The following is a 144,179-nucleotide window of genomic DNA, read 5'->3' as shown; positions in this document are numbered from 1 at the left end:
GGCTCTATGTCCCAATTCCAGGCAAAGAAGTAATTGACTAAATTTGTCCTAGTCCCATCTATAAACATGCATGTTATGGTAACAGCATAGCAATACAGGCCCCATTGTCACACAGTTAGGGCAATGAGGGCATAACTTCGGGAGGGGGGAAATGGATCTAAGTAGGCAGCAAAATTTAATAACTTGTCTTTGCTGTCATCTATTCAACAAATATTGAGTATTGACAGTGTGCCAAGAGTTCTAGAAAGTAGGGTACAGCAGGAACTTGATAAACAGGAACCTTTCTCTTACAAATATTTCATTTAGTGATGGGAACTTCAATATATATGGCACTCTAACCTATGATTCATAAACAAAAGAATCATAATATAGAAAGTTGAATGATTTGGTTATGCTGCATGCTACCCATATTTAAATGCATTAATTGTAATAGGAATGCTTAAAGAATTCTCATACCACTCTTTCATGAAGTAAATAATAAATCATTTCACTCTGGCCTTGATTATAATTTCATAAGTGTTTTTAAAAATGCTTGTTTCCTATATGTTATATATGCATAATTTATAAATATGAATGTTTATTTAAAAAAGCATACAGCTTTTTAAGTGTGTGGTATACATGCATTTAACTTTTCCTCATAACCATCATTACAGCATGACCAATACTACATCTATTCACTATTTTATCTTTATTTTATTTTATTTTATTTTATTTTTATTGATTTTAGAGAGAAAAAGGGAGGGAGAGAAAGAGAGAGAGACATTAATGTGAGAGAAAAATATCAATCAGCTGCCTCCTATACAAGCCCTACCAGGAATTGAACCCACAACCTTTTGGTGTATGGGACTATGCTCCAACCAACTGAGCCACCCACCCAGCATGGCTATTTGACCTTTCGTACATTGCTTAGCCTCTCTCCACTTTATTTTCTTACCTATAAAATGAATAGGTTGCATTAGATGTTCAGAATGTCTTTTAATAATCTTTGTAAATTTGTCTATTCCACTAACAAAAACAGTTGTGACAAATTATTCCAGTTTATAAAATGTGCACAAATGGTCTACCATTCTCATTAAATGAAATCTCATTGACTCCAATTGACTTGAGAGTATACATATCATTGAGAACAGCAAAGTGTATTCTAGATAGCTGAATTATGACCAATGAGAATTTGACCATTCTAGAACGAAAAGGTGTCAAAATGCCTTTAAAATACAGGCATACAGGAGCCCAGAGCAGCCAGGTCGGGAGCAGCCAGGCCCGAAGCAGCATCAGCCAGGCCCAGAGCAGCAGGGCTCTGAGCAGCAGCGGCCAGGCCAGGAGCATCTAGGCTGGGAGCAGCTGAGCCCGAAGGAGCTGGGCCCAAAGCATCCGGACCCGGAACTGCAGCATCCAGGCCTGGAACTGCAGCAGCTGGCTGGAACAGCAGCGGCCAGGCCAAGAGCAACAGTGGTTTTAAAGCTAACACCTTAATTTTAATGGAGAAAGGGGAGGACAAGCCCTTCCCACCCAGAACAGGTAATCCAATTCCAGCCAGCAGCTATCTTTAAACAAAGTGTTCATTTACATTTGAATGGCTACGCTTTTTGATAGCCTAAGGGCAAGTTTACATGTAAACAAGTTTGCTTCTCAGTTCCCAGGGGAGAAAAAACAAGGTTTAAAATTATTAGATTTTAAAATTTATTCTTAAAAATATAAAAATTTATTAATTTTTTTTTAAAAAAAACAAGGAAATTAATAAACTTAATGAACAATATTAACTGTTGATTATAATAGAATCAGAGATACGGGAGGGGAATGGACTGACAATTCTCGGGGAAAAGGGGAGTGGTGGATGCGGGAAGAGACTGAACATTAACTGTGCACCTATGGATGAGGACAATGGGGGATGGGGAAAGGGCAGAGGGTGGGGTGGGAACCTGGTGGAGGGAGGGAAAATGAGGAACTTTTGTAATAATATCAAAAATAAAGATTGATTTAAAATAAATAAATAAACAAATAAATAAATAAATAAAAATAAAATACAGGCATACACAGATGTAATATGGATTTCATTATCCCCTCATATGTGGTGTTTTGATATGGTCCAATCAGTTTGTTGGCCTTGGATTTAAATTCTTTAGGACTTTCAATCTCTAATTCACTGTAATCTATCACTCCCCATTATTCTACACTGGTTGTCTTCAAATTTGAGTGTGAATCTCAATCATCTGTATAGCTTGTTAAAACACATATTGATGGCCACACCCCAAGTTTTTGATCCATAACGTCTTTGGTGTGGCATAAGAATTTGTATTATTTCTGAGTTACCTGGTGATGTTGATGCTACTGGTCCCAGGCCTGCATACTGTCAACCATTGTCCACAATTAGCTTTGCATTTTTATTATTTACCAAGTCTCTAAAGTTAAGCCCCTAAAATCATGACCCATATGCCAAAAACTATTTACCATAATCCTGAGACATTTTTATTGAATTTATTGGGATGACATCGTTGCACAGATTTCAAATGAACAATAAAAAGACATTGCAAAATAATTGAACTGAGTTTGGCAATCTCCATCTGGCCTGAACTTTAACACACATGGTGTTCTTTAAGATTGGTTAACCAGGACTTTTACGTGACTGTCTTATTAGGACCACAGGACTAAACCAGGAGTCTGTGTGTGGGTTTTCCCAAAAGGTATAGATAATCTGATAGTCTTGGGACAAAATTTACATATTATGGTGCAAAAAAATGTGGTTATCACTTTTATCTTCAGGCCCCGATAGTGAGCTCATCTTCAAGTAGTGATAGGATAGGTAGTATCAATAAACTTCCATATTATTTATCACTATAATTACATATACAACTATACATAATTATACATGCACATAATATATATGTTTATCACTCATAGTAGCTGCATTATTTTTATTTCTTTCCTTTATCTTTCTTATCTTGCCTAAACATCACTACTGATCCCTCTTTTTCCAGAATCTATCTGTTCTTCAGTATTACTTTCTGACTTAGACTCTGGGATAATTTTATCTACAAATTGTGATATGAAGTAGGTATGACGTGAGGGGATAACCATTATCAAGATCTATTATTTGTTTGGAATGTAATATAATTTCAGAAGACAAAAGGAATTTGACAGTTAAAGCAAACTAGGTTGACAGATGATTAATTACTATGACCATAAGACCTATAATCTTTTGTCTTTATACTTTTTATATGATATTTCTTTGATCAAATAAATTGATAGGTAAAAATGTCATAGCAATATTAAGTATCCAAATAGGTTTATTCTAATCATGTTATTATTGATAAATATCTAAATATTCATATAGCTTAAATGAATCTTTGCTTGAGAAATTAAAAGTCTTTTATAAGTGCATATAATTGATTTATTGTAAATCATTAGAAATAAATCATCAGCTTCAATTGCTGCTCTGCCAGGATTGAGTACCTCTCCCATCTGCCTTTACACCAGGCAGAGAGGCAGTGGCCTAGGGAAGACTACTGTCTCCTCTGGGGACCTCCCTGGTGATCTGGGAGCACCCTCCAGACAATCTTGTGCTGTCTGCTCTAATTCCATGGTGTCTGGACACTCACAGATCATCATTAACCCTCCTCCCCACATTCACCATCTGAGCAGACAGTCAAGGCTGTGAAGCCCTGCCATCCAGTACATCCCACTTCCTTACCCAAAGGACATGGAAGTGAAGATCCAAGAAGAGCCCTCAAAAGGGATGGCAGAGAAGGAAGAGGACCAGGAAGATAAAAAAGACGGAAAGATCAGAACAGTCTGCCTTGGGTGGTTTACTTTGCCATTTTGAGCTTTGTTCCCCCAAAGTTTAACACACACACACCTCCCCCTCCCCCTGTGCATTGTAAAATGCGGATATTACCTCACAAGTATGACATAAGCCTGTCTGAGAACACTGATAAAACCCAGGAGGCAGTAAGGAGTGAGTGCATTAACACTGCCTCCACTGGACATGAGAGAGTACTCCTAATACTTACACCAAAATCTTTTCTTTTTTTTTTGCCTGAAATACAAACTGAACTGGTGTCCTGTGTTTTGACACACACCACATATATGGTGTGCTGGGATGGTCTCCAGAGGTCCAGAGACAGAGGCTGCAAACTCTGTCCAGGGATCAAATCCTGCCCACAGCTCCATTTTACTGTCTTAGCCCCTGACCTAAGAATGGATTTTACTTCTGTAAAGAGCTGTGAAAAATAAGAATATGTGTCAGAGACCATATGTCTGAGCTTGCAAATCCTAAAATATTTAGCTGTACTCTCCTGGCCCTTCACCAAAAATAACTAACTAACTAAATAAATAAATAAATATGTGCTGACCCATAGCTGGTGAAGGAACTAAGATTTTTCAATATTTGTATATTTGTTCAAACAGAGTTCCTCGCTGTCCATTAAGGTTTTGGGAAGCTCAGCTTTTGTTCCATCTGCCCAGGGCCACTCTAGCAGATTCATCCCAGCCCACTGCCTGCATAGAACTATGTTTTCTGATATTTACCTTCCAAATATTAACTAATTTCCCTAGATTTAGTCCCCAGTTTACCCAACCTATATGATGTAATCCCTCTATGATTATATGATAACAAGCAGGCAATACCTTGTACCCTTGATCAGAATTATGTATCAGGCCATTATTCCCTACTCTACCTAGCTCTACTTCCCCAACCCTGACCTACTTTACCTAAAAATGTTTGGAGTAAGATGAAGATTTCTCTGTCACACATATAGATTTCTCCAAGCTATCTAATATGGTGAGAGACAATTCTAGAAAAAATGAGGGTAATCAATAATAGGAGCACTTAATAACATATTGGAATAAGGAAATTGGGGATATTTGTCTTGAAATATTCATGAAAACCAGTGTGAGTGAAAGAGACACTAAAAACAAGAAAATCTGTAAGTTTGTTGGGCATTCCAAAAAGAAAAATAATGAGTCAAAACCATGACAGGGGCAGAAACCACAGAGGAAAAATCAACAATGAAAGAGTTTTCATATATAGACTAGAGTCCTGTTGCAGCAAGATTCCTGCAAGAAAAGGGCTTCTGGCAGGCTTCCCTCCCAGCACCCCCACCCCCATGCTTTCCCTCCCACCTCCTTCCTGTGCTTTCCCTCTCGTTGCCCCATGCTTTTCCTTTCCTCCTGCCCCCTCGATTTCCCTCCCATCTCCCACGTTTTCCTTCCTGCTGTGCTTTCCCTTCCCTCCCACCACTGCTGCTCCCCCTCCCCCGCACTTTCCCTTCCACAACTGCCGCCACCACCTGCGCTTTCCTTCCCACTGCCACTGCTGCTGCACTTTCCACTTTCCATCCCTCTTCCTTCTATGCTGTCCTTAGTCTTCACTCCCTGTCTTTATATGCAAATTAACCACCATCTTTGTTGTGTTAATTTGCATACTCACTCTGATTGGCTGGTGGGCATAGCAGAGTGATGATCAATTTGCATGTTTCTCTTTCATTACTGTAGATGTATAAACATGGGCTGAGGAATTGGCACAGGGGGAGGGTTACAGGTAGAGAGTGATAGAAGTAAAAGAAAGAGCGGAACCAAGGATGATTTTAAGGTTTGTAAGAAACCTAGGATAGTGGTTATTCTGTCAATTTATATAGTTCATATACATCCAAGCCAATTATTTTTATTCTGTGTAAAGGTTATTTCATGTACTAGAAAACCTTCCAAAAAATGTCTCAGGGACTCAGGTACTATTAGACATCAGAACATCTAATAAAACTAGGGAAATACTGAGAACATGCTACCATTTCTAAGATCATTTCCATCTTCTAATTAGGAATACAGCCTAGGATATCTTGTTTTAAATGGACCCCATTTATTCGTGTATCCCTTTAAATGAATCTGTTCTAGTCCTGACATTTTAGCAAGAAACGGGATGGGAACAGTTAATTGGTTCACTGTGCTATGAGAGCATGGCTGGCAATTAGGACCTAGGCTCTGAAAGTGTAAATGCTGCTACACTGCAGGTGGGAAAGGGACCTCTACAGTATTTTCTAGCTTTTTGTAATAACTATTATATATAGAAAATAGATATGTCTTAAAATCACAGCTCCTGACATGAATTAATTTATTTGTATTTAATACAAGGTGAAAATCACCTAATTGGCCAATGTTTGCTTCTTTCTTTGTTTTGGCTGCCACGTGCAAGAGTCAATACGATAAGATTAAGGGAGGAAGATGCTACCCCAATATAGCAAATTCTGTACCCCAACCGACCTGGATTCGAAGCCTGGCTCTGCTGCTTTAATAGCATCCTGACCATCTTAAATTACTTAATTCTCTAAAACAGAAGCAATAACAATAAGATCTGCTTCAAAGTTTGTGAAATTAAATAAGGAAAGGAATGTGAAATACCAATATGTCAATGATGATAAGTGATTACCACTTATGTAAATTAGTAATTTTCACTGATATTAGCTATGAAGGTAAAAATCATGAGAACTTGAAAAGCAACCAATGCAAAACTTTGAAAAACAAATTAGCATTTTTTGGAAGAAATCTTTCATAGCCACCTTGTCTTTATGGTAAGCTCTAAAAATCCTTCACCTTTTCCTATGTCCACAGAGGAAGGACTTAGCTGCTCCCTCCTTCAAAAGGTAGAGACTTCAGCTACAAGAATAAAGCAGAAGTGACCTTCCACCAGTTGCAAGCCTATTCTTCAATAATACTGCATGCACACTTCCTCCGCTGTTTCTAGGGGGAAACAGCAGAGGCTGGTCCGCTGGAGGAAGAGACCATGTGGGTCAGAGAGCAGGTGACTCTGCTGAGACAGTCCTAGACAAGTCAGCTAATTTGCAGCTGACCACAGACACAGCAAAAACTCCAACTACCGGCCTGTGAACAAAAACAAGTGTTTATTGTTGCATTTTAAAATGATTTTAGAGAGGGAGGAAGTGAAGAACGGAGGGAGGGAAAGATAAAGAGGGAAAGGTGTGAGAAAGTACACCAATCTGCTGCCTCCCAAACTTGCCATGACCCGGGTATCAACCTGCAACCCAGGTATTTGTCCTGACCAGGAATTGAACCAGTGCATGAGTCGTCACTCCCATCAACTGAGCCACACCGCTAGGACTATTGTTGTATCTTATTAAGAGTTCTACTTGTTTGTTATTCAGCATTATTGTGGCAATGGACAATTGGTCATTCTCTATGTATATAAGAAACTGAATTCTTCCTTGATGAAGGCAGTGGGAACAAATGTCTGATTTTTGAATAAAGAATTAAAAACCATCAAAGAAAAGCAAAAGGCAAAACATAATTTAAGTTACCATTTGAGCAAGTGCTAGAATGTGTGCTAAATAACATATATATGCATTAAAATATAACACACACACTATTTCATGTATTTCTTATGAGAAGCCTTTGACACTGAGAAGAAAACATAGCTGAGGGAATTTAAATAACTTAACAAGCTTTCACTGTGATTTCTGCTCAGGTGTGTGAGACTCCATCGGTGTATTTTAACTCCCTGCCATCCAGTACAGTTTTATTCAGAACTCACAATGCTTCTGCATTTGTTGACTAGAGTTTGATGAATACTCATCAATGACTTACAGATGCAATTTCTAAGTTAATCATGATTAACTGTTTGGGGCTCTATTTACTGGAAACTAGGGAACAAAATAAGCAACCTAGATAGATGCAAATTAGACAAAACACTTTCTAGTAATGATACATCCTTCATATAGTTAGCAAGGTCATATATTCTAAAGAATTCCAAAACACACGCTCAAAAGACAACTAAGAACCAGCTGATCTAATCAGTAGGTTGAGGGGGAAGGAGACCAACGAGGTGAAGGATTACTTAACTGTTCTGCTTTGAAAGGCTTCAGGGGGCAACATTTCTTTTCTAAAGGCCTAAATACATAGGATCATTTTGAGAGAATCATTAGAAGAGAAGCAGACAGTTGCAAGGAAAGAATGCACTCCCCATGGGAAAGATGGTCTTGAAATTTTATGGACTTAGGACTATGACTGCACAGTGATCCCGGGAGAATTAGGGTGTCCAATTTAAAGAAAAATGTCCTTCGGTTCGCTGAATGAAATATTCTCATGCTGTTACCTCCCCAGAGAAAAGGAGAAGTCTGTTTTTCTGTTCTAGAAGCTGCCAGTCACGCAGCAGTGAACATGAGCCATCAGAGGAGTCGCTTTTCTTTCAGCTCTGATCTTTTCTCACAGTGACAAATGAATCACAGAAATCAATCTCAACTGACTGAAAAGTTTTCTGCAGGGTTTTTATTTGAAGAGAGCGAGGACGAGTTAGGAGGCAGACAATGTGAGTGTGAGCTTAAGTTGGGTGTGAGGTTGCCTTGAAAGGGTTTTGGGGCTCTCTTTGGCATTTTGGAAAGAACTCAGGCTCTGGAGATATTAATAGAACAGTTGAGTCCCATGGTCTAGCAGCTGTGTGAGTAGGGAAGTCAGCACCTCAGTGTGACTTTAATTATTTACCAAAAACAATAATATCTTGCCCTGACTGGTTTGGCTCAGTGGATAGAGCGTCAGCCTGCAGGCTGCAAGGTCCCAGATTCAATTCTGGTCAAGGGCATGTACCTTGGTTGTGGGCACATCTCCAGTAGGGTGTGCAGGAGGCAACTGAATAATGTTTCTCTCTCATTGATGTTTCTAACTCTCTATCCCTCTCCCTTCCTCTTTGTAAAAAAAAAATCAATAAAATATATTTTAAAAATAATATTATCTACATAGTAGGATAGTCACAGGTATTAAACAGCATATTTAAGTTTTTGTAGCATTCTAATAAAAGCTCTGATCAGAAATCAAATAGCCACTAATCAGTTCTATCATTTTACACTATGTTACTTAGAGCTATAAAAATTCTTTCGTGCTATTTTCAACATGAATATGTTAATTCCATCTCTCTACTTAGACGGCTATTTCTTAAAAGGATTGCTTTCTATTTCTTTTTTAACAGACCCACCAGTTCTGAATATTCTGAAGACACTCTGCCCACAGAAGAGACTCAGTAAGTCTAGTGGATAACTATTGAGCTACATATTTTTTTGAAAAGAGTGAGATATTGCTGATCTGTGATTTATATAGATTTAGAAGGCGGGAATGATACCTAACTCCAGACATTGGGCACCATTTAGCGCCGCTGTTCTTGATCCAGCATCTAGAAGGGTTCAGCAATCTGGACAAGAGGCTGTGTATAAATTAAATAAGAGTCCAGAGATGAAACATAATTTTGAAAGGCATTTTGGGAGAGAGCAGAGGAGCTTTGCTGAAGAAACCAAGTTATCCTTGTCTCAGAACCCTTTGCTTTTTATTAACACAAATTGTCCTAACAGGGTGGAGATATACACATCAAAGGGTAGGGTTTCAGTACAGAAGCATTGTCAGATTGGGGAACTGCCTTCAGCTGTTCAGGTGTTTGGCCAGTAGGAGGCAATAACATGTAGATTAAGATGTCCTTAGCTGTCTGGCAGTAAACAATCAATTTAATGCATCCTTTTCAGGTTTGGGGAAATGCCTTTAGTGATTGCCAACAGGTGATAACATACGTGACCCAGCCCTAGCTGAGTCCCCAAATTCCATCAACCTTTCAATGAAACTCTGCAATTATGACATCCTGGAACTGGCTTCCAGCAGATACCAACACAGGAACAAAATTAAACATGTACTGATGCTATTTCTGCTCATTAGTCAAGTTTCTAATGAACCACTATCTCCATGGTTCATTCTCCTGAACCAGTGCCTTGTGGACAATCTAAAGGCATGCAATTTGTATCCCAGTCATTAGGAAGAATCGGTCAGGTAGTACTGGATACCTCAATAGAACTTTTGCTGAATACTCTGGTCTGTCTGTTTATTAGACATAATTACTGTCAGGTTTAGAAACCTCTTAGTGGTTGCTGAGATCCCACTGCTCCTCATTAGAAAATTCTGGAGCCAGGAGCAATACAGAAGGAAAGAGGTTTATTAAGGCCCATTTTTTATACTGAACAAAAGTTCAGTTATTAGCACATATTGAGGCATTCCAGTTTATACTAAATTAGCTGCCTTTTAAAAGACACCCATATTTACTGTCATTAAGTGAAAGTAGTGGCTTGACCTGTTACAGAACGTCTGATGAATTACCATGTCTTGCTGTAAATAAAATGCAATGTAAACATGTACCCAAGTGAATTTTGGTGGACTATTGTTAAGTGTAGATAATTATAAATACAAAAGCTACTATTTATGGTTAGTCTTGTGGAATCATCACAATTTTAAACCTTGGCATTGGTTTCTTATATTTCAATTTTTCAATCTCAGCATAGAAGTGCTTGTATCTGTGTGTATATGTATATGTGTATGTTGTGTAAACATATACCTTTCAAAGTATTTCAAATATATAGATTTTAATATCCACTAATTGGCAACCTTTTTGAAACCCAAGTTAATTATATAACTCGAAAAGGAAGAAGAGTAAAAATATGAGAAAAAAATTAAAATATTTTAAACCCTCCCCCTCCAAATGCACAGCAAACTTTTAGTTTTAAAATATAGCTATTAAAGACAAAGGTGAGCATGATATTAGAGTTATTTGTCCAGCCTTAGAGTTGATTTATTTTAATCCTTTGACAATATTTATCTGCATTCCCTAAAGTACAGATCCTAGTTTATTACTATAATGCCATCTTCTGGCAAATAGTAAGAAAAGCAACTGGTTTTTATATCCAAAAAGTATTGAAATCATTTAAAGAATTTAATGAAAAATTGATCAATGAAACAAATGTCCAGAATTTCATTCCACAGGACTCTCTTAACAGTTTAATGTTATATTAATTTGCTACTTAAAAACCTTGACATTTAAAGTTCTCCAAGAAGTTTAAAGTTGTCAAATTGCTACAAACATGGCATAAATTCAATTAAGCCAAATTGTAAGATAAAGTTACCTATATGTCTTTTACATTTAATATATAATTTAATATATAAATATATCTTATATGTAATATAAAATACATATATATATATATAAACTGTAAAGTTAAGCTGAACAGATGCCAGTTTTTAGCTGCAATTTGAGAAAAATAAGATTATTAATGTATTACTTTAGAAGTATAAATTTGTGCCATATTTCTGAAAAATTATTTGGCAATATGCACCAAAGGTGTTCTAAATGAATATATCATCAGAAAATAGCCAAACATATGAGAAACATGTAAAAAAAATCGTAACAGTTTTAGTTTTGTTTTGTTTGTTTGTGTTATATAAACATAGGGAATGTGTTTAGAAACCAAAGGAGAATATTTGGAAACAATCCAGATATATTTTAAAATGTAATTTATGTAGCCGAAACCAGTTTGGCTCAATGGATAGAGCATCAGCCTGTGGACTGAAAGGTCCTGGGTTTGATTCAGGTCAAGGGCATGTACCTTGGTTGCAGGCACATCCCCAGTAGGGGGTGTGCAAGAGGCAGCTGATCAATGATTCTCTCTCATCGATGTTTCTAACTCTCTATCCCTCTCTCTTCCTCTCTGTAAAAAATCAATAAAATATATTATTTTTTAAAAAAAGTAATTTATATAAATTACAGTGCCTTTATGTGATAGAATGATTCTATTAATTGACAGAATAATGTTCAAAATATATTATTCAGAGAAAATAAAATAAATATTTATTAAATAAAATAAGTAAAGTAATATATATCTATATCTATCTATCTATATAATGATCCCAGGAAAATGGTGGATAAAAGTACATCATAGGTCATTTCTGGGAGTTGAAATTACAGATGATTTTATTTTTATATTAATACATATTTTCTATGTTCTAAATAATATCTTATTTAGAAAAATAGAACTAAAAATAATACATTGTTATAATTTTTAAATTTTCAAGCAATAGAAAATGAAATAAATCAGTAAATATTTGTTAAGAGCCTATGTTTTGTGGAGTAGCACAAATTATAACCATAGTATAATTAGGAACAAAGTATACAAATCTATAGCACAGCAGGGTAGATAAAAATTACTAAATGAGTAAACACATCAATCAGAGCATCTTGGTTTTAAGAAATTGAAAACTTGTTGAATGTGCTTAAGCAAAAAAAACAAAAAAGAAAGTAAATTATTTGCTTATACAACTGGGAAGGGCAAAAGTAGAACTGACCTTAAGTGTGACTGTGAAGGATTTCAAAGCAGACAGACCTGGACTCTGTTTCTGCCCAGGTGACATCTTCATTGTCTAATGCCAGCTTCTCCAAATGGTGACAGCAGGGAAGGGTCCTGAGCAGCTTAGAGCCATGTAACTCCATTAAGAGAAATGAAGTTAGAAATATTTAACTGGTTAAACGTGTGCTCTATCCATAGCCTATAGCCCAGGGTGTGCAGTAACATGATTGACACTCTCCATTGTAAAAAAAATGCATATTCTGACACTCATTAAAATAGTAAGAAAGACTTTATTCAGGCCTGTTGTAATAGGTATTAAGACTATCACAATAGGAGAGTGAGATCAAGCTCAAATACAGCAAGACAGCCAGCGATTTATAATAAAGGAGCAGAGTGAGGGGTAACAAAAATGACAAAGAGGAGAGATCAAGGGTAAGGGAATTCTTGCTAAACCCATTTAATAGGACTTCTGCTGAAGGCAGTACAGGGTAATCAGATATCAAGGGTAGAGGATTCTCAATAAAATAACTTAGCTGGATCCTTGCTATAATGGGACTAGGCAGGCTAAAGACAGGGCCCAAGGACCAGGGCTCAGAAGAGACTAATTAAAAATTGGTGGAGGAGAGAATCTTTTCATCACTAAAATCAAACATTTGAAAGATGGAGCTGGGTATGGGGACAAAACACCGATAAGTATTTAAATACCACAATAAAACTCAATTGATATTGTAAGAAATCAGTAATGGATAGTCTGCTTCTAGTTTAAAAGTACTTAAAGAAAAATTGAATATAAAATTGATATTGAAAATTAACCAGCACTTTATAGGCAGAGATAAGAGCAGGAAGGAAACTATTGATAAGGAAAGAAATTGTGAACAAAATCAGAAAAGCAAGCAGAGAGATGAGAGTGTGAGAATAAGTTAAACAGTTTGACTGGAGGGCAGGATTTGTGTAGAGAATTAAAAAGGTAGACTGTAAAAGGAAGTTAAAACAAGTATCACATGATCTCACTTATACGTGGAATCTAATAAACAACAAAAATGACAAACAAAATAGATCCAGAGTCATGGAAGCATGCAACAGACTGAGGGTCCTCAGAGGGAAAGGAGCAGGGGGCAGGGGGCAGGGAGAGATTAACCAAAGAACATATATGCCTATGTGCATACCCATGGACACAGGCAATAGTGGAGTGAACGTCTGGGAGGGGAAGGGAGTGTAAAACAATAAATATGTAAACCCTATATATAAGTAAAATTCTAATTATTTAATATAAGCAATGTTAATACCAGGTTGTGTCAAAATGACACCTAAGTGCCATGCCTTTTGTAAATAATGCCTAAGTCCACTGGGTTGTTTGGCCCAATACATCTTTTTGTCAACTGTCTGTTTATCTGCCACAATGCAGGAGCAAATACTGCTGATGATTAGAAAGATACATCCATGAACCATCACAGACACTTTCCCCGCCCCCCTTCAAGTCTTATGTGACAAGAGAAGCAGTTATATGACCAGTGAGCAATCCTTCATCCTGCCAGTTTTAACATGATTTCCCTTTCCCTTTGGGACGTAAAAATAATTAGAGGAAGCATTAAGAGTTGATAAAAACGCTGAACTCTTAGATGAAATCCTAATGTCATTCCTGTAAAAAAGACAATACAGTTCAAAACAGAAATACAAAAGGTAGCAACAGTCAAGAATTCAGTAGTTCAGTCACAAACAAGAATATTTCACTCTCTGTTATGACTAAATAATGTTCCATATTATGTATGTTTGTGTATATCATATCATACCTTCTTTATTCATCTACTATAGCCAATTAGGTTGCTTCCATATCTTGGTTATTATAAATAATGTTGCAAAGCAAATAGGGTTCATCTATCTTTTCATATTAGTGTTTTGGTTGCCTTCAGACAAATATACAGAAGTGAAATTGTGGGTCATATGGTAGAGAAGGACAAATACTGTACAATTTCAGTTATATGTGAAATCTAAAACACACACACACACATAAACAAATAAAACAAAAAAACTCATACATACAGAGAACAAACTGATGGTTGCCAGAGGAAAAGAGGATATAAGAGAAAGGGCAGAAAAGGTAAAGGAAAATAAGAAGTACAAATTTCTAGTAATAAAATAAGTCATGAGATATAATGTACAGTATAAGGAATATAGTAAATACTATTGTAATAACTTTGTACAGAGACAAGTTTTACTAGACTTATGGTGACATTTCTTAGGTATACAGATGTGGAATAATGATGTTATACACCTGAAACTAATGTTATATTGTATTTTAACATTATAATGTTATTTATATTTTAATTTAAAAATAAAGTAGGGATAATAACCCCCCCAAAAAAAAGTTTAATAAATGAGGCACAGTAGAGGTTAACAACACCTTAAAATAGAACAATTAAAACAATATACTGTAATAAAAGTTATGTGAATGTGGCCTCTATCAGAATATCCCATTGTACTATCTATACAGCATAAATAAGCTGGAAAAAGAGATAATTCACAGCCCAAATGGACAGATCATAACAGTGCAAAACTTCATCATGCCATCAGAAGGCAGCATGCAATTTAAAACTTATGAGTAACTTCTGGAATTTTCCATTTAATATTTTGGATCATGATTCACCACAGATCACTGAAGCCATGGCGAGTGGAACTGTGGATAGGGGGGACTACTGTATGTAGAAAATTTCATATAAGGAAATGGGATACATTAATCTCAAAGTAGTAAATATGAAAGGGAACATAACTGGATTTTATAAAAGGAAGAAAACGAGATAGAGGTAATAGAGGTAACGGAACAATAGCACCCTTATGTGCTAGGAAATTGTATTTACTATAATCTACTCAATTTTGAGAATAAAACTGATGATGATTATTCTAACATTTTAAATGAAGAAACTCTGGCTAGAAGAATTTTGGTATTATCCCATAATGAGTGAGTGAAATAGTGGCAGGTAAGATAAAAGAAAATGGTATTTTACCCCCAGTGGATGAAGACAAGAGATGTTGGAGGCTAAGAATAAAATTACATATAAGTGAATAAAATTTCAAGGAAAACTCAGCCATAAGCGTTAGCTTCATCATGACTAGTGAGCTTATGTTTTGGGTTATGAAGTAGAAAACTAACCTTTTGAGACTACGGCATGGAAAATAACTGGGAAGCCCTATAACACCACCCTCTTGGCTATCTCAGAAACAGAATCTTGAATGTTCAAGGTGGTTTATGTAAAATAAATATTTATTAAGCACAGTGCTAAGGATATCGTAATTCAATCAGCATTCTTAATAAGACATTACTATGCATAACCAATACCCATGTTAAAAATACTGGTTTTCTTTTATGTCAATTACTTTTCTTTGTCCTAGGATCCTAGAACTATACTGTAAGGCTATGCATACCACTGGGCTGTATTATAAATGAAGCCTTGGTTCAAGGAGATTCTTTTGGTCTTTCTAGTAATAAGTCCCCTTGGATAGTGTCAAAACCACATCCACTTTCTCCTAAATTCTGCCTTCTCCACAGTAGTGCTGTGAGACTCCAGCCTTACATCACAAGCAGGAAAGGAAACCCTCAAGAAGTTTTGATTTGCATGGAAAAACCTAAGAATTATATTTAATATAATCCATGTAATGCAATGTAGAATTCCAAATAGCTATTGTATAACTGCACTCTACTGTCTCATGAAATCTATGTGCCAAACAATAACTGCCAACCTAGTTGAAGTCAAAGCCAATTTCTGATTCATTATTTCACAGGGAGCTTTGAAATTTAAAACTCTGCTACATAACAGCAAGTTCTGTACCTCTCCTCTGCGATGTCAGCACAATGTTTCCAAGCATGAGAGTGAAGCATGAATGTTGACACTTAATTATGGATATTAAATTCAATTTCCCATTTCAGATAAATGTCAGATGTCACCGCATTCAAGAATTCATAAATGAAAAAAAAAAAAAAAGAATTCATAAATGAATTCCAGGCCACTGTAACATGAATCATAAGATGAGAAATATGTTAAACCACTCCTCTTTGCTTACACATCTATATAATACTCTCCTGTATTTCCAAAGCTCTGGATCACAGAAATTTCCCAAAGACTTCATCCATAACTATATTGTATAATAGTTTACCTCTAGGGTGTGATTACAACAGTCAAAGGTGAAATGGAGCATAACATCATCACGTTTTACTAATTAACAATTGAAATTGTTAGGCCTGGCAAGCTTGAATTTTTTTTTTTTAATTAGAACTGTAGCAGATTATTTTTAGAGCGACTTAGTCTAAATCACAGTTATATATTTTTATGTGTGTGACTGCAAAATAGAAAATATGGAAGCATGCTGGTGATAATAGGCATGTTTGGGGTCATCTTTTTGTTGTTACCTATTTGTTCATTTGCAGGAACTAAAAAATAAGATTTTATTTATGTTTGCCTTTGACAACTTAAGTTGTGTGCTGCAAGGTAAAAGGGTATATCAAAAGTTAAAGTTTTACAACAATTGTGTCTTCCACTCTAACCTTAGAGCTCAGCCGCTGCAAACATTTTTACGGCAGCTCTGGAGACTCTGTTCATTGCATTCACACTGTGAAATCCTATCACAGCGGAGGCATTTGTACAATGTTCTGTGATAAATGCCTTCACACAAGGCCCCAGATCTAGAGCAGATTTCCTTACAGAGAATTCTGGAGTGGTTTATGATATAGGGAGGACCAAGATCATCAAACAAACGAGTCCCACTTTCAAGTGAGAGTTAAACATTGTACAGTCCCTAAATCAAATGCCATCTGCTTTTACCAGGCATGATTACCTTTGATAACCAGTAGGCTATAAAACATTGAAAGAAATGTATATATCACACATTGATGACTTATATTGCCAATTCATTATTCCCATCTCTTTTATTGCCGTTTTATTATTCCTGACTAATTACATGTTCTGACAGTTTCTATGAAATGTATGATACCCAGTAATAATTATTGACTATTCATCCAACACTGGTAAGAAGCATAGCCCAGCCCTAGCTGGTTTGGCTCAGTGGATAGAGTGTCAGCCTGCGGACTGAAGTGTCCCGGGTTTGATTCTGGTCAAGGGCACATGCCTGGGTTGCAGGCTCAATCCCCAGTAGGGGTTGTGCAGAAGGCAGTCGATCAATGATTCTCTCTCACCATTGATGTTTCTGCCTCTATCTCCTTCTCCCTTCCTCTCTGAAATCAATAATATATATATATATATATATATATATATATATATATATATATATATATATATATATATATTTTTTTTTTTTTTAAGTATAGCCCAGGAAAATGTGTCCCAAATGATTCATCAGCAGATGCTATGAAAAATTATTTATTTATAAATATTGATTGACCTTCTTTTCCCCCCATTAACTTCTTCCAGCCCACTCCTGCTTCCCGCCACCCTGGGGCCTCATCATGCATTGTCTGTCCATCCATGCGTTATGCATATAAGCAACAAATTCATTGGTTGATCTCTTCCCAGCCACCCTCCCCTGCCTTCCCTCTGATGTTCAACAATCTGCTCATGCTTCTATGTCTCTGGGTCTATTTGATTATCAGTTTATGTTGTTCATTAGATTCCACATATGAGTGAGATCATGTGATACTTATCTTTCTCTCTCTGGCTTCTTTTGCTCAGCATAATATTCTCCAGGGCCATCCATCCTGTTTCAAATGGTAAGAGTTCTTTCTTTTTTAATGCTGTGTAATATTCCATAGTGTAAATGTACTATTTTTTTTTTATCCACTCATCTTCTGATGGGTATTTGAACTATTCCCAGATCTTAGCCATTATAAATTATATGTCCATGAACATTGAGGTGCATATAGTCTTTCTAATGGGTATTTTAGAGTTTAATAATCTCATATTAATTTGGGTTTCAGCAGTAATTAGGAAATTTATACTTTAAATATTTTCATTTCCATTGACATCCTTAAATAACTTCAGTAGTTTAATAAAAACAGTTTCTTGCTAATTAGTTTAATGGGGTTATTAGCTTATCTGGAAAGTACATTTAAAAGCTTTATTTAAGGGAAAATTTCTACCTGATAAAGAATGGCTTGAGATTTATTTTATCACAGGTAGAAGTTTTGTTTTATTAACAGTTAGTTTCCGTCTTCAAAACAATTCCATCCTATTTCCTAGCTTTCTTTTCCGTTTGAGTGTGATATATATAAACGGAGAGTCTTCATGTGGACACACATCTAAACCAAACCATAACCCACAAATGCCATAGAACTCACTTGTCCAACTTCAGTGATGGATTTCAACCGAGCTGCAATTTAATCCCAAGCCACCACTCAGTGGTTATACCTGAAGCCCCCCAAAAAAGTATGGTTTTACCTAAGGCTGTTCAGTGAAATTGGAAACACAATTCACTCAGCTTTTATATACATTCTAGCTCTTTAACTCAGTCATGCAAAGAACCTAAAAGGCATCTGACCTGCTAAGTTGCCTGAAAATATGGAACTGTCTTTCCGTATAGCTTTTCTTTGAAATAACTCAAGTGTGACTTTGGTTTTATTATAGATTTCACTTGGAGGCAGTGAAGAAAAATAACATGTTTCACAGGCTATCCTTGCTAATACAGTGACACCCGGTCTCAGGCTAGGCGTAGAGTGAATACTTAGGACATACTTGTTAAGGGAACAGCATTTTCACAGTAAAATAGAGTGCCAGTGATAGAGAAGAATCTCTGTAACTTCAAACTCTACAATGTCTATACAAATACATATTTTCTTATCAGAGACCATCACAAAATTAAGATGAAAGCTTTTTCATCTTAATAATGGCATCAAATAATTGGTTCATGATCAGTGAACTTATTTAGCAAATAACTAATAAGAATCTGTGATGGCATTAAGTAGTAGAGATATAAAGAAGTAAAACTAAACCCTGATATCAATATCTTCCCAGGTTTATGAAAAGAATACTAATACTTTGTTACCTGAAAGATAATTTCACATAATATGCTGTAATATTTCAATTTCTGCTGTTGGATATTTAGAGACTATGGATCTGGAGGGATCTTAGTGTACCAGAAAGGCATGAGTAATCACAACAAGATTTAAATGGGGTATGGGGAGAGAAATGTAACCAAACCACTCTATTTCCTTACAGAGACAGCTACTCTTGCTAAGGCACATTTGTACAGCATGTAGACTGAAAATGATGAAAAACATCAGACTCCAACATACACTGCAATGAAATGGGAATTATGGCATAAAAAGTCTCTTAGCCTCAATTTCCTCACCTGTAAAGTGTAAGTGGTGTTTCTATGTTATTACTCAGATACACTACACATGTTGAAAACTGTTGAAGACAGGATAAAGTGATTTTATATCCCTAAATATCCATGGCTACAGAGTTATAACCATAAAGTAAAGAGAGAAAACAAAATGGTTAAAGAACCATACAATAATATTTGTCTCATTGATTTATTGCCACACGTGGTCATAAGTAAGACTGTATTAGTTATACAAACCGTGTGCAATATATTTACACTATTTAGAGTAAAATCCTGTCATCTTATGCCACTTTCTTCCCAAGAATCATAAACTTGGTTTTAATTTTTCTACTTCTCTGCATATGAGCCGAAAATCACCCCACTAATAAATGGCCCAAAGTCTTTTGCAACATTTCGATAATGAAGAAATATCAGTATCTTAGCACATATTATGCACAGCACCTGCAGAGAACCTTCTTGAGGCCTTGCAAATGAGGAAAAGTCATTTGAACAGTAAGGAGAGGGAAACACGCAGGCTTGTTCCTGAGCTAATTGGAATTTTTCTCTGTAAAGCATTCTCTCACTTTAGAATGATCATCATAACAAACGGCGAATATGCAAATGGTAATCAGGCCTTGATGCTGTAATGCCATAATGCCATGATGCCTTAAGGACCAATCAGCAGAGACCTAAGGCTGCCTTGCGCTGAACTGGGCTGGGGCACCTGAGGCCATGCCCCCTGCCCCAGAGCCAGGACATGAGGTTTCATACCCAGCCCACTGGGGCTTGACAAGGATAGGGCTGGCCAGGTCTTGGTGTTGTCCAATGGGGGTGGGGCCTGCTGGACACTTATAGAGAAAGGGCAAATAACAATATTAAAATATTTCTTCTCATTAATACCCTTTTAATGCGCATGAATTTTGTGCACTGGGTCACTAGTGTCTTTATAATTAGAAAGGAGTTACTAGTCATGCGTGACCTCAGCTTCCACAAATACCATTTTTTACCTTTGATTTTCAGAAAAGCAATGGGCCACATTTGGTTCACATATGTATCTTGGATGTTTGTAAACTTGGGGATAATGAACTGAGAATAGTGAGGTAACCTTCCTCACTAGATCAGACAAAACCATTCTATTAATAACTGGTTTGGTAAATGGATGTGCTCACTCCTCTCTCTCTCTCACTCTTTCTCTCTCTCTCTCTCTCTCTCTATCTCTCTCTCTCTCTCTCTCTCTCTCTCTCTCTCTCTCTCCATTAAGGCTTATCTGTAATTGAAGAAATCTGAACTAATCACCACTAGAACTGACATAACTTCCCTAAGGGAATGACAATATGAACCTTCAAATTGCCCAAAACAAAAATATTAGTATTTAAATCATTGCAGAAATATAAAACTTCAACTGTCCTTTCTCTCATTTTTTTTTCATTTATATCTAAACAAAAAGGAATAAAGAATTGAAAAAAAAGGTTTTTACAGAGTATAATATATGGAAGATAAAGAATGTTGGATTTTCAATGTCCATATATATCTATAATGTGAAATTGTAAATTTATGGCAGATTTGCATATAGATTATGTGTTTTGCTGTTCTTTTAAATGAATACATTGTAAATGCATTCATTCAACAAACATATGTTGATCACTAACTTTGTGCTTGACACTGTTGTAGACACTAGAGTTATCCCTTCCATTTGTGCCTATTAAAAAAAAAAAATCCAGAACTGAGAGTAAGTTTGTATTCTCAATAGGTACAATGCCAACTTTTTCCATAATAAAATATTTCACAATGTCAGTCATAGTCTAAATATTCTGTAAGAAGTTGATGTCTAACCCCTTTATCTTCTAAATTTGTTTCTTTGAAGATCAAGGATCATCTCCTTTAATGTTGTTAATACCTTTGTTACAACAGTGAACATCTCAGTCCCTTGAAACAATTAATAATTTTAATTTTCTTCCTCAAAAACAAAACTAAACTCATTCATAGTTTATAAATAATAATGTTGCTCTCATTACTTAATTTGTTCTGAATTTTGTACAATAGATAATAAGAGTGCTAGATAAGTATGGGTTGTAGTTAATATTCTAAAGAAATCAATTATATTGACTTCACTAAAAGGGTCTTTGTTCTCTGATTATTTGAAAAGCACTATTTCTCAATCATGCAACATTCTTTTTTTCTTGTATTAACAACTTGGAGGTGAAAAAGACTTATTTTTCAATTACAGTTTACATTCAATATTATTCTGTATTAGTTTCAGATGTACAGCACAGTGGTTAGATAATAGTGTACTTCAATAAGTGGTCCCCCAATATTCAAGAGTCCACCTTGCTTCATACATAGTTATTACAATATTATTGACTATATCCCCTCTACTGTACTTTATATCTCTGTGACTATTCTGTAACTACAATCTGTTCTTAATCCCTTCACCTTTTCCATGCAGCCCCACCCCTATAACCTCAGTCTGTTCTCTGTATTATGACTCTATTTTTAAGCAACAGGGCATTATTAAGTTAAAGGAAAGGTGTGCTGTTTTTTTTTTTTAACCCAGATTTCCCAGAAAGACCTTTACCAATTCACACTGGCTTCTAAATGTTAAAGCTTTTCTCATTATTCCTTTTCTTAAATTCACTGGATTCACTTCAAATGAATTTGGAAACCAGATAATAATAACAAAAGCAACTTCCTGGAGAAGGGTTTACTGACAATTAATATAGTTACTTGAAATTTTAAAATATTTTCACACCACAAAGAAATTATAATAAATATTAAGAGATTGTGAATTCTTCACTGGCATAAGAATGGAAAGACAAGGGTTAAATCAAGGTGTCATAAATCAAGGTGTGTAGTATGGGGGAAATTTGTGAAATACTGGGTGTGTTTCCCAGGTTCCAATTAGCCCAACTATGATAGGATTGAAAGCCTCACAATGGGGGTGGAAAGATGTATACATTCAAAGCTGCAAACATCTACTACATTCCAATTCCCCCATCCCTCCCCTCTCCCCACTACAAAACTACATCAGAATCTTCAGGAAGAAACTGGATTGCATATTTTGAGAAAACTCTACAGATTGACTCTTACCAATGTTTTAATCTCATGTTTCATCTTCATCTCTGAGGCAGAATTATATTTTAAATACACAGATGCTGCAAATAAAGCATCTCATGGCTGTTCAACAGAAACATAAGGCCACTGAAATATATTAATTTGTTGGTGCACATGGAAACATGGCTAAGCAAAAATTTGACAGGACGAACATTCTCACAAAGAAAATATAATACAGTAAAACATAATTAACAAACACAATTAAATGAACCCAATTATAACCCATCAACAGATGAGAGAGGCGTGCCAATGGCTGTGTCTGCATGGTGTGGCTCTACAGTCAATTTTCTGGATGATTAAATAAAATATGAACAAAGCTTTTGGGTGATTAACTGTGTATATTAGAATCCCATTAATTTAGCCAACATTTATTGAATGCCTACCATCTTCAATGCACTGATAAACAATGGGATTAAAATGATACAAAAAAAAAAAGAGGCATGGTCCAGATGCTCAGAAACCTGACATTTAAGGCATTTTTTTACTGCACAGATTTAGGTCTATTATGCATCATCTTACATTTCTTAAAAATCAACAAAAGCCTGTTACATGATTTTTCTATGTTCTTCAGTGCTCTTTCTTTACATGAGCATGTAAAAAAATCATTCAGTTTACTTTATGCAATATTTTAGCAGTATATAGACAGTAGAAATACATTTCATTTATAAATGTCACATTCATTCAACAAATATTCATCTAGGGCCTATCCTGTGCCATATTCTTTGCAATAACTGAAGACGAGATATGAGTATGGTTCTTGTGTCTCCGAACTACAATGTTATGTTTATTCTTTTCCCAATAACAAAGCTCCTAGAGCCTTCCAGCTGGGCAGATTACTCATTGTGTCTGCTGCTCCAGTTGGCCCTCCTCCTGAGACTATCTAAACTTCTCTCATCTCCATCAGACTTAGTTGGCTTGGTTTCTATTTCTTTCCTATCCAGTCTGAACATTAATACGTGCTAACGAATTCATAAAACAGCTCTCCCTTCCGTGTGATAGTTGTGCATTTGTGCCATGTCTCTCTAGAGGCCAGGTACTTAAACCAAAGCGACTCTAATGGTAGGGGTTTCAAACTCTGACAGGACAATTTGAGAAAATAATGAACTAAACTCATAAGTAGTTACCTATACACCTGTGCAAGGATTGTGCCTGTGGCCACCTGGCGTTAAATGTTGTGAAAAGTATTTTGGCATTTAATTGCATTGCCCATCTCATGGTGAGGTCCCAACATGGTGCTCGCACTTGCTGTTTTAGAGACTGAGGTATCGACTTTTGATTGATGAGTGCAATCGTTTCATTATTGGAGTTTTTCATCCTATTGTGCCTGCTATTCATGCACTAAGATGAGCAGAGAACATTCATCCTCAAGACTCTGAGAAGGGGGAGGTTGTTTTTTGTTTTTAAGTACTTTCTAAAAATGTATCTTCATTATTGAAAGTATTACAGATGTCCCCTTTGTTTGTGTTTCTTTTCCCGTTGATCCCTTACACCCTGTACCTGCTCTTCTCATGCCTTCACCATTCTAATAGTCTGTGCCCAGGGGTTATGTATATATGCATGTAAGTTCTCCAGTTAATCCCTCCCCGTTCATCCTCCCATCCCTACCTTCCCTCTGAAATTCATTAGCCTATTCCATGCTTCTATGTCTCTGGTTCTATTTTGTTCATCAGTTTATTTTGTTCATTAGATTCCACATGTGAGTGAGATCAGGCGTTACTTATTTTCTCTGACTGGCTTCTTTTGCGTAGCATAATACCATTCATGCTGCTGCAAAGGGTAAGCAATCCTTCTTTTTTTACAGCCAAATAAAAGTGTAAATGTACCATAGGTGGTGTTGTGGGGTTTTTTTGTTTGTTTGTTTGTTTGTTTGTTTTTCCACTCATTCTTACCTAGTGTAAATTGTACTGCTATGAACATAGGGGTGCATATATTCTTCCTGTTTGGTGTTTCTGTTTTATTATGATGGGAAAACTTGGAGTCCTATTTTTAATTTTTTGAGGAAACTCCATACTGTCTTTCAAAAGGGCTGCACCAGTCTGCGTTCCCATCAGCAGTGTACTAGGGTTCCCTTTTCTCTACAACCTTGCCAACACTTGTCATTTGTTGATTTGTTGATGATAGCCATTCTGACAGGTGTGAAGTGACATGTCATTGTTATTTTAATTTGCATCTCTCCAATGATTAGTGACTTTGAGCATTTTTTTCCCCATAGGCCTCTTATCCTTCTGAATGTCCACTTTAGAGAAGTGTCTAGTTAGGTCTTCATGCACTTTTTAATTGGCTTGTCTCACTTTTGTTAAGTTGCATGTGTTTCCTATATATTTTTAAAACTAACCCTTGTCAAATATATAATTGGCAAATCTGTTCTCCCATACAGTGGGGGGCTCTCTTTTCATTTTGTTGATGGTTTCTTTTGCTGTGCAGAAGTTTTTTATTTTGATGTAGTCCCATTTGATTATTTTCTCTTTAATTTTCTTTGCTCTAGGAGATGTAACAGTAAGCATGTTACTACAAAAAATGTCTGAGATTTTGCTGGCAATGATGTCTTGTAAAATTTGTATGGTTTCATGACTTACATTTAAGTCTTTTATCTTGAATTTATTATTGTATATTGTGTAAGTTGGTTGTCTAATTTCATTGTTTTGCATGTACCAGTCCAATTTTCCCAACAATATTTACTGAAAAGACTATTTTACTTCATTGTATGCTCTTGCCTCCTTTATCAAATATTAATTGAGCATAATGGCTTGGGTCAATTTCTGGATTCTCTGTTCTGTTCCATTGACTTGTGTGCTTGTTCTTGTGCCAGTACCAGGCTGTTTTGATTATAATGGCTTTGTAGTATAACTTGATATCTGGTATTGTGATTCCTCCAACTTTGTTTTGGGACACCCTGTATTGGTAATTGAAATTTATATTGGTACAATTCTTATGAACAAAAATTTGGCAATAACTATAAAAATGCTGAAATCTTTGACACAACAGCCCAACATATAACATATTTTCAGACATGCTTGCACAGGTAAAAAATGATATAGATGTACACACACTCTGTTGTATATTGTCTAATAAAAAAATCTCACTTTAGTAGTATCAAAATATGTGAAAAATCAAATATATTATGGTAAGAGAACTGAAATCATTGTTTTATTTTCACAGATACATCATAAGCCTAAAATTTTAATGTATACTATTGTTACATATAAATTTTATATTATTATTAATAATAAACACTAAAATTAAAAGCATAGTCACACTAAAATTAAAAGCACAGCAGCATAAACAAACACAAACCCTATGAAGTAAAAAAACAAATAAAGTACACAATAACTTGGGTAAGCATTCAAATTGAGTCTGTAGATTTCTGCACAGACAGGAAGAATAAGGGTTTTGTCAAGAAAAGGAGAATGAGAAAAAGATTCTATTGGAGTATATCATCCAAAAATGTGCTTTAGGAAAATATATGAGTGGTATATTTTATAAGTCTTTCAATAACAGAAAATAACTCTCAGTTGCCTTCAGAATTGAATGACAATTTGGCTGGAAATAAAACTCTGCGATCAAAATCGTATTCCTTCAAACTTCCACTGAAAGGACCTCCCTCACACCTTACACCAGACTAGGTTACACACACAAACAAACATGCCTTGCTTTTCTACTTTTGTAATAACACCCTGTATGTAATTATTTCAGTAATTAATTTCTTCCCCACTGTCCTGTAAACTCTGTGATAACAGAGACGAGACTGTGATTATTTTATCTGCCTCTTATTCACCTAGGTTTGTGTCAATATAGAGCAAAGGCACAGTAAATACATTTTAAACAAGTAAATGAGCAGATGAGTAAAAACAAAGAAATAGAAAAAAGCCCTGCCCTATCTGGTTTGGCTCAGTGGATGGATCATCAGCTTGGGGACAGAAGGGTCCCTGGTTCCATTCCCATCAAGGGCACATGCCTGGGTTGCGGTTTCGGGCTTGATCCCCAGCGAGGGGGCATGCAGAGGCAGCTGATCAACTATTCTTTCTCATCGTTGATGTGTTATTTTTCTCTCTTTCTCTCCCTCTTCCTCTCTGAAATCAATAAAAAATATTTTAAAAAAGAAAGAAAAAAGCCCCACTCGTATTGCTTTATTTTCTCCTGGCATTTTGCATTAGAGTAAAGGTATCTAAGAAAAGAAAATTTCCTCTGTAGTAAACAAACTTTATATTCTAAGGTCGTGCTTAGAAGATTATTCAATATTCCTTAGAAAGTGGTAAGAATTTGTCTGTGTGCAGCTCTTTAAAGTCTGCACCATAAGACTTTTATCTTGAGTTGAAATCACTTGGATTCAAAATTTAAATACACCTATTGAAATATAATTATGTCAGTCACAGTGATGCAAGATCTTGGGCAAAAACATGAATACAATAATAGCTAACACAGAGTGCTTCCTTTGTGCACAGGGGATTCATGCATAATAACCAATTAATCCCAAATGAACTCTATGAAGTTGGGTTAATTATATAGTGGAGGCATCTGAGAGAAACAGAGGTTAAGAAAGTTGTCCAGCCCTCACAGGCTTGGCTCAGTGGATAGAGTGCTGGCCTGCAGACTGAAGGGTCCCAGGTTTGATTCTGGTCAAGGGCACATACCTTGGTTTCAGGCTTGCTTCCTGGCCCTGGTTGGGGTACACACAGGATGCAACCAATCGATGTGTCTCTCTCACATCAATGTTTCTGTCTCTCCCTCTCTCTTTTACTCTCTCTAAAAAATCAATGAAAAAAAATTCTTTTTTTTTAAATATATATTTTATTGATTTTTTACAGAGAGGAAGGGAGAGAGATAGAGAGCTAGAAATGTCGATGAGAGAGAAACATCGACCAGCTGCCTCTTGCACACCCCCTACCAGGGATGTGCCCGCAACCAAGGTACATGCCCTTGACCAGAATCGAACCCGGGACCTTTCAGTCCGCAGACCGACGCTCTACCACTGAGCCAAACCGGTTTTGGCAGAAAAAAAAAAAAAAAATTCTTGAGTGAGGATTAACAAAAAAAACAACAACAACAAAAAAAAAAAAGTTGTCTAAAAGAGAGAACCACTGGGGGAGAAGAGTCTCCTCCATACTTAAGGTAAACATCATCTACATGTACACAAATATGTATGTGTATGCGTAGAACAGACATAGAAGAGAAACTCAGCAGTGGTTGATTCTGGAGGGCATAGAGAAATAAGGATCTATAGTGAAAAGAGAAATGAGATTTTACTAGGAACACCTTTGTACTGTTTGAAGGGTTCACTATGTATATATGAAACACTGTCAGATTGAGAAGAAGAAAAAAGAGGAAAAGTACTACCTATCCTGAATGTGAGTTATTTATGCTCCACTTGGCGAGGGGTGCCAAACGAAGAGAGAAAAGCCAAGACCCAAGCTGTCAATTTCACAGGTTTGCCATTGTCAGTCCCGGGCAAGTGCTTAACAGAGAGCTTTCAGGGTACTTTGTAAATGTAAAAAAAGTATGGATTTTGCATGTGCTACCAATATGCCTTTGAGGAAAAATATATTTAGCATGGAACTTGTTTCCTTTTATTTAATTGTTTTATATATCAATTCATTTTATTTATTTATTTTTAAATGTATTTTTACTAATTTCAGAGAGGAAGAGAAAGGGACAGAGAGAAGCATTAATGATGAGAGAGAATCATTGATTGGCTGCCTCCTACATGCCCCCCACTGGGGATCAAGCCCACAACCCAGGCATGTGCCCTTGACTGGAATTGAACCCAGAACCCTTCAGTCCCCACGCTCACCCTCTATCCACTGAGCCAAACAGGGTAGGGCCATATCAATTCATTTTAAAGGGACCTTCTGGCCAAAACTGGTTTAGCTCAATGGATAGAGCGTCGGCTTGGGGACTGAAAGGTTCTGGGTTCAATTCTGGTCAAGGGCATGTGCCTTGGTTGCGGGCATATCCCCAGTGAGGGGTGTGCAGGAGGCAGCTATCGATGATCCTCATCAATGTTTCTAGCTCTCTGTCTCTCTCCCTTCCTCTCTGTACAAAATCAATAAAATATGTTTTTAAAAAAATAAAGGGACCTTCTGAAATATGCTTCATTGTGTTACATAACTATACATTAGTCACTTTATTTATTAATAGAATATTTGCCTTGTATTCTATCTACATGTGCTGATATTCAGAGGTATTTCTTTGAAAATAGCTCTGGCTTTTTGATACCCATAATTCCAGTTTTGTAATCATTTGACATCAAATTAGGAGCAAATCTCATCATTTTCAAAGCTATATTGTGGCGGTACGATGAGATATCACTCTAAGATATTGTTTCAGTTGTCATGAAAAGCACCTATAAGGAGAACTAATCAACATGTCTGTTTCAAAATGAGCTTTAAAAAAAAGCTATAAGATGAAAGACATGAAATAAATTACAGAAGACAAGATTCATAGTAGGATGAACCACTACTATTATTTTTCCTTCAGCTCAATCACACTCAACAAAAAAAATAATAACCCACAGGATACAAGACAGGATGGGATGGGGTTGGCAGTGCTTTTTTCGCTTTGAGATAATTACAGGCGAGCAAGGACCTTGGACCTTAATGAAAGCACTTAATCTTTCTAAAACGATTTTAAGTATATTTTTTATGTGAGAGGATCACACTATTTGGCCAGAAAAAGGCAAATAACAATAGCTGTTATTTAATAACACATCCCAGACAACCTTGCACTCTTATATTCCTCATCACATTTAACATCCCATTTTCTAAATGTTCAAGGTAACAAAAAAAGTGCCACAAGGATAAATAACTTGGGCAAAATAAGACACCATAGAAATAGAAGAGAAAAAACCCTCAGATCCAGGCCTCTCGATTCTAAGGCCAGGGTTGAGCACGCAGCACTGATTCACCAAACATTGACGTAGCTCCTCTCTGCAGGTACTCTCCTAAGACCTTAGGATGCCGTGCTCCCAAAGGGTTTACTTTTTAGTGGGAGAAACTACTGGTGGGCATCAAGTGAACTCACGTATCTTTAATTACATTTTGTGATGAATTATATAATGGAAATGAGAAGTGTGTGGTGAGTAAGCCCAGGTGAAGCTCCTTTTAGTAGTGGAGTCAAGGAAGGCTTCTCAGAGGTTGTGGCACTGAGCTGAGCCTTAAAGGATGTGAAGATCAAGAGGAAGGACTTGACAGGTGGAAGGGAAAACAAAGTCCCAGAGGTTTAAAAAATACAAACAAAAACCTTCCCATGTCTGCAGAACAAAAAGGAGGCCGTGTCCTGGACTGTGGAGTAAGAGGGAGAACGGTATGAGTAAAAGCTGCAGAGGTGGGAATTGGGCCAGAAGATATAAAATCATCAAAGCAGTTGGAATTTTATTCTAAATGACATAGGAATTCATTTAAGGGGTTTATTAGAAAACAACTACCTCATTTACAGGGTTAAATGGAAAATTTGCTTGGCAAATAATCAGATGGTGGCACTAGTTACTTGAATTGGTAGTAGAACTTACAGGTAAACAAGGGTAGTTTTGAGACTGGAATGAGGCATTACTAATAATTACACTATGATGACAGGTCTGAACTAGGACTGTTCCAGGTGGATGGTTTGGCGTTTCCTATATAGCATACTACCCATTGTATTTAAGCGACGTTGATTTAGCTCTTGATTCTATGAGTCTGTTAGAAATCTTCTTAGCTTACTAGTATTTCCTCTGGGCTCACAGGCAGAGTGAGGGCCAGTGATGGCTGAAATGTCTAGTTGGTTTCTGTTTTGAGTCCAGACGCATATGTCTGCTGTTATCAAATGAGGGAACAAATGTGCCACAGACCTCTTCCCATGTGCTAGATGCCCTTTCAAGGAGCTCATGCATGTTAACTAATTAATCCTAAATTAACTCTATGAAGTTGGGTTGATTCTATAGATGAGGCGTCCACCAGGTTGGCTCACATATATGGTGGCAACGGAGTTCTACAAGCAACAAAAGGTGAAGCTATAAGACCTTTTGAGACTTAATTTACATGTAATATGTGTAAGTCCTCATTTCAATGTTTTCGAAAGATCACAAGGCCAGCTCTAGATTTAAGAGGTGAGGAATCAGGCTCCACCTTTTGGTGATAGCTACTGCCAAGTATTATAACCATTTTGCACTCTACATCACCAGGCACACAGGAAGATCTGATCACCCTGCATTTACTGAAATGAGAAAATCTAAAGAAAGCACACCTTCTTTCCAAGTACCACAAATCCAAGGCTATGCTACTGCTTCTGACTTCATATACAGATCTTAGAATTTTTAAAATATCTCCTTTAAAAGCCATATCAGGACTTCAAAATGCAAAAGAGCTGACAATCTGAAAGGTTGTCTAAGATGGAATCTCTGTGTTGGAGTAATCCTTCAAACCATTCATGTTTTCAGAATGAAGTAGACATCTTTAAAGTAGAGGCTTAAATCAGGTGTGGACACTGAATATATTGGTCAAACATGGAAAATATCTGCATGCAATTCCTGGTCCTATGCTTCTTGATTTATCAAGCTGCCTCTGGGGCAAAACACTCTCATAGCCCTGGGATTCTTACCCTTCAGGGGACATGTTGATGGCAGTTACAAAATTAATAACCACGATTGGACCATTAATAATTTGTCTGTAGCTTTGCCAAAATTTTTAAGGAAATTACAAAAGAATCAGGATAAAATTCTGAGCAGCAGAGAAGCACGAAGAATGTGCCAGCCCCATGGTCTCATAACTTAACATATTCTTAGCTTTAGTCCTCTTCTGGTACTCCCATTCCCTCCTACCTAGAATGCAAGATCTCCACTAGTCCACTTAGTAACCAGACCCCCATCTCTAATGCAACTAGTCAGCTCTAAATGGAAGAAGATTTTTCAGAAGCCTTTATTTTAGAGTTTCCAAGAGTATCTTGATGAGCTGCCAGGTTTTGGAACCACTGATGTTATTGACAAGTTTATGGTTGAACCTGAATTCTTCACTTATTTTTGTTCCAAATGACATTTATGTCATCTTAGAACTAAAGAAATCATAATGTATAAATTATTTTCCAAGGAGAGACAAATCACTCTTTTGATTTCTTTGAGATACTTTTACTAGAAAAGGAAAACTTTTGTGTCACTAAATTTAAAAAATTCTTCTTGTAGTGACACACTTATCAAATTTCAGATGCCTGGCTCCTGTAAATTAGAACAATTTCTTAAGGCAGATGCCACTTTTATGTAGTCAGTCTTCAAGACTGCACATTATTCTCCTAAAAAGAATGCTGAAGTATATAAAAGTAAACAATAGCAACTAGGGAGTACACAGAAAATTCCTGCTCAATCACACATAAACCAGGGGAGAGCAAAATCAGGGCAAAGAGCAAGGATTGTTATTTCTTTCTTTTGTGTGCAAAAAATACTGTCAAAGTGAGACTGGCTATAATCATTGAGTCCTATACTATAGCCTCCTTGAGGCTTTTCCCTGAGCATGTTACTTGCATTAGACTATTTAATCTTCACAAAATCGTGAGGTAGGAGTACCATCCCTACTTTAAAGATAAGGAATCCAGAACCTAAGAATGCTAAGTAACTTGTCTAAGTCACAAAGTTGGTAAGTGATAGCACTGGGTCAGGACCCAGATCATCATACCCTAAAACCCATAAATTCCACCATTACTACAATCTGACATAGAGTGAAATTACTAGGTTTGGAGCAAAGGGTAGCAAGATCTGATAACATGATCATGATTTCTCAATGTGCACTTCAAATGACTATAGTTTTACTTCCAAACTTGAGATTCTCTCAAATCCAATGATTAATTCATAATTCAGGTAAATATTTACTCCCCAGGAAAATGAAAGGATCATCATGTTTTATTACATGTTCATCTTTTAGTCCTTTATACTTAGACACTATTACTAAGCTAAAATGTTGCTGTTCCTTTTAGAGGCAGTATTGTCTGATTTTATATATATCATATTCATAGCTGTCAATGAGATCAAGCTTTCTTTGGTGTTTGATCAATAAAAGATAATAGAATTCAGGGGATGCCCACCAAATGAACAGAGGTCACTGGTGGGAATTAATTGATCCAACTGAATGGCTCCCATTCAAGGGGACAAAGGGGAGTCAATGCAAATCCTCCTTTCAATATACCATGATATGGATTTACTGTAAGAAAAAAGACATTTCACCAATTTGCCAAGTAGTTCAGAAATTTTCACAACTAGTGAAGCAAAAGTTAGCCAAATATGGTGTGTTCTTAGGAATAATTTTGTTTGAAAGTTATATGTGTCTCAACTAGTGGTAAGTAGTCAGTGAAAATCATTTAAACATAATTTGAAAGCTTTCCAAATGACTAGTAAAGATTTTTAAAATATCATGCTTTCACATATCTCTGCTTTTTTATTTTGTTTCTATTTTTATTTATCTTCTAAGTGGAAATTTGTCTTTAAAATGTCCACACAAAAAATGCTTACGTTGTTTTATTAGGTATATTCTAAAGAGACATTGTTTCCAGTAAATGCAATATTTAAATATCTATTTCATATTTCTATTTTCTCCTGAATATTATCCACAGAGTTTCTCTGCTATTATATAAGATTTTGATTGAAGTAGGTTAAGAAATGCTTAAGGTTGCTTTAGGTAGAGTTTAATAAACCAAATTTATTGATTTTTAGATACATAAAATTTCCCTATGATTCAGTGACACATGCTGGGTCCAATTATTTAAATTATTTAGATGAAAGTCAAGAGAATAGAACCATATAATCCCTGGGACTATTCATAACCCCTCTCACCTTCTGTTTTCAAGACCAAAGGACCAAATATCAAGATTTGAAGAGACTCTTGCCTATATTTTAGCAAAGGTAGGGTGAAGTTTTATCAAATCTATCAGTCCTTGCTAAAGCTGAAAGTGAGAGGGCAGAGTAATAATTTTATGATAGAAAATTTCAAGGATCATAACAAAACTGTAGAGAACATGATTATTATTTATTTCAAATGCTCCATTTAAGTTAGCTCCTCATCATTGCAAGTAGAAGAAAAAAAATGGGGAGGAGGGGAATCTGTATCCAAATGACTCTGGTCAAAGGCATGTACCTTGGTTGTTGTTTTTTTGTTTGTTTTTGGGTTTTTTTGTTAAACAGCTTTATAAAATCTTCTATCCATAGCTAACCAGAGTTTTCCAATATGTCAGTAAACTCACTTAAAAAAAAGTACATAGGAGGCAGATCTATACTCAGCTTTAAGAGGATTTTAATAAAGAAGTTTAAAGAAGACACATCATCTTCAGAAATATGAATCCTTAATTTGGAGACAATCACTGACAAACTTAGGTCTGCTGTGCTAATTATCAAGGCTTTGAAATTCATAAAATCAAGATGTAAAAAAAGAAAAAAAGCATGCTAAAGGATAACTTGTAAATGGGAACACACTGCTTAGACATTGTATTGCTGGGACTCTTATATTATGACAGAAATGTCCATAGATTTTGGGAGGGATGGGACTTAATTGATACCCAGTTAGACCTCCTTGAAAGTTCAGAATTTCTCTCTAAATATACTGACACCTGTGAGCCTCAACACCAGAGCCTAGGCCTGGTACTACATCTGTTAACTGTCCCTTCGATTTTTTAATAATTCAGTTTAATTGGGAGTATCATCTTCATTTGAGTCAAATCTGTCTCTTTGAAGTTGTAGTGTTTAATCCTTGCTCTCTGAAATAATCTACATGTAGTCCAACGCTACTTCTCTACACATACCTGGCATGCTTTTTATTTATTTATTTTTAATATATTTTATTGATTTTTTTTACAGAGAGGAAGAGAGAGGGATAGAGAGATAGAAACATCGATGAGAGAGAATCATCGATCAGCTGCCTCTTGCACACCCCCTCCTTGGGATGTGCCCGCAACCAAGGTACATGCCCTTGACCAGAATCGAACCTGGGATCTTTCAGTCCACAGGCCAACGCTCTATCCACTGAGCCAAACCGGTCTCGGCAAGCGCACTTTTTATTTTCTAACACAACTGGATGCCCTGTTGTTTCTACTGTCCCCAGAGAACACTGCTTTAGGCCCCACCACTATCTGGGTCAGTTTCTTCTGGAAAAAATCTAGTTGCTGAATTTCTTAATCCATGATATCATGAAGTGTGATTTCTTCGGTCCTCGGACACTAAAATTGTGTAATTGCCACCCAAGTTTGCATTAACATTTTGGCAGTTGAAGCACACTGTTGCTGATTTTGAACTTGTAATCAACTAAAAAAACCTGTCTTTTTCTTATAAACAGCTATTGAGCCAAGTTTCTCTATATTTTGTTTTTCACTTGTTGATTAAATTAAGTCTAAATGTATTTGATCCTTATTGAACAAATGATCAACATCTACTTGAAGAAAAGTTAGAAATTTTGGTGAAGACTTTATCAACCTCTTTTTCTACCTATGTTGACTTTGGGATATTTATATTCATTATTGTGCACACACACACACACACACACAATATATATATATATACCTAATAAAAAAGTAACATGCTAATTGACTGTACCTTCATTACACCCACCAGCCAATCAGGAATGAGTATGCAAATTAACTAACAAAGATGGCAGGTTAATTTGCATATACAGATGCCAAGCAGCCAGGGGTGGGGCCTTCCACACCACCCCAGCCGCTCAAGGGCCTCTGGGCATCATAGGAAGGTGAAAAGGCGGCTCCAGGCCGGAGCAAAGGCAATGCCAATAGTCGGGGAAAGAAAGGTCCATTCTTGCACGAATCTTCATGCATCAGGCCTCTAGTAATTATATATACTCTTATGATCCCTCTTCTCTAAGTTTCACTTTGTAAATGTCTTTAAAGTCTTAAGATATCTGTTTATTCATCTATATTTGCATTTGTAATGGCTTCACAATATCCCAATTTTAGATGAACCATTGTTCCAAGGACTAAGTATATGTAACAACCTACTTCAAAACATACTTACTGAAAAGAATTTTTATCTTGCTAATTAATCTGCAGCTTGGAAGAGCTCCACAACTGGTCTCTGCTCTATTTAGAATCAGCTGTAGTGGCTGCAAGGCTGGAAGGTTGGAATCATCTGAAATCTCATTCACTTACCTGACAAGCACATGCTGGTGGTCACCAGCGACCTTAGCTGGGCTTTCTTCTGGAACACCTACACGTGACCTTGTCATGTGTGCTGGGCTTCCAAACAACAACATGGGATTCAAGGGAGAAAAATCTCCAAAGAAAGAGAGCCAGGTGGATAGTCATACTGCCTTTAAAAGTCATCCAACTTCACTTTGGTCATATTCTACACAGTGAGAGAGTCCTGCCTAGGTCAGGGTGGTGGAGGGGAGGGAAAACAGATGCAAATTGTAAATGGGGGAGTTATAAGGTTAAGAAAGAGCATGTGGGACTGGAACTATTGTTATGTCTACTTTTGGAAAGGACTGCCACCTCAGCCACAACTCATTTAAGCTACTTCATATTTTTTAAATTGCCACCATTATAAAAAATGCTGCAAAAACAATTCTTAAATAAATATACATGTGTGAGTATTTGAGTAATCATTTCTCTATGATATATTCTGAAAACAGTGATTAATGGGTCATATTTTATGCACATTTTTAAGGCTTTTGATAGATATTGGCAAACTGCCATTCAAAAAAAAAAATGATGGGAATTTAGAGCCCAACATCAGTATATAAATGAAAAGATCCATTTCCTATCTCCAGTTTAAACACTGGTGTTTAATATTAAATTTTGATATCTTTAATACCAGTTAATTTGAACATTATATTTGAACATTATATTTGAACATTATATTTGAACATAATATGTCTACTGGTTATTAGTATTTCTTCTGAGAAATTGCTTTTTTTTTCTTGGCCTATGATCACTTTTTTCTTTTGATCTTTCTCTTTTAGGTCCTTTAGAAAATTATGTATTAATGACATTAAAACTTGTCAACTATATTGCAATGTTTTTCCTGATTTGTTATTTACCTTTAATACTTTATGTGAAGTTCTTATATTAATTGCAAGTAATGGTTTGTTTGCTGCCCTGCTGATGTAGCTCAGTGGTTTAGCATCAACCTATGAATCAGGAGGTCATGGTTCAATTCATGGTCAGGGCACATGACTGAGTTGCAAGCTTGATCCCCAGTAGGGGTGTACAGGAAGCAGCCAATTAAGGATTCTCTCTCATCATTGAGGTTTCTATCTCTCTTTGAAATTAATTAAAATATTATTTTAAAAAATAATAAAAATGATTTGTTTGAGTCTTTTTAAGACTCATACATTACATAAAAAGTCACCTATATTTTTTTCTAATACATATTTTAGAAATAATTTTTATAGGAAATCTTCAATAAATATGAATTTGGTATATGGGAAGAAGTAAAAAATTATTTTTCTGAATAACTATTTTCTTGAAAAATATTTCTTTAATAATCCATTGTCTCCTATTATTGGAGATGTCACCTTTATCATACACAAAATACATAAATATACTAGTTTTTAATTTTTGTTTTCTATATGCTTCCACTTGTCTATTTCAATTTATTTGTTTATCAAGCTATTCTTCCACATATTCATGTATTCTATTACACTATTCTAGATACTGCTGTTCTATGGGCAATGATATGTAAACTTCCTTATTTCTTAAAGCCATTTGAGAATCTGATGGAAATTTTAGATTCTTTACCTAGAAAAATGCAGATATGCACATACACAAAATTGTTTTTATTCAGTCTCCTACAATTGCCCATCCTTGAGACCTATATAAAGGTTTCATTTTTGCACATCATTCTGAATTTAATTCCTGAGTATTATATTACTTAGGCTGTTATTGTAAATGAACTTTCTTTCTATTTCATTTTGTTATATTTGTTTGTTGATAACATATGGAAAAGCTGTTGACTTTTTAAAACAATTCATTTTATCTAGCCACCTTTATGAATTCTTTCAAATCTAATTGTTTTCCTTTTAAGTCCTTTGTGTTCTATATAAGTAATCAAATCAACTGCATTAAATATAATATTGCCTTCTCTTTTCCAGTATTTAAATATGATATATATCATGTTAGAATAGTTAAACAATGCTTAATAAAAACAGGTAATATACTTCTATTTGTATTCTTTTCTTTTTAATGCCCAAGTTTATAAAATGCACTAGAGTTTCACCTGGCTATATGTTCAAGAAAAAAAAAAAAAAATTACTCTGTCAGTTTCCTTATGTTATTCATAGGTTTTTCTTCTATTCCCAATTTACTAACCATAAAAACCTTTTTAAACTTGTATCAAGATATAATTCACTTACCATAAAATTCATCCTTTTCAAGTGTACAACTTAATGGTTTTTAGTATATTTCAGAATTTATGCAACCATTACCATTATCTAATTCCAAAACATTTCAGCAATCCATAATAGAAGCCAGTCATTAATAAGTCATTCCCAATTCCTTATTTTCCTCGGGCCTAGCTATCCACTAATCTACTTTCTGTCTCTATGAATTTGCCTATTCTGGACCTTTCATGTAAATTCTGCTTATGAAATGAAACACATTGTTTCCAACTGGAGTTATTTTGAAATACTGATTTTTCTCCATTTTATATTATCTGTTAATCTTGTACTGCTAGATGAATTCTGATCAATTTTATAAATATGCCTCTATGCCTTATATCTTTAATGAATTTCAAACAGAAATGTGTCAATTATTTGTATAACTTCATATAGGGATCTTCTGTTCCATTGATATAAAAGCTAAATATTTACTCTCATCTTCAGAATCACCTTGTCTGCATGTCTCTAATTTGCCTTCAAGTATATCCAAAAAAAATTGTTAATAAATTGGCTAAAAACATGATACACTGTTTCTGCTTTAGTTGCCAAACTTTACCACATGCTAAAAAAAGAGGACCATATGAAATGACACATGCCAAGCTCCAGTAAAGAAATAACAGAAGACCCTCATAAATATGGACTTTTTAAAAATATATATTTTATTGATTTTTTACAGAGAGTTAGAAACATCGATCAGCTGCCTCCTACACACCCCATACTGGGGTGTGCCCACAACCAAGGTGCATGCTCTTGACCAGAATCGAACCTGGGACCCTTCAGTCCTCAGGCTGATGCTCTATCCACTGAGCCAAATTGGTTTTTGGCATGAAGGGCTTTTTGGCAAAAGTTTATTCTAAGTCACCACATATTAATTCCTACTAATCAAAGCACCTCTTTCTATATGTGAATAAAACACCCAAGACTCCTCTCTAGTCAAATAACACAATTTTCAGGGGGAGAAAAAAAACTTTTTAAAAAGTAAAATTGTTATTTCCCTTCCTCTAAATTCTGTGACGTTTCCTTTTCCATGATACCTGAAAAATTATAGACAGTGTGGAATTGGTAAATCCCCACATTAGTGTCTGCTTGTAAACACTACCGCCTAGTGGAGAAATGGCGAAAGGGTCATCAGTAGAATTCACATCAATGTGATTTTTTTTTTCCAAGTAAAATGTATATTTTAATTATAGTTGTCATACAATATTATATTAGTTTTAGGTGTACAACCCAGTGGTTAGACAGGTATATAACTTACGAAGTGACCACTCCGATTAATCTACTACCCATCTGACACCATAATGCTTATTACAATACTAGGAGCCCTGTGCATGAATTTGTGCACCAGAAGCTCTCTGAGGGGCCTGGCTGCTCAGCGCCCACTGCCCAGAGACTCTTCGCGGCCCAGAGGCCCATCCACGGCTGGGCATGGAACACTTGCCTCATCACTGAGGCCACTCATGCTGACTGCTCTTAGCGGCCGCCCCCCATTTCCCCCAATCCCAGGCCTGGGGGACTCCGGCGGGGCTGAGAGGACTGGGCACTGCCATCTTGTGGTCATGGGCGCCACCATATTTGTGATGAAGTGAAGGTTAATTTGCATATTACCCTTTTATAAGATAGGATTGTTGACTATAAATATTCAAAGAAGAACTAACACTTCTACTCCTCAAGCTATTCAAAAAAATTCAAGAGGAAGCAACACTTTCAAACTCTTTTTATGAGGTCAGCATCACCCTAATCATAAAACCAGACAAATACAAGACAAAGAAAGAGAACTACAGGCCAATATTCCTGATGAACATAGAGGCTAAAATCCTCAACAAAATTTTAGCAAATCTGATCCAGCAATACATTAAAAAGATCATACATCATGACCAGGTAGGATTTATTCCGGGAATGCAAGGCTGGTACAATATTCACCAATCAATAAATGTGACACAGCACATAAACAGACTGCGAGACAAAAATCACATAATCATATCAATTGATGCAGAAAAAGCATTTGACAAAATCCAACACCTTTCTTAATAAAAACTCTCAGCACAGAGGAACCATACCTCAACATAATAAAGGCCCTATATGACAAACCTACAACCAACATCACTTAATCGGCAAAAACTAAAACCATTTCCTTTCAGAAGTTGAGCAAGCCCTGACCATAGCGATCAATGTGATTCTTGAGCCGCAATTTATAAAACATGGCATTCTGAATTTTATGATAATCATTAAATTAACTTATTATTTCTCCTCCAAATATTTGATCAATATAAATTATCATGGAAGATAAAGAATCATGGACACTGCAAGAGGGCTAAGGAATGGTCCCATGGAGCGCTCTGTCTTTAGGGCACCTCCCTGCCAATGGAGACTGACAGACCTACCTCTGGGCTAGGGCTGGACCTGGCCACAGTCCAGGGCGGAGGGTGGGTGGGAAACCGAGGTTGCACTGTCCACCAAGCTGCTCCCAAAGCCCAGCCCTCGGGTCTCCTGCACTGTCAGCTGCACCCTGGCCTTCAGACAGAGCTGCCTCCCACCTCGGGGAGGCCACCGCCTCTGAAGCCACCATCCTCTGGAATCTGTCTTTTCTAACATCCTGTTGGACAAGAGTTTGACCTCCCAGCCCACCAAAGCTCTGGTCTCCTGCGATGTGTATAGGTGTGTGTATAGGATAGTTTACAGCAAAACAAAAATGGAATCCCTTAGGTTGGGGACGACATGCAGTTAGCTGAAGCAGGAGTATTCAAGGGGAAGAAAACGTAGCCTCTCCTCACAGCAATTGCAGGAATGTACAGTTCTTCTCAGAATTTCGCAGAGGACACCGGCCACCCCCGGGAGCCAAGTCTGCTCACGGCATCTCTGAGCTCAAGCCTTTGCTCCCCTGCTGAACCACCCTGAGCCAAGTAAGAAGAAGACCCCTCCATGGCCAATCAAAGCAGCCAAACCTCAGCACTTACTCCACTGAACCCTTTTAGACTGTAAAGCAACTGGGAGCTCATTCCGCCCATGGCCTTGAGTGTTCTGGCTGGAAGGTGGAAGCCATGGTAATGAAGTTGTCTTGTGCTTTGTTTTCCTTGGCGTATAGTGTAGGTTTTTGACAATATACCCTTGTGCACACAGGCGCCCTTACTGAATGCCGTAACCCCTGCCCAATAAAGATGTGACAGAGCCCAGCAGGTGCGGTTCAGTGGCTGAGCACTGACCCAGGACACAAGAGTCACTAGGTTTCGTTCCTGGTCAAGGGCATATGCCCTGGTTGTGGGCTTGATCCCTAGTAGGTGCATGCAGGAGGCAGCCAATCGATGATTCTCGTCATTATGTTTCAATCTCTCTCCCTCTCCCTTCCTCTCTGAAATAAATAGATATCTATATCATGTAGCAGAAAAAAAAAACTAAAAAAATAAAATAGTAAAATAAAATAAAATAAAATAAAGGAAGATTGGCTGAGGGCAGAGTCCTCTCCATGCTGTCCCTGAGGCTAGGGAAAGCCACATGCCATGGAACACTCTCATGAGAAGTAGGAAGTAACTCCCTTATGCAATGCAGTAGCCTTGAACAAGGCAGGAAGAAGGCTTAGACTCAAAAGAAAAAAGCCATAGCCCACCACCCAGGGACACATAAGGCTCCCAGGTAATGCTTGAATTTAGTTTGTGGATTTTCATGTGGGAAAGTCAACACTAGTGAGTCACTTGGTGGGGGTATATTCTGATATGGCAGCAGTCTACGAATTCACTCCTCTGACCACTGTGTCTGGTTCATCAGGTCCAAAGTGACAGCTCCTGAATCTCCCAGGTATCATAGAGGATGCCAGATGTGGGGAAAGTAGAGGTTGTCAAGGCATGGCAGTGACCTGAACATATAACGTGATCATGATTGTTCTGAATGTCCTGAAGATCTTAGGCCATAAAGTCATTGAAAATGAGCTGGAAGGCCTTGATACTCACTTGAACAGCAAACCACCTAACACTGGCTGTAAATAAAAGAATAAAGGAGGCATGAATCTCATGGCCACTTGCCCTCAGAGTGAGCTGAAAACGGAAACTGTGAAGAGCATCCTGGTTGGATACTAACTTCATCGTGCTGAAGTGACTCTGCAGAGTGATGCCGCATTAGATGACCTCATTGTAGCAATAGAAGAAAACAGTGTATATCCCCAGGGTGTGTATATTAAGTAAGATTAACCAGATCTTCACTAAGGAACTGGCTATCATCTATAAGGTGCCATACTATTTAGTCATTTCTGCCCATCACCACTGGACTTTTGAAAACCTGTTGGAAAATTTATGGGACTATTTCAAACTAATGAAGATTTATGCCAACCCCAAAGGTCAGTTAACAGGTTACATATATATTGCTAGTGGTGCTGCCTTACCCTAGGGCCACTGTAATGGATTTCTGCATGAAGATTCACAAAGAGCTCATCAAAGAATTTCAGTACGTTCTATTCTGTGCTCTAAAAGTGGGTAAAAACCATTTAGTTAGAGGAGTAGAATGTCATTCAGATTATGAAGTGACAACCACACCAGCTTTCCCCATGACCAGACCCCTACCCCAAGTCCTTTCTGGCTTTGGCAGCCACTGGATCAGGATTCAAGGGAGGGAGGTGGAAGTACCCAACCTGGAATTTCATTTGCCTTGTCTTGTTGTCACTTTGTATATTGAACTATATAAAGGACCTAGTAGAAAAAAAAAGAAAAAAAAAAGAATGACCACATGCAGTAAAGATTTCACCAATATCTATTCATAATTAAGATGGCCATAGGATCACAATATTTTTGAAATCTTGTTCAGGGCATGCGTATGCAAATCTGCAAATATGTAAACAAGGACACCTTTCACGAAGGAGAGGCTAATGAATATTTAATAAATTCTTAGTGACATAACCTTTCAGTGATAGTGCTCTTTCTGATTTGAATGCTTGCATATAGGATACATTAATTAATTATTTAAACTTTTATCTTTCATTATTTAATTAATGGAAAATAAAGACAAACCTAAATACATTCTATTACTGAAGAAAATTACAAAATACTATAACTGCCAGAGAAAAAAAATTGTGAAAGCTCATGAAGGGCAAACTTGGTTGATTTTCAAATTGCTTATATTTACAAAAAATATATTAAGACAAATATAGCTTTGTAGCAACACAAATATTTCACATTTGACTTATGAATATGATGGGTAGGGACAGCTACAAAACAGAAGAAAAGAAAAAGCCTTAAAATATTCAATCCTAGCATACGTTCACGACCTTGTGTGCCTTGTGCCACACGGTGAATTATTCATGCACAGAACATTGATAACAATGTGACATACTGTCTATACACGGTGAATCAAATCATTCAGGAGGTCGAAGACTGTAATTCTCCTTTGACTCTGCCATTACCTATGTGACCCTGGCCCATTCATTCATGCACTCGACACAATTTAAAAAAAAAAACTCTACCAAGCAGTTCATAACGTTTATAGTCCAGTCATTTAACCTCTCTTCAAGTCATTTACTTTCTAGTTAAGACACAATTTCTTTAATCTCAAGTATTCTTATTTATAAAATGGTAGGATTGGATATTTGTAATATCCTTTCAAAGACTCCTTAATCTTCATCAATGAAACAGGTGCTCTCAGCCATGCTCTCTATAATGACTGTAGGTTGTTCTGAATTATGCACACCATGTTGCAAGATCCCCACGTGATCTCTAGCATCAATTCCTCGGGCCAATTGGCATGTTTGCTATATGCTATGCCAAACACTATCAAAATACTTGCTACACAATACAGGTATCTATCCCATAAGCATGACTTTTTTAGGATCCATTTCACAACTCAGAAAATTCCAACCAGTGTGAATGAGCAGTGGCGGGTGTGAGGAGATAGCCATTTTCTCCAGCTTCAGAGTGGTGTGATAAGGTATGTAACTGACAGCACCTGACTTGTGGTCTCCTAAATCAAGCAGCTGTTAGGTATTGTCTACATACACATATCTTTTTGTAGGCATGCCATGATGTAAAAGATACTGGGAAGTATTACTCTAACCAGCCAAGTTATAAAACCAAAACTGTAAATATTACAATATAGATAAATAAAGATCAGAAGAAAATTTTAAATAATAAAAAATAGTATATAACATGATCCTTCCGAGACAGTAGTACCATTTTCCGCATCTTATGGTTGGAAAAACCAAAGCAGTGAAGTTAAGTAATTGGCTTTGTCACACAGTTAAAAGTGTCAGAATCAGGGCTGACCAGAGTTCATGCATGTCATTGCTGCATCATCCTGTGTTTTTAGTGACAGAGTAACCTTGCCAGGCTTTAATTTTTAAATCTAAGAGACTGTTCCCAGTATATAGGGTAGGGTCACTAGGCCTGGCTGGAGGTCAGTACCATCTGTGGGGCGATCAGGGGGAAGGTCCCCGCTGGCACCCTCCTTGGCTGGCCTCTAGGTGATGCCCACAGGGCCCTCCACCCCACCCCCATCACTAGGGGGTGGGGGAAGACACTCAATATAGGAACTGCCACTGACCAGGGAAGCTCCTGTGTTGAGCCTCTGCCCCTGGTGGTCAGTGCACATCATAACAACCAATCATTCTGCTGGTCATTCTGCCCACAAGTCAATCGATTTGCATATTAGGGTTTTATTATATAGGACTAACCACCTTGGAATTCTGATAAAATGTTGATTGTCCTATAGTTGGTCTTGGCTGGAGCCTAAGACTCTTTATGTCTATAAGCTTCAGACAGTATTAACACAGCTGGGTCATAGATCACTTTTGGAATAGCAAAACTTAAACAGTAAGGACATAATTGACTCACATAAGTGGAAATCCAGAGGCATAGCATGACTGCCATACTTATACCTGTACAAAAATTGCTGGAAATTCCACAGCATACTTTCCATTTATCTTCTTGTAATTCTATGTATGTGATTATGTTGCCTCCATGGGATTCTGAAAATACCAGTATTTTTCACTGGACATATTGTTTTAGCTGAGGAAATTTATGCTATCGTAATAGGAAAGAGGAGGAAAATGGATATTGTGTGGGAAACTAGCAGTGATGTGACTGAAATAGTGGGGTGATTGCAGATTCATCCCCCAGGCCTGGGGGCAGCTTGTCTTAGTGCCTGCTCTCATGATTCTGTTTATTCTCTGACCTTTTCTTAGCTTCTTACAAAGCAGGGTTGGTAATTCCTACTGCCAGGCCAATTGCAGCCTTTTTTTTTTTTTTTCCATTGAGTTAACAATGTTTTTTTTGATGCTTTTATTATTTTTTAATATATTTTATTGATTTTTTCACAGAGAGGAAGAAAGAGGGATAGAGAGTTAGAAACATCGATGAAGGTGAAACAATGAAGATATATCTCTGATATCACAATTGTTGGTCAATGACATGAGGGACTTCTTTGTTCAATCACCTAATAGTTTTCCAAACCTGAAGAATATCTACCTAATTTGTGATGATATTTAAAATGTAACAGTTATATACATGATACTTTTCAATCTGCATTAATATTTTTTTCTATCACTTTTTTAAGTTTGTGTACAGTCAAAAATATAGTAAGTCAAATTCTGATTAATCCTGATTTCTAGCAATTACCAATTTCTGTAAGGAAATATTCCACCATGACCAATTTCAAGCTACCAACGTGTCATCACTAAATGTGAAGTTGAGAAGAGTTGCACAGTAGCACATCATCATGTGGTCTTTTTCATTATGTAGACACAACTGGTATAAGATAAGAGTAAAACTCAAAATACTAGTGAAATGTAGTCAAATAATTAAGAAGTGATGAGTTTTGAGTCTTTATTGCTTTTGTTTCAAACGTAATGTTATTTAATTTTTAAGTTTATATAATACTGTCTGTAAGTTTCAAAATAATGTCTGAGTTTAATAAGCAGCTCACAAAATTATTGAACATTTAACTCTTGCAAGCTGGTACAAACCATCTCCTTCATATAATTATGTGCAGGCCATTTGATACAGTGCCTCACAGGCCACGTTAACAATGTTTGATATCAAACTCAGTGCAATGGGTGTTTTAAACATTTAAAAGTCTAGTAGGAGTGTTATTGGAGAAATGTATTGATCGCCTTTCTCCACTGCTGGTGGGAGCTGGGTGTTGGAGTGCCACTGAAATAAGCATTTCTGGGATCCCCCAGGGAAGGATGGGATGTGGTAGAAAGCTTGATTTTAATGGAATTTCATTCTTGGGTTCCAAAGTCCCATTTCCCTTAATCCAGTCCTAGAAGGTATGAAGCAGGGGATTCAGGAGAGCTAGAAGCAAGGACAGCACCCAAAGGTTTCCTTCCATGGTGGAGTTGGGTCCGGTTAGCATTAGGCTATTGCAGCCCATTAGCCCACTGTGTGTGGGGTCCACCTCTCTGTGGCTGAATGCAGGAGCATGAGATCTCCGCAAGCCAGGAGTCACGAGTGAGCAAACTCCTTTGTTTAGAAGCTTAAGCATCTCAAATCTTTTGAAACTGCAGTGCCTATGCCCGCTCTGGCCAATGACCTCTTCCCAGGTGGACAGACAAGTAAGTACCTTCCCTATTTCACCCAGTCTTTCCTGGGCGGACATCTCTTCCTCCCCTATACAAATGACATGCCTATGCTATTTGGCCTTCCTTGGGCTCCTTTCCAGTTCATTAACAACTGGGTCTATTACAACAGTATCAGTAGGAGCAATTAGAACCACAAGAAATATAGTTTATTCACTAAAGTCTTGTTGGTTGCTTAATACTTAAGGAGCATATAAAACTGTGGTTTGATGGCAGTTGGGAAGAGTTACATTGTAATATGCAAAATGTTTGCAACTAAATGATTTTTTTTTTTTAAATCCCTTCCACTTTAGCTGTTCTGTGATTCTCCATGGCTGCACCAACTGCTGGGGATATGAAAGTATAGGGCTCTCAGCTGGCACTCCATGAAAGAGATCTTGGATATCTGATTCTTCAAGCTCAGTAGGCTTCAGTAGAAAGCATGCTGATCACAATTCTGCTGAACTATTTTACAAAGTTCAAAACCTTCTGATAAGTCTGATATTATTTAAAAATCAGTGTTGTTAAAAATGAGATGAAACCCCGGGGTTTCCAGTACTAAACTAAAAATATGAGTGGCATGTATAATAGAAGGTGAAAATGAATTTTGTTTTTCATGATATAAAAATAATGAAAAAGTAGTTTAGGAAAGAAATGAGCTCATCATATTTGCTTGTACATATCCTTCCTATCAAGAGAAATTTTAATAGTGAGAAGGTGGGGGAGAGAAAATCCCTCCACCATGAAAAGGTAGCCTGAACAAACCTGAAATTTCACTAAATGCTTTGGAAAACTAAAATTAAACTTCAGAATTAAAAGATGCGATTTTTTGCGCTTGTGACACTAGCAAACTGGTTGTTTTCAGTGTTGCTCTAAGAAGCGATTTGATGGGAGCCAACGTGTCTCTTGGCCTGTGAGCCTAAAAGCATGTTTTCCCTCTCCGAGCCAAGAAAGCTTTTCACCACACCTCCAGTGCCAGTCGGCTAACAAGTCTAGGTAATCAGATTAAAAGCTACTCTAATTAAAAGTGTAGAACTTTATTGAAAGTCTTGAAAATACCCTGAAAAATATACTCTGTAGTTAAATAATATTATAAACTAGAGGCCCAGTGCACAACATTCGTGCACTCAGGGGGTGGGGTCCCTCAGCTGGCCTGTGCCCCTTAACAATCTGGGAGCCCTCAGGAGATGTCCAACTGAGGCTTAGGCTCTTGCAACCATCACTGTGCTTGCCAGCTATCAGCCAGCTTGTGGCTGAGTGGAACTTCCCCTATAGGAGCGCAGTGACCAGCAGGGAGCAGCTTCTGAGTTGAGCATCTACCCCCTGGTGGCCAGTGAGCATCATAGTGATTGATTGTCCTGCTGTTCAGTTGATTTGCATATTACCCTTTTATTATCTAGGACTGGGGGGAGGGGTGTCCCTCAGCCCAGCCTGCACCCTTTCCAATCTGGGATCCCTCTCACAATCCAGGACTGCTGGCTTCCAACCACTCACCTACCTGCCTGCCTGATTGCCCCTAACCTGATCACACCCTAACCACTCCCCTGCCAGCCTGATCATTGCCTAACTTCTGCCCTGTCAGCCCAATTGCCCCTAACTGCCCTCCCCTGCAGGCCTGGTCCCTCCCAACTACCCTCTCCTGCAAGCCTGTTTCTTCTTAACTGCCCTCCCCTGCAAGCCTTGTCTCTCCCAACTGCCTTCCTCTGCAGGCCTGGTCCCCCCCCCCCCCCCCCCCCCCGCCTCCAACTACCCTTCTCTACTGGCCTGATTGCCTACAACTGTCCTCCCCTGATGACCATCTTGTGGCAGCCATCTTTGACCACCTGGTGGTGGCCATCTTGTGATGGAATAGTGGTCAATTGGCATATTACCTCTTTATTATATGGGATTACAAAATGTAAGACTGGCTCCAAGATATAAAAATCCTTTTTTTTAATTAGAGAAACATACTGATTAAATGTAAAAGAAATCTCTTCAAAATGTATTATCTCTTTCAAATTATCTTTAAAAAGTGGCCATTTTACTGCAATTGTGAATAAATAATATTCTTGAGAATGCAGACTTAAATTAGCTTACTTGTTTTTTATAATTTGGTTATATGCTTAAGAATCTTATCTATTGCATCTATTTCTCATTATTGGTTCATGTATAGAAAGGGCAGCATACTTAATTTATTCTTGTTAAAATATTATTATCAGTAAAAACAACACTATTAAATAACATTATTCATTGACAAGCACAAATATCTAATGTAACATTCTAACACAGAGGAATAAAAGACTCAACTAGAAGCACAAAAATCTAAAAGTTGAATTGATTTGCATAAACTAAGTTAACATTGAAACACCATATTTCCTAACCTCCTTTTCTGTCCAGTCCTGTATCATTAGTCAAAAAAGAATTATCAACTAATGAGATGCTGCATCATCTTGAATATGTGATGCACCACATTACTTTCTCCACATGTAACATATTATGTAGTATGACTAGTTTTAACTATATCTACTTCCTAACCATCCCCAAAATTCTCCTGTATAGTAATTTTTTATTTGAAAGTAGAATTAATTCTCTTCAAATTCTCATCAATTTTCTTTAGAAGTCAGTTTTGTTTTTCAAGTGTCTGATTCAGAAAACAGCTTTATGCAAAAGTTCTTAATGAGCATATGGCTATGAATGATCCATCTTGCTTAGAGATCATAGCCAGAGAGGAAGGTAATACAAAGAATGGTAACAAGTAGTTGTGTTCACAATTTTATTTGAAAGAAGGTCCTTGTCATAAGTTGTCACTAGTAAGTTGGCAGGATAATTTTCTAGTTTGTGCCTCTCTACATCTATATATATATAAAGCTAGTATACAAAGTGTCCCCACAGGAGCTTGACCAGGAGACCAGGAGTTCTATCACTCGTGATGATGTATGCTGACTATTAGGGGGTGGCATGGCATGAAGGAAGGCTGTGGCCAGCAGCCAGCAGTCGGGGAAGGAAGGCCCTGACCAGCAGCTGAAAGAAAGGCCCCAGCCAGCAGTCAGAAGGCCCCTATTGGCCTTGATTACCAGCCAGGCCTAGGGATCCTACCTTGCACAAATTTCATGCACTGGGCCTCTAGTTAGAAAATAAAAGATCTCCAAAGCATTAACAGCATTAAGTTAAACTGACAAAACCCACTCATATAAAAGATAAGGATACATACTGCTTGCATGATCAAATATATTTAAAATATAATAAATTATTAAAATCTGTTATATTCTTCCAAAGCAGTACGTTATGAGTCATAATAGCAAACACCAAAAGTTTTGTTGTGCCAAATAAATTTTTAAATCCTTGTCACATGAGCTGTATTGAATACATAGTAAACGTTCAAGGATGGTGACTATGATGAGAAGGTGAATTCTGAAGTCATCTCAAATTTATTACCAGACATAAGTCTTTAAAAGTATCTTTTAGGAATCAGTTTACTCTCCTTTGACCCAGCAATTTCTACTTTGAGAAGCTTTCCTAAAGAAATAATTAGATAAGTATGCCAAGATTTATATGTAATTATTTTTATAAAAGTTCATTGGAATGAAGATAATGTTAGCAACCTACATATTAAACAGAAGGGGAATGGTTAAATAAATCATGATTCATCAATTAAATGAAACACATGCAGCCATTAAAAAATTATGTTGTAGAGTAATAATGGACGATGGGATACATTTTTAGAGTATATTGTTAAATGATAAAATGTTTACATCTGGGATTATTAGGCTATGTTCTTAATAAAGATAAATAATACACTCCTGATATTATTTATATTTCTAAATTTATATACAAATTATGCACACTCACAATGAAAACCTACACTGAGTGGCCAGATTATTATGATCTCTGAACGCATAATAATCTGGCCACTCAGTGTGTATCCTGTATAATAAAAGTCTAATATGCAAATTGTCCCCTCAACCAGGAGTTCAACCAGCAGGCATGTTTATTATTATTATGTATTCATAGAAATAATCTGTCCACTCAGTGTATATACCTAAAATGAGCAACAGTATCTGCGTGTCTTTTGTTCTTTTATTTCCTTTTTTTTTGCATATTTCCAATTTTTTATGTGACTATGCTTTACTTTTCAATTTTAATATCAACTGAATGATCTACTAAGGGAATGTATTTATACACTAATGTCTAGAAAAGGTATTGACTAACTACACTGATTTGACTTGGAATTTGAGGTCTTAAAGGACCCTAGAATCATAAATCAGAGTGATAACCAATGCTGAAATGAATGCAGGAAAGAATGACTCTGGGAATCTACACATTCAACTTGAATTAGTTTCATAAGTCACAGTTTAAGAATAACTCATACCAAGCATTTTAGGACACTAGTTCACTAAATCAAGCAGGCACTACTTTGACAAGTGCATGTTGATATGATCTCAATAATTGCTAATGCCTTCAAGCCTATAATTAGAGAATGTGGCCCTCCCTTCACATCCTGAATAACAGAGGGGAAAAGCTAATGTAAAAAAAAAAAAAAAGCAAGCAAATGGGTATGAGAATTCAAGAAGCAGATGGATCTGGTGGTCTTCAGCAGGTGCTCATTTACATATTTTGGTCATAACCTCCCTCGCCTTTGGCCCAGCATGCCCATTATCTCTGGCTTGAAAGAACATTTAGACCAAAATCTGTGTAATCCAGTGAAAAATGTACTGGAGATAGAGTCTTAGTTTTGATTTATGATCCTGGCCCTCATGTACAAGCACAGTACATGTGCAGTCCTAAACATGTCCCTTAAATTTTATTGATGCCCCTTAACCAGATTTCCTAATCACACAGAGATTGAAGAGAAGTAATGGGAAAACTGTACTGGTGAGGACTTGTATCTCACCATAAGTGCTGATATTTTAAGGGCCCAAATTCTGGAAAGAAACAAAATGGTCTGATCATAGTGTGACCTTAATACATCCTCAGCTTACCTATATGCAAACTGTGGGATGAAGAAAAGGGGAAGAGAAGATAGGAGTCAAGCTAAATAGTGTTTAAGATCTTATTAAAGTATGAAATGCTTTAATTATGTTCTATAAAGTGAGTAATCTCATAGCTTTTTTAAGAAAGATAAATTTATTCTGAAATTTTAAGTGACTATGATATGTTAATGTGAATATATAATAAAACATAATTGAAATAAAGTATATGTAAAAAAAAAAAACCATCACTGATACAAAAGAATGTATAATTGGATATAATATTGAAAAATACATGGCCAATACATTTTATCTATGAATAGAAAATAATTTCTATATCCTTTAGTTATTTTACTTCTTTTCATACTAGCTAATTATAAGGTTTCTTTCTTATATGTAATATTTTCTTTTATCATTATTATCTTAAAGTTTTGTCATGATAATCCATTCAGATAACAGAAATATTGCCTAATTTAGACTTTAAAGTACCAATGAAGCTTTTGTAATAGTATATTAAATAAATATTAAAATTAAAGAGAAACTATTTGGACTAGTTTAAAAGATGTTTTTAGAAAATGACTATTGTTTTTCATCTTCATTGCTATGTATTTAATACATTCTAAGAATGATCATTTCATAACCTGTATGTCATAAAATAAATTTATTTATGGAGAAATTTTCCTCAGCGGAGTAATAAAATCATTTGGACAGCTGATGTAGTAAAATGTTTTACTATCACATTAAATACACTAAAGTTTTAAAATTTAAATGCATCTCTAGCCAGGTTGGCTCAATGGATAGAGCATCAGCGGCAAATCAATGATTCTCTCTCATCACTGATGTTTCTATCCCCCCCCCTCTCTCTTTTCCTTTCTGAAATCAATAAAAGTATATATTTTTAAAAATAATAATTAAATCCAAAGTGTTAGACATGAGCAGAGCAAGAACAATGAGCCAGGTACAGAAACTTACTGGGACAGAAAGCCCCAGATGCCTGCCTGTCAAGGGACAAAATTGGGAAAATAAGAACCTCATCCTCAGGGTAACCTATCCTCCCCTAATATATCACTGGCCAGGAGGTTTAGACCCCCGGCCCTTTTCCTCCCTAAACATAACATCTAGCCTCAGGGTATTTCAGCGCCAGGCCAAGAAAAGCAGCGAAACCAGACAAGTGGTACAATGGCTGCCTCAGGACCAGGTATTGACTAATGATCCCTGCCCTGGTGCTGACCAATCAGTGGAGACCAGGAACCTGAAAGAGCACACAAGGAAAGCAAATGAATAGTCTATTAACAGCCTATCTAAGACCACCCCTAAATTTTCCACCTGAAAGAAAGAGATAAATACACTCAGGACAGAGGACCCAATGTGTGCTCTCCCTTTGAGGAGCAAGCCCAGGCCATTTCTCCCTGGGCACATATCCACCAACCCCTAAGGGACCCCATGAGATATGCAACCAGGGGAGCAATAGGCAGCGGCAGCTCATCCCAGGCTTCTGAACCTGTCTCAAAGGCCCCCTTTTCTCTGTGTAGCTCTTCCCTTTGGATATCACCAGCTCCCATTTCTTTTTCTTTTTCTTTTTTTTAAATATATATATTTTTTATTTTTTTACAGAGAAGAAGAGAGAGGGGTAGAGTTAGAAACATCGAAGGGAGAGAAACATTGATCAGCTGCCTCCTGCACACCCCCCATTGGGTATGTGTCTGCCACAGAGGTACATGCCATTGACCAGAATCGAACCTGGAACTCTTCAGTCCACAGGCCAACACTCTATCCACTGAGCCAAACCAGTTAGGGCTCCCATTTCTTTTCCCTTAAATAAATTCAATTTTTCACCATCTGAGGTGACTATTTAGCCTGCCCACACATCACTGACTTTATCCTTTCACAAAGTTTTATTCAAAGGTAATCCATTTGTTGAACAAGCTTTGATCTAGTGTCTGATGTGCAAGCAGCACTGTCACAGGCATTAAAGTCTTTAAATAACATTAGGTGAATATTTGAGAAGAAATTTATGGTAATCTTGGCTTCTTTGTATTGTGCTTTTGTCTTTATGGTATGCTGATCTTTCTACTTATAATGCCATCCTTATATCCTGTGAGAACTTTCTTTTTTTTAAAAACTTTAGAAAAATATAAACATAGAGAAATTTTATATTCAAAGACCAGCTTAAGTGAATAGTATAGAGATCCAAGGAATTCCACCAATCTAATTATTTTTATTCTAGGATACATGAAAATGAGCAGATTTCAATTACAATAAAGGTGAATCATCTACAGAATAAATTATTTTATTTCTTAAAAGGATAATATCTTTGTGTTGAATTTTCATACATTTTAGAGAGAAGATGACAATGAATTATACTCAGAGGTGACAAACCTTTTGTCAGAGTTTTGTTTTTTTTATTTGCTGATAGACATACATTTCCATCCCTGAAAGAAAATAGTGATGAAATTCTGAAATCTGAACAAGCTATCAAGTTTTCAAGCAAGGATAATGCAATGCAATAAAAATGCAGGAAAAAATGCTCAAAATCTTGTGAACGATCCATTTCTTTTGTGATACTTCAAATAAGAAACTCAAGAGTTTTCTGTTACTGAGCATTAAATATTTTCTGAAGATCTCAGTGTCTGAAGTATTTTGAAAACTACTCTCCAGATGGCAACTGAATTGGTTTTTAAGTTTTCTAACGCTCACCATGAGGAAGATAAGCCAAATCTGTCAGAACTGTTATAATTTTTCTATGTTGATGTAAAAGTCAATCATATTACTTTGGGTAGATAGACTCGATATATTTATGAATAAATGGAATGAGAAAGAAATAATTTACTTATTACAGCAAAGGAGTGTTTGCCATTAGTTTTCTTAAAAGGCTAGAATGAAGTTAATGCATAAATACATCAAAGCTTGCAAATCCATTTCCAGTGGTCACCCACCATTCAACTGAGAGGACTAAATGGCCACTTTGACCACCTTTTACTTTTGTGGCATTTTGTGTTTTCTTGTTTATTTATTTTCTTGGTTTTTAAACTAATCCTGGCAGGTAGCTAGTTTTTCAGCTTATTTATTTCTATAGTAGAAAAACCAAATAAAATTACAATAGTTAATAATAAAATTTATATTGCATTATGTAATTGAAAAATAATTTTATTTTATTTTCAGATATTCATTTGAAATTCTTACTGATATATTATAACTGATTTTTTTTTCTTATAGATAGGTTGATATGCATCCTGGATAGTATATTCAGTGGTTAGTGTCAATCAGTGCACTGAAGGGTCATGGGCTTCCTTCCCTGTCAAGGCCACATATCTGGGTTGAAAGCCTGCTCCCTGACCCAGATGGGATACATGCAGGAGGCAACCAATGGATGCGAGAAATGTGTCTCTCTCACATCAATGTTCCTCTCTTTCCCCTTTCCTCCATCTTTTTCACTCTCTAAAGAAAATAATAAAATAAAATAAATAAATGGAAAAAATATCCTTGAGTGAGGATTTTTAAAACCAACAAAAAAGGTAGATTGATATGCAAGTATTAGTAGAACTTAAGTGAAATTGTTCCTATGATAGTAAGAATTGAGTTGTATTGAAACTTCTTTTGAATCTGTCATTTTTCATGCATATTCAAAAATTGAAATTGAACTGCTAATTAAGAATTTCACCAAATAAAATTCAGAGTAAAAAAGAAATATGCCCCAAAATTGGATAAGGTCATTTTATTATGAAAGTAAACATTGTTATAATCATTCTCAAGAATGAAAGAGATGAAGAATTGGAGAGAATGAGAGAGCAAGTAGTAGAAGCAATTTTCTTTAGAAATAGCTCAGATTTCATTCTTGTCTCAAATAGTCACCCCAATACATTCAATGAAAAAATGTGTCACATGGAACATTTCACTTTTTAATACCTTTATTGCTGAGAGTATTACAGATATCCCCTTTTGTTTCCTCATTGCCCCCTCCAACTGGTTCATGCCCCAACCCAGGCCTTCACCACCACCCTATTGTCTGTGTCCATAGGTAATGCATATGTAAGGTATGTAAGTTCTTTGGTTACTCTCTTGTTCATATTTTTTTATCTTTTATTTCTTCTTCTTCTTCTTCTTCTTCTTCTTCTTCTTCTTCTTCTTCTTCTTCTTCTTCAAGATCCTTTAAAATTTCAAGCAATACTGGTTTGGTGGTGATGAACTCATTTAGCTTTTTCTTGTCTGTGAAACGCTTTATTTGACCTTCAATTCTAAATGAGAGCTTTGCTAGGTAGATTAATCTTAGTTGTAGGTCATTGCTTTGCATCACTTAGAGTATTTCTTCTGGCCTGCAAAGTTTCTGTTGAGAAATCATCTGACAGTCTTATGGTGCTCCCTTGTAGATAACTAACTGCTTATCTATTGCTGCTTTTAATATTCTCTCTTTGTCTTTAACCTTTGACATTTTCATTATGATGTATCTTATTATGGGCCTCTTTGAGTTGAGCTGGTTTGGGATTCTCTGTTCTTCCTGGACTCGAATGTCTATTTCTTCCACCAGGTAAAAGAAGTTTTACATCATTTTTTCAAATTGGTTTTTAATTTCTTGCTTCCTCTCTTCTTCTGGTATCCATTAATGAAAATGTTGGTATGCTTGAAGTTGTTCCCAAGGTTCCTTATGCTATCTTCATATATTGGTATTCTTTTTATTTTTGCTTTCCTGATAGGGTGTTTTTATTCCAAATTCTTGATTTTATTCTAGGCATACTCTATTCTATTGTTCATCCCCCATAAATTATTATTTATTTCAGTTAGTATTTGCTTCATTTTTGACTGGTCCTTTTTTATGTTATTAATGTTCTCACTAAGTTCATTGACATTCTCACTGTTTCTTAAAGTTCTCATTAAATTCTTTGAGCATACTTATAACTATAGTTTTGAACTATGTATCTGGTAGTTTTCTTGGTTCCATTTCATTTAGGTTTTGTGGGGGGATGGGTTTGGAGATTTTTTCATTTTTGACATGTTGCTTTGTCTCCAGATTTTGACCACTTCCATACATTTGTTCCTATGTATCATATTAGGGATATATGCTATGTCTTTCAGATATGGTAGAGTTGCCTTATATTGTAGGTGTCTTGCAGGGCCCATTGGCTCAGCCTCCCCAGTCACCTAAGCTGAACACTCCCAATGTGCCCCTGTGTGTGAGCTGTGTACTATCCTATTGTAGTTGAGCCTTGATTGCTGTTGGCAATACTGGGAGGGATTTACCCCCAGGCCAATGAGTTGTGAGGATTGGCTGAAAATACAGTTGAAGAGCTACTGTGAAAAAGCCAACTCTAAAGAGCAGGACTTGCTTCAGTGAGATTTTGGTGCTCACTCTGTCAGCCCCTTGAGTGTATCACTTGTGGAGGTGGTAGAGTTGTAATCCAGTGTGGTCAAAGCTGACTACCAGATGCACTGGCTATAGAGCATCCCAGGAGATGCAAAGTCAGTCAATGCCTGTGCCCTGTCCATGGCCATCTAGCATGAGTCCAGAAGAGGTCAAGCTGTGAATCAGGTGGACTGCCACTAGTGCCAGGCCTGGGAGCACTTATTGTGACATCTAGTGTTTGCTGAAGCCAGCTTATGCTTGTTTGAGAGATTTTAGGAAAGTCTAAAGCATGAGGCAAAATAAGCCAGTTGTATGGAAAAGCCATTGGAAATGGTTTAAATGAGCCTGCAAGTAGGGAGGTGTGGGTCTCAGGGAGTCATCAGGGCAAGGCAAAAATTATAAGCCAAGTTGATGGAGATTCAAATTTGGTGCCTGGGGGGTGAGGTGGCTGGAGGGGGCTCAGCAAAGGAACTCTGGCCTCTGCTAGCACTTTGATTTGGTAGAAAGCTTCCCTTACAGCTCCTGCCCTTATTCCAAACAAGTTAGTACCTCCCAGAATGCCCCAGGTTTCTTTCAAGCTGCTGCTTCATTGCTGGGGCTCAAAGGGAGTGAGTCTGAGTAGATGAGTACACAGGCCCTTTAGGAGGAACTGCCTGGGACCCCCACTCAGCCACAATTCTTGCTGATTTTTAAAACCAGTTGTGGGGATTTATCTTCCTGGCACTGGAACCCTGTTCTGGGGAAATGGTGGGGAAAAGATATTTCTCCTGATTTTAAACTGCCATATGTGGGTGTAGAACCAGCCTATTTGTGATTTATCTCATGTCTCCAACCCTCCTACCAGTATCAGTGTGCTTCCTCTTTAATTCTCTAGTTGTAGGACTTCTGTTCAGTCAGCCAGATTTCAGAATAATGGTTTTGAGTAATGGTTGTTCTGTATTTTAGTTGTAAATTTTTATGTGATTTTTGGAGGCAGCAAGTACTGTGTTTACTATGTTACCATCTTGACTGAACTTCATGGAACATTTCACTTTGATAGACCTTAAAAACTAAAATGTGACAAAAACATTAACAAGTGAATGAGATCTCTGTTTAATTTGGAGTTGTACAATGAATCATGATGTAAGAACTTAAAACTACAGGGAAAAATAAATAGGGTAAATGCTTTTTCAATAAATATTTTCCCCAGATTTTATAAATAATGTTCTCCTCTATAGATTATAACTTATATATCAGTATTATCTTCTTAATGACAGTTGGCAAATACCACAGAGAAAATTTGGGAGATGGATAAGAGAATACAGACAGAAGTGAAGTAGAAACCTCTACAGTTATATTACAAATCTGTGAGAAACAAACAAGAAATAGATGCTTAAGTTTTTAACTTTTCTCTTTGTTGCTCAATCCATTAGTCCATGTCACCTTTCTGGATTTTCTAAATTGAGCAATTCTTATTCTCAACACTAGAAACAAATGGAGAGACATTGATGCGGTTTTAAGCCTCAATGGATGTGAATGTACAGGTAGTTTGATGAAGGTAGTCATATGATGACTGTTTGAAAAGAAAATGTCTGACAAGCTGTCAAAACTATTTTGAAGAAATAGTGGATAAAGTTGCTCTAAGGAATACTTGTCAATTCATTTATCTTATTGCTACATCATATTCTCATGCCAGATGAATGATCTCTGTGGATCTCATGCTACAAATCAGATTAAAGTAAAGTGACTCAGATTGATTTTGAAGCATTCAGTTAACATTAATGGAACAGGAATGACACTCATGCCAAATTTTTACCACAAGATAAGCTTGTTTTTGCTAAGATTTGAAACAAATATTGATGCTGTACAAATACAAGTTTATGGTTTAATCAAATAATTCAATACAAACATTATAGTACAGAACCTCATGCATCAAATATTAAAAGTTAGAATCTGAAAAGCTATGAGAGAATAGGGAAATAAGAGCAATTCTATGGAAGCAGACTAAAACTATTACCTGGCAATGAGATCAAGAAATACTTGTATAGTATACATACAAATATTAGAAATAGTTGTGTAGCAGACATAGTTTTATAGAACAGGATTTAAAAACAACAACACTACCCTAGCTTTAGTGGCTTGGTTGGTTGAACATTGTCCTGTGTACCAAATGGTTGCAGGTTCAATTCCCAATCAGGGCCATACCAGGGCCATACCTAGGTTTCGGGTTGAATCCCCATTGGGCAACCAATAGATGTTTCTCTCTCTCTCTCTCTCTCTCTCTCTCTCTCTCTCTCTCTCTCTCTCTCTCTCTCTCTCTCTCTCTCTCTCTCTCTCTCTCTCTCTCTCTCTCTCTCTCTCTCTCCTTCCTCTCTTTAAGCATGTCCTCAGGTGATGATTAAAATAAATAAAAACTTTATCACCCACTAAACTTTTTATGACTTAGCATTTCCTAAGGAATATCATCCAACTATTTTAACATTGGCATTCCAAAACATCTGTGATCTTGATCTCATACACCTACCTCTCCAGCCTTATCTCCCTGTACCCTAAATTCCAGCCACACTAGTCAACTTACCGGGTTTACTATTGACTGACAATTTGCTCCTATTCTCTGCCTGAATTCCTTGCTTTCTGCCTCTGCCTGCTGAAACCTTAGCTAACTTTTAAGGATCAATCAAATTGCTCAAATTCCATATCTTCCAAGAAAACACCTTTGATTTCCTAGTGATAATTATCCTTTCTTTTACATGTATAAATCTTGGTTTGACTAAATTGATTCATCACATTCTGCCATAAATTATAGTTTTTATACATCTGTCTCTTCCCTATATACATATAATTTAAGCCAGTCTCTTCCTAGAGTACAGAAATTATATTAATCACCTTGTATCCCCTTTATATTTGATATATGCATGGAATTTTAATGAATTAATAAAAAGACTAGGAAATCACAAAGCATGTTACATTAAATATCCTTTATTAAAAACAAACAAACAAACAACCCCCCCCCCAAAAAAAAAAAAAAAAAAAAACTCAGAAGGTCCTTGCAGACCTTGATTTTAATTTTATACAAATTGGGGAAAATATACTTTGGAGTCTTCTGCCACATGTCTACTTTGCCATATTTCTGAAAAATTCGTGTTAAACTCAACCTGTGTATTTATCTCCTGGTGCTCGACTATGGCAACATACACATAATTCCCCTCATCCCCAGAAGATATTTTCTGAGATCCCCAGTGGATGCCTGAAACTGTGAATAGTACCTAACCGTATACATACTATGTTTTTCCTATATGTATACTAGAGGCCCAGTGCATGAAATTTGTGCATGGATAGGGTTCCTAGCAGCTGCCGGCTGCCAGCCAGGGCTGCCTTTCCCCCAGCTGTCTGCACTGCCACCTGCTAGGGCCTCCCTTTGCACCCACGTTGGCCTGACACTACTGCTCACCATCCTACTGCAGTCCTGCTCTTATCAGGGCCTGCAGTGGCTCCACTGCAGCCCACTACCAGCGCCACTTCACCAACACCCATCATGTTCTGTGCCGCCCTCTGGTGGTCAGGGCACATCTAACTCCCAGTCACCAAACTTCTACCTGTAGGGACAATTTGCATATTAGCCTTTTATTATATAGGATACCTATGATAAAGTTTAGTTTATAAATTAGGTACAGTTAGATAATATCAACAATAGCAACAAAATAGAGCAACGATAAAAATATACTGTCATAAAAGTTATGTAAATATTGTCTCTCTTCTAATACTGTACCCACCATTCTTCTTGTGATGATGTGAGGTAATAAAATGCTTTATTAAGTCAAGAACTTTCACCTTTCCGCTTAAAGGGAACACTTTATAGCTTCTCTTTGGCATAACTGACTTGCCAGTGTCACTACTCTTGCCTTTGGTACATTATTAAGTAAAACGAGGACTATTTAAACATAAATACTGCAAAACCATAACAGTAGACTTGATAACTGAGATGGCTATTAAGTAGTAACTAATCACCAGGTAGCATATGCAATGTAGAGACACGTGACAAAGGACAATTCCTGTCTCAGGCCGAACAGGGCTAGGTGGCATGGAATTTTATCACACTGTTCAGAATGCATGCAATTTAAAACCCATGAATTGTTTATTTCTGGAATTTTCTATTTGATATTTGTTGACTGTGGGTAACTGAAACTGCAGAAATAAAAGCTGAAGATCAGGACAGTGGGGGTGGGACTACTTTATTCATGCCCAACAGCTCTACTCATTTTCTTCTCATTTGGAATTACAATAGGTTATAGGCAAAACTTCACACTCATGGTGCTCTGGATGCTGAAAATTAAAGTTGGAGGCATGAGATATTGACACTTTTTTATGTGCATGGAGTTCCAGATGCGAGGCTCCAATGAGAAATACTTCTTTCCTGTGCAGTAACTGCAGGGTGTTCCACAATAACATTCCAAATGTTCCCGCGGAGTCAGGGCCTTTGTGTGCGCTGATTTAAAAGAAAAGGATTATGTTGGAGTTATAGTCCAACAGGAGCTCAGATCTCTCCGGCGGCTCTCAGCAGTTAGCATCTTCTAACGAAGCCTTGTCATGTTAATATTTTATGAAGAGACTGGCTGAAATTATCAATGCAAGAACTACCTCTGCCAGAAAACTGTGTCTACAGCCTGCTCTGGCAATCCCACAGCAGTCAGCTATTTGCTTTTAAGATCCTAGCACCTCTGGACAGTCAAGCAAGAGTAAGTCAGGACTGAAACTCATCTGGGTGAGACCAAAATAAAGGAATCTGCCTGGGATAGGGGAGTGGCCTCAGCTTCAGGATTTTTCCTTTCCTTCCTCCATTACTTTGTCACATTGGCTTTGCTGCTTCAATTGATTAGGATTTCTGATTGATCATGTTTTAACCAATCCATCTCCTACCGGCGGCTTCAGTTTCTTTGGCTCACCCTGTTGCTGGTTAGTTAGACACTTAGACACCTGCACTGCTCTGTCTCTTTTATCTACTTACCCAACATTAGATGCTTTTCTGGCCTGGAAATGCCACGTTCCTGTGTTCGGCTTCCTTCATGCCATGTTTATCCTTGTTCCACTTCCTTCATTGTGGTTCTGTGGGGGGCTTCTGCACTCACTACCTGCAGAGGCAATCACACATGATGGTTTCCCACTTCTCAGCTTTTCCCAAATACCAGTTGTCACTCCGTTTATTAAAAGCACTGAATTTGAAACTTTTCACTGAGAAAAAAATAGATAAGGGAGGAGAATGATGTATTTGTTGACCAGGGCTGCATAACAAATGACCACATACTGAGGGATTTCTAAAAAAAACAAAACAAAAACAAATGTCTGCTCTCACAGTCCTGGAGGCTGGAAGTCCAAAACCAAGGAGTCAATAGCATTGGTTCCAACTGGAGACCCTGAAGGAAATACTCGCTTCTGTGTTCTCTCTCAGCTGCTGGTGGTTGCCAGCAATCCTTGGTGTAAATACATTACTGCGATCTCTGCTTCCATCATCCCACTGTGCCCTCCCTGTGTGTCTGTCTCCATCTCCTCTCTTCTGATAAGGACATTTTTTATTTGATTATGAACCCTCCCTACTCCAGAATGACAAACTACATATTAATTAATTATATCTATAACAACTCTAGATCTAAATAAAGGTACATTCTAAGGCACTGAGGATTAGGGCTTCAACATTTTTTTTGTTGTTGTTGGAGGACACAATTAAATCCATAACAAATAGTTATAGCTAACTAGTCAAGATTGTTAGTAGAAATTTAGGGCTATCCAAAATTATTAGAAGTTTTAACTCCAGATAAACATACCTTTGCTCCTGCAGCTTTGGGTCAATGACTTTCTCTGCCTTTATTTCTCACAAAAACAAACAAACAAAAAAAAACACATCCTTCTCAAATCTTGTTGTCTATCTATATTAATGGGATTTAGTTGTTTTGTTTATTTTGCTTTTCATAATTGAAAATAGCCTCAAGTTTATACCATATACAGACTTACTTTTTATTCAGTAAATATTTACATTTCTGTTCATTATAAAATACTGTTTTAGGAGCAACAGGGATTTTATAAAAAGGATATTAGGGCAACTCATTCTTTCAGCAAACAATTTAGTTAAATTATAAGGTGTTTACTGTGCTAAACTTCTTAGAGAAAAAAAAGGTAAAAATGAAATATTAAAGATTTCAATAGAAGTGAAAATGATATCAGCTGAAAGAATGAGGAAAGGCTTCCCAGAAAATATAATTTTAAGTTTAGATCTTAAAGGAAAAATAATGAGAAGAGCAATGAGTACTGGATTGGGTGTACGGTTGCATATCCTAGTCCCTAAAATTCTGTGATTTCATCTTCTCACAGATATGAAAATAGATAATGGCAACATTCCAGACAGAAGAAAATCAAATTGTAGATAACTGAAGAAGGACAAGGGGAGTATATTCCTATACAATTGAGTTAAGCTAAGGGAACCAAACAGAGATGGGATTGGAAAATTGGTAAGATGGCACAACCTATGTATATGGCCCAGGCTAGTAGCCAACAGCCTCAGCCCAACCTTTTGCTCTCAGGACCAATCCTGATCAGAAACAGGAAATATACAAACACTTCCCAGACAACAGTCTTAAGTTAAGTTTCAAGTCACCATTACTGCAACTTCTGCCTGGTCCCTAAGCCTCCATCATGTCATTTGTGTCTGAGTCTATAAAAATCTAAACTAGCACCAGGAGGAATGAGTGATCCTGTGCATTACAAATGGAAATTTGAATTTTAACACCACATTAACAAAGCATCTTACAACACCTATTAGGAATAAAAATATATAAATTATCTACTCAGGAATTTACTTAGGTATTTTACCTCTGAAAAATCTATTCTAAGAGCTATAAATAGCAAGTAGATAAGAATCTAGGTATTAGACTATTTATGGTAGCACTAGAGGCCCAATGCATGAAATTTGTACAAGTGTAGGCCTTCCTTCAACTGGCATATATATTATTATTACTTTTGAGTGTTTTGATTAAAATCATGAAAACCATTTCTTTCTTTCTTTAAAGATTCACATATTACAGAAGAAATGTATATTGTAGAAAATCTGAAAAAGCATATAAACAAAATAAGGAAAATATTACTCATTAATAAATATTGTATACCTTATATTTTCTCAGTATTTTTTCCTGTGAAAAATAATTTTTGACCAAAAAAAAATCATATTGAACAAAATGAAATGTTGTATGTGAATTAGATTCCTATGGCTGCTGTAACAAATTTTCACAAAGCTAGTGAAGCATGAAAAACTTACAATTTCACAGTTCTGAAAGTCAAAAGTCTCAAAAGGAGTCAAAAGTCAAAAGTCTCAAAAGGAATATCAGCCCATTGACTGATGGGTCCTGGGTTCGATTCCAATAAAGGGCATGTACCTGGGTTGCAGGCTCGATTCAGGCCCTGATCTGGGCTGTGCAGGAGGCAACCAATTGAGGTGTCTCTCTCACATACATGTTTCTCTCTCTGACTCTCCCCCTTCCTTCCACTCTCTAAAAATCAATGGAAACATATCCTGAGGTGAGGATTAACAACAACAAAAAAAAAACAAAATCTCAAAATGATTTCAGGGGGCTGAAATTATGTTGTCCAGGCCATGCTCCCTCTGGAGGCTCCAGGGAAAATATCCATTCCCTTTCCTTTTCCAGCTCCCAGGGCAGTCTGGTTTCCTGGGCTCATTGACCCATCCCTTTATCTTCAAAGCTAGCAGATTGACTTCTTCAAATCTCTATCTGGCTTTGACCCCTGCTTTTTTTTTTTTTTTTTTTTTTTTTCTCTGATCTGTTTTATTTTGTTTTATCTACTCCTCTGACTCTGATATTTCTCTTTTCCTCTACTAAGGATTGCTGTGATTAAATGGCACTCACCGAATCATCTTCTCAAGATCCTTAACTTAATAGAATTTGCAAAATTCCTTTTGCCACGTAAGGCAGCATATTTCTAGGTTCCTGGGATTACAACATGGCATCTCTGGGGAAGGGGGCATTTTACTGTAGTTGGGTTCTCCAGAAGCTGAGATTGAGTTTGGTGTGCAAGATGTTTTTCAGTGGAAGGGAGGGGAAAACAGTTTCTGGAAGAGGAAGAAGTCAAACTTTGTCAGATCTGACAAAGCTTCAGTTAGCCTAGAAGTATTTCTAGAGCAAGAACTTCTTTACCTTTCATAGTGTTTTATGTCAGGTTCCTTATACCCTGACCTGCATCAAATACTGTGTGTAGGCTGCCCAGGAAGAAGGTGAGGTCAGGCCAAGCAGCTCTCTGAAGCTGGGCTGACCATGAAGGCAGGATCTGCTGGAGGCTGTTTGCCAAGCACACTCTCTGCGAGCAACAAATCTGTCCTTTAAGGGTCATCCTTGTGGCATACGTTATGTCACCTACGTAATGTATTTAAGACATGTCTATAAATGACTCAATTATAACTCTATTTTTCACTTAATATATTTGAATGTTTCCAAAAAATTGCATGTTTAACTAATACCCATCCATAAAAGATACCTTATAGTTGAACATTTGGGTTATTTCCTTTTTTTTTTTTTAATCTTATGAACAATTAAGCTATAAACTATGAGCATTGGAAACATTTAGGAATACTAGCATTCACTATAGACTGGCTCTTTCTTACATGCCCAAAGTACTAATCACACTTTTTTTTGTTTGTTTGTTTGTTTTGTTTTGTTTTGTTTTGCCATCCTCTGTAACAATCATTGGAATAGGACGTAGTAAGTCATTCCAAGCTAAAACTGCAATTTAGGGCAAGATGTATTTTTTTCTGGCATTACAATCTATAGTCTTCCTTATAAACATACTTTTATCCTAATGAATTTCCTATGTCCTTATTGTCAAAGTGAAACATTAATTATAAATAAAATCAGCCCTGGCTCATGTTTCTCAGTGGTTAGAGTATCAAACCATGCACCAAAGGGTCACGGGGTCAATTCCTGGTAGGGCCACATACCTGGGTTACAGGATCAATTCCTGGCACATGCGGGAGGCAACTAATTGATGTATTTCTCTCACATCAATGTTTCTCTCTCTCTCCTTTTCCCTCCCTTCCACTCTCTCTAAAAATCAGTGGGGGAAAAAACATGCTGGGTGAGAATGAACAAAACAACAACATAATCTGAATAAGTTTAGAAAATGTGAAGTTCACCAGTTATTGGTCAAATTGCCTCCCCATTTTAGGTGCCCTGGATGCTCTCCATCTCCCACAGACTCCATCCCATCATCACAGCCTTTGCTTTTATTTTCTTCATGCACAAAGCACTGTTTTCTCAGTCCTTGATATTTAAGCCTCGACCAGAATTAATATCTTAAAGCCATGGAGTCTAGGGAGACTTCTGCTTTCTTCTTACATCAAGCCAATCCTGAGCGTATATTCATAGCAACCAAGAGAAGAATTCTCCAAACACAGAGAAAGAGTGACTGGGAGATTGATAACTTCATTCCTCTTTGGACCAAAATAATTAGTTGTCTTAGGAGTCATGTCTGTTTATCCTTTTGGCAAATGCCTTTATTCAGATGTACTGAGAGAATTAGAGCACATTTGGGAACAGATCCATACCAAATGGGAAAAACTTTGATAATATTTTCTAATATAAATTTCTTTTTACAAAGACACATTAGTATTTCTGCCAGCATTTGGAAGTAAATTGCATTCACAAAAATAACTAAACATCCTTGAAAATACTCCCACATACTTGCTCAGTACAGAATGCTTCTTTCATGCCTTTTTTACTTTTAAAAGAACACCAATTTTCAAAATTCAATTGGCTACTAAATTGTTATGTCTCAGATTACATAGTCACATGTGATTTTTAAATATCATGTAAAGAAATAATCAGGATAAATATTTATTATGTTAAATGATCAGTGGAAATGTATTAAATACAATTTTAGATTTGTAATTTTAAAAATGTCATGCATATATACTATTTTCCCTCATTTAGAAAGTCAAAATGAAATATACTTGAAGATGACACAAAAAGTTATGTAATAAAAACTCATTTGCAGTTTTTTTTTTGTTTTGTTTTTTATCTTCCAAGGTAAGTAATATAAGTAACCTGAACATAAGAGCAGTCACTATGACAAATTATTGATGAAAACAAATAATAAGCTATTTTATGGAAAGGTGTTAGTGGAAATGAAATTAATTGAATTAAATATGATTTGACAGTAGGATGATAATATTGAACTAATTAGTTTCACACTACCTGAAAGGAAGAGATAATTGGGCACAAAACCAAGATATCTCATTTTTAACAGACACTCTGTTCCTTTTAAAGCATGTGAAGGAAATGGCAATTTCTAAATTAATTTCTCACCTACCTCATTAGTTAGGAAACTAACAACGAAGAGAGTGAAAACAGAGTTTAAGCATCAGTAAGACTGTGGGACATTTAGCACTTCTATTTAAGTAGCCTTTGTTTTTTTCATTGTAAGGCCTTTTTTTTTTTTTTTTTTTTTTTTTTAATAACAGTTAAGTATTACCTTGAAACATAATGATTTTATCAGTACTGTCTACATCTGCCAACTCTTGCCCTGGCCAGTGGTACAGTTGAGTAGAGCATTGTCCCATACACTGAAAGGTCACGGGTTTGATTCCCGGTCAGGGTAGGTACATAGGTTTGGGGTTTGATCCCTGGTCGGGGCATGTATGAGGGAAAACAAATCAGTGTTTCTCACATCGATGTTTCTCTCTCACTCCCCATTCCCTTCCTCTCTCTCTAAAAACAACAACTAAAGCAACAACAGAAACACAAAAGAATAAAAAATGCAAATGCATTCTCTGGTGAGGATTACAAACAAAACAAACTGCCAACTCTTCTGTCAAAGCAACTGCTATGAATAGAAGTTGCTCAAGCAGAGTTCATGTGAAAAAGTCATTCTCTGTAGGTCTTGGTTACAAAGCAGACATCTTGGCAACAGCAATATAAGCCTCATGTTTTGCACATACTACCTCTCTATTTTTTGTTGGGACAGATCACAAATGCGTTGGGTGGACTTCACAGAGGAAGCATAACAAAAGCACAGATCTTGGGAGAAGTCTGAAATAATGTCCACATTAAAAACTTTTAATTAAAAGAAAGAGGGGAAAACATAGATCTACATTGACAGAGCATGATTGTGGTAAAGGATACTTAGGCTCATTGTTTCTATAATCCATATAAAGCCAGAAACGAAATCCCAAATTCATTGTAGTATTTATTGTTGATGCCAAAAGGTGGGTGGGTTTATAAAACCTATGGATCTTTATCTGAGGCTCATTCACTCCCATACTTATATCCAATATGGTAGAACTTTGGTCGTTTCGTACCTGATTTGGACAAAATATCTATAATTGCTCTGATCTTTTCTTTTTTTCCCCTCCATCTTCTTTTCCTTCTTTCCCCATTCTTCTTCTTACTTCGCCTCCCCTTAGCCCCTCTCCTCCTCTTCCTGCCTCATCCCCTTCCTCTTCCTCTTTCTGACATAAGCTCACCTCTCTCCAGACCTGTTCTTTATTTTAATTAACTTTTCCTGCTCCTGCATATTTTACCCTGGAAATCATAGATTTAGCTTTTTGGTTTGATATTCATCCCCTATTTTCTGACTCCCTTTACCTCTGGTCATACCAGAAAAAGAATAGGAATCAGAATCAAGGAAAAATAGCTGGCAGGAAAGTGGTATTAAATAAAAAGTCTAGCAAAGCAATTTAAAAAAAACAAAAACAGGAAAGACATGAGGTCAAAGGGTGAAATGTTATAAACAAATTAGAATGTGGTGGATATAATGTTAGTATTTACTTTTTGCAGTCAGTTACCAAGCGAAGTCCAAAAAGATTGCCACTATATGAAGTGCCAAGTATGTGTTGTAGAAGGAAGCCAGACAGCTTGAAGAAATCTGTTCCTTGGCATGACCTTGTCCATCCCACCCCATCTGCCAGAACAACTCCTATTTATTCCTAAACTCTCTCAAATTGTCTCTCTCTCATCACCTGCTTATTTCTTTGATAACATTTGCCACCATCTGTTATTAATGTATTTTATTTATTTATTTGTGAATATGTTTATTGATTCTATTTCCTAATAGAATATGTGCTGCATAATGTTAGAAGCTTCTCTTTTCTTTTTATAATTTACTAGAGACCCAGTGCATGAAATTCATGCATGGGTAGTGTTGCTAAGCCTGGCAGGCAATCAAGATTAGGTGGGGCCTTCTGGCTGCCTGCCAGGGCCTTCCTTTGTTCTGTGCTGCCCCCTGGTGGTCAGTGAACATCATAGAGAGCAATCGAACTCCTGGTCTCCCAGTTGAACTCCCAAGGGGACACTTTGCATATTAGCCTTTTATATATATAGACTAGAGGCCTACTGCATGATATTCATGCCCAGGGGGGTGCCTCAGCCTGACCTGCACTCTCTTGCAGTCTGGGAGCCCTTAGGGAATGTCTGCCTGCCAGGGAGTAGTCCTAAGCCACCAGGTGGCATCCCTCTTGCAGTCTGGGACCCTTTGCTCCTTACTGCCCACCTGCTCACTGCTCCTTATCACTTGGCTCGCTGCTCCTTAGCACTGCCATGGAGGCAGGAGAGGCTCCCACCATTGTCGCTGCTTTCTAAGTGTCCTTCTGACTGAGCAGCACGCCCCCTGTGGGAGCGTACTGACTACCAGGGGATAGCTCCTGCACTGAGCATCTGCCCTCTGATGGTCAGTAGGCATCATAGAGACCGATTGTTCTGGTCATTCTGCCGTAATAGTCACTTAGCTTTTATTGTATAGATAATCAGCACTAAGCACAGTGCCTGGCACAAAATTATTGCTTAATCATTTCAATAAATGCATTCATGAATGAATAAATGAATTCAAATTCTAATTCAAGCATCAAATCCTTTCTGAAGTTTTTGCTATACATCTTAGTAACTTATTTCTTGTTATAATGATAGCATCTTCCATGTAATACTACAATATATTATATTCAACTTTAAATGTTTTTAAATTGATTTTAGAGGAAAGAAGGGAGAAATTAAGAGAGATAAACATTGATGTGAGAGAAACATCAGGGATGTTTGGTCCCAACAACCAGGGATTGAACCTGCAAGCTATGTGCCCAGACTTGAAATCAAACCCACCATTTTTTTTTTATTATTTAAAGGACGATCCAACCAACTGGCCACACCAGCCAGGGCATTACATTCAACTTTAATAAATAAATGTTTACTTTTGAGTTAAAACAGAATATGAATCCTTTAAAGGTAGGGTCCTCTTTGGAAATCCAGACACTTAGTACATAGTTTTGTGAATGAATGAACATTTTTGAGAAAATATTAGGTTCCCAGAAGCATTTTGACTACATAAGAAAATTTAAATATTACAAATCAACAAATATGGAAAACATACTTCTTTATAATTCAAATAACAGAGAGATTTATATCATTGGCTTATAAAAATATATCCTATTGTAACCACATATTTTCTCTTTACTGTAAATTCCATAGTCTATTTCAATCACTTCCTTGCTAAAATAGTTGGCTGTTTAATATAAGCAAATCAAAAACTATTAAACATTTTTGAAATATTGTTTTTAAGAATTGGTGACTGGTTTCATAAGTCCTTCACCTTCTTCAACTTAACAAAGATTGTAGTACCTGAAAATAAGTGTGTACTTCTCCAGAATGCTTAATAAAAATCGTAGAAATACCAGAAACTTTTTGGCAACAGATACTGGTTTAACGGAAAAGTCCATTTCCCACCATTTTGAACTTTTTTAACTTAATAAGATGCCCTATATTCAATCCAATTAGGAAGAAATATTTAGGCTATAAAAGTGTAGACATTTTCTTTTTTAACAATAGAAATAAAGAACTCTGGTTAAGGAAAATTACTATTTTTTCTTCATTGTGGATATTAGCTTTAGATCTTTTGCCTAAAAGTTTACTTATCTAGATAAAATGTTCAATAAAAAGTGTAAGATGTTTGTGCTTTAGGTTTCTTAACAGAAGAGTGATATTGTTGGGCAAACCACTATCCCAGTGTGCCTGAGAATGAAGGGTTTCCTAGGAAACAGGACTTTCAGTGCTAACATCAGGCTAACTATTGCTGTCCACTCTAAGCTGATATAGCATTATTATTTTTTTTCTTTGTTAACTTAAATATATACTTGAACGAGTTTCTAGAATTTTACAAGAATGCGTCTCTAGGTATAGTTAAAGAGAGGAAGGTAAATCATTTTTGTTTGAAAGGTTGACATTTTTATGCTTTATTTTCATCCCAAGATGATGATGATTATTTATTTATAATAGTTGTAAGAATACCTGGCACTTACAAGCATATAAAAGGCAAAGCTCCTGTGCGGTTTCCCATCATACTCAATATACAAAATACTGTATAAGAGCAAAAGCAAGGGTGGAAAAGGTTGGAAAAAGTCAATGCTGGAAGTCTGAGTGGAAGAAACATGTCCTGAACTTCCAAGGTGAGATGTCAAGAAATTAAAAAAAGGAAGTTTGCTGAAATAGGCCTATTCTAGTTTTAAACATTTTGAGAATTATACATGCATAAGTATTCAACAATGGATTTCTAGATTTTTTTCTATCCTTGTTTTCTAGTGAGCACTTTTTTAATGTATCATTTTATAGTGACCCTATTTCACCTTATTGTTTTCTGATTTAAGCTGTTTTTGCTGAGAGTGTATAGCTACACCAGCTTACTTTGGTTAATATTTCTTAGAGATATAATTTTTCTTACCCTTTCTCATGTACCATATCATTTATTTTAGATGTGCCTTTTATAATAGCTTGTAGTGGAAATTTATAATCCAGTCATAGAATTTCCTTCTTTTAATGGTCAAGTTTATTACTTATTGTCTGTTTTTAGTTTTTGATTGTGCTACCTCACTTTGTGTTATGGTGCTTTTTTCCTACTTTAATGTCTTCAATTGTGTTGAACAAGTGTCTTCATTCTATTTTTTCTGCTCTAAATTATTGGAAGTTATATTTTTTTTTGTATTTTATTGGTTTCCTTTAAATTTCTAATATGTGTAACCTAACCTGACAAAGTCTAATGTTCATATCTTTATACTCCTCATTGCCCATTCAACTGCCTTCACACCTATGACTGTTAAGTTTTTGTGTCAACTTGATAAAACATTATTATGGACTTTTCAGCGAAGGAGATTTTGGATGAGATTAACCTTTAAATCAGTTGACTTTGAGAGAAGCAGGTTACCCTTCATGTTGACCTCATCAGATCAGCTGAAGGTTTGAATAGAACAAAGACAATCTCCCTCTAGCAAAAAGGAATTCTGCCAGTAGACTGCACCTAGACTCAAACTTCAATTTCCCCCTGCATCTCCAGGTTGTAGGAGATCTACCTTACCAATTTTGGATTTGCCAAGCTTCCACAGTTGTGTGAATGAATTCCTTAAAATCAATCTCTCTAGCACTAGCCAGTTTTTCCCAATGGTTAGAACATCAGCCTGTGGACTGAAGAATTGTGGGTTCAATTCTAGTCAAGGGCACATACCTCAGTTGCAGACTGATTGGAGGGCAGTCTGGGTAGGTACCTGAGGCAACCAATCAATGTGTCTCTCACATCAATGTTTCTTTGTCTCTCCCCCTCCCTTCCACTCTCTAAAAATTAATGAAAAAAATATCCTAGGATGAGGATTAACAAAAAATCTCTCTCCCTTTCACTCCTCTCCCTCCATATATTTGTATACACACACACACACACACACACACACACACACGCACACACACACATGCACATACATACACATTGTATTGATTTCTTTTCTCTGGAGAATCCTAACTAACAGCACCATCATTAAAAAGCACTGGCTTTAATTTTACGGATTTAATTTTGAACTTTCAATTCTATTCCTTTTATTCCATGTACCCATATGCCTATCCTTATAACACATTATATTAATACTTACGTTTCTATTTCAGGATTCAAACAGACAAGGTTCACACAAATAAACAAGTAATCTAGATCAGGTTTCAACCCTGGCATGGCACACACTTGGTTGTGAATTTGCATGAAATGTTTGTATTTTCTATGCAGAGAATTGAACAGACCCATGGCGATTTGATTTAGATTAGTATTTTGCAACCCCCTTTTCAACAACAGAGGACTCCAGATTTGTATAAGTTCCTTAGCTCCAATTTATATCTTATATGCCCCAAATGTTTCATCTTTTGTGCCTGAACATTTAAGCTCAAGTCTTTGGCCATGCACTCCATCTCAAAATTTGATCAGCACCTCCTAGATGTACAGCATCAACTTGTGTTGTTAATTGATCTTTCTTTGTTTTAAAACACTTTAAATTTTCTTTTGTTCGTTGCATATGTTTATGAATATAGATTATTTTAGTTACAATTTATCCATATTTTTAAAGTTTTTATGAGGATAGACATATTTTTCTATAGTCTTTGCTAGAAGCAGAATCCAAATATATTGATTTATTTTTGTTTGATAAGTGTAAAGGGCTGGATTAAAAATTCAAATACAGCCGAGACCAGTTTGGCTCAACGGATAGAGCGTCGGCTTGGAGACTGAAGGGTCCCGGGTTCGATTCCGGTCAAGAGCATGTACCTTGGTTGCGGGCATATCCCCAAAGGGGGTGTGCAAGAGGCAGCTGATCGATGATTCTCTCTCATCGATGTTTCTAACTCTCTATCTCTCTCCCTTCCTCTCTGTACAAAATCAATAAAATATATTTTTAAAAAATTCAAATACAGTTGGGAAAATATAAATATAGACTGTATTTTCCTATAGAAATAAAAACATGAATATATTAAATTCTATTAATATAAAAACACTAATTTTTAGTGTATTGAATGTACAGAGTCATTATCAAGATTAAATGAGGAGTCTTTATGAGGATATTGGTAACTGCAATAAGTTATTAGCCATTTAATAATTTAAATTATTATATGAATTTTGTTATTAGTTATACAATACATTGGGTTATATGTATGTATGACTTACCTTGGGTTTTACTTAACACTCACTATAGTATTACAAACTCCATAGGGGAGAAAAATGCATTTAAAGTTCTTAATGACTAATTTACAAATAGATTTTGAAATAAAAAGAAGTTAGTGTCATCATTTTATATTATAAACAAGGCTCTACTTACTTGAAGCTAAAGTAAATATTTTTTAAGGTTTTTATAAACTTTAAATACAAAGAAAAATATTCAAATATGAAGACATGATATGTTCTAGTGTAGCAAGCAATTTCTAAATGTTCTCCCTCCCTCACTGCAACAAAACATGGCAATTTAAATAATTGATTTCTAAGGTCTCAGGGGGAAAAAAAGAGTTTAGAGAAATTTTGTAACTATTTTACTCTAAACTTAGTTAGCTATGGGGAACTCACCAACTTCATTTTTCTTAATCCTCACTCAAGAATACTTTATTCATTGATTTTCTTTTTTCTTTCTTTTTCTTTTCTTCTTTTTTTTTTTTTTTTAAGAGAAAAAGTGGAAGAGAGGGAGGGTTCAGAGAGAGAGAGAGGAGAGAGAAACATCAATGTGAGAGATTGAATCTGAAGCTGAGGTAGATGACCTTCACTGAGAATCTTTCCCTCAACCCTTCAGTCTGCAGGCCAACCCTCTAACCACTGAGCAAACCACCCAGTGCCCAATTTCAATTATTAGTGCATTTAAATGATGCAACAAAACACAATAATCTTGAGAATATTTGCCTTTAATTCTTGAACTAAAAAACCCATCTACTATTTTCTAGTGAAGGAGCAATAAAATAAATACTCCAAATATTTCTTAAACTCTTTTATTCACAGTGATGACAATGTTACTCTAAAAGTTCAACTTTGGTCCTGGCCAGTGTGGCTTAGTTGGTTGACTGTCATCCTGTGCTGGTTCCATTTCTGGTCAGAAGGCACATGCCCACGCTGTGGATTTGGCCCTTGGTCTGGATGAGAGAGACATCTCTCTCTCACATTGATGTCTCTCTCTCTTTCTCTCAGGCAACTCAATAAAAACATACCATATTTTCCGGCGTATAAGACGACCCCCTAATTTTTACAGTTAAACATAGGTTTAGGCCTATATTCGCTGTATAAGACTACCCCTCACTTCAAAGAAAAGACTTACTTTGCAGTCGAGATCTGCAGGTAATTTTTGTGCAGTTTTGGTCTTTTGCCCCTGATTTTTGGTTGACTTTTTTTCATTTCAAAGCTCGTCTTATACGCCAGAAAATACGGGGGTATGTAGTTTTTGAAAGTTCAGGTAAGAGATACATTTTTAAACTAAAAATTTTAAACATTACAATTTTTCTTGTCAAAATATCTTTGTTGGGGGTGGGAGTGACCAGGGAGAGGTCAATGGGGAAAAAGGAGACATATGTAATACTTTAAAGTAGTTTAAACAATAAAGAATTTTTTAAAAATCTCTTTGTTTCTGGAAAGCTTTTTCTGTGTTGTATGCTGTCAAATACATTTTGAGAAGCAATAAATCAGTATTTTAACAACAAAACTGATTCTTTTCAAATAAATATTTCCACAAAACTTTTATTACAAATCAGAGGTCTTCTTACAAAATAATGAATGATTTCACATAGATCCAAAATATCTTATAATCACATAGCTTTAATTACCTTCTTTTTTACTGGTTAAAGAGATAGCAAGTAGGTTTTTATACTGTCTATGAAGGTTACTGAGGAAAAAGAGATAAGCAGAAACCAAGATACACAGGTGTTTGGTGTATGTATGAATTATAGATACAGTGTACTCCATCAAATAGAACAATTGCTAAGATATATACCTCATAACTGTAGTGATCATTGCGTAAACACATTGTGAAACCATATTTTGACAGGAGCAGATGGGTAAGTCTACAGAATGTAAAATTTTGCTATATTTTATATATCATTTAACTTGTATTTGGGGTGAAAATTGATCTTGGTTAAGTATATTTCCAATTTATCAAAATAGATATTTGGTTTTACATTGTAGAAGAGAAAAAATAATTTTCCTCACCCTTCTAAGTTTTTCTGGCTGATCTAATAACCAAATAACAGATTAACTGGAGAAACCAACCACACTTAATCATATATTTCCATATGGGTGTTCCTTAGGAATATGAGGACCATGGGGAAGTTGAGGCTTACCTGCTGTCTTGAGCTAAGGAGAAAGGAGGACTGTGATTTCAGATGACATCAAAGGGAGGAAGGCAATTCACATAAAGATGTAAAGCAAATGTTTGAGGGTCTATTTTTAACTGTGGGTTTCAGAAAGGCCTTGGATGAAATGGGCCTGGCTCCATTCCTCCCTATCACACGTATTACATGAAATTATAGTTATCTATGATGGCTCCTCTCTTGGGGCAGGTCCTCTACTGAAATTCTTTTAGTCAGTTAGTGGAAAGGTCAACACTTCTTCCTGGTCTTGACAGATTTTGCTATCATAAACGGAAGGTTCAGGGTGTCCTTTAAGAAATAGAATATGGAATACTCCGTCTAAATTTAAGGGGAAAAAAAGTAGTATTGAGATTAACCTTAGCAAATTAGTAAATGAGATTACTAATGGTGGAAAGGTTACTTCCTAGAAGAATGAGACTGATGTATTAGGACAAAAGGTGACATTTAATAACACAGTGTGTCTATTTACTCGTTGTTTCATAATCCTCACCTGAGGATATTTTTCCCCCGTTGATCTTCAGAGAGAGAGGGAAAGACAGAAACCCCTCCGTGAGAGAAAGACATTGATTGGTTTCCTCCTGCAGGAGCCCTGACCAGGGCCTGGACTGGGGAGAGCTTGCAACCTAAGTGCCTGCCCTTAGCCGGAATCAAACCCAGGACCTTCGGTCCACAGGCTAACACTCACTCCTATGACTGGCTTCATCTTAAATTTGTTGCTGTGTGAGTGTGTGTGTGTGTGTGTGTGTGTGTGTGATGGTTGCCAGGAGTAATTGGTTTGCATGCTTTGTTTTGTTTTTACTTGACTTGTCAGGTGTTGAGAGAGAGAGAGAGAGAGAGAGAGAGAATCTCTTTCAGAAGACCCGGCAAATCTCTCTTCACCTTGCCCCATCATATGCTCATTCTTGAACTTGTAGCTGTGGAAAAGAATATAGGATTTTTCTGAAATAGATGATTTAATATACAGAATACCTGGGAGAAATGGAAAGGAAATCGGCATTTTTAATATAAGGGAAAATTAGGGAAGAATATTGATCCAGGTTAATGTTATTAGTATCTGTGAGTTTAATATGAATAAAATTAGCAGATATTTGGCATACATAAAAAACTCTTGATGGTCAGATATAAATGATAGGGGAAAAGATAAGTTTCCTTTTTGCCATTTCCTTTTATTCTAATAGAGTCATAAAACTCTGTTAAATCAACATGTCTCTAGACATTAGTCCTGTTTCACACCACCTTAATATGAACATAGCAGGAATAGTAGGGTTTTTCTCCATCTGTTGCATTTCTTTGGCTATGCAAGGCTCTGGCACTGCACTCTGGGCTGAAGATAGCCTAATTAAAATGAAGTTTTACAAATGTGGTTATATGGCAATCATTTCTATTCAGCCTTATCATAGGAAAAATAGCCTGGGCTAATTTTTCACTATTGAGAACTAAATAAAAGTAGGGCCAACACAAATGTTATTTTATTCTCTAATTAATCCAGTAGCTATAACCCTATCATTCTAACAACACAGCATCTTTGATGGGGAGAAAAGACAAACTGTCATTTAGACAGAGAACATTTCACTGTTATCGTATATAATTGAAAAGTGTATAAAATCCCTCAATTTTCATCAAGAGAACTTTTTGCTGTCGACTTTTCCAGTTCCTGAAAAAGTGTACTACTATGAACATAACGCATAAATGCAGATTCTACTTAAACCAGCAATAAAACCATCCAACAAAATTACAAAATGTCTTTCTGTGTTAAAAATGCATTTTGAATCTGAAGTAAACAGTTTTTTGAAGTAAAATATTCCTAATAATGATGATGAATTTTTAAAAAGTATGCAACCTGCTAATGTGTTTTCTATTATTTAAAGCTATTCATTATAAAGGTTTTAAAGTGTGCCTATTTTTGATCTCTCACAACAAGAGGGGAAAGAAAGAGGAAAACATCAGACCAACTGCTATATGCTAGTGTGCCCTCTATCTTTTAGAGCTGGACCATCATCTTTTCAAAGCAATCAAACCATCAATACAAGTTTTTAGTCCAAGATTACATAGAAATAAGGTTCTTTGAATAAAGCTTTCTGGACATATTCTCAAGGTACAAAATATAGGTCATGGCCTGGCTGGTGTAGCTCAGTGGTTGAGCATTGACCCATGAATCAGAAGGTCACAGTTTGATTCTCAGTCAGGGGTACATGCCCAGGTTTTGGGCTTGATCCACAGCAGGGTCAAGAGGCAGCTCATCTATGATTCTCTCTCATCTCTGATGTTATTCTCTCTTACTCCCTCTCTCTGAAATCAATAAAAACATATTTTTTAAAAAAATGTAGGCCATGTAGAAAACAGGGACTCTAAGCTTAAGACATAAACCCCTACAGTGTTAAGCTGAAAACATCTTTGTTAAATGTATCCTTCATATCTATTAATTAATCCAGCAACTCTTTTCCTCTTATTTTTTCCATCTCCCTCTATGTGTATGCTACCTCAATTATTCTGGTATCAATCTGAACATAAACCAAGTTCCTTACTTCCTTACTGTGAGAACAATCACTTCACATTGTTACAACGTTTTATTTATTTTTTGTAATGGGTGAATGGAAAGCAGCAGAGGCATCAAAGAAGGACATTTCTCCTGAGAATCACGCATACCCTCTGGCCTTGTGATGATTCCTTCTCAGTTTTTATCTCTTACCCATCTCTGAGAGAAGCCTGAAGAACCATCTTCTTAGACAATGTGATTCTTACAAAATCATCTGTAAGATGATTTTCGTGTTTCTCTATAAGCTTGTCAGAGAAACCTTTTCTGAATTAACACTCATGGTAGTGTTTGCATGCATTTTTTTTTCAATCTCAATGTATTTTTGGTGTAACTTAATCAAAATTTATCTCTGTGGAGACAGCCTATCTCAACCCTGTGTCTTTTACAAACTATGAGCCACTTGGGTATCAGGTGGCATGGCCCAAAGGAGAATGACCCCTTCCTATTCATAATGAAATCTTGCTCCTTCTTGCTTAGTCCATGCCTTTCTTCAGGCAATGGGACTCCCTGTTATGCTAAGTTGGCTTTTAGTCTTTTATCTTCTCTTTCCAGAGAACCATTCACTCTACCCCTAGTGTTTGGTTTGTCCCCTAGGATTCCTGAGGAAGGACTACATTTGATTTGAAGGAAACAAGAAGTTTTGCACTTCTGGTGCTCGTTATTTATCAGTGAGAATCCCTCTCTCTTTTTTTTCATTCCTCACCTGAGAATATTTTTTCCATTGATTTTTTTTTCTTTTTTTCAGAGAGAGAGAGAGAGAAAGTGAGGGAAAGGAGGGGTAGAGAAACATCAATGTGAGAGAGACATGTTGATTGGTTTGGGGCTGGGGACTGAACCTGCAATCAAATATGTGCCCTTGGCTGGGAACTGAACCAATGACTTTTTGGTATGCGGTCCACCACTCTAACCACTTGGCTAAACTGGCCAGGGCAATGAGAATTTCATTTTAACTATTTTTAAAATTAAACTTTTTTTTAGATTGTAGATTATATCAAAACGTTCTTCTTTTCATCTTTAAAAATTATAACTTTTAATAGTTATTGCGTTGTCTTCAAGTAGCTTTAATGCTGTTTCAATAGATATAGAAAAACAGTAATGGATTGTTTTGGCTTCAATGCATTATGTAATTGATTGAATCTCTTTTTCCCTCTCTTATTATCTTAAATTGTACTGTATATTCAAGTTCAATTTTCTTTATTTGTAGGACAAACTAATTGCTAATCTTAGGGAAAGCAATATAGGTTCTTGAGCCATATGCATTCCAGCCTCTGCCAGTAATCAGGAGACTAAAGAAGAAACAAGATTAAAATTTACTTGGATGCATAAGAATTGTTTAGTCCTAGAGAAATGAGAATAATCACAAAAGCAGTTATAGACACTTTGTTAGATGTCTTCATTATACCAGAACATGAACATTTATAAGTAAATAGAGGAAAAGAAAAAACGTTGAAAAATTAAGTTGATAGAGGATAAGAGGAAAATTAAGAACATGTGGTAGCAAAATGAAACACTTAAAAAATATGAGCAAGAAAGACTAATTATTGTCCTTTTGGCTTAGAAATAAAGATCTTGATGGACAGTTTCAAAATATTTAGGCCCTACAATGTACCAGGCACAGCAGAAACTCTATGCAAATAATAGTACACAATTCTCCCTTCCTTTAATAAGCTTAGGCTGTGGAAGAATGTGTTTAAATGCTGATGCCAAAGAATAAAACAAAAACAAAAGAGCAGTTGAAGATATGCTAAAAGACAATATGATTGATGATGGAGGGAAAATGAAACTATCAGGATCCACATGGAGGTCTTCTCTTCGGAGGGAGGAACAGTTATTTCTAAGCTGAGTGAGGCCAGGATAGCAAGAGGAGTGTCTATTTAAGTACAGTTTTCACTTAAAAACAAAAAACACCTTGTCACTGCTGATTCATGCAGGGTCCATAAATACAGGGGTGGGAGGGAAGATAGTCTAACACCTAACTAATGCTTCCTGCTGAAAAAAGTTACTTGAAAAACTGTTTCCTCCTGCAAATGTATATCTACAGCAGATATTTTAGTTCAAATTAGTTTTGAAAATATTTGTTATTCTTTGACATATTTTACTGATTTTTTACAGAGAGGAAGGGAGAGGAGAGTTAGAAACACTGATCAGCTGCCTCCTACACCGCCTCCACCCACCAGGGATGTGCCTGCAACAAGGTACATGCCTTTGACCAGAATAGAACCTGGGACCTTTCAGTCCACAGGCCAATGCTCCATCCACTGAGCCACACCAGTCAGGGCTACGTAATTCTTTATTATTGTTTTGCACTTGTTGGTTTCACTGAAACGATCAGAGGCACGAATCATCATTTGGCAGAGGATTCCCATTTTTTAAAATATTTTTTATTGATTTTTTACAGAGAGGAAGAGAGAGAGTTAGAAACATAGATGACAGAGAGACATTGATCAACCGCCTCTTGCACACCCCCTACTGGGGATGTGCCCGCAACCAAGGTACATGCCCTGGACCGGAATCGAACCCGGGACCTTTCAATCTGCAGGCTGACACTCTAGCCACTGAGCCAAATCGGTTTCGGTGAGGATTCACGTTTAATAGGATCTTATCAAAATTCATGAGAGACCTTAAACAAGGCTGGAAAGTGCAGGGCCTGGGGGAGGACTCCCTCAGCCCAGGCCAGTTTTGCATGCCCTACAGGAAGAACTCATGGTTGTAACAGAACTTTATGGCTGCACTTCCCTCTCCCCAACATGCCCTTTCTCTGCACGAAAGACCTTCCTGTGGTCTGGCTGCTTCAGGCACGTGGCTGGTCCTTCCTGCTGCTCCCCAGTCAGTCCTTTTAGCTCAAGGAATACCTGGCCCGCTTTTGGTCTGAGGTGAGCAGTTATTAATTACACACAAAATCATGGCCCTGTGGACCAGTGAAGAGGTCAATCAAGCCTGTCTGTGTTACAGAGATCCCGAACAATCGAACAATGCAGGAGAGTCTGGAGATTCACTTTATTCACTGCGGTGGGCTTGGAGAAAATGAATTCTAATTTTAAGCAAGGCTAGAAGCAGAACTTCCCTTACTATTAAAGAGCCAGCCCTAAGTGCACTTAGTGGTTATCTCGCTGCTGGCCTTGATAACAACACAGTTTAGCCAATTAAAAAATGCACCTGGCATGGCATTGAGAGTATGGGCAAATCTAGTCTCTGGCCTACAAGGTCAGACAGCTAAGTTTATCTTCCTCATTATTCAAGCAGGCTAAAGCAGGCTATAAAGCAAACATTTTTTTTTTTAGAATAAGAGGCCATCTGAAAAACAGCAGAAAATTCTAAACCGCAGTTTTTTACAAAATAGGGGTTTTCCTTCTCATCTGCACACAGCCTTGCTGCTGGGCCGATTTCTTTGTAGCATGGACACTGGGCCATTGCAGGGGGTGGGGGTGGGAGAACTGGAGGTTAAAACAAGTGCCCTGTAACCAAGCCCACCGAAGCTTCCAGTCCAGCAAACGGAATCCCTGATCCCTTTTGGAATCATATTTAATTAGCACAGGAATTAACATCAGCTGCCGCCTCCCCAGCGGGCGCTTCCGGCTCCAGCACGGGAACTGACGGGGGCGGGGCTAAGGGGAGGCGGGAATCCGAGCGGACGCTACGGTCGGCCCCGCCCCCTGTCTCTGGGCCGAGCGAGCATGTCAAACTCACGGCCTGCGGGCCGAAAGCCTCGTTTAAGTAAACACGTGACGCGTTTTAACTTCCAGGGAAACGGACACGCTGGGAGCCGTCCGCCGTCCGCAGCGGCCGCGGGAGGAAACGGCGGCGACGGAGTCCCGGGGCCGAGCACGCATGCGTGGGAGCTACGCCGCCGGCGCGCGGTGACGTCACAGGCGCGCCGGTCTGAACGCGGAGTTTTGCTGTGGAACCGGGTGAGTCAGTTTCCGAGTAGCTTTGGGGTTTGTCCTGGGGGTCCAGGGAGGGTTGGGACCTGCGCCGGCTTAGTAAAGAGGCTGGTTAGTGTGGACCCGGCCAGAGGGGACGGAGTGGGTGCAGAACAGCGCTCGGTGCGCGTCTCTGTCCGGAGCCTCGGGGCTCAGCCTCCCGCGGGGCTTGGGGGCCGCTCAGTGGGGTTTTCCCCGTCCCCGCCCTCAGGGGGCGCTGCTGGCCCGGGGACGGGTGGCGCGCACCCATCCACCCACTGTGACTGTGGGCACTAAGTGACTAGTAACTGTCCAGAGGGGAGGGCATGTATGGGAGTGCGGAGTGGGGGGTGGGGATTGGTAAGGTATGCACACATATAAAACCTTAATAAAAAAAATAATAAATATTTTAGATTAGCTGGGGGAAAAAAGAGCTTTGAGGAATAAAATTGAACCTGCAGTGCACACCAATTCGGTAGTCATTTCTTTGGGTTGTAGACGGGCGGGAGGCGGGAGGCGGGAGGCGGGAGGCAACAGATAGATTTTGGAGTAATTTGCTTTTTGGTTAATTACCGTTTGCCTACGCAATAATCAAACTGTCAAAGGGATTTTTTAAAAATGAAGCCAAAACTTTGCTTGCCCAGTAGCTTGTACATTGTAAAGCATCACGGTGGTAAAGGCTATTCTTAGCTCAGTTTCCACGGATAGTAAGACTGACTTTTAGAAGTAGTTTTTTTTTTTTTAATGCAAAACTAAAATCTCTGTTCTCTGTTCTATTCTATTGAACTGTATGCCTGTTCTTGTGCCAGCACCAGGCTGTTTTGATTACAGCGGTTTTGTAGTATGACTTGGTATCTGGTATTGTGATTTCTTAAGATTGCTTAAGCTATTCGTGTTTTTTGTTTGTATGTTTGTTTTTGGTTCCGTATAAAATTTTGGAGTATTTGTTCCAGATCTGTGAGACATACCATTGGTGCTTTAATGGGGATTGCATTGAATCCATAGATTGCTTTGGGTGGTATGGACATTTTAATGATGTTAATTCTACCAATCCATGAACATGGTATATTCTTCTACTTCTCTATAGCTTCCTCTATCTCTTTTTTCAGTGTCCTATAGTTTTCGGAGTAGAAGTCTTACTTCTTTGGTTAAGTTCATTCCTAAGTATCTTATTTTTGTTGTTGTTGCTATGATAAATGGGGCTATTTGTTTAGTTTCTCTTTCTGAGAATTCATTATTGGCTTATAAAGATGCAATATATTTCTGAGTATTAATTTTGTGTCTTGCTATATTGCCAAATTTATTTATTAAATATACAAGTTTTTGGTGGAATCTATAGGGTTTTCTATGTACAATATCATGTCGTGTGTGAATAACTAGAATTTTACTTTCTTCTTTCCAATTTGGTTGCCTTTTATTCCTTCTTCTTGTCTGATCCCTGTGGCTAAGATTTCCAGTACTGTGTTGAGTAAAAGTGTTGAAAGCTGATACCCCTGTCTTGTTCCTGTTCTTAGGGGAAATGGTTTTAGTTTTGCCCATTGAGTATGATGTTGGCTGTAGGTTTGTCATGTATGGCCTTTATTATGTTTAGATGTAATCCCTCTATTCATACTTTGTCAGAGTTTTTATATCAAAAAATGGTGTTGGATTTTGTTGAGTGCTTTTTCTGCATCTATTGATATGAACATGTGATTTTTGTCTTTCAACATTTTTATGTGATGCATTATTCATTGGTAAATATTGACCCAGCCTTGCATCCCTGGCATAAATCCTACCCAAGCCAGTATGCTCAATTAATATTTGACAAAGGAGGCAAGAATATACAATGTAGTCCAGACAGTCTCTTCAGTAAATAGCTCTGGGAAAATTGGATCGATACATGCAAAAAAAAATGAAACTAGACCACCAACTTACACCAGACTCAAGAATAAACTCAGAATGGATGAAAGACTTAAATGTAAGATGTGAAACCATAAAAAATCTTAGAAGAAACCATAGGCAGCAAAATCTCAGACATCTCTCATAGAACTATGTTTACATATATGTTTACATATAATATGTTTACATCTCCTAGGGCAAAAAAAACTAAGGATAAAATAAACAAATGGGACTACATCAAAATAAAAAGCTTCTGCACAACAAAAGAAACCATCAACAAAATGAAAAGGTAGCCCACTTTATGGGAGAACATATTAACATATTTGTCAATGATACCTCAGATAAAGGTTGTATACACTGAGTGGCCAGATTATTATGATCTCTGAATGCATAATAATCTGGCCACTCAGTGTGTGTGTGTATGTGTATTACAGGCCTGTGCATGAATTTGTGCATGGGTGGGGTTCGGCCAGTCTGGCTAGGGGGAGGGGACAGGGGTGGTTGACCAGCCTGCCTGCTGGTCAAAATTCTGGTCAAGGGGACAATTTGCATATTAGCCTTTTATAATATAGGATATACACTGAGTGGCCAGATTATTATACATTCAGAGGTCATCTAAAATATATAAGGAATTCATACAACTTAAAAATCATACACCTGTCAGAATGACTATCATCAACGAATCAACAAATGCCAGGTGTTGGCAAGGATGTGGAGAAAAAGGAACCCTAATACCCTGCTGGTGGGAAGGCAGACTGGTGTAACCACTGTGGAAAACAGTTTGAAGTTTTCTTAAAATATCACAAATTGAACTCCCATTTGACTAAGTGATCCAACCTCTAGAAATATACCCTAAGATACCCAGAACACAAATCTGAAAGAATATGTGCACCCTATGTTCATAGCAGCACAATTTACAATAGCTAAGATCTGGAAACAGCCCAAGTGCCCATCAGTAGAAGAATGGATAAATAAGCTGTGGTAAGTTTACACCATGGGATATTGTACAGCTATAAAAAAAAAAAGAAGAATCTCTTACCCTTTGAGACAGCATGGAGGGACCTGTAGAGTACCATGCTAAGCGAAATAAGCCAGTCAAAGAAAAACAAGTATCACATGATACCATTCATATATTGAATCTAATAGACAAAATAAACTGATGAACAAGGTGGATCCAGAGACATAGAAGCATAGGAATGGCTGTGGAACCTCAGGAAAGATGGGCGGAGACTGGGTGGGTGAGTGGGAAGAGATCAAAGAACTTGTAAGCATATATGAATAACCCATGGGCAGAGTTGGTATAGGCCTAGGGTGTGCGGTGGGGGCAGGCTAGAAGGAGTCAATGAGGAAAGGAAGGGGACATATGTAATACTTTCAACAATGAAGATTTAATTTAAAAAAATGAAATACCAAAGCGAATAGAAAGGGATTAAGTTTCAATGATTTAGAAGAATGTGTATAGTGATCCTTATAATAAAATTATAGCATAATTCATTCTCTAGCTCTCGTCCGCCAACAGTGACAACTAACTAAAAGAAAAAGAAAAGCAAAACTAAGACATAGAAGCTTAAAGCAGATATTGACTAGATTTTGTATATAAAAAAAACAAACTGGTCTCTGTATTTTCAGCATCAAGATATCAACTTCCCTGCTTGAGTTTGCTTTGGACAGTAGATCTGATATGCCACTGTAAAGCAGATCTGATATGCCACTGGAATTAATAAAAGAAGTCAATGGGGTGCCTGAAATTGAGCTGCTAAATAAACTACACAAAGTAGATTTCAGATCCCTACAGCTAGGTTGTGATTATAGCAAGGAATATGTCCAGGTAAGAATGTTCATAACTCAGAATAGTCATCTTTTGATTTTAGTAGTTAGATTGTTGTACATCTAGGTGTGGTTTTTCTTTGAATTTCTCCTGCTTCTTAGTAACTGACTACTTGGATCCATAAGTCATGTTTTTCATCAAGTTAGGGAAATTACTGGCTAACTAGAGGCTCGGTGCACAGGATTCGTGAACTGGTGGGGGACATGGTCTGGGGGATCAGCCCTCCATGGGAGTGCCATTCATCCCTGTCAGCTGAACGGCTGTGGACCTGCCCAAGCCGGTCAGTGAATGGCACTCCCGTTGTGGGTGTGCACTGACCACCAGGGGCAACTCCTGCATTGAGCGTCTGCCCCCTGGTGGTCAGTGCACATCATAACAACTGGTCAACCGGTTGTTCTGGTCATTCTGCTATTCGGTCGCTGGGCTTTTATTATATAGGATGTTCCTTAGAATTTTTTTCCCTCTGACATTATTACTCTTTTCTCCTTCTAAACGTCAGTTACATCTATGTTTGTATGTTAGAGTATTTGCTGGTGTCCTACAGTTCTATTTTTCAGCACTATTTTCTTTTTTGATGGAAAGAGATTTTTAGATTAATTTTTATTGATCTGTCTTCAAGTTCACTGAACCTTTTTTCCTGCCATGTCCAATATTCTGTTATGCATATTTAGTGAATTTTTCATTTTCATTATTGCACCTTTAAGTTAGGGACTAAGGAGAAAATGATGGGATATAGGTGAGAGATTTATTAGTATAATGAATACAAGAGTAAAGGAAAGAGAAATAAGGCTACATTTTGGTTTTGCCCTTCAAATCAATATTCTCCATATAAATACTTGCCTCTCATCTCTCATTGGAGGTACTTCTCTTTTCCTAGATTTCTCGTTATTTGGTTGCTTTCTGTTTTCAGCTCTGGTGAGTCAAGAAAAATTGTGAATTTGTTCATTGTCCCACTTTTTTTCATTTCCAGCTTTCTACCTTCTAAGTGGAACTATTTGCCTTTACTTTGACTGAATCATTTTGTGCTGCTGATGGTTATATTTTTCTTTTTTTATGATGCTTTTAAGAAAGATTGATTTATGAACATAGCTGTTTTTTTTGTTATTGTTGACTATATCAAAGTTGGAATATTAGTTTAGGAGATATGTATGATTAGGATCTCTTTTAAACTTTATTAAATCAATTATATGTCTGTGTGGAAGTTTCCAAAGAGCTCTATAATATATTTTCTCTTAGAATCATTAAATTTTAGAGCTAGAAGAAATGATAAAAACTATCCAGATTCAATAATTTATTTTTTTGAAACTCTGATTAAGTAACTTTTTTGACTGACAGGGTTACTTAGCTATAGAAGCAGAACAAAGACTAAACTGTATTTGTGCCTTAGGCAATTGATTTGTCTACACTGTCCTTATTTATTAGATTATCGTTTTGTATTTTAAAATTTTTTCTTAATAAGTTTTAATTTCTTTCTAGGAGCAAACTTAATCTTTTCCTTTAGTAGAAAACAGTTTTGCAGGCTAAAATAAAGTTGAAGTTGAGGTAGTTCATCTTTATATATAAAACGAGGATTTGGTGATATTAACTAACTAGTGGCCCGATACACAAAATTCAAGCATGGGTGGGGGTGTTCCTCTGCCTGGCCTGCACCCTCTCCAATCTGGGACCCCCTGAAGGATGTCTACTGCCTATTTATAGAGATTGGGCCTAAACCAGTAGTCAGACATCCCTCTTGCAATCCAGGACTGCTGGCTCCTAACCACTCACCTGCCTGCCTGATTGCCAGTAGCAACTGTGCCTGCTGGACTGCTTGCCCCCAAATGCTCCCTCCCCCACCAGCCTGATCTCTCTAAACTGCCCCCAGTGCCAGTTTGCTTGCTCCCAACTGCCTCCCCTGCTGGCCTGCTCACCCCCAACTGCCCCCCCCCCCCAGCTGGTCTGCTTGCCCCCATCTCTCCTCCCCACTGGGCTGCTCACCCCCAACTGCCCCGCTGCTGGCTTGCTCACTGCAAACTGCTCCTTCTCTGTCCTGATCACCTCCAACTCAACCCTACTGACAGCTTGCTCGCCCCCAACTGGCCCCCCTGCTGGTCTGCTTACCCCCAGTGGCCCTGCCCCCACCAGCCTGATCACCCACAACTGCCCTCCCCTCTTGGCCTCTAACCACCTCTACCTCAGCCCTCCCACCATGGCTTTGTCCAAAAAATGTCCAGATGGTCTCCTGGAAGGTCTTCCAATCTAATTAACATCTTACCCTTTTATTATTATAATAGTATAGATAGGATTAAATTACTTTATGGGTGGGGTGGGGAATTTAGAGATCAACCAAAGGACTTGAAGACACTGGAGCCTTGGGGGCTTGCTCTCAGGGGTGGAAATGGTTGGAGGTGAGATCAATCGGGGAAAAAGGAGACATATGTAAAACTTAAGACAATAAAAAACTAACAAAAAAATATTAATTTATGAACAAAAGTATTTTTAGGCCCTTGTTTTTCTCTAGATAAATCATTTCCATATCTTAAAAATACTGAATTAAACATGGTACTTTGATTTCTTGAAAGATAAAAGTCAATTGCCTTTAAAAATGATTCCAATCTTTTTATCTTAGTGTTATAATACCCTCTTGACTTTTCTGTGTAATTCTTTTTCTCTCATTCCAGGGAAAACTTTCACGTATCTCTCCTTTAACCTATGGTGGAAACAGAACATCTATTTTGAAGATTGGACTACAAGGTATATAAGATCATTTCTACTTAGTTTTTCCCCCGTAATATACAAATGGGTAACTTTGTATATAAATGTACACATACAGATAAATACACACCGAAGCACAATTTTACTTATACGATGATATAATTGAGTCTTAGCATTCGGCCTTGCTTCAGTGGTTATCAGAAGTGATTCCTAGAGAATGAAGATATGGAGATTCTTTCCCAAAGCCTAGAAAATCCAAATGAGGTGACTTGTACAATGTTTATTTCTTATACCCAAGTAATTTTTATTTTCAAAATTGCAGATAGCTTGGTCTTTACACAGCTCTTTTACTCTTCAATATATGGGCGCTGGGGGAGACGACCACACTTGTGTAAATTAAAACTTAATATGCCAGGAACGGTAGTAGTTACTAGAAGTTAAGTAATATTTGCGGGGTGATATTGTTATATTGTATAAAAATGAAACAATGAATATCTTGTTCAGTTTCTTTTGATTATAAATATAGGAAATTAAATAGGAAGTGGTCATTAGGTGATATTAATGTGATATTTACAGGAATTTATAGAACATATTCTATTTGAATATGGTCATTAGGTGATATTAATGTGATATTTACAGAAATTTATAGAACATATTCTACTTGAACCTTGTTAGTTTTGGTTTTTGTGCCCAGTAGCATTCTCTTCATTGTTTTTGAAAGTAGTAAACCAAAATTGAATTGTAAACATTTTAATTATTCTTTATAATTACTACATTGTTTTTCTTTTTTCAAATATTTTTAACTGATTTTTGAGAGACAGTGAGGAAAAGGGAGAGAGAGAGGGAGAAACATTGATGGAGAGCTTAACATCTATTGGCTGCTTCCTGCATGCCCCCTACCGGGGATCATCCCACAACCTGGGTATGTGCCCTATCCCAGAATGGAATCAGCAATCCTTTGGTGCGCAGGAGGACGCCCAGGTAGCTGAGCCACTTCGGTCAGAGCATAACTATTGTTTTTAGAATGTAGTTACCATCACTTTTCCTGTGTGTATAAAACTGTTATATCGAATAAGTGTTTTCTGTGTGTATTTTTCTCTAGAACAAGAAAATGCAGATTCAGAGAGTAACACCATCAATGTGTTATTTTTTGGAAAATTAGCAAAGGACTGTGCAAAAGTTTTCATTGAAGGGGTAAAATATTTTCATATTTATCATTTTAGAGGTGGGTTTAGAATTATTGATGATGCTATATTCATCCTCTAGATTTTTTTTTAGAGATTCATTACATGTTTGCAGGTATGTAAAAGAATGGTACTTAAAGAAGCAACATCTTTAAAATCGCAGCAACCCTAAGATTAGTAAAACTCAGCATTGACATAAAAAGGGACATTTTTTCCTTTTCATTTTAATTTTTAATGTTCAATAGAATGTCTTAAAGATATATACATTTACCCTCAAATTTAATTTTGTTTTTACTAAGTAACAATATGAGCAGTAGCTTCCGTATGTTTGTAATGTTTTCTTTCTTAAAAAAAAAAAAAAAAAATCCTCACCCGAGTATATTTTTGGAAGGAAGGGCGACAGAGAGAGAAATATTGATGTGAGAGAGACACATCAATTGGTTGCCTCCCATATGCTTCCCCACCAGCGCCAAGGATTAAACCTACAACCCAAGTACATGCCCTTGACTAAGAATTAAACCCACATCCCTTTAGTTAGCAGGCTGACACTCTAACCACCAAACTTCACTGACAAGGGCTATAATATTTTCTTATAATTGTTTTAAAAATACTTGCCTGCTTAATCCTCATCAAAATGCTATCAAAACTAACCCAGCAGCATAATAAAGGAATAGATTCACAGACCAAGTGGGATTTACCCTAGGAGTGTAAGCTAAGAAAACAAATCATTGCAATATATCACATTAATAGAACAAAGGAAAAAAAGGAAATGATTATCTTAATTGATGCAGAAAAGGCATTTCGTAAAACCCTACGCCTGTTCATAATCAAAACACTTAAACAACTAGGAATAGAACTTCCTCAACATTATAAAGTACATTTATGAAAAATTAACAACCAGCATCTCAATGGTCAAAGATTGAAAGCATTTCCCCTGAGATTAGGAATAAGATACAGGATGCTCATTTTCTCCACTGCCACTCAACCTTGTATTGGAAGTAATTAAACTGTGACCTCCTGGATTATAGGTTGATGCTCAACCACTGAGTCATACCAACTGGACAGTTTAACCAGTTTTTTTCTAATCTTTTACTAAAATTATTCTATTACTAATCTTTGACATATGACATCTTTTTTCCTAATCTGTTACTAAGAATATTTTATTACATTTGTATGGAATTTCACAAGTTGCAAAATGCTTCCATATGTTTATTATTTGATAAACATAGTAATCTTTATTAATACCCTGTGGTGATGGTCATTAGTACTGTTCTGAAAATAAACATTCTAAGTCTAATATTTGCTATAGCACTTGTAGTAAGTGGAGAAACTATCTCCACAAATGTATTTTTTTCCTTTCTCAGGGAGAAATAGTGGGCTTGAATTAGGTCTTGAAACTATTTAGCTTAAGTATTGTTCTTATGTTGTCATAGTTTTGAAATATGCAAGCAATATACAAAGGTATAACCAGAAAAGCAGATGCTGCCCCTCTGCATCTGAACACACTCCCTTTGCCTCGTCCCATTGTACTGCTCTAGCTCGCGCTTTCTCTCCCTCTCCCTCTCTCTCTCTCTCTCTCTCTATCTCTATCTCTATCTCTATCTCTATCTCTATCTCTATCTCTCTATCCTTTCAGCTTTTATAAATATATGTGGGTAACTATATATGATATATATACATAATTTTGTATCCGTATATATTTTACCAAGTGACTTCATCTATCCATATTTTATAAATTGGTGTGGTTTTTTTCCCCACAATATATCTTGGATATCTTAGAAGAGGATTTTGAAAATAATTACATGTTTTTGAATGTTAGGAATCTATTTGCTTATATATTAAATACATTTCCATCTTTATCCTTTAAGGTTCTACTATTAATTTTTTATTTGAGAAATAATATTAAAGGTTATAATATAATGAATTAGCAAAATATGTATAATGCATCTACAAAATATATACTATATGTTAGATAATAGTATTTTATCTAACATGTGTAAAGTGTTTTTTTCTATTGAAGTTTTAAAAATATTCTTTAGAATAGAATAGAACTATACTACCTAATTAGTACTTGTCAGATAATAGAGGATGTTAACAATGGTAAGTAGATTTCTCCTTTTTAAAATACAATGGTGAGAAGACTGAGGTCACAGTTTACATTCTTTCTGGTTTAAAATCCACAAATGCTGGTCATTTGGGAGGCCTAAATAGGCTATTTAATTCAAAGCTTACAGTATTAAGGTTAAAGATTATTGCCAATCAAAGGTAAAACTTACTGCACAAAACAATGAATTTTCTGTTTAGATTCCTGCATCTTTATTTGTTTCGTGCTCATGACCTTGAGGTTAGCTCTGTATTTGAATACAACAAATATCTTAAAACATTAAAAAAAAAATTTTTTTAAATATATTTTATTGATTTTTTTACAGAGAGGAAGGTAGAGGGACAGATAACTAGAAACATAGCTGAGAGAAAAACATCAATCAGCCGCCTCCTGAACATCCCCCACTGGGGATGTGCCCACAACCAAGGTACATGCCCTTGACCGGGATTGAATCTGGGACCTTTGAGGCTGCAGCCTGACACTCTATCCACTGAGCCAAACCGACTTTGGCTAAAGAAATTTTTTAACAAAAGTTTAATTTTTGCTTTGCTAGACTAATGATACATTTTGCTGGAATACATATGTTCTCATTTTACCTCCCTCAGTATGAGACCCCCTTTTTTCTGTTTCTCCAGTTTTAGCTTTTAGTTAAAGTAAGTTTGAACATTTAATATGTGGATATAAAATACAAGGAAAGACTTGTGAGAGGGATGTCCGACTGCCTAGGTCTTGCTGTCTGCTATTAGATTATTTTTTAAAAATGGGCTGGGGGCTTCTCTAGTTGCCTCCACCTCCCTTTGTCTAAGTCCTAGGGGAATCTTCCCAGGACAAGTGCTATTGGCCACTGTACAGTTCATACCCTCTCCACACCCCCACATCCTGTTTGCTTTGGAAATTCAGTAATGGCCGGGTCTCGTGCTGTTTCTTTTCTATGAAGGTAAACCAGAGGCGTGTTTCTTACAAATTCTCCCCTCTTTTTTGTTAACTGATTCATTACCTGTTTTAAAACCTGTTTGGTTTCTTAGAGGAAGGGAGAGGGAGAGAGTCCACAGGTTCATTGCTGGCTTCAGAGCAGTTGGAGTGGCAAAAAGCACATCTCAGGGTTGGCCCATCCATTTCTCTTCCAGTTGGCCCATTGTCCTTGCTCTGCTCATGTCTGTCTGTCTACCTACCACATCCCCTCAAGGATCTTGGCTCTGAATTCTTTCAGGGAAAGGGGGCATCGGTGGCCTCTTAACTGCTTCCATGCTGAGGAGGAGTGAAGGTTTCTCTCGGAGCCAACAGAGTTTGATTAAACTTTAAATCTTTTGATTAAACTTTAAAATCTTAATTTTTCATTTAAATCAGAGCCTACTGGTCTGAGATAATAAATTGAAAGCATTGCATATTTTTCTGTTTATAAAAGTAATTTGTTCCAGAAGCCATCTTACTGTTTATTTTATTCCCCTTTAAAACATTGAGGAAACATAGAGTAAGAAGGAACATTTTCTCCCATTTAACTATAAAGAGTTGAGATTATTAGCATTATCAGGATAGACCAGTGGTCAGCAAACTCATTAGTCAATAGAGCCAAATATCAACAGTACAACGATTGAAATTTCTTTTGAGAGCCAATTTTTTAAACTTAAACTTCTTCTATCGCCATTTCTTCAAAATAAGCCTTCCCAGACCAGGGTATTTTGTGGAAGAGCCACACTCAAGGGGCCAAAGAGTCACATGTGGCTGCAAGCCACAGTTTGCCGACCATGGGGATAGACACAATTGTTTGGCAATCACCTGAAGAAGAGTAAAAAAAAAAAGAAAATTTTGCAGAGTTGGATATCTGGATAGGACTAGAGGTTTTAGAAAGACAGTATAAGATCCTTTCATTGTCTCACAAACTATTTAAGGAGAGCCTGCTGTGTGCCAAATCCTGTAAATATAAAGCAGTCCCTGTCTTCAAGATGCTCACTGCCTAGTTAATGGATCCACATATAGAATCCTGGGAATAGAAACCAACCTTTGTATGTGCAAAGCTAAAGTCTTCTATACCAAAGGCTTCTACTTGGTAGAGATTAAGATTATTGAGAGAAACTGCCAAAAGCCCAGGAATTTTTTTATTTCAAGATTTGGGTGGTAAAATTAGAAGAGCAAGATAATAAAATATATGTAATGAAACTAGACAGAACTTGTTGAGTGTGTATGTTTTAGTATTTGGAAAATAAGACAATTGAACTGTAGAATAAGGTAGGCAGGACTAAATAGAGAGTGACTTCTTATTGCTATTATAAACCGTAATAGTTTATAGATGGGAATGTCTTATGTCTCAGACCCTGAACTTATAGGCGCATATATTAGCTTTGAAACAGTGTGGAGTTTTTGTACTGAGATGTCTTTCTCAAGTCTGAGATTGTTTCATTTAAATTCCACTCATAATACTGTTGGATCATGTATTTTGTCTTCATTTTGTTTATTTGTACAAACTTATTGACATAAATTGAGATAAACATTGATTTTTGAAGTCCCATTAAATAAATAAAATTTTCCAGATGATTTAGTGTTTTCTTGGTCTGTGAAGTGGGATATAACATCCACCGCTATACTGTTGATACCCTTTTAGAGAAGGTAGTAGGCTTATATTTAGAAAACATTAAAAAAGCCCAGCTAACCAGTTTCCATTTTATAGCAATGATTCCTGTTTATAAATAATAAAAAATTATAGATATTTTGATAATAGAAACTTTTTTTTTAATGTAGGACACCATCGCAGTGGCTAGTTTTATTGTTTCGTCTTCACCCACGACAAGCAAAGATGGTGAAAATTGCTTATTTTTGAAAGCACTTGAGGACTTCAAGTCAACTGTTTATGTAAGTGTGTAACTTTTAGTCTCCACTCATGTTATAGTTTTAATGAGGTAAGGTGACGGAATAGGAGTAGTGCTTCTATAAGTCTGCAATTTAATCTGAATTATTTTAATTTAATATTTTAAGTTTTAAAACAGAATTTTTTTCCTGACTTTATGGTTAGATGACTCCAGGTAGAAAAGAAAAATCTTTTAAAGATAGTTACTTATTGATGAAAATGTTGAAACTTCACAGGCACTCCACACTTCATCTTATTCTTTGCAGTTATATTGTCAGCCTCTTTGATGATCTATTTAAGTTGATCAGTTATCTCTTTTTAGGTAAAACTGATTTCCTCCTATATTATTCTTTTATGAAGGTGCTCATTCTCTCTGTCTTCACTTTTTCCCTCCTCCAAACCCATCTCCACCCCACACACACACTTGCAGACACCTGTTTGAGGAAAGCTGTCCTGCAGAGTTGGGTCAAGCCATGTGCTTACAGGCCAACATCTGCCTGTTTCTCTCTAGTATGCACAGGGCATTATTGGGCTAAAAGTTGTCCTTAAAATTAATGAAGTAGACTGAAGCTTAGCTTAGACTACTTTGCACATGTCACTGTTAATTTAAAAGCCATAACTTTATGCTACTGTGATGCATTTGAATATTATATACAGGTTAAGTGTGTAGTTTTACTACAGTTAAAGGTCTATAATCTCATTGGAAGTTGTTGTATACAAATAAACCCTTTCTGTTTTTTTTTTGTGTGTGTGTTTTTTTCAGGTTTATGTTAAAGCTATAATACATTTTTCTACAGAGCCAATGTCTTTGGTAAGAGGATATTTACTTTAATTTAGAACATGTACATACACCCACATATATACAACTGTAGATACACACATGAATATATATGTATTTTTATAATTTGATTTTGAAGTAATATTTGATACAGTGGGAAATTATAATCTTTACTTTTTTGATATTTGATGTTCCATTCAAAGTATACATTTACCTAGTAATTAATACCTGGTTATTCTGTTGTCTGGAAGATCTGCTGGTGTTTTCACTAAGCTACATGCATAAGAAAACTGAAAAGGAAAAAAAATTATTTATGTGAAGACATTGGGATTTCTACTACTTTTAAACCTCAACCAAATGTATTTCTTTTGTTTTAATCATATTGTATTTAAATAGATTATTATGTGTTGAATTATGTAATTAGAAGTAATTCATTAGGCTTATCAGACATTTTGCTTTTCTTTTTTTTCTCACTTTGAATATTTAATAAAACTTTGTTATCATAGCAATAGGAAGTTTCCTGTTTTTTACAGGTGAGCTTCTTGTAGCTGAGTGAAACTAGAAAGAAGCGAACTCTATATAATAAAAGGCTAATATACAAATCCACAGAATGGCAGAGCAGCTGGTCACTATGATGCACACTTACCACCAGGGGACAGGGGACAGATGCTCAATGCAGGAGCTGCCCCCAGTGGTCATTGCTCTCCCAAGCGGGGGAGGGAGTAGTGCGGGGAGCACCACTCAGCCAGAAGCCAGGCTCACAGCTGGTGAGAACAGTAGCAGTGACCGGAGCCTCTCCTACTTCCACAGCAGGTGGACATCCCCTGAGGGGACCAGACTGCAAGAGGATGCGGGCTAGGCTGAGACACCAAACCCCAGTGTATGAATATTGTGCACTGGGCCTCTAATATACTGATAAAGTTTAATACAAAATTTGTGTTCTATGTTCTTAAGCCCTTAGTTTCTAGTGGACAGAGTTCAGAGATTTTGTTTCTAATTGACAGTAACTACTAGGTACAGGTTTTAAATTCTGAATAATTATATAATGGTATAAATTGAATTTTTGATTTAGGGAAAGTATAACCAATTAAAGGATTAATGTACTTTGTTTAAAAAAAAAAAAAAAAGGTAAATTAATCCCAAATATTAGTATTTCTCAGAATTGGTATAAATAGATCAGGTTCAAATATTTGATGCATCCATGAACCCATAAATAAGGCAGAAGTAAACAAGGGAGCCTCTAAACTTGAGGAAAATGGTTGTTCAGAAAGCCCAGGTATTCCGAACTATTAGGGTATAACTTAGCTGCTCTGCATACATATATACCGGCTTATTTACATGGAAAGCCAGATTATAGTTAAGTTGTTTGTTGGCTATGAATTAACAAGTATTAATACATTACTTAGATGACCAAAATAGATATTGTCATTCATCTATATATTAGGGAGATATTTCTTAAGATATTATATTGGGTAATAGGACCAGATGTTTGAACTCTTTTATGGATTGTTTGACAAATATGTAGACTTATCCTTGGGAATCACTTTCCCTTTTCTTTCCAAACTTATATAGTTATTTCAGAAAATTTCATTGCTCATTACCATTTTTAATGTCTTTACACCATTAGTAATTAAAACCTGGCTTTATTTAGGCCAAAATAAAGTCTATTTCCCACAAGTTTAGAAATCATAATACTTAGGGTTAAAAACAAGGACCAGAATCTTTTAAATATCATTTCTTCGAATTGTGTACAAATTATACCATTTATGATCATAGTTATTCCTAAGATAAATTAATACTTTATTAATTTAAGTATTAAATTAATGGGTTATATAGTAACCTTTTAAGCTGAACATTTCCTTTTTCAAGCTTCAGTCTCTTTTCAGACACAAGAAAAAAAATATATGTGGTTAGATGACTCATCTTTGATCATAATATGATTCTAAAATATAAATATGTAATATTGCCTTATTTACTGTCTTTCTTCAGGTTCCAGCAACACGTTATACGTACACCCCACTGAATGAACTCAAAGGTGGCATGGTTGTCAATGTCTATGGTGTTGTGAAGTTCTTTAAGCCTCCATATCTAAGCAAAGGAACTGGTAGGTATTAAAATTGGTTAAGAATGTAATAGACTGGTGCTGCTTTATTGGTTTCAGGAATACAGCTTCAGTATCCTGCCTTAGAAGCTCAAGTCATATTTATAATTGCCAACCAACACTCATGGGTTTTTTTGCTATTTTTAATTATAAAATAAATGTGGTCTTTAGATGAAGAAGATGCTAAACAGCAATATGACAGCACATGAAAGTATTAAAACATCTATAAAACATAAATATAGATAAATATACTATTATACTGTAGCAGTGATATGTAAATTACTTTTAATTCTAGTCTAGAAGCTAAAAAGCAAAAGTACAAAAAATAATTATCAGTAAACATAAGTTAATGAATACACAATATTAAAAGATATAAATTGTGGCATCAATAATGTAAAGTTCGTATGTGGGGGAGTAAAAGTAGAGTTTTTGTATGTGATATAAGTTTATTTTTTATCAGTTTAAGATAGATATTATAACTATAAGTGGTTTTATGTAAACTTTTGGTAACCACAGAGAAAATACCTATAGATGAAAGACAAAAAAACAAGAAAGGAATAAGGTGAAGCACAAGGAAGACTGTAACAGGAAACAAGGGACAAAAGAGCCACAGGACAGACTGAAAACAAGAGCAAATTGGCAGGAGTAAATCTTCTATCAGTAATCCTATATAATAAATCGGTAATATGCAAATTGACCCCCACACCTTCACAAGATGGCTGCCTATGACCAGGCCAGCAAGGGGGTTAGTGAGGGATGATCAAAAGGCTGAACAAGCAGGCTGCATGGGGCAACCAGGCCAGCAGGGGGGTTACTGAAGGACGGCCAAATGAGTGAACAGCAGGCTGTGTGGGGTGACCAGGCTGGCAAGGGAGGGGGCCAGTGGGGTGACCAGACCAGCAGGGGGGGCAGTTGGGGATAATTAGGCTGGCAGAGGGGGCAGTGAAGGGCGATCAGGCCAACAAGGGGGAGGGGCAGGTAGGGGCAGCCAGGCAGGCAGGCAGGTGAGCAATTAGGAGCCAGCAGTCCAGATTTGTGAGAGGGATGTCTGACTGCTGGTTTAGACCTGATTCCTGGGATCAGGCCTAAACCAGCAATCTGACATCTCCCAAGGGGTCCTGGATTGGATAGGGTGCAGGTTGGGCATAAGGGGGGACCCACCCATGCATGAATTTTGTGCACTGGACCTCTAATCCTATGTAATAAAAGACTAATAAGCAAATGGACCAAATGGCGGAATGACCGATCCTATCAAGGGGCAGACACTCAATGCAGGCGCTGTCCCCTGGTATCAATGCACTTTTATGGGGAGCGCTTCTCAGCCAGAAGCCAGGCTCATGGCTGGCAAGTGCAGTGGCAGTGGTGGGAACCTCTCTTGCCTCTGCAACAGTTGAACATCCCCCAAGGGATCCTGGACCATGAGAGGACACAGTCCAGGCTGAAAGACCCCCCCCCCCCCTGCATGAATTTTGTGCACTGGGCCTCTAGTTTAATACACTGGGATTAACCCATTAAGCACCCAGCCTGTTTTGTCTTCCAGACAGAAAGTATAGTCTCAGTTTTAACCATTTTGCAGTCCTGCCTCCTTATGAAAGTGTGATGATAACTATAGAGCCTATTCCAGAAAATACACGTACATACATAAAAATTAAGCATATACTATCAAAGGTTCATGTCCCCCACCCTTTGAGTTCCACATTGCAAACAAACTCCAGATCTGCAGTATGTTCATACTTATTTATTTGAATAGCCAGTTAATATCAAAATCACTACAGACATTCTTGATTTAATATATAGCAATTAAAACAAAAATAAATACATAGGGTTCTTTTGTTTGTTTGCTAATACATTAATTTATTTAACAAAAATTTATTGCGTGCTATGTATATACCAGATACAGTAGTTCCTTGGGTTATGTTGGAGATCCATTCCTACGGTGCAACAAACGCAATTTTCAATTTTTGCTGTAAGTCGGAACCCACCTACATAAACATCCATGTCACTCACATGGAGCACTTACAGCAGTAATGAAGTGAAACAGTAAAAAAAAATGTAAAAGAAAGATAACAATTCCTGATCTTTACTTGTAGTAAATAAATGATAAAAAACGTAAAGCACATATGTACATAAGTGAAAATGATGGAGCTTATTTTAATTTTTATAAGTAAAGGGGAGATGATGTATGTCCAGTCCGATGTAACTCAAAGACAGTCTGTATAATCTAGTGGGTATAGACCAGATACGCTGCTTAATATATTTTGATGCATGGACACCCCCTGCCCAACAATGAATTAATTATCCAGCCCAAAATGTCAGTACCGTTGAGGCTGAGAAATCCTACTCTAAATCAGACTTTATTCATGCCTGTGGGTGAGATGCCCCCTGTGTGCTCCCAAAGTGCCCGTTAGTGCACTGGTCACACTGACTTAATCACCTATTTGACTCTAGCTTCTCTCCCTGCTACAGCTCCAGCAGGATCTTTAGTATATATCAGGCCTTCAGTGTTTAATGTGTGAACAAATTAACATTTAATTCACATATCTTTATCTATTTTTAGTCATTTGTATGTATAATTATGGAAAATTTTAAAGAAAGATTCTTACAGTAGTTACACTAGAAATTGCAGATTTTGCTTTTACTGCTTTATTTCTTCCTAAGACTGGAAAGAGAGTCTGAGTTTGGGGGTTCATGCACTCTCTCTTTCTTAGGGAAATGAATTTAATAATCAGAACATCTGTTTAAATAACATTAACCCTTACAAAGTTATCTTCAATTTGTGACAAATTCTGGACCAACGTAAATCTACTATTTGAACTTTGAGTGTATCACATATTCAAGGAAATAAGGCATGTTGAAATTTGAGTAATATTATCTACAAGCTACTTAAGAGAGAAAGGGTCTGAGGTGTGTATTAAACGCTTTAGTTTAAGTTATATTAAAAATAAAAGGCATACAAGGTAGAAAGTAGTGTGGCTGAGAGAGAAGACAAAAAAAGTGCAGTGCAAAACGGAGGTCAGAGGGGAAGACTACTTGTAGTTGTGGGCATCTGAGAAGGCATTGGAGAGAAGGGACTTTCTGAATGTGTGAGCCCTTGAAGAGTACATGTAATTATACCACTTGTAAGAGAATTTTTAATGGATTATCTCATTTAATCTTCACAAAACCCTGTGTATTAGATTCTTATTGTTACTCCCATTTTACAGTTGAAAAACATGAGACAATTTAAGAGGTTTGCTAAAGGTCACTGATGTGATAGAGCTAGTATTTGACTTGAATAAATTCAGGCAACACAGTGTATAAAGAAAGCATATACATTGGGCACTGAATATTAATATACTTTTATAGGTATATTAAATATATTTTGTTGTTTGGTCTTTCTTGTTTAAATACAACCTTTGTGAAGATAAGAGATCATTGCTCGTCTTTGTAATTCCAGAATAACAGTTATGAACTATGAACTCATGGAATACCTATCTGTGTCCCTACTTATCTATTTATTTAATCTTTTTCACTATATATGTATATCAAAAGGTCATAGTGGTCATGCTTCCTTCTCTTTCCTGCTTCCCATGATCATTTGTAATATAATAAAAAAACTAAGGGAAATTATATAACCTCACACCGGCCTACTAAAGGGAGTGCTGTTATATGTGTTGTATGATGCTTCCTTGTGAAACAAAGATTGTAGCATATAATATGACCTTGATTCGGTGATTTGCCATCATAGCTTTTACTTGAATGTCTCAATAAAATTTTATATGAACGGAAAGCTGTAGCCGAAATACTGATTAGTTTAAGAGCAGTGCCGTAGTAGATAAAATGGTGAAGCAGCTTTCAGGAAGTATTTTTTATGTGAGTTACATAATTTATCTATGGATGATTCTTTGATTAAGGACCTTGCTTGGATGTACTCTCAACTTTTTCTTATAATAAAACTCCAAGGCAATTTACACTTAATCATACTGAGGAAATTAGGTGAATTGCTCAAGATTGCAGAGCATAGGGCTTAATTTATCATTTGTTATCTTTTCCATATTTATATCAAGGTACATGAAGTATTGCCTAGGCATTAAAGTAGTTAAATATAATACTTTGTCAACAGTTTAAAAATGAAGTCTTACTAATGCGTTAAAGTCAGTACAGTAAAGGTTGAATATCTTTTTAGAGATTATGTACTCTTTGGTAAAGTAAGAATACTTAATTAATGTATTTTTTTTACTATTTCTACCTTCCCTGCTGATGTTAGCTATCAAGAAAATAGAATATGACCTTCTTAGGCTTTTAACTTTATTATTAAAATGTGAAGTTATAAGTTGTCTTTAATTCCACAAGTTAATTTTTTCTTCATTTGGGACTAAGTAAAAAGTGAATCATGGGAAATAAATATTTTCATTTTATGTAGTCATTATTGAAGGATTATGTATATATGTTTGTATTTGGTAGAACACTTCTTAGAGTAGTTAAATAGAACTTATTTTAGTAGTTTGCCTTTTTAGTATTTGTTAAAACGGGTAACTTGTGCTCATCCAGTGTGACTCGGTTGGTTGAGTGTAATCCCATGCACCAAGAAGTCACTGGTTCTATTCCTGGTTAGAGGCAGCTGCCCTCCCCTGTCTGCCCAGTTGCCCCTCACCACCCTCCCCTGCAAGCCTGATCATCCCCAACTGCCCTCCCTTTCAGGGCTGGTCCCACGTATGCCCTCCCCTGCTGGCCATCTTGTATCCACATGGGGGTGGCCATCTTGGGTGTTGGAGTATGGTCAATTTGCATATCAACTCTTTATTAGATAGGATATTGTAATTACTAGGCTCTTGCAAAGGACACAAGTCAACATATTTTTGAGTGTGCAATTTTCTGAAACTTGTATATTAAAAATCAGCATATGTTGCAATTTTACTACCAACAATAGTTGAAGTTATTGTTTCCATTGCAACTCAATTATCATTAATTGTTTTCCAGTTTAAATTATATAAAATATTTCTGTAGTGTGTAAACTCATAAAGGTAACTAATAAATCATTTCTCATTTGAGTTTGTTAAATAATTCTCAATGTATTGTTCATTCATTGGAATTACATATTTACTGTGATATCCAGATTTTATAAACAGTTCTCATGGGACTTTTATGCAGTATATTGACTCATCTTCAGATTTGTTGCAAACATATTTTAGTCTGTTGCTTTCACTCTATATTGTTTATTTTATAAATTATATTATGGTGAATGTTTTTATCTGAATCATGATTTTAAATTTTGGTGCAATATAAAGTTATTGCCACTCCAGATAAGTTACAGTAAGTAAGATTTTAATTTTTGTTTTACCAAATTTAGTTTTTGTGAAATACTTGTAAAATAATTTTGTAGTGCATTTTGAGAGCAAAGAAAATCCCTCTGTGTTTTTATCTTATTCTTAGAATACGTAAAGGCATAAGGTTTGTTTGATATTTTGAACTGAAATCTTTTGAAATAATAAAAGTCAGGTAAAATATTCTTGTGTTTTCCAGATTATTGTTCGGTTGTTACAATTGTGGACCAGACAAATGTAAAGTTAACCTGCCTGCTCTTTAGTGGAAATTATGAAAGCCTTCCAATAATTTATAAAAACGGAGATATTGTTCGCTTTCACAGGCTGAAGGTATAATTCATACTGTCTAGAACTTATATTTTTTAAGAGAGCACTGTTTTCACTAAAACCAGTTAGCACTAATTATATGGTTGCTTTGTTAGAACATGACATCAAGCATTTTCAAGAGATGAGAAGAATTGTAAGTTATATCCGACTTCAAATAATGTATATTAGGAAACCTCTTTATTTGAGCCAGCTGCCTTTCTCCCATACAAATGTGTTAGATGCTATGATTCTGACTGGTTGTGCTCTGTCTTCTTGCTTCTAAATGTAGATCGATGTTTTAAATGTTTTCCATGAATACAGAACTTTGTTTTTAAAAAGTCTTAGGTTAACAACAACAAAAGTGTATAAAGATTGGGAGATTATATTATTCATTCCTGATTGTTGTATTAATTCTGGTACAATGAAAGCATTGAGAAATTAAATATAAAGTCAAAACAAGTTGATCAAATGTGTTAAAATGTGAGCAGATATTTAGATAATTTTCAAGTTATGCTGACAGTTAAATAATTAAATATAAGGAAACCTTTGATATAAAAGTAAAGCTATTAAGTAGTATGTGTGTTTTTTAAATCAGTTTTTTAGTATTTTAATATTTTCAGTCCCTTAGGTTTTAAGCATTTCACTCTCTCATTTTTTTTCTCCTGTTACATGGGTTTCCATGCAACTCCTTCCTTATCTTGGTTGTCTTTTTTTTTCTAACTACTTCAGTTTGTTTGTGTCCCTCGTGGTCAACGTGATACTTACAAATGAGCACAACATTCCAGGTGTGTGATATTCTATGGTGGGAATTACTTCTCATGATCTGTCAGTACTTTTCCTCTAAGAATAGATGAATAGTAGAAATATATTCATAAAGATAAAAATCCTATATAATAAAGAGGTGATATGCAAATTGACCATCACTCTAACACACAAGATGGTAGCCCCCATGTAAACACAAGATGGCCACCACAAGATGGCTGGCAATGGAAGAAAGTTGTGGGTGATCAGGCCAGCAGGGGAGGGCAGTTGGGAGCGATCAGGCCTGCAGGGGAGGGCATTTGGGGGTGACCAGGCCAGCAGGGGAGGGCAGTTGCGTTGAGAGAAACCAGGTCAGCAGGGGAGAGCAGTTGGAGGTCACAGGCTTGGCAGGGGAGGGCAGTTGGAGGTTACCAGGCCAGCAGGGGAGGACACTTGGGGGTTACCAGGCCAGCAGGGGAGGGCAGTTGGGGTAATCAGGCTGGCAGGGAGGGCATTTGGGGGCAATCGGGCTGTCAGGGGAACAGTTAGGCATTGACCAGGCTGCCGGGGAAGTGGTTAGGGGGTGATCAGCCCCGCAGGCAGAAGCGGTTAGTAGCAATCAGGCAGGCAGGCAAGCATTTGGGAGCCAGCAGTCCTGGATTGTGAGAGGGATGTCCAACTACCTGTTTTGGGATCGGACCTAAACTGGTAGCCGGACATCCCTCAAGGAGTCCCAGTTTGAAGAGGGTGCAGGCTAGACTGAGTGACACATAGACACACACACCCCTTTGTGCACAAATTTTGTGCACCGGGCCTCTAGTTTTTATATAAATGAAATTGAGAAGGTCCATAGGTAGCATGCCTTCACTATAAGAAAGTATTCAGGGCAAAGAGGAATGAAAAAGAAATGGTTAACGAACAAATATGAAAGACAATGTTTTGTATTTCTGTAATTTAAAATACATATGGCTATTGGGGAGGGAGATCTGGGGGAGATAATAGATCAACCAAAGGACTTGTATACATGCATATAAGTACAACCAATGGACATAAAACTCTAGGGAGGGAGGGTATGTATGAGAGGGAGAGAGGGGGGCAAAAAAAATCAATAAAATCAATAAATAAATAAATAAATAAAATAAGGAACAAAACAAAAAAAGATGACCCACAAATTGTTCCTTCAAAAAAATAAATAAATAAATAAATAAATAAATAAATAAATAAATAAGGCTATTTAAAAGAAAAATAATTATTTTGGAAGGTGAAGTGTGTGAAATATGTAGGAAAACATGACACCAACAGCGCAAAGGATTATGGGATGGTTAAACGGAATTATGCCACTGAAAGATTGTTACCTTTAGAGGTTACGATAAGACACTTTGAGTAAAAAGTGTAAGATGGGATAGGACAAGTGGGAAGTGGGAAGTGGAAAAAAGGAACTGTTTCAAACTGACTGAGATGTTAGGATGCATCCATAGCTAAGGAGAAGTCAACGGGACATATATTGTTTAAAATAAGACAGGAAAGAAACAATAGGGGGAAAAAATGTAAAAGGAAGACAAGAAATAACCATATTAATAGTTACTACATTTTCTTGTGGAAGAAAAAAATAAATCAAAAGCAAGGATCAAATATATCTCTACAAGAAATAAAGATGCAAACAAGTTGGAAGCAGAGCTGTAGAAAAGATATGATATACCAAGCAAGTAGTAAGTAAAAAATAAAATGACTACTAATATCAGACAGAGTTTACAAAAGATCAGAATGGGGGAGCATTTCACAAGGTCACCAGAAGGTTGCTTTGTAAATACGTATCACAGATGCATGTGCATCTAATAACTGAACTTGAACATTTAGAAAGCTAAAGTGGCACATCTCACTCAGTTCTCTCAGGCTGATGAAACCTTAGCCTCAGTTGCATTTAATTCACTTCAAACTTGCATGTTAGGTGATCTAGTTTTCTCTATTATGCTCATAAATAACTGACACTTGTTATTTTTCCTTCTGTAAATTCTCTTAAACCTAGTAAATATAAAAGTGCAAGCTTGGTAAGGACTAGGGAGTCCTTACCAAGTCCTTAACACCTAGTTCTGTAGAAAATAGAAATAGATTTTGCGTAGTGTTTTACAGTTTGTGTGGTGTTTGCGGATCTTGATTGAGTCCAGTTGATTTTAAAATTCATATACTAATTAAATGAAATACTAGAGAATTATGTCCTCTGTTAACGATACTAGCAAGATTTTATCATCTTTCAGATTTTCAGTTCCCAGGTTTTGCATCAGTAAGCAGTTTTTTGTGTTTCTGTCTTGTTTTCTACTTTGCCCCCTTTCTTAGATCCAAGTATATAAAAATGAGACCCAAGGTATCACCAGCTCTGGCTTTGCGTCTTTGACATTTGAGGGAACTTTGGGAGCTCCTGTTATACCTCGTACTTCAAGCAGGTATTTTAACTTCACAACCGAGGACCACAAGATGGTAGAAACTTTACGTACTTGGGCATCTGTTCATATTCCACCTTCTTCGACGTTAGTAAAATTATGTGATGTTCAGTCTATGCAGTACTTTGACCTGACTTGTCAGCTCTTGGGCAAAGCTCAAGTGGATGGAGCATCATTTCTTCTAAAGGTAGGTATTTTTAAATACTTGCAATTATTAATTAGTACCACCAACATGTTATAAGGTACTTATGTTTTAGCATTCTGATGGAATAATTATTTTACTATGTGATATACGATGAACTTAAACTCTAGCTTAGCATTTCTTATAAGCCTGGATATTCATGCAACTCTACTCCTGCATTTTCCTTTATCCTGTATGTCTACAGAAAAAGAGTGTTATCAGATCTACCTTTTAAATGTAGTACTCTTGGTTATATTTATTAATTGAGTACTAATATAATGTGTATTTCTTATGTTAGTACTAAAAATGCTGCTATTTTTTAGTTGCAGTTCTACATATGCATATTTCTGCTTCCTTGTCAAGGTGGCCTTCTCGTTTACTCTCTTGGCCCTTTGATGCCACGTTCTCCTCTCATGTCATTTCTCTGCCTGCTTCCTGGGTCGGCCATGGTTTTGAAGTGTTTGTTGCTCTTTTTATGTTTTTAAATCAACAGAATTAAAAAAGTGCCATGAGACCCACCTAGTCTTTGTTTGCCACTCTCCCTGTTTAATCATGAATAGCTTTTGAAGAAGGCGATTGTCTGATATTATCCTCACCTACCCAGCCTAGGCAGGATGCATTTAAAAACACTGCTTCAGCCATGCTCCTGTGGGTTTACTTCAGCTTCTGGCTCTTTGAAGCAACAGTAGGGAAGGAATTGGATTGCAGTAGTTCTTGGACCAACCTTGGGGTTTAGCATTATCATCATTTATACCTTGCCCATATTAAGGAATGATGAAGATAGAAATCTTTGAGTAAAATGTGAAGTTTTTGAAGTTGATAATAACACATTTTTACATACACATTAAATACTCTGAATATGTAAATGCATGCTATTGGCTTAGTATTCACAAACAAATTATCATTAATGTGTGCCTAGTACTCAAAAGATATGAAAACCCCAACGATAAACTATAAAGCTATTTTCACTAATAAAATTATTCAGTGACCTAAGTGGTTTAAAACTGTAGTAAAATATAGCTCTTCTACATATCAGTAATAAATAGAACAGATAATTGAACAAAAATCCTTCAGTCCTGCCAATGTGGCTCAGTGGTTGAGCACGGACCTATGAATCAGGAGGTCACATTTCCATTCAGGTCGGGGCACATGCCAAAGTTAGGGCTACCTGGATCCCCAGTAGGTGGCATGTAGGAGGCAGCTGATTGATTCTCTTTTTCATTAATGTTTCTATCTCTCCCTCTCTCTTCCTTTCTGAAATCAATAAAAATATATTTTTTAAAAATATCTTTCAAAATCTCAAGGACTGTAAAATAAAGTTCAAGTAAGAAATATCTCAATTTCTGTGAAGAAAACTTTACTGAGGAACTTTAAAGAAAACTCGAACTAATAAAAGACTTGATTTTTTTTCCACTAAAGTGTTTTTAAATAAAATAAGATTAAAAAAATATATATATTTTATTGATTTTTTACAGAGAGGAAGGGAGAAGAAGAGAGAGTTAGAAACATTGATGAGAGAGAAACATCAATCAGCTGCCTCCTGCATATCCCCTACTGGGGATGTGCCCGCAACCAAGGTACATGCCCTTGACTGGAATCGAACCTGGGACCCTTGAGTCCATAGGCCGATGCTCTTATCCACTGAGCCAAACCAGTTAGGGCAATAAAATAAGATTTTAATTAAAATTACATTGTTGATTTTTAAAAATTGATTATAATTCTAAAGTTTATTAGAAACATTAAATAACTAGGAATAAAACAAGAAAAGCTTGCCAAAGAAAGCTAAATGGGAACTCTATATCAGATATTTAAAAATGTTACAGTTATAGTAAGACTGATCAATAGAAAGGATTAGAAACGTCAGGAATGGTCTTATACCTATAGTAATTCAAAATGTGATAAAAATAACATTTCAAATTGGTAAAGAAAGGTTGTTAAAAGTCTGATTTCTAGCCAATTAAAACTAGAGCATAAAAGCAATATAGCAACACTGTGTCCTCTCATTTCCTTCCTCAAACGACTTGTGGATTGGTCTGTAAAGACATTTTAAAGTCACGAAAACACTCTACTCAAAACAGATTCCAGATGGAGAATCGTGTTTGTGCCATATGATATTACTGCTCCCCCAGTTATTGTCCTGTGTCTCTGAATTAGTTAGGGAACAACATCAGAATGAGTGACACAAACCCACAGTTGTTTATTAGAAACTTGCACTGTCACCAGCGTTATTCAGTACTTCCTCTGTAACCTGACACTGGCAGACATCTTCTCTTTAGAAATATGGTGCTTTTTACTCAAATCAAACCCCAGCCCTGCAGAGGCATTCCCACTGCATACCCTCTTACAGCACAGCGCTGGCCAGCTCTTGCCTTAGGGATGGGGCAGTAATTGCTGGCCCTGTGGCCTGTTCCCATCTTTATCTGAGTGCACCTTTCATAGCACTCAACATCCCTTTTCCTTTTCCAGCACCGTCCCTTTATTCATTTGTATTTATAACATCTAACGTAAGCCAAATAGTCCTGTCTGTACATTTAAAGGCCTTTTCCAAATTGAAACAAACTGAACAAACATTCCTAAAAGCTAGGAGTTTATACTTAAGAATATTAGCAGAAGTACTCATAAAAGTTTATATATGTAAGATAATTATTGCTAAATTATTTGAGATAGTATGAAAGGTTTGAAACAACTCAAATGACCAATAAAGTGGTTATTGGTTTAATAAATTTGTGTGCATCCATACCAGGAAATAATGTGAAGCCATTGAAATTGTATTTTAGAAAAATATTTAAATTGCCTGATAAATTTCTCAAGAATATATTAAGAAATGAAAAACAGAATATAATGCTAGTTTGTTAAAAAATAATAATATTAGGTCTAGTAATAATTAATGTCGTTTCTAATACTTTTTAAAATCAAATTTATTTAAACAATACAACAAAATTTAATCAACAGTATAGTTGCCATTGTTTTCTACTACTTGTGCCCAACGCTCAGGAAGCATTTTAATCCCTCTGTTGTAAAATTCTTGTGATTTTGATGCAAAAAATTCGGTCAATGCATTTTTGAGGCATTCTTCATTATTAAATTTTTTTCCAAGAAGAAAGTTTTGCAAAGAATGAAACAAATGGTAATCGGAAGGGGCAATATCAGGAGAATATGCAGGTTGAGGGAGAACTTCCCATTCCAACTGGTGCAGTTTTTCAGCAGTGATTCTTGCAGTATGCGGTCGTGCGTTATCGTGGTGAAGAATTACGCCCTTCCGATTAATCAGCGCGGGTTCTTTTTCTCTTAAAGCTTGGGCTAACCTTTCCAATTGGGCACTATACACTGCACTTGTAATGGTTTGGGTAGATGGTAAAAGTTCATAATGAAGAATTCCTTTAAAATTCCACCAAACTCACAACATCACTTTTTTCGCATGCAAGTCAGGTTTTGGCGTGGGCTGCGGAGCCTCATTTTTGTCCAACCATTGAGGCTGCCTTTTCAAATTAACATACAGCACCCATTGTTCATCTCCGGTAACAATTTGCTCTAAAAACGGCAAACGGTTTTGACGAGAGAGGAGCGAACTGCAAATTGTGACTCTTTGATTATGGTTGTTGTCGGTCAACTCATGAGGAACCCATTTTCCAAACTTTTGGACTTTGCCAAGTGCACACAATTGATTGGAAATTGTTTTTTGTGAAACAAGCTCTTGTTGGGTAATTTGAGGACTTTGCACCAAAAGAGCTTGAAGAGCTTCTTGATCAAAATTGGACACACGGCCTCGACCATTCTTGTCATCTAACGAAAAATTTCCCTCGCGAAATTTCTCAAACCAACGCTGGCATTTTCTGGCGCTAACTGCATCTTGACCAAGAGCACTACAGATGTTTTTGGCAGCCTCACTTGCTTTTCTTCCTAATTGGAACTCGTAAAGCATGCAGTGCTGAATATGCTCTTCATCCGCCATCTGCTTAGCCCTAGTTTTGCAACAAAAACCAAACCAAACACAAACTTTTTCAAGCAAAACTTGTTAATTGCACTTCACACGTTCTGTAGATACCACGTGTTTGAAGGTTATGTCAATACAAGTCAACGCCAAGCAAGATTTTAAACGAATGTTTAAAAACGACATTAATTATTACTAGACCCAATACAAGACATAAATACATTGAAGAAAAAAGTATAAGGTACAACACTGTTTTTTCTATGGTCATAGTAGTTTGAGTTTTTTTCTTTACGTCTTCATATGTAATCCTTTTACAGTCATAAAAAGGGTATACATCATATTTAAAGTATAGCAGATATTTGGGAGGATACATTTAATTACTTTTAAGTCATATTGCCTGCAAGTGGAACTCTCTTAGCCTCCACAATTTCACAAAAAGGTCATTAAACTTTGCTCTCCCTTCTCCCGGCAGGTATGGGATGGCACCAGGACCCCGTTTCCATCCTGGAGAGTCTGCGTACAAGACCTTGTTTTTCACGGAGATTTAAGTTACATCCGTCGCCTGCAGAACCTGGCAGTAGACATTTTAGTCTATGATAACCATGTTCAGGTGGCAAAATCTCTGAAGGTGATGTTCAATAACTAGCTGTTTTTTTTTGTTTGTTTGTTTGTTTTTAATAAATAGGGTAAATCACATTTGTGGATGATATTTGAGGTCTAGAAATTAACTCCAAATTTATATTCTTTAATATGTAATTTGTAAAATGTATGTTCATAATAATTGTTAGTGTACTAAAATATAATGGCTTGAACAGCTTCTTCAAAGTAAAGAATGTTTCCTAAGTATCTTAAATCTATTGTATATGCACTATTACTATGAAAGTAGTAAAGAAAATTTTTGTTGTGTACTATGTACTGCTTTAAAATGGCAGGATTTATAAAGTATTTGTAAATTTAAACATTAACTTTGCTAATGAAAATCTTGTCTTTTGTACATACAGTTTAAGAAATTATTAATCCACCTCTACCATCATACATTGTGTGTCTATTTGTGTGTGTATTGTACAGTCTTTGAGAATTTGCTCACTGTTTTGGGGATACAGGTTAGGAAAACATACTGTTTAGATATGATAGGTTTTGCTCAGTAATAATACATTTTAAAGAATACTTTTCTTTGTTTTTTTATATCTTACTTGCAAATGTTCTTTCCAGCAAAGAATAGCATCATTAATAACAACAATAAGAGTACAATTTGTTAAGCACTTCATCTGTATTTAGCTTTATCCTGTGCAATGGATAACTGTTGTCATTTCCATTTTACAAATGAGAAAATGGAATCACTCAGAGAGTAAGCCCAAGAATTCACAGCTACTTGTTTGAAGCCAGTATTTGAATTTATACTGTCTGATTCCAGAGCCCATCCTCTTAACCAGTATAAAGAAATGATTGTCTTTATTGAAAATAGCTTTAGGGAGTTAGGTACACAGCTTACTCACACAAAGTTATACAACCAACTTACAGGAAGAAAACTGAAAGTGAATTGCAGTTTTTAGAACTGAATTTTAGTGCCCAGTTTTCCTTTGTAAATACAGGTTTTTGTTGGAGGAGGGAATATTTCCATTTGCACATTGTGTTACAAATAAAGCCCACTCAACCCAAATCAATAAATTAGATTAAGTCAGGGTCCAGGATGGTGATAACTATTGCACTTTCTTATTCCTTTATGTGTGTGTATACATTCACGTTCCATCATATTAGAGAAAATTAACTGGGAGTAGATCTTTGATGCTTTTCCCTAATTTTGTCTACATTGATTTGTTTATTTTAAAAAAATGTAATGTTAAAGCTAGTGCTAAAATCTTTTAAAAATATACATTTCTTTTTAAGTGAAAATGATTTACATTGTAGATCTGTTTTCAAATGCCCTATCTTTCTCTATGCTGCTTCTATATGTCTTTCTGTTTCCCCTCACTTGTCTTGACTTCCTTATTCAAGTCCTGAGCAGCACCTAGTACAGTGCTTTCCATGTAGTAAAGGATGAAAAAAAAAAAAAAAAAAAAAAGTATTTACTGGTAAATGAGTGAAGGGTTATGTACTGTTGAAAAAAAAATTTTTTTTTTCAGTTTTTCCCTCTCCCTTTTTTGTCTGCTTCATCTCAGCCACTAGAGTGTGCTATGAGCACACAATTAAATATTGAGCACTTAGGTTTTTTTTTCCTGAAGATATGACATATTTATCTTCAGTGTAATAGAAAAATGAGGATTTTTCTGTGTATAAGTAATGTAACTCAAGGCTTTTATTCATGTACATTAACATCACATTTTAGTTTTTCTGAGACAACCTCTATATCAACCATTTCATATTAATTTAAGAAATCAAGACAGATAACATTGATACAAATGAATTCTTATCAACACTTGGAGATAACTAGTTAAAATTCCATTTCTGTACCAAAATACATGGGACACATTTTTGCTGCATAGATACAGTTAAAAAAAAAAAGTGTTTTTGTGTTTTGTTTTGTTTTAATAAAGAGGACAATTAAAGCAATTATAAGATAAATATAATTGACTTCTATTTATAACACATTTTAATTAATTAATTAATTTATTTATATTTTTTAATATATTTTATTGATTTTCCACAGAGAGGAAGAGAGAGGGCTAGAGAGTCAGAAACATCGATGAGAGAGAATCATCGATCAGCTGCCTCTTGCACACCCCCCACTGGGGACGTGCCCGCAACCAAGGTAAATGCCCCTGACCAGAATCGAACCTGGGACCTTTCAGTCCGCAGGCGGATGCTTTATCCACTGAACCAAACCGGTTTAGGCTATAACATATTTTGTACAGCATAAGTTACCCATAACATTTTTCAGATACTGTTACTTTTAGGTTATCTCATTGTTTAAGAATTTTACACAAACTAATATTTTAAACTTTTGTCTAGAAGTCAAAGCACTATATATTCAATCCCCAGTCTTATTCTGACATAATTTCAAAATAATCATAAAACACATAGTAATAATTTTATTTAGCCTTCAGTGACTCAAGAGTTATAATTTGGACATTGTACAGATTTTTAAAAATATTAAAGTGAAATTCATAAGATTTTATAAGGAATCTTTAAATAATTTCTAAAGGGATAGTGATTTCTTAATGCCTATACTTGCTTTGCTTTATTTTTAATGTTTCTACTTTAAAATGGCTTTTGTAACAATTTTTAAAGTAGTTTTTATAATTGTTTGGTTCTGACACCATCACTTGTATTTCTGGAATCTTATAACATTTCCGACAAGATTAAATAATATTTGTCAATTGTAATAGAGCATCTGGCATATTTCCTAGTATATTTAGTAAGCGTACAAAAATACGATGCTGCCTCCAGAAGGAATTTCTGGAAATTACAATTTGTCATCTTTATTTATATAAATAAATTTTCTCTTGGTCTTTAAATTCTGTTTTATTTTGAAATATAATAATAGAGAAGATAGTATGATAAACATACTATCTTCTTAACATTTCTAAATGTTTTGGCACACTATATGTTAGGTACTTTTAATTTTCTAGAACTAAAACTATTACTGAACCTTCTTTGTATCTCTGCTTACTCTCATTTTCCTCCTCAAAATTCTCTTTCAACATACTCTAACATGTAGGCATGATTACCCATGTTTATTTTACTTTTATATGCTTTTGTCTGAAAAGTGTATATTATATATGTATCATTCTGTAATTTGCTTTTTTTCTTTGACATTATATTTTTAGGATTTATCTATGTTCATACATATGTTTGCATCAATACAAGACTGTCTTAATTGTTGTACCTTTATTTTAAAATGATACTCCTTAAGTCAAGACCCTGCTTCCAGTTGTCTTCAAATTTGACTTTTTTGTTAACTTTTATATACATTTTTCAGAGCAGCTTTTTACATTTCATGAAAGACATTGGGGATTTTAATCTATACCCGATTGATTTTTAAAGATTATTTAATCAAGGGAAAATTATCTTTATAATGTAGAAATTTTTATTTATGAATATGCTGTCTTCCTCCTGTGCTTTGGCCTTAAGTCCTTTGTGGGACTTTGTGTACTGTGCTGAATTATTATGTATAGTATAAAAAGAACCATCAATTATAATAAATGGTCAGAAAAGTCAGGAAAAAGTAAATAGAAATAGACTGTTTTATATTTTGTTTCAGTATTTCACTTTGGATATCATAAGGAAAATCAGTTCTGTTTTTCCTTTACTTTCTTTTTGTGTTTTTCTCCTCTGACCACCCTGTTCCCCTGCCATGATGTAGATGTTAGTGGAAGAAGTCAGAGAAGAAAAAACTAACTGCCTTACCTCCTCTTCACAAAATCCATTATTGTATGGGAAAAAGACCCTTGTGAATGAAGGAGTAGCATCTGGGAGAATGGGTTATCCCCCCTTTACTTTTCTCCCACTCCTCCCCTCCATCAAATCCAAAGGGTGGTGAGGAGAAATACAATTAACTGAGACAGCAATAAGCAGAGATGGGAGATTGGTTTACTATCTCATTTATTTACTAGAGGCCCGATGCGTGAGATTCTTGCACTGGGGGGTGGAGGTGGTCCTTCAGCCCGGTTTAGGCCCGACATCCCTCCGGACTGGGAGAGCCCTGGACCCCTCGCTTCTTACTGCCTGCCACCACTGCTGCTGCACTCTCCAACCATGATCTTGGCTTCTGGCTGAGCAGTGCTTTCTCTATGGAAACACACCCATCACCAGGGGGAAGCTCCTGCATTGAGCATCTGCCCCCTGGTGGTCAGTGCATGTCATAGGGACTGATCATTCCAATGTTAAGTTTATTTGCATAGTAGGCTTTTATTATATAGTAGTATTGATTTTGAGAGAGAGAAGGGGAAAGAAAAGTTGCCTCCCATTGGGGATCCAACCCACAACCTCGGTATGTTCCCTGACAGGGCACAGAGCCACAGCCTTTTGGTGTACAGGGTGATACTCCAACCAGCCGAGCCACCTGGCGAGGGCTTCATCTTCTTTATACTCCCCCTTATATAGCTTTGCTGTTGCATAGCATTTGACCACTGTTATTCAATTCTGAACTTGAACCAGAAAAGGAGGATTGTATTCCTGCAATTAAGAGTGCTGTTTTGTGCAAATAAATTAGATTTCCTATTTGGTAACTCCTGTGTTTATAACTCCTTATAAAAATAAATGTGATTTAGGTTATATGTTTTCTTCTTTTGGTGGGTGTCAATTTCTTTGAGAAACAACCTCCATCGGCCTCATTTTATGTCTTCTAATACATTAAAAGCATAGCAAACACTCTATAATTGAAGGTATTTTTAAGTTTATGCTTAACAAAATTTAACCATAGAAATTAACTATATCAATAGAAAATTTAATTACAAACTACAATTGGTTTAATCTAAAAGTTTTCATAGAACTTGTGGAGTAGGGGATGTATTATTTTGATACAGTAGATTTTAAATTATTTTATAATATTCTTATAATGAGTGTTTTAGTGATCAGATTTAATTAAATCTTACATTAAAGTAGTTAAAACAAGTTATTTTCAGGAACCTTAATCAAATAGGCTTATTAATCAAATAGAGGGTGTAGGCTTGATTTAGGTCATTTATCAATGCTAAGACTCAATCTTTCATACTTTAATATCTCTGAAGTAGAAATATGACTTATTTTCAACATTTATTTGTTACACATACTTTTCTATATACACACACATTTTGGGTTTGATATGGTGTCACTGGGGCTGATGTTCAGTACACAACCTACCAACATAACATACCAGTGTCTTTTCTGGTATATTATTGGCGTTTCTTAAAGTGCCCTTGGTTGTTGGTCTGTATCCCATATGGTTGTTAAATAGTTTGAGTACTAGAAATTGTTTGATTTTTCTCCATTTTCTAAAAATAATAATCTCTTTTTAGGTCGGAAGCTTTCTTAGAATTTATAGCCTTCATACCAAACTTCAGTCAGTGAATTCGGAGAACCAGACGACATTGCTAGCTCTCGAGTTCCATCTCCATGGAGGTACCAGTTACGGCCGTGGAATCCGAGTCTTGCCAGAAAGCAACTCTGATGTGGATCAGCTGAAAAAGTAGGCTTATTAGGCATCCATTTAAAAATTGTTAATGAGGTATCAATAAGCAGATTTTCAAGATAATACTGCTCTTGGAGGATAAGGGGGAATCTAAAAGGTTCCTTGTGATGGATCCTCATAGTCTTCTGTGGCATTATCCATTTTTTAGTGAGATGAAACAAATCAAGTGGTCATAGGTTCAAATAGCTTAATAGCAGAGCTGGGGATTTAGTCTGAGGTTTCCACTTAAATATGTACCTCTGTTCGTCTGTTCTTGCACATATGCTCTTCTGCCATTTGCCACATTTTCCAAGGACAGCAACGAAGAGTGGAAACTGGAGCTTAGCCCAAGTTGGAAAATTGTACACATATCTAGCATTCCAAACATACTTAATCCTGCGAGGAAAAAAGTGGCCTTTCTGAAGCGCTGGTCGCTGAAAAAAATAGGGAACAGAAGTGTTTTAGGGTATTATATTTTTAAAACTTTTAGATGTTTCCAGAAAGTGAGTAGTACCCTAAATCCTGCTAGATACATGCAGTTCTTTTTCCTGATGTGTGTCTAGTTCTGTACAGAAACTTTTTGGCCAATATTCTAGAGAAATAAAAGTAAATCTGCATATTCCCAAAAAGATTTAGAAAATATCCCAATCAGTACATTGAAATGATGTAGATATTTTTTAAATATTAAAATATTGAAATCAATTAAATTAGCTATTTTAATCTTATATGAGTTTCACTGCTTTATCATCTTATAATATTTTACTTTCTTAGATCTAGAGTGAGATTGTTCTAAGAATGTTATTCATTAAATTACCAACTTATTTTTGTTCACAATATTTCACCATCCCACTGCTACACTTATATCTTCCTAGACTAAAATTTTGTTTTTTGTATTTTTAATTTTGAGGACCCTTGGATCTCCAGATATATAGACCTTCTACGGAGAAAAGCATACACACACAGAATTTTTTATGCAATTTTAGTGAGGTCTTGGTTTCTATGGGTAGAGCTAAACTAATCATATTAACTTTGTTTCATGTGATTTTAACTTACATTCTTCCAATTATAGGGCTTTAGAATGTGCAAGTTTGACAGCCAATCAGAGTTCAGACGGTATCTGTCAGTCAGAATGTGAGGACAGCTTTCCAACAAGTAAGGACAATTTTTAACGATCACAGTTTAATCTCTGCCAAGTAAAATGATTCTATCAACATTAATCCTCTATTTTAATATCTTCTTATATCTGTCTCTTTTTTTGTTTTAATCCTCACCCAAGGAGTGAGATTTTTTTTTTATTGATTTTTAGAGAGAGTAGGAAGGGAGGGGGGAGAGAGAAGAGTGAGAGAGAGAGATATATATATATGATGTGACAGAAACACATTGAATGGTTTCCTCCTACACATGCTCCAACTTATTTTGTGTCCTTTCTTTGAGAATATTCCATGTGCACTTGAGAAGAATGTATATTTTGCTGCTTTGAGATGAAATGTTCTATAAATATCATTTAAATCCATCTGATCCTGTATTCCATTTAAGGTCACTGATTCCTTGTTGATTTTTTTGTCTGGAAGATCTTTGCATTGATGACAGTGAGGTATTAAAATCCCCTATTATGATTGTTTGCTGTTGATCTATCCCTTAAAGTCTACCACCAATTTTTAAAAATATATTGGGTACATATATTTTTAAGAGAATATAAAGGTTATATTCTCTTGCTGGATTGATCCCTTTAGTATTATGTAGTGAACCTCTTTGTCTGTTGTTATGGCTTTTGTTTGGAAGTCTATTTTGTCAAAAATAAGTTTTGCTACCCCAGCTTTATTTCATTTTTATTTGCATGAGTAATTTTTCCCTCCCTTCACAGTCAGCCTATGTGAATCTTTTCTGAGTTGTGTCTCTTGCAGAAAGCATATATATGGGTCAAGTTTTCTTATCCATTCATTTACTTTATGTCTTTCGATTAGAGCTTTTAATAAGTTCACATTTAAGGTTATTGTTGATAGGTACTTATTTATTGCCATTTTTTTTATTTATGCTTATGTTCCTCTTCTCTCTATTTCTCTTCCTTCTTAAAGCAGTTTCTAAAGCATGTCATGCAATGCTGGTTTGGTGGTACTGAACTCCCTTAGCCTTCTTTTTGTCAGGGAAGCTCTTTATTTTGCCTTTGAATTTACTAGTAAGATATAGCATGCTGGATAGAGCAATCTTGGTTTCAGGTCATTGCTTTTCATTGCTTTGAATACTTTGTTCCACTCCCTTCTGGCCTGTCGTGTTTCTGTTGAGAAATATGCTAACAGCCTCTGGGAATTTGCTTGTAGGTAACTAATTGTCTCTCTCTTGCTGCCTTTAAGATTCTCTTTTTGTCTTTAATCTTCGCCATTTTTTATGATGTGTCTTGGTGTGCATATCTTTAATTTCATCTTGATTGGGACTCTGTGCTTCCTGAACTTGCATGACTTTTTTCTTCAGCCGGTTAGAGAAATTTCTAGTCATTATTTTTTCAAATAGATTCTCTAACCCTTGATCACTTTCTTCTTCTGGAAGCCCTATGATGCATATGTTAAGTTTCATGTTTTCCCTAAGTTCCCTTAAAGCAGTGGATGGTAACAGAGCCAAATATCAATAGTACAATGATTGAAATTTCTTTTGAGAGCCAAATTTTTAAAACTTAAATTTCTTCTAATGCTACTTCTTCAAAATAGACTCGCCTAGGCCATGATATTTTGTGGAAGAGCCACCCTCAAGGTCCAAAGAGCCACATGTGGTTCAGGAGCCGCAGTTTGCCGACCACAGCATTAAAGAATCCTCTTTCTCTAATTCTTTTTTCTTTTTGCTGCTCTCATTGAATGATTTTTTTCTACTTTGGCTTCCAAATTGCTGATTTGATTCTCTGCTTTGTCAAACCTGTTGATTATTTCTTTTAATGTATTCTTTTTATCCGCTATGGTATTCTTCATTTCTGCCTGGTTGTTTTTCATGTTTTCTATGATATTTTTCCTGCTGTTGAGCATTCTTATAGCCACTTTGAAATCTATATCTCATTAATTGCTTGTCTTCAATTCATTTAGCTCTTTTTCTGGATTTCCTTCTTTTACTTTGGGTTTTTTTTCTTTGTGTCCCCAGTTTGGCTTTCTCTTTGTGTTTGTTTTATATAGTATATAGAACTGCTATGACTCCAGTCTTGATATGGTGGCCTTCTCTAGTAGGTGTGCTGGCGGACCCCATGGTGCGGTCTCCTTGATTTCCTGAGCTAGTCACTCTAGGAATGTGTCTTGTGTGCGTTATTTGGGCCTTCTTTTTGTAATTAGGTCTTGGTTGTTTTTGGCATGTTCATGTGTGGGGTTGACTCTCAGGCGGACGAACGGAGGCTTAGCCTTAACCATGGGATGTGCAGGTGTAGTCTTGAGGTGTCTTCTTGGGCTCAGAGCACAGTCTTCCAGATGACCTGTGCTGAGTGCTCCAGGAATGTTTCTTATGGATTATGTGTCTCCCCTGTTTTAGTTGCATCTTGATGACTGCTGTTGGCCAGTTAGTGGGTGGAGTTAACCCTTGAGGCTGGGTGGCTCTAAAGGTTAACCTCAGTCATTGTGTGAGACATTGTATAGGGCTGCCCTCTGAGGCAGAGTTGTTCCCAGCAGGATCTAGTGCCTGCCAGAATCTTCCTTTGGGTGTGTTTCTTGTGTGGCTGGTTGAGCTGAGCACTGGTATTGTCCGAATTGCACCACTGGCTGTGTTGGTTCTGGGTCCACTTGAGTGGTGTTCACATACAAGTCACTATCAGACATTGTATGTAACTGGTTTTGGTCTGTCTGTCAAATGCTACCAGGCTGTTTACTGTTTGCTTCTGCATCTTCTGGACCTGGGTTGCCAGAGAGGGCTAATCTGTATATACGGGCCAGCTTTCTGGAGCTCTGAGCTGGGGTCAGATAAGTTAAAGGTCGAGGCTCCCTGAGATCTATATCCATCTGTTGGCTAATTTGCTCCCCCTCAGTGTTGCCTGGACTTCCTCCAGAGTCTTATGCAGAAAGGCTGTAGAGTGGGCCCAAGCTGGCCACGCCCCACTGAGCCTTCCACAGAGTTCAAGCTTGGTAGGTCGAAGTGACCAGGTCAGGCGGACAGGGCTAATGGGTCCCCTAGTTTGGGGCAGCGTGGTCCGGCTCTCAGTGGGGAGAATGTGGTCCCTACTTCTGACTCATGCTGTGCAGTTTCTTCCAGAGTATTCCACTGTAGCTCCCCCAGGAGGAGTGTGTTGCTGGTTCAGGTAGGAAGTCCTCACTGTAGGATCAAGCTCAGCAGGACAGAACAGGGTCACTGGGACTTGGGCATCGAGATTAAAAAAGCCTTTGGGGGCAGGGGGGAGAGGGGGGAGAGCACCAACTGTGCCATGGGAAGTAAGTGCACTGCTTGCCTTCACTTAGCTCAGCAGCACACCACCAGAGACTCCCAACAGAAGGCTCGGAAAGGGTCAAGCTATATGTCCCAGTTCTGAGTTGTGCTTCCTTCCCCCTGAAGAACTGAGCTTGGCAGGCCGGTGTCCAGCAGAACTTAGCAATGCAGATCAAGGCACAGGACTGATGCCTTACGCGCCCCCCCCCCCCCCCCCGCCCCCAGCTGCACAGCTGCTTGCTACCTGTGACCCTGCCATGGGAGTCTTCCATTGGGGGGGGGGGGGTGTTTGCCTGACCTGTGGGAAGGGGGAAAGGTTGGCCCTTGATCCAAAGCCCCTCAGTTCAATGATCGTCTGAGAGTCAGTTTATAGTGTCTCCAGAAGAAGAGTGCACCTCGGGTCCCTGTGGGTGCAGCCAACAGTCCTCTCTGCTGGACTCAGTCTTGGCAGGGTGGTGTCACCAATATTTGGAGGACGGGGTTAGTGCACTTTTTCCAGCTGGTGCTCTAAGAATTCAAGTGCTCGACCTTGGAAGATGGCGCCTGAAGGTGGTGTGGGATATTGACTCAGGACCCGCACCTCAGTAGCCAACCTTCCAGATCTCCCTAGCTGTGCCCCCCAGATCTTCTCTTTATGGCTTCCCTGTGCTCTGAGTCTCCTCTCCCCTGCCAGAGCCCTGGGTGAGTGCTAAAGAGTGAGCCCCAGTGCACTGGCCCTGGTGTTCTAGCAAACCTCCCTGCTCTTCAGCGGACAAAATCCCGCTTATTTTTGCTGCCAGATACTATGTAGACTCTTCTTCCTGGCTCTGGTGCTCTGGTTTGGGGTCTCGGAGTGGTGTTGAGACCCCACTTTCCTCAGGGGGGACTTTTGCAGCCACAATATCCCTCCCACTTTTCAGCCCCTGCACCTGGGTGTAGGGACCAGCCTTCTCTGTGTCTCCACCTTAACAGACTCAGTGTAGCTTATTTCTTTTCAATCCTTGGATGTAATACTCCTGTTCATGTGCCCTTCCGCTGTTTATTCAGGTTGGTGGTTCTTAATTTTAGCTGTAAATCCAGTTTAGTGTCAGAAGGAGGTGTGTGTTGCTTTTTTCATCTACTCCACATCCATTTTGAACCCGGACACGTAAAAGTTTATCATATACATAATTAATGGCCCTTTTTACTCCCTCTTTGAATTGTCTGCTCTTATCCCTTATCTGATTTCCTATTGGAGTCTTTATGGATTCTTTATCATTTTTGTTTATGAGAGACCATATATATATTTTACACAGATTTTCTCATTACTTGACTATTTTTAAGTTTATGCCATTATTTTTACTTCATGCAGAATGGCATTTATTAAGAAATCAGATAAGATTCATTGAAATTACTTTCCCAGGTTAGCATGTCCATTTAAGTTCTCTTGTCATGGCTTCTTATGTAATTTATTAGTAATGCTAAAGAAGAAGGACAAGTATTATACATGATGACCCTAAATTATAATATACTGTCCTATATAATAAAGGGTAATTTGCAAATTGACTGAATGTTAGACCGATGAGTCGCTGTGATGCGCACTGACCACCAGGGGGCAGATGCTCAACGCAGGAGCTGCAGGCCAACCTTTTGGTCCCTTTCCCCAGCCTGCAGACTCCAGTTGCCCAATGGTGAATAGGGAACCAGGGGTTGGGGTTGGTAGTGGTGCGGGGCTGGGGGGGGGGGGGGGGGGGCTGGCTGCGGCAGCTTGGGAAAATGGCCCTGATTGCCTGTCAGACCTAGGGGCCATACCTGTGCACAAACTTTATGCATCAGTTTTATATAATAGAATCTAAGGAAGAATAATTACAAAATATAGGTACTTTTTAAAGTGTTAAATTCTTCATTTTAGAAAGTATTATTAAAATTGAAATTCATTGCTCTGCTCACTACTTTTGCTTTCTAGTTGAATTAAAATTCTATTTTATAAAAGTAGTTCACCAAGTCATCCTGTTAAATTTAGTAAGTTTGTTATTTTATCTGCCTTTTCCTTTATTTCCTTCACATGTATTTTTCCAAAATAATGAAATTTTTAAACTTACAGAAAAGTTGAAACATTTTACAGTGAGCAGTCATATTCCCATAACCTGTTTCTCAAGTTAACCTTTTACTCTATGTGCTCTGTCATTTATCTTTCTTAATCTACCTACCCGTATTATTTTTTGATTCAGATAAGTTGCAGACTTTGTATACCTTCTAAACATTTCAGAATGAACATCATTAACTAGAGTTTAGTGTTTGTTTAGGATTTTTTTTAATTTTTGAGGTACAATTATATGCAATGAAATGGACAACTTATGTGTACGATTTCATGACTTTTCAGTGATACACAATTATGTGTAACCTAATTTCTCTTAAAATCTAGATAGAACATTATACTTATCACAGAAAGTCCCTTCATGCTTCTTGCCAGGAAATCCTCATCACTACCCCCACTCCAGAATTTTTTATTATTTTTCTACCTTAGATTAACTGCATCTCTTCTAGAACTTCAAATAAATAAAAAAACTTGTACCCTGTATATACTATGTTTTTTATATTTATATTAGAAGCCTGGTGCACAAAATTCATGCTCAGGTAGGGTACCGAGACCTAGCTGGCGATCAGGGCCAATTGGGACCTTCCAGCTGTTGGCCTGGGCCTGCCTTCCATGGCTGCCAGCTGCTGGCCAGGGCCTTCCTTCATTCTATGCTGCCCCCTGGTGGTCAGTGCACATCATAGTGAGTAGACAAACTCCCGAGGGGACACTTTGCATGTTAGCCTTTTATATATTTAGATTGTTGCATGTATCAATAGTTTGTTCCTTCTTAATGCTAATAGTATAGTATGAGATAAACATTTATAAAATACAAATTTACAGTTGTATCACCTGCTTGTTTTTCTATAATGTGGCTTTGACATCTTTGTCAAAAATCAAATGGATATAAATGTGGATTTATTTCTGGGCTTTCCATTCAGTGTCTACTAATATTATAAATTAAGCAATTTTTCTCTTCATACTAATTTCCAGTCTTGCAGCCTCATTTGTTGAAAGAGTTGTGCTTTCCCTTTGGATTGCTTTGCTGCCTTTATCAAAAATAAAATGATCATGTAACTGTGGTTTTATTTCTGAGCTTTCTATTTAATTTTGTTGATACATTGGTCAGTCTTTATGTCAGTACCATATGGTCTTAAGTTAGCAAGTCTTTAAGTCTTGAGTATAAGTTCTCCAATTTTATTCTATGTCAAGATGTGTTCTAGATTCTTATATTTCTACCTCAGTGTTAGAATCTGCTTGTCTTCTACAGTTGATCTGCAATTTTGATTAGGATTATATTGAATCTACAGAGTAATTTGGGAAACTTCCCATTCCTTAACATGGCATATTTTATTATTTGTTTAAATTTTTTCAGTTTCTCTGCAATGTTTTATAGTTTTTAATGGATTTTAAAACTGTATAATTCCCTATTCCTTTTTCTTCCTATAGGCTCTGGATCAGTATCATTGTATGAGGTAGAAAGATGTCAACAACTATCAGCTACAAGTAAGACGACCATGTTTCATTTTTGAAATACGGAATAATTGTGAGCATATTAAATCTGTCCTTACACATATCAACAAATTCATTTCTATTAAATATTAAGAGCAGATATCCAACGACACAATTTATTGATTTAATGTAATCCCATCAAAATCCCAAAAACATACGTATATTTATCTTTTGTACTTCTACCTCATCCTAACTAGCATAAAATGAAACCCAAAAAAGAAATTCTCAGTTGATGATGGAACATGTCAAATATTGTTCAAAATGAGCATCAAAATAAAAATACTAATAGTGGAATAGAACTTATTGAATAAAGTAGAATCCACTAGCTCATGTGGATAGTAAATAAAAGAAGAAAATAAATGAAGTTGAATGGAAAACTCTTCAAACTTTTTTTTTCTTATTTATTTTTAGAGACTGGAAGGGAGGGACAGTGGGAAGGGAGAGAAAGAGAGAGAGAGAAACATCTGTATGAGAGAGACCCTTTGATTGGTTGCCTCCCACAGGAACCCTGGCCAGGGCCAGGGATCGAATCTACCAGGTAAGTGCCCTTGACCAGGAATCTAACCCCATGCTGGGTGCAAGGGATGACACTCACCACTGAGCAGCACCAGCCAGGCCTGGGCGCTGTTATTAAAAATAGAATGGCCGCTAATGAATATAAAAGGAATGAGGAAGCTAGGAAAAACAAACACACACAGTTTGCAACCGTAATAGTAATTGATTTATTTGTGAATCGCCAGTGTGTCCTAAATTAGTGGAATTTTTAATGTTTAATGTTTAATAAAATTGGGATGTTTATATTTTCCCAATTGCTTTCTTATTAATTAAAAAGGGTAAAAATAAATTTATAGTCAAGAAATCTGTTGAACAGCACCTTAACCAATAAAATTGAATCCCTAGGAAAGAAAACACTGATATCCTATGCCTCTTGCTGTGATACATTGAGAAGGAAGGTCACAATATTATTTGTATAGTAATATTCCCACCACAAATGCATATTTTGTATGTGATCATGAGAAAAGACAGGCACAACCAAATAAATGGCCTCTTCTCAAATACACCAATGTCATAAAAGACAGAAAAGCTGAGGAACCATTCTTCAACATGATAGGAGTCTAAAGAGATTTGAGAAGTAAATGAAATGCATGGCTCATAATTGGATTCTCAACTCAGAAATAAAATTCTGAATAAGAACATTATGAGAGGGCCATAGGAGAAATTTGAATAAAGTCTGTTGTATTGTATAAATGAAGTCTTATTTTTGTGAAATACACACTGAAATATTTAGGGATAAAGGGATGTGATGCCTGGAAATTATTCTCTAAGCATTCATATATATATATATATATATATACCCACACATATAAATGAATTACGTATCTGTAAGATAGGGTGTCCCCCAAAAATGTATATACACAATATCAACTGTTAGAATGTGAATACTTTGGGGAAGGGGGTGGGGGAGAGACACCCTGTATATGTGGAGAAAGAGATAGAGGTAAAGACAGATGGAGATGATGATAAACGTGGGAAAATCGTATTAAGGTTGACAATACAATTTAATTGGATTTTTAAAATATATTTTCAATGAGATTCATGTCATGAGTATACTTATTATTCTTATAGATTATTCTACCTTAATCTAAAATTTCTGTATAGTACTTACAGATCATCAGTATTTGGAGAACACCCCACTATGTGCCATTTTGAATCAAAAAGCTCCCCAACGATATCGCATCCGTGCAAAATTGAGATCGTACAAACCCAGAAGACTCTTTCAGTCGGTTAAACTTTATTGTCCCAACTGTCAGTCAATGTAAGTATCTTCCATAATAATACAAATTTCATTTCATAATACATATGTATATATGTTTTCAGACATGTCATTTTAAGTCCTGGAAATGAGTAAATTGTGATTCTCTGTATTATATTTAGATAAAATGGTAACATTTTAAAGAGAAAATACTAAATTCTTAGAAAGTAAATTCTTCTGATATTTCTTAGTAAAAACAAATAAAAGTAGGGGTTACTTTTAGATGTGAAATTCAATTTAGTAGCTCTGTCAAATGCAGACAAATAATAAACTGTTAAAATATTTGGGGATACTTACTCATTTGTCACAAAAATATTCTTAAAAATAGACTATTAACTACTATAATTCTTTTTAATTAAATTAAATTTATTGGAATGACATTGTTATTAAAATAAATGATTTTATGATTCTTAGAAAACGCTGAAAACTCCACCAAGTAACTATTAGGAACAATACACAAATACTGTAAAGTTGCAGGATACAAAGTCAATGTACAAAAACCCACTGCATTCCTATATACTAACAATGAAATTTCAGAAAAATAAATGGAAAAAAACAATTCTTTTGCATTTGCAAAAAAACAAAACAAAACAAAAAAAACAACCTAGGAATAAACTTAACAAAGAACATGAAAGACCTATGTACTGAAAATTATAAAGCATTATTAAAAGAGATTGAAAAAGACACAATGAATTGAAAAGATATTCCATGTTCATGGGTTGTAAGAATCAATATAGTTAAAATGCCCATATTATCCAAAGTAATTTATAGGTTTAATGTAATCCCATCAAAATCCCAATGAAATTTTTTAAAGCAATAGAATAAATAATCATCACATTTGTATAGAATTATAAAAGACCCCAAATAGTCAAAGCAACTAAAATTCTTAAATAGAAAAGACTAAGGTTAGTTGAAAATTTTAAAATAGGAAGCCTTGTTGGAAATATTTCTCTCCTGTTTAATAATGACAATATAATAAATGCAATTTAAATTCTTGTTAGTAATAGAAAATTTCTCAATACCTTAAAGTCTTCATTCTAAACATCAATTATTATAATACTAGGGGCCCTGTGCATGAATTTGTGCACTTGAAAGGAACTGTGGGCCATGAGGCTGCGGTGGGCACAGGGATAGGTCCCTGCCCATCCTCCATGCCCCTTCCCGGCCCCTCTGACTGTGATGCTCAGTCCCCTGTCTGCAGGCAGCCCCTCTCCCGCTGCTGCTGTTCCCACACCCTTATGGCGCTGACGGCACAGAGCAATTGGGGCTGGTGCCAGCAGCAGGTGTGAGCAGTGGCTGCTGCCCCAATTGCCCCTTAGGAGCAGGGAGAGATGAAGAAACTCTCAGGGGTGATTGGGTCCGGAAGCTGCCGTTTGTACCTGCTGCTGATGCCGAGCAATTGAGAATAGTGCCAGGTGCCAGCAGCGGGTGCGGGCGGGATCACAGCACATGGGAGCAAAGAATTTTCAGTAACCACCATGGGCTCACCCTGATGACAGATTCCAGTGCCCTACCTTGGTCTGGCACCCCCATTTACTAGCTCCACCATCCCTGCACAGTCAAACCATGTTCCATGTGCACCCCCTAGTGGTCAGAGCACGTCATAGCAACTGGTTGTTTGGTTGTTCCACTGTTTGGTCTTTTTGCATATCAGATTTATATATAGAGAGAGGTAAACATATAACTGTATAACACATTAGAATGAATGTGTACTTATTAGCTCAACAATTTTCCCTTTAAATATATGATGCATAAATACTATATATGCATCTCAATTATATTTGTGTGTTTATATATTGTTTGTGTTTATTAGTATGCCTCCATGGACACTAATATATGTATAGTCCCCTCTAAAAATCTAAGTGTAATACTATTTGTAGAGATTTTTAATCACGTCTTCTTAACTGAAAGGGGGGACTGTTTTCTGCCCATTTGAATTTTAAATTATAGATATAATTAAAATATCAAACAGATTTTAGATAGTTCTTGAAACATTATCAAATGATAGTTTGTCAAATTCTGTAAAATCGCTTAACTTTGTGTGTGTGGGGGGAAATCATCCTCTCTGATCTTTTTTTTTACACAAATAAGGAAATTGCCTCACAAAGGTTAAGAGGTATTACCTAAAGTTGCATAGCTGGTTGATTCCAGATCATGCCATTTCTACTCGGGCATACATTAACGCATGACTGAGATTTCTTAGGTGTTAAGTGGATTGAAGACAAGAAGGGGATGGCTGCATTTTCTTATCCTACTGGGAAGCTGAGCATTCCTTACAAAGGAGAACAAATTGGTGCTAGAAATAATTATAATTAAAAACTTGGATATCACAAAACCAGGCAAGAAAGTTGCTGGTGGTTAATGTAATTATTGATAAGGAGCTACTTAGCCATAAAATACAAATATCTTTCTGTTGAATAACAGTCTTTAATAAGGAAAGTGAATTATCTCCATATTTTAAAATAAGTAGCTGGCTCTTCAGCACATAAACAATTTTTTTAATTGGATTTTTATAAAATTTGAATTTCCAAGCTTATGCCAAATGTTTTGTATTTTTTCATTGTTGATTATTTTAGGCAGGAAGTTCTGCAGGAAGGTGATTTAGATCGAATTTTGCAAGAGAACACAACTAAAACTCCTGATACCAAACTACAAAATACCTTGTTATATGATTCGAAAGTCTGGACCACTAAAGATCAGGGAGAACGACAAGTAGCTGTTCATTTTGTGAAAAATAATGGGGTTCTTCCACTTTCAAATGACTGTCTAATTTTGATAGAAGGTAAGATATTTAAGTTATTGTTTTATTAGGTTACAGCTTTCTTATATCTTTCTCTAATTGTTAAACATATTTTAGGGGAAACCTAGGAAAAATTAAGCCAAAATATTGTTAATTTAAATTTCATAAAATGGAATATATTATCAGTAACAACTAAATCAAATATATACATACACACATGTATAAACTTATCTGAATGACATTTTGAAATTATACATTAAACTTGAGTGTTTGCATTTGTTCATTTTGTTGAATTTTTTAATATAATTTTGATTAAATCCAAGCTGATTATCAAGGTGAGTAATAATTAAGGGGCTGCTTGTGATGTACACTTGGCCTGTGGATGTCACTATTGCTTCATAAAAGTAAAATGAAATAGGTATCATCTGTTGATATCTAACCAAAGAAGGGACCCTTGAGAGAAGTAAAGATGTTTTAAAAAAATGCAATTTGAGTCTTATTTGTTTTTGCATTGCTTTTCCACTTTTGTCTTTTTTTTATCTAATATATTTACCACGTATTTTTTCCCATGCTAAGTGTAAAGTTTCATTATTTTCCTTGACACTTTTTTTCTTAAGAATATTCCATAATAAGCCAAAACCGGTTTGGCTCAGTGGATAGAGCGTTGACTTGCGGACTGAGGGGTCCCAGGTTTGATTCCGGTCAAGGGCATGTACCTTGGTTGCGGGCACATCCCCGATAGGGAGTGTGCAAGAGGCAGCTGATCAATGTCTTTCTCTCATTGATGTTTCTAACTCTCTATCCCTCTCCCTTCCTCTCTGTAAAAAATCAATAAAAATATATATTTTTTAAAAGAATATTCCATAATAAAAGGAAAACATCATCTTTAATTTTCATTATAGAAATCTGTAGTTGCATTAAACGAATGTTCTTTATTACAGTGGGTTATGATCATTGTTATTACTGACACTTTTGTATTTATTTTGTAGCAATACAGAATCCTTTTAGAAAAATAGGTATATCTAGAATAGACATTTTATCATCTTCATGGGCATCCTGTTTTAATACATTTATAGTGTACCAGAAACTACTTTAATTTCTGTGTAATAATTAAGTCATTACAACAATCCTATACATTTGGTACTATTATAAGCTGTTTTTATGCATGAGAAAACTGAACTGTGAAGTTAAATGTTTTTCCCAATATTGGTGGTAAGTGGTGGAACCGAATCATTTTCAGTTGTTGGACTTAGAAACTCTGTGAGGAACTTTGGATAAAGTGTAATTATGAGGGCACAGTAATTAAGTAAATGTTGCCCAGTTCCTTTTTAGAAAATTTATCCTAGTTGCATATGCTTGAGTGGCATAGACAATTATCTGCTCCCTACCCACGTGATCATATACTAGCACTTTAAAGAATTTGGCTACTTTGATGAGTGAAATGTGGTAACTTATTCCATTAGCAATATTTTAATCTGTACCAGGAGATGGATTTCAAAACAAAAACACAGACACATGCATGTAAAAAAATGGAGTCGGTATTTGCAGGCTATAAAAACAAAGCCGCGGTCCTGGGGGGTTTGTAAGAACTGTTCTCCAGGGCCAACCAGAGGGCGTGCTGTGTGCCTTAGGCCTCCTGTGTTACACTGCCTCCCGCAGAATTCTGTGCCGAAGCCCAGGTGGCTGTGAAGGCCAAAGGAAGCTTGAATTACAAAGTCCCTTTAGCTCCCGACCCTGTCTTTACCACTCAGCCACAAACCCTCAGCCTCCGCTCCCACAATTCCCACCCCGCGCTCCAGCCCTGTGAACTGGTGGCAACTCCTTACCCTGTGTATTACTCTGTGCCCTTTGTCACTCCATTGCTCTCCTGGGAATCTGTGCTCTGGTACATCTTCAGAAGTAAATTCAATAATTCCTTTATTTAGCAATTCATGTGGAATACTTAAAGAGCAATTATACATTTGAAGCCCTTTTTCTGATTGACCAGCCAGATTGCTTGTATTTCTTCAGGAAAGCACTTTTCTTCTTGTATTATATTTGAGTTTTATCTGTCTGTTCATAAAAGTTTTTTCTTATTAGAATGTAAGTTCCCTAAGGACAGGATACACGTTTACTTTAATCTATGTACCTTCAGCACCTGGCATAGTATGCCTGGCATATAACTGGCTCTCAGTAAGTATTTATTAAATAAATAAGTACATCCAAAGCAAGAATACTTTACCTTACAAAGATTTAAAATGTATGTTGAAAGCTCTTTAAAATATAAAAGGTTTTATCAAAATGTAATTTTTATTTTATTTTATTATGTTTCTGAGTATTGTAGCCCTGCCTAACCTGACTAACTGCAGTGTGACCTGGCAGAGCTGTGGTTCCCAGTTCCCATTGAGCTGCAGACAGAGGGATCGGGGGGAGGTCTATCCTTGCATTGTTTCGAGCCTTTGGTGAATTTCTAGAGCTCTGGAAGAATTGAGTTTGACCATTTTGCCAGTGTTCATTTTGTCTTTATGGAGAAGTGTAATTTTTAGACATCCTCAGTTGCCAGAAGTGCTGCCCATCACAATTGAATTTTAATGTTACTAATATTATACAGATTTTAGGAAATACACCGAAGTACTTTCATAAATCATATTCTTATTCCCTAGTAAGGAAAATTATCAATCTAAGTAAAAAGTACACCAGAAAAGGTACCAGGAGGTGTGAGTTTTCCCCGAAAATGCTGCCTTGTGATATTGGCTCACCATCAGGCATAATCCCGTTTCTTCTCAGCCAACGTGATGGATTTAATGCTCACCCTGTCGTAGAATTGAGGTAATTGAGGTGGTTTTCCCAGGAAAAATGAACCAGCGCTATACAGGAATTCATATTACTTGGACTATGCATCTTTACTTAAATATAATGTCTACCTGATAGTTAGAAGAGTTATCTCAAACTCAGACTGAACTTGCCTAGACATTAGTAGTAATAGAAAATTTAATAAGGAGAATCCTGTGTACTTTGCCTTTCAGTTTTATTCTTTTGATTCTTTGAAATCAAGTGTTCCTGGCCTCAGAAGGAACTTGTATACATGTAAGAAGATGATTAAAATTTCATAAGCCTTGTATTTTGCTCAAGTCTCAGCATTTCTGTTCACTGGTTTCTGTGTAGAAACCTAAAGTTTACAAAATCATTTTTCAGAATGAATGTATAAATGTATTAAGTCTCTAAATTCATGGCTTTGTCTTCTCTTTTACTATACCTTGCATTTTGCCTACATGATATTTGTGCTACTTGAAGGGTTTTTTATTCTCTTACTAGGAGGTACACTAAGTGAAATCTACAAACTCGCAGACAAGTTTCACAGTGTAATCCCTGTGAGATCCGGCCACGAGGACCTGGAACTGCTTGACCTTTCAGTACCATTCCTTATCCAAGGAAAAATGCATCACTATGGGTATGTTTTTAACCTGGGAACTTTATAAATTAAAAATACTTCAAGAGTAATTTTTACTTTTATTATTTTACCCACTTGTTTCTGAATAGTCAGTGGATACTTAACTGAATACCAATTTATATGTACTAGATTTTTCATACATATTTATCGATTTGATAGCATATCTATTGAGTGCCTACAATGTGCTAGATATAAGCCTACCCAGAGAGTAATTATCATTTGTTTGCTTTCACAAGGATTTAACTACTTATAGAGAAAAGTTCAGAGCTGCAACCTAGTGACCGTGAAGTGATTGAATTCCAGAATTTCTGTGGCACAAAGTTACAAGTTAGTTGCCACTGAATAATTGGAACATATGAGAATACATTAGGCACTAGAAATAGATTTTTACCTTTGGAAGGAAGTAGTGGCGATAACATCTCCTTTCCTTCACTTGATGAAACAATCATCTTGGAAATGCTCTGCTTTGAGAACCTTGAATTAGAGAATACATCTTATACCCTTGCATACTCCTGTATTTGTAGCCATTGCTATTCATTGGTATAATATGTAAATCTCGATTTCAGCTGAAAACTGCATCCTGCAGTCACAATATCAGTATGCTTGTGACTGCTGAAGTCATTGGTAGGCATGTGGAGGTTGTCCTCAGTTCTGTTCCATATACAAAATATCAAACTTCAGGTATAAGTTGGAACTAGTGTGCCACTGAGTTAAAGTCTGGGTTATAGCTATTTTTACTCTGATGTGCCTGGTGTTTTTAATTATATCTCTCATTGGTCTCATAACCTCAGAGTCAAGTTCATCAAGATTTATCCAGCAATTAGTTCAAAACTAAAAGTTTATTGACCAGCCAGAATGGCTGGTTGATCATCATTCTGTGTACCACCAAAAGGTTGCTGGTTTGATTCCCGGTTGGGGCACGCACAAAAGGCAACCAGTTGATGTTTATCTCTCACATTGATGTTTCTCCCTTACTCTCACTTCCTCTTTCCCTTTTTCTTCTTCCTTCACTTTCTCTCTCTCTCTCTTTCTCTCTCTCTCTCTCTCTCTCTCTGTCTCTCTCTCTCTCTCTCTTTGTCTCTCTCTCTCTCTCTTGCTCTCTCTCTCTCTCTTCCTCCCTCCCTCCCTCTCTCTCCCCCCCTCTCAAGCATGTCCTTGGGTAAGGATTTAGAGAATAATAATAAATAAAAGTTTATCAAATTTTGTTTGTTTCTTTTATTTTTAAATATATTTTTATTAATTTCAGAGAGGAAGGAAAAGGGAGAGAGATAGAAACATCAATGATGGAGAGAGAATCATTGATTGGCTGCCTCCTGCACGACCCCTACTGGGGATCGAGCCCACAACCATTGTACTTGCCCTTGACTGGAATCAAACTTGGGACCCTTCAGTTCGCAGGCCAGTGTTCTATCCACTGAGCCAAATCAGTTTTGGCTTTAATTTATTTTTTTAAATGTGCATACTCGAACAGCAAAAATAAGTTATAATATGAAATGAGTTATAATAAGTTATCTTAAAATGTTTGTTTTTGTCTTATTAATTTCAGATGTAAAAGGTGTTCTAGTTTGAAACCAATACAAAGTCTAAATAATCTGGTTGATAAAACATCATGGATTCCTTCTTCTGTGGCAGAAGGTTAGCTAAATTTCTTTGTCCTTCAAATTTTACTCTCTTTATGTCAGGTGATCTCACTGATTATATTTCAGTATTTGTGGATATAGTAAAACCCAGAGCAAAGTGATTGTAATAAAAGTATAAAGTAAATGCTTAAAATATTTGGAAACTTAACTTTCAAGCATCTGCCAGTATCTTGTAATTTTTACTTTTATTTTAATGTTCAGTAATTTGTTTTAGTATTAAGTACTGATCACAAATACAACTTCTTTTATTTTTTAATATATTTTATTGATTTTGTACAGAGAGGAAGCGAGAGAGATAGAGAGCTAGAAACATCGATGAGAGAGTGTCATCGATCAGCTGCCTCTTGCACACCCCCTACTGGGGATATGTCCGGAACTAAGGTACATGCCCTTGACCGGAATTGAACCCAGGTCCCTTCAGTCCCCAAGCCGACGCTCTATCCATCGAGCCAAACCAGTTTCGGCCACAAATACAACTTCTGAAAAATCTCTTTAGCTCATAGTACCTTGAATTTAAAAGAGAGTTCAAGATACCAGTAGCTATTACAACTTTTGCCCAACACAGTCTTTAGCTGGAACAATTATCTTTTTACTTCACATGTTTAACTGGTCGCCTAGCCTTGGCTTAGAACTCTTTCAGTGACAGGGGACTCATTCACTGCAAGGCAACATATTCCCTTAGTTTTTAGGCAGTTTCCGATAGTCAGGCAAACTGTGCCTGCCTATAACCTGGGCCACATTCTGTTTACTAGAATTAGAGTTTATCTGTTCATCTGTTCCCTCTTCCAAAGATCAACAGACTCTGTACATTTGAAAATATCTGTTCAGCCTTCAGTTAGTCTTTATTTGTCCAAGCAAGCATCTCACTTCCTTTGTTACTTTCCCACATTCCTTCGTATTTTATTTCTCCTCAGTAAACATTTCACTTTACCAATACTCTCCTCAAAGTTTAGCATTCAAAGCTGGAAATAGGGCTGCAGATATTGGCCACTTCAGAATACAAACAAAACTTTTATTTCCCTAAAATTGGACACTTTGCTTCTCTATGGCCAGAAAATTTCATTGTACAGCAGGTTCTTGAATAACATAATTTTGTTCATTGTCATTTACTTGTAACGTTGAGGAGTTGCCTTAGGAACTTAACTCTTGTTTATATCAATTAATCTCTGGTAAAATTGGTTTTATTATATGTTGTTTTGCCACAGTTCCAAGTTGTAAAGAACTTATTATATAGATTATATTAATTTTTATAATAATTTGTATACTTGGTTTTGTTTTCCTTCTCTTTTAATTCAGCTATACGGTGCTGCTATCTCTTACTTTGTTTGTGGCCCAGTGAAATTCCAGGTTACTTTCACATGAGCTTCCGGTCAGACAGCATAGTCTTCCTGTCTTATTTATCCTTAATGCAGTTGTCTGTTTGTATGGTTCCTCAGAGTAGGTTTTGTGTTCATATTTCTTGGTTTTAGCTCAGTGTTAACCTATTGAGACCCCTTAAGTCCCAAAAGTCAATTTCTCTGTATTAACAATCACTGCACAACTGTATGCCCTAATTTGTTCTTCTTAGTTGCCCCCTAATTAATTCTGTTTATTCCATCCTATAAACATATTGAATGTCTTCCATTTCGAAACACAAAGATGTTCATTTAACTTGTAAATTTTCATATGATTTATTATTTCATTAATTTCTTCATCTTAGTAAATTATGAAATCTCAGATTCCGACATTTTTGTCCATTTATCTGGTGATGTCTCTTAAAAAATAAGTGATCCCTATGCCTGTAGTACAGAGGGGAAAGACATGTTACATAGTCATAAGTATTGACCTGCATGCTATTTTCCAGAGCATTCTGGTACTTTATTTATTTTTTAATATATTTTATTGATTTTGTACAGAGACGAAGGGAGAGAAATAGAAAGTTAGAAACATCGATGAGAGAGAGTCAGCGATCGGCTGCCTCTTGCGTACCCCCTACTGGGAATATGCCCACAACCAAAGTACATGCCCCCGACTGGAATCGAACCCGGGTTCCTTCAGTCCCCAAGCCGACACTCTATCCATTGAGCCAAACCAGTTTCGGCTGGTACTTTATTTTTGTCTTTCATAAGGTTAACGTAATAAATTGAATTTCATTAATCAATTTTTAAGTTTTCTATTAAGATCAACTAATTTTAAAGGTATGTTAATATTTAGTAAAAAAATATATAGCTGTTTATAAGTCATTGCCTCTATATAAATATATTGTAATGTTCTAAAATGAGCTCAATATGTCGATATTAGAGAACAAAAATATATAATCAATAGTATGTATATGTTTTTCTTTCTCTTTTAAATTCTTTCAGTAGACAAAATTAACAGGTACATACTATCAGAAAACAAATTCGTATCATGTCCTCTATTTTTCCCTTCACTAGTATTGGGTATTGTACCCCTTCAACATATGTTTGTGATGACATTCACTCTTGATGATGGAACAGGAGTATTGGAAGCTTATCTCGTGGATTCTGTAAGTAACAGATGGTGAAGATATTTCTAACTAAAAATAATATTTTTTTAATTTTAACATTTATTCATATCTGCTTGATTCCTAACAAGATTTAAGGCAACATAGAAAAAAATATGAGTGTGTAGATCTTAAATTGTCTATGTGTTTATCTCTCTTTTGATATTATACTATAAATCTTAATGTCCAAAAATTGAAAAATTGAGGAATAGGAGTTTTAGGAGAGTCATTTTTTTATATCACCCAGAAAAAAAATCTGTTCCAGTAGCAAAAGGCAGAGGATAGCCACACCCTCTAGGCATTAACTGTCAGCATTCCCAGGCTTCTTAAGCCTCCGCATTTCATAGAGGAGCACAGTTACGTTGGTAGGAGATAGTGACACGGGGGAAGCTAGGGAGCTTTCCACAAGACCACCCTCATTGCCAGCAACAATCCCAAGTTTGGGATTTCCCGACCATCCTCACTCTGACTCAGGTTACAGCTTCACAGGTCCCCACGACCACCATTAGTTTTGATAATTCACTAGAAAGACCCACAGAATTTACTGAAAGCTATTTTTCCCCCTCTCACCTCCCCTCCCACACTCCCTCTGGTAGTCACCACACTTTTGTCTATGTTCAGGAGTTTTTAATCTTTTTTTTTTTTTTTAATATATTTTATTGATTTTTTTTTACACAGAGGAAGGGAGAGAGATAGAGAGTTAGAAACAACGATGAGAGAGTCATTGATTAGCTGCCTCTTGCACTCCCCCTACTGTGGATGTGCCGGCAACCAAGGTACATGCCCTTGACCAGAATCCAACCTGGACCTTCCAGTCCGCAGACCGACGCTCTATCCACTGAGCCAAACCCGATTCGGCAATCTTTTTTTTCTTTTCTTTTTGCTCAGTCTTTCCACACTCCATACCCAGCTGCACCCACCTACACCCCATGCTATCTATGAGTCTCTTTATTTTACTTGTTAGTTTTACTCACCATTTGTAATAAAATTATAGTTTATTACAGCTGAAGAATGAAGATTAAAATATCCGAGGGAAAAGGTACATAGGGCAGAATCCAAGAAAGTTTTGAATGTGGTACTTTCTTTTGTCCTCTCTCGTGTTGTAGAAGACAGCAGACAGAGTTACTTTCCGCAACAGTGTGTAAGGGTACATGGAGCATTGCTAACCAGAGAAGCTCCGCTGAGCCTCAGTGTCCAGAGTTTTCACTGGAGTCCCGTCACGTAGTCGTGGATGAATGTACACGTGACAGTCTCCAGCCTTCCTCCTCACCCCCTCGCAGTGGTCAAGCTAATACAGCTTGACACAAACTCACATTGTTAGACTATCCAGTGTGACCCCAGCAAACAAGGGCACTCCTATCAGGCATGACATCCCAGGGCTTAAAGATGACCTCCCAAAAGCCAAGGGAGAGGCTGGTAACATCATTTTTTTTTACCATACACCTTGTGAAAGAATCTGGGGTAAGGCGGAGAATGTTTCTCCTGCCTAAACAATTTGTCCATTTATTAGATGAATGTTTAATGAGCACCTGCTATGTGCCAGGCACTATTCTTTGTGGTAAAGACATAGCAGTGAGCAAGGCAAGAAAAATCCCTTTCCTCCTCGTATTCTAGTCCCCTGTTTCCCCGAAAATAAGACAGTGTCTTATATTAATTTTTTCTCCCAAAGTTGCGCTAGGTCTTATTTTCAGGGGATGTCTTATTTTCGGAGAAACACGGTAGAAGAGGAAAAAGTTAAATAAATATGTTGTACTCTTAATACATGTTTTAGGCACTCAATATATATTATTAGATAGTAACCCTCCCTGTTTTCTGATTATTGTTAAGTCAGAACCATTTAATCCAATTATATATCTCAAATCTGTTATTAAAGTAAATCAGATTTTAGAGTTCAGACTAGCACTGTCATTTATGAATTCTGGAATCTTGATAGCATGACATAGTCTAGATTATTTTAATTAGATAGTAATAAAACAGGGGTGGGCAAAAGTAAGTTTACAGTTCCTATGGAAAAAAATATACAGGATTATGATTATTACAATAACCCTATTAACTCAAAAGAATGTCTGTACAAATGTAAACTTTGCCCACCCTTTTTATATTAATTATAACTTGAATTAAAGATTGATATAATTTCCTTTTTCTTCTATAATTTTTTAAGGACAAATTCTTCCATATTCCAGCATCAGAAATCCTAACCAATGATTACCTTCAGGAAAGTATGGATATGATTATGAATATGCTTTGTCCTCCAGGGAAAAAAATTGGTAAGCCATAGTATTTGCCATTCATTTTTTTTAAAAAAATAGCGCCAGCACATATCTAATTTATGAACTTTTAAATTCACAGTTCAGCACTCAACCTGATTCATAGTTCAGCCCTCAAACCCTGAGCCACACCAGCTGGGCTTATAGGTTATTTTTAATCAGGCTTTATTCACATGCAAACTTTGAAATGTGAATCCAAATAAATTACTAAGTAGTGCTTGCTGAGTGTATAATGTACCTTTTGATGAAGACAGTGGCAGCTATAAAATAGGTATGAATCATAGTTCCTGAAATGAAAAGGTTTTTTAATTATTTTGAAATACAATAAAAGGGAGGCAGTTTTGAGAATAAGCACATTTGACACTCTGTTTATACATGCAAATATTTTATTTGCAATTTTGTTATCAGGGAGGAAAGTTTTATAAGAAACATTTTCTATAACAAACTCCTTTTAGCCAGTTTAATTAATTGGTAAATTTTCTATTCAGTATTAACTATATTCAGATTTTACAGTCTTTTATTTTACTCATTATTTTTAGCAGCTTTAGTTGCTTTTGATTTAACATTTGGTTCATCACCCAAATCTTCAGGTCAAATTGTATAGATTACTTTACCTAAAGCAACTGAGTGTTCCTTTTGTGGCCATTATCTGTTTTTACATTGAAACTTGCAGATCTAAATAATATTAAGATAGTATATTAATAATAATGTTTTAATAATATTCTATCAGTAACAAATTTTACCAGCTATAGATTTAACTGTTCATTTAACTTTTATAGTTTTTTTAAAAAAGCATAAGTTTATTGATTTCAGAGAGGAAAGGAGAGGGAGAGAAAGATAGAAACATCAATAATGAGAGAGACTCATTGATCAGCTGCCTCCTATACAGCCCCTACTGGGGATTGAGTCCACAATCCAGGCACATGCTCTCACCAGGAACCCAACTATGACCTCCTGATTCATAGTTCAGCACTCAAACCCTGAGCCACACCGGCTGGGCTTATAGGTTATTTTTAATCAGGCTTTATTTTTCCCTGGTCAGTCTATACATTTTATAGCAATTCTACAAAGATAGTTTTTTATACATTTGTACAAAGTTTAACTTACATTTATTTGATGGCAGTTTTAATTTTTGTTGGCTATTTAGATTCTTTTGGATAGATATCTGGAAATAAAACTGCCATTTCAAAGAGCACAGGTCTGGTAGGCTTTTGAAACATACTTCAAAATTATTTTTCAGTAATATTTTACCTATTTATAGTCTGTCCTGCTTGACACTCGCCAATATTGAAGACTAGATTAAATATCTTTCAAATTCAAATTTGAAGGAAACCTTCAGAAACCTTTCTAGGTGTTTAAATAGACTTGTTGTGGTCATAACCAAAGCTTGGAAATGGCATCGATGGCTGCCAACTTTGCATTGACTCAGTACTTGGTACCTGTAGTTTTACCTTGATAAATGTAAGGCGTTCAGCTGATTTGAGAAATTCTAGATTGATCTGTTTCTCTGCAGTTAACCAAGAGAGTAAATAAATAAAACAGATTAGTAAACAATTAGCAGGGGGAAAAGGAATAAAAATTTGGAATGAGGTAATTTATAACATTCTCTATCAGACATTCTGAAAATCCCACATTACTTTTTCCTGATGTTAGAAAAAGTTCAAATTAGTCAGAATCACTATAAAATAATAACATATGTAATTTGGAAGAGTAGATAACATTACATTTAATAAGTATATTTATTTACTTTTCTATCTTCAAATTAAATATGTTAATTTTTCTAGCTAAGTATTATGCTTAGATATGCCAGAGATACTTGTTTAATTTTAATGGGTAAGTAACATTTTCTTTTGGATTTGTAGATACATACCCATGGTTGGAATGCTTCATCAAGTCGTATAATGTCAGAAGTGGAAAGGAGCAGCAAATTTGCTATCAGATTTTTGACACCACAGTTGCAGATGATGTTATCTAATATTGACATTCAACTTAGCAGATGTAAACTAATGTAATTTTAAAAACAGTATTTTTTTTTCTCTGAGATTGCTATAAACATGTAAAAGTTTTAACTCAGTAGTTTATTTTCCATTGTAAACACCATTTAATTTTTTAAAAATAGACATTGTGTTATCTTAACACCTTGTTGTAAGTTGAAAATGTTCCTGTTACTCAAAAATATCCAGTATGATGGCAGCTAGGGTTATAAAAGAAAGAGAGAGAATGAGTAAATGAAGACTTTTGCTTTCTCTTCATAGACCTTTGGAGAAGCTATTTTGTTCCCTGCATTAAAGTTCCTTTTGCATTGGTTTGCCACTGATTTCTCTGTCATCCCCCACTCCTGGTTGAGCTGCTTTCCTGCCTAGGTTTTTAGATCAGCAGTGTGAGTTTAGCATGGTTATAAGATTAGAAGATACCCTTGCCTGAAATCTGAGCTTTGGCTGAGTTCAAGGTATGTAGTGCATAGTGGTTTGGTTTGGTTTTGGTTTTGTACAAAGGGATCTGCTTAAACAAATACCCCTCAAAAAAACGCTTGTTCAAATGAGTCGCGGTGTTCTTTAGAAGTCATTCTATTTCATCATGACTTAAGAAAGTGATCAGATTCACCTTGAATGTATCTGGGTGCTGAGAACGTGGTGTACTTTTTTTTTTTTTTTTAACCTGTGTTTACCTATCACTCCTTTAAACTTGATTTATGAGTCTGTAACTAACTGTGAACTGCCAATGTATTCTAAGAATAATGAGCACAATCATTACTGTCAGGAATTCTTAGAGCTGATAAATTCTAATAATTTGGTTATCTATAAAACACAGAACGAGGAGGAGAAATACTGTTAAAACAACTGAAAAAACAAAACCATGAGTATGTAGTTTTTAAAAACTACTCTATATAACTGTATATATGTGTACATTTATGTATATTTTTTGTTAAAGACTGAGAGATGCAGATTTTTCTAGTTCAATTGTGAATAAATGCACATAATTCAGCTCTTTTGTTTGTTTGCCCTATTTGAACTCAGGCATGATTTGAATCAAAGCAGGTATGTCAGTACAACATATGTAGGACTCTATGCACCAGGTACTGTGCTAAGCACTTAACATGCATTTGAGTTTCACAACAACCCATTTTCCTGATAAACGAAGGCTTGATTGATGAGCTGACTTGTCCCAGCTCATGCGTTATTAAATGCTAGTCAGTACTCTCCAGAGGCTGCACTGTTCACTCCTTGAGGATTCGGGAGCAGAAGCTGGCCTGGGGTTTTCTGAAAATGAGTCCTGCCTTAAACATCTGAAACATTGGGAATGAGAGGAATAAGTGATGTGTCTCCTTACACTCACCAAAAGGTTTTTAACATCTTATTTGAAAGTAATAATTGAATGTGTGGTTTCCTCTGCTCATAACAACTCTAAATTCTAGTTTCTGAACATGTCAGCACATCTCCAGACCTAACTACCCATCTTCCCTCCCACCAAATTACCAGCTTGTTGAGACAATGAAGAGAGACTGGTGCTGCTGTTTTGGGGATTTAAACTCTTGGTTGGAGACATAAACTTGAGCAGGTAAGTGTCAGTGCTGCTGGCATGCTTGGGCTACAAAGCGGGGAGAGACCTTCCCTCTGCCCGCAGGAAGCACCGGTCTAGAAGAGTAGGGGCCAACGGGGCCCCAGGCTCTCAGAGTCACCTGTGCTGTCTCCAGAGGAAGGAGGGGAACGTGTGAAGCTTCATGACGATGGGCTATTTCTCCTTTGTTTTCTTTTTCCTGGACGCCCTACATTGTCATCATCAGTTTTATTTTTTAACTACAGTTTTGAACAAGAGTTCCATCAACACTAGCACTTACCCAGTGGTGGTGTTGTGCCCTATGCTAGTCAGGAACCCGGAGTAATAGGAGAATCCTGTTCCTGGAGCAGCAACTAGAGGGTAGTTTATTGTGCCCAGGTTTGAGCCCTGTCTCTTGTGTTGTCCCTGTGAATGCTGGTAAAGTCTTCCTGTCAGTTTTAAAATTACATTAAGTTAAGGAAGTAGTGTGTGTCCAGCCTCTACAGCTCAGACTCTGCAGCGTCCATTGTTTTGGACACTTCTGGATTGTTCTTATGGGGAAGAGCATGCCTGTCTTAGAAGATCTGAGGCTGTTGATTCTTTATCTTGTTATGATCACGAAATATGCATTACTTGCAAGCTCTTCCTGTGCCCCTCCTCCCCCTACATACATCACACTGCTTTATTTGAGGAAGCTGCACATGCCCAGGTGCAATGCATCATTCTCCATGTTTGTTTTTTAACCCCTGGTCTCTTGCTGTACATCCGGGGTTGTTTCTAAGTGAATATAGAAAAACTGGTGTTGATGGAAGTGAGGAGGCTGACTACCTCCCTGTCCACCTGAGAAAGCAGTCTCCACATCATGGGGCAGTGGCTGCCAGTTTTGTGACTCGGGGTAGATCCTTGGCTCTAGCCACTTGCAGATCACAGGAGTGGGCCACAATCTTCTCACGTCATCCGTTTCCACAGTCAAAGCATGAGTTTGTCAAGCGTGTGATTCTCAACCCAGCCACTTCTCTACACTTTCTGGAAGCTTTCCTTGGTATCTGGGGGGAAAGCTATATTCTTCTGATTATTTCAGTGGTTTGAATTTGCCCATGCATTTCATCAAGTTTTTCTTTCACCCAGAATATTTTCAATAAAATAAGAATTTGAAACAACATAAAGTATGTAAAGTTGAATTAATTGCTGTTCTAACTAGTACCCCAGAGGAAACTACTTTTCACAGTTTGGTATATAATTTTCCAGACTGTTTTCCATTGTAAAAAAAAATAAAGTTACATAAAATATATAAGGAACTCATACAACTTAAAAGGAAGACAACCCAATGAAAAAAATGGACAAAGGACCTAAATAGACAGTTGTCCAAAGTGGACATACAGAAGGCCAAGAGACATATAAAGAAATGCTCAAAGGCACTAATCATCTGAGGGACGAAAATTAAAATGACAATGACATTCACACCTGTCAGAATGGCTGCCATCAAATCAACAAGTGCTGAGGAGGATACGGAGAAAAAGGAATCCTCATGCACTGCTGGTGGGAATGCAGACTGGAGCAGACACTGTGGAGAACAGTATGGAGTTTCCTAAAAAAATTAAAAATGGAACTCCCATTTGATCCAGTGATCCCACTTCTAGGAATATAGCCTGAGAAACCAG

General features: G+C 36.6%; 1 protein-coding gene and 1 pseudogene across 7 annotated transcripts; both read left to right on the top strand.

Annotated features, from left to right (window-relative positions):
• The first annotated feature begins 40,570 nt into the window (after positions 1-40,570).
• Positions 40,571-44,927, top strand: LOC118714546 (annotated as a pseudogene).
• A 37,230-nt stretch (positions 44,928-82,157) lies between these two features.
• On the top strand, positions 82,158-141,965 carry POT1 (protection of telomeres 1). Of its 7 annotated transcripts, none has more exons than XM_036425902.2 (20): positions 82,158-82,267; positions 85,766-85,964; positions 88,625-88,697; positions 89,761-89,852; positions 94,683-94,793; positions 95,552-95,599; positions 97,556-97,670; positions 103,170-103,300; positions 106,352-106,642; positions 111,040-111,195; positions 116,504-116,673; positions 117,725-117,807; positions 124,526-124,582; positions 126,248-126,404; positions 128,978-129,183; positions 132,436-132,571; positions 134,118-134,206; positions 136,626-136,717; positions 138,876-138,981; positions 140,844-141,965. In XM_036425902.2, the coding sequence occupies exons 2-20, from the start codon at positions 85,842-85,844 to the stop codon at positions 140,954-140,956; spliced, it is 2,349 nt and encodes a 782-aa protein (XP_036281795.1). In that variant the 5' UTR covers positions 82,158-82,267; positions 85,766-85,841; the 3' UTR covers positions 140,957-141,965. The 7 variants fall into 7 exon arrangements, with proteins under 7 accessions (XP_036281795.1, XP_036281843.1, XP_045432457.1 ...); XM_045576498.1 differs by lacking the exon at positions 82,158-82,267 and adding an exon at positions 84,465-84,483; XM_036425950.2 differs by lacking the exon at positions 85,766-85,964 and having other exon boundaries at positions 82,214-82,267.
• Positions 141,966-144,179: the final 2,214 nt, after the last annotated feature.

Source organism: Pipistrellus kuhlii, unplaced genomic scaffold, assembly GCF_014108245.1.
Source record: "Pipistrellus kuhlii isolate mPipKuh1 unplaced genomic scaffold, mPipKuh1.p scaffold_m20_p_10, whole genome shotgun sequence".
Classification (NCBI taxonomy): Eukaryota; Metazoa; Chordata; class Mammalia; order Chiroptera; family Vespertilionidae; genus Pipistrellus; species Pipistrellus kuhlii.
The sequence above is the reverse complement of the archived record's forward strand: the minus strand, read 5'-3'. Positions and strand labels throughout refer to the sequence as shown.

Coding starts and splice junctions, on each gene's coding strand:
- POT1 (XM_036425902.2), top strand. CDS start 85,842: ATGCCACTGGAATTAATAAAAGAAGTCAATGGGGTGCCTGAAATTGAG. Junction 117,808..124,525: donor TGAGGACAGCTTTCCAACAA/GTAAGGACAATT, acceptor TTCTTCCTATAG/GCTCTGGATCAGTATCATTG. Junction 126,405..128,977: donor TGTCCCAACTGTCAGTCAAT/GTAAGTATCTTC, acceptor TGATTATTTTAG/GCAGGAAGTTCTGCAGGAAG.